Raw genomic sequence first — 144,179 nt, forward strand, 5'->3', positions numbered from 1 at the left:
CATCCTGCCATTTGTCTCCATCCTGTCCCCACGTCTCCATACTGCCCCATGTCTCCATCCTGCCCCCATTGTCTTCATCCTGCCCACATTGTCTTCATCCTGCCCCCATTGTCTCCATTCTGCCCCCATGTCTCTCCATCCTTCCCCATGTCTCTCCATTGTGCCCCCATGTCTCTCCATCCTGCCCCCATGTTTACATCCTCCTCCACGGTGTGGCTTTACAAAAAAAGTAAAAAAACATTCTCCTTACATTGCTGCAATCCAGAGGCACCTGGCTCGCCCATCATCCGAGGCATGGTCACCGGCACATGATAGTGACGTCATACGCCAGCGACGTGCGTGCTGACATCAGCTGCCGGCCTGTGATTGGCTGGCTGCTGTTAACTATTGCCGTGCGGGAAGCTTCCCGCACGGCAATAGATTTCAAGTGAACGTGCGTCCGAGGACACACTGTCAGTAACTGAAATGGCAGTTACCCGGCTGGGGCCCGGTGAGCAGAAGAATGGGGGCCCGACTGGGCCCCTCTGCTGACCGGGCCCCATATGCCAGTAAGGGTAGTAATGCCCTGATGGCAGCCCTGAATTGAAGCATCACACATCTTTTAAATCAAAGTGGCTGCTCTTATAATTCAATCAACATTACAGAGTGATACCAGCTGACGTCTTCGTTAACACTTTCTCCTGAGCTAGACAGAACTCACTGAAATTATGCAATCAAGAAATTTGGAGGTGAGATTTTTGTGATTAAGTTAATTTCCATGGCAAACAATGACTCTGCAATATTTTGCAAAGCACTTGATCACTCTTAATAGTAGCAATCTAAAGTTAAAGCACCACTCCAGCGGTTTCTTTTTCAGAGCTGGAGTGGTGGCACTAATCTAAGGTCACTGACCATAGTCTTATACTAACCCACCTTCTTCGTCTTCACCTTCTATCGGCGCGGCTCTGGTCCAGCAGCGCCATCTTCTGACCACAACTTCTGACTGGCTGAAGTCAGAGGTAACAGTCACAAGTTCTCAGTGCAAGTCTATGAGAGCCAGAATGAGGCTCTCATAGACTTGCATTGAAAAGTGACCCCTGGCTTGCTCCATCAAACACTGGAGCGATCCGACAGGCCACAAATATGCCGGAGACTGACTGGAGCGGCAGCGATAGAAGGTGAAAATGGCAGCGGGTAAGTATAAGAATAGGGTCGGTACAGTGCTGTGAGAAAAATATTCATACGCAATGAACTTTCCCGCATTTTTTCATGTTACATGCATAAACTTAAATGATTTTATTGGGATTTTATGTGATATACCAACACAAAGTCGCAAGTATTTGTGAAGTATAAAGGAAATTATACATGCATTTCTAATTATTTTTAAAATATAAATCTGAAAATTCTGACGTGCATTTGTAATCATTCCCCTGTAATCTGATACTCTTAAATAAAATCCTGAGTGACCAATTGGCTCCAGAAGTCAAATAATTAGTAAATTCTGTCCAGCTATGTGTAATTTATTCTCAGTATAACTACAGCTATTCTGTGAAGACCTCAGAGGTTTGTTTGAGATCATTAGGGATCAAACAGCATCATGAAACCCAAGGAACACACCAGACAGGTCAGGAATAAAGTTGTAGAGTAAAGTAAATCTGGATTATGTTATAAAAATAATAGTCCAAGCTCTGAAAATCTCACAGAGCATTGTTCAATCCATCATCCAAAAAGGGAAGGAGTATGGCACAACTGCAAACTTACAAAGACATAGCTGACTGTCCATCTAAACTGACATCCCAAGCAAGCAGAACACTAATAAAAGAAAAAGCCAAGAGGCCCATGATCTCTCTGGAGGAGCTGCAGAGATCCACAGCTCAGGTGGGAGAATCTGTCCACAGGACAACTACTAGTTGTATACAGCGTCGGACTGGAGTACATTGGGCCCACCAGAGAAAATCATTCTTGGGGCCCACTATGTAGCTACATTGAAATAAATACAAGACCACCAATTGTGGATCAAGTCAGTGGAAAAGGTGCATCAGTAGTAAACACAGCAATATCTGCACAATATCTGCAGTTAATTTGCTGTGGGATTTCCATTGTAGAAATTAAGCAGCAAATACATTGTGAATGTACCCTCTAATCACTGATGTATGACACTGGAGTGATATTGAAAGAGCTTTCCCTCACATCACCCATACACTTTTTACGGAAATCTCTCTGCCACATTTAAGGCCATAACTTTTTATGAAGGGCCTCATTTTGTTAGTAGTGTGGAAAAAAAACTTTTAATCAGACAGGGGTGATAGAGGGAGAGGGGGCACAGTCAGAGGTGATAGAAGGAGACAGGGCTCAGTCAGGGGTGATACAGGGAGAGGGGGCGCAGTGAGGGGTGATACACGGAGAGGGTACGCAGTCAGGGGTGAAACAGGGAGAAGGGGCTCAGATAGGAGTGATACAGGGAGAGGGGCTCAGTCAGGGGTGATACACGGAGAGGGGGCTCAGTCAGGGGTGATACACGGAGAGGGAGCTCAGTCAGGGGTGAAACATGGAGAGGGGGCTCAGTCAGGAGTGATACAGGGAGAGGGGGTGTAGTCAGGGGTGTTACAGGGAGAGGGGGCTCAGTCAGGGGTGATATATGGAGAGAGAGCTCAGTCAGGGGTGATACAGGGAGATGGGGCTCAATCAGGGGTGATACAGGGAGAGGTAGCTCAGTCAGGGGTGATACAGGGAGAGGGGGCTCAGTCAGGGGTGATACAGGGAGAGGGGGCTCAATTAGAGGTGATACAGGGAGAGGGGGCTTGGTGAGAGGTGATACAGGGAGAGGGGGCTCAGTGAGAGGTGATACACGGAGAGGGGGCTCAATTAGAGGTGATACGGGGAGAGGGGGCTTGGTGAGAGGTGATACAGGAAGAGGGGGCGCAGTGAGAGGTGATACAGGAAGAGGGGGTGCAGTGAGAGGTGATACAGGGAGAGGGGGATCAGTCAGGGCTAATACAGGGAGAGGGGGTGCAGTCAAGGGTGATACAGGGAGAGGGGGCGCAGTCAGGGGTGATATGGGGGAAGAGGGTGATGTTAGGGGTGATGCAAGGGGATGGGGATCAGTCAGGGGTGATATAGGATGATGGGGTGCAGTTAGGGGTGATGCAGGGAGGGGGCTCAGTCAGGGGTGATATGAGGGGAAGAGGGTGCTGTCAGGGGTGATGTAAGGGGATAGGGATCAGTCCGGGGTGGTATAGGGTGAGGGGATGCAGTTAGGGGTGATGCAGGGAGGGGATGCAGTCAGGGGTGATAAGATGGATGAGGGAATAGGGCTCTCATTCATCCCCAAGTAACTTAGACCCCTCCCCCCTCTATCACCCCTGACTAAAGGCCCCATATTCCACTTAGTATTAGGCTGGCAGGGGGGCCTCCTTCAATCACTGCAGCTGTATCAGGGAGTCGTTGATCTCCCTCTGCTGCTGACACTGTGGGGGAGGGGAACAGGCACTGTGTGAATTACAGGCTGTGCTGTACAGCCGGGGAGGGAGGACACACACAAAGCGAACACTGATTAGCTGCGCTGCGGCCAATCAGTGTTTGCCTTATCAAGAGCTGCACTACTCTCTCTCTGCTTGTTCAAGGCAGGGAAGAGCGGTGACATAAGAAGCTATCAGGATGCATCAACAGTCTGTTACTTACAACTAGCAGTCTGCAACAGGGGAGCGTATCCTCAGTGTTCAGTGATGCGAACTGAGCTCTCCTGCCTGGATTGTGTAACTCTGGAAGGAGTTGTGAGGCGTAATGATATCCTGCTGCTCCTCCCAGAGTAACCCAGGAGAGCACAGTTCGCATCACTGATAACACTGAAGACACGCTCGCCTGTTGCAGACTGCTAGTTGTAAGTAACAGAGCGCTGTTGCCCCCTGAAAGCTTCTTATGTCACCGCTCTTTCCACTTACACAACCGGGGACAGCGGTCAGTACGCGCATCGCTGGCATGTGTGATGTATGTTCACTGTGCCAGCAGATGTCAGTGCCCCGGTGGGCCAGTCCGACCCTGGTTATATGCTCCAGAACTTTTTGGGCTAAATGCAAAACGCTATGTGTGGTGGAGAACCAACACTGCACATCACCCTGAAAACACCATCCCCACTGTCAACCACGATGGTGGCAGCATCGTGTTGTGATGCTGCTTTTCTTTCAGCAGGGATAGGTACAGTGGGTACGGAAAGTATTAAGACCCCTTTAAATTTTTCACTCTTTGTTTCATTGCAGCCATTTGGTAAATTCTAAAAAGTTCATTTTTTTTCTCATTATAGTACACTCTGCACCCCATCTTGACTGAAAAAAAAAACAGAAATGTAGAAATTTTTGCAAATTTAAAAAAAAAGAAAAACTGAAATATCACATGGTCATAAGTATTCAGACCCTTTGCTCAGACACTCATATTTAAGTCACATGCTGTCCATTTTCTTGTGATTCTCCTTGAGATGGTTCTACTCCTTCATTGGAGTCCAGCTGTGTTTAATTAAACTGATAGGACTTGATTTGGAAAGGCACACATCTGTCCATATAAGACCTCACAGCTCACAGTGCATGTCAGACCAAATGAGAATCATGAGCTCAAAGGAACTGCCCTAGCAGCTCAGAGACAGAATTGTGGCAAGGCACAGATCTGGCCAAGGTTACAAAAGGATTTCTGCATTACTCAAGGTTCCTAAGAGCACAGTGGTCTCCATAATCCTTAAATGGAAGAAGTTTGGGACCACCAGAAGTCTTCCTAGACCTGGCCGTCTAGCCAAACTGAGCAATCGTGGAAGAAGAGTCTTGGTGAGAGAGGTAAACAAGAACCCCAAGGTCACTGTGGCTGAGCTCCAGAGATGCAGTAGGGAGATGGGATAAAGTTCCACAAAGTCAACTATCACTGCAGCCCTCCACCAGTTGAGCCTTTATGGCAGAGTGGCCCGACAGAAGCCTCTCCTCAGTGCAAGACATATGAAAGCCTGCATAGAGTTTGCTCAAAAACACATGTAGGACTCCCAGACTAGGAGAAATAAGATTCTCTGGTCTGATGAGACAAAGATAGAACTTTTTTGGTGATAATTCTAAGCGGTATGTGTGGAGAAAACCAGGCACTGCTCATCACCTGCCCAATACAATCCCAACAGTGAAACATGGTAGTGGCAGCATCATGCTATGGGGGTGTTTTTCAGCTGCAGGGACAGGACGACTGGTTGCAATTGAAGGAAACATGAATGCGGCCAAGTACAGAGATATCCTGGATGAAAACCTCTTCCAGAGTGCTCTGGACCTCGAACTTGGCTGAAGGTTCACCTTCCAACAAGACAATGACCCTAAGCACACAGTTAACATAACAAAGGAGTAGCTTCAGAACAACTCTGTGACCATTCTTGACTGGCCCAGCCAGAGCCCTGACCTAAACCCAATTGAGCATCTCTGGAGAGACCTGAAATGGCTGTCCACCAACGTTCACCATCCAACCTGACGGAACTGGAGAGGATCTGCAAGGAAGAATGGCAGAGGATCCCCAAATCCAGGTGTGAAAAACTTTAACTTTTTAGAATTTACCAAATGGTTATGTGGCACCCCAGGGGTCTGGTTGCCACAGTAATAGAAATATTATGTCTGAGAGCAAGTAGGAGGTTTCTCTGGTCAGGAGCCCTAAGCATGCAACACTGCCCGCCCAGACCTGGGAGGGGAGGAATCTGCCCTTATAAACTGGGTCTGGGGTGGGATTAGGTCAGACAGAGACAGAGCCTGCAGAACAAGCAGAGCAGACAGAGTCTGAGAGTCAGAACCTGGAGAGGGAAAGTGACAACAGGAGCTCTGTAGGAGCAGGAGCGAGTGCCAGAGGCTGGAAGCTAGATAGCTCGCCTTGGCTGAAGACACTAAACCCGGACACGGAGTCCGAGGCTGTGGGGACATCCAGGTCCAGCAGCAGAATCCAACCGGCAGGGGATTCCATGTCCTCTGGCCATAGAAGCCCGGAGGCACGGTCACGAGCAAGGGACCAGCACCGCCATCGTGAAGCGGAGGCTAACGGAAGGCCCCAAGTCACCGGCCATACGGGTGAGCACCACACGGTAGACTCAGGGACGTGGGCTACTTCTACCCGCATAGAGCAAGGTAGCCAGGAAAGAGTGCAGATAGTCGGGGAGGCCTACAACTCCACCTGGCCAGGGGAGATCCTACTTGCTTACAGACTGACCAGGCCCCTACTGCTAACCAGTACTCCCGGGAGGGTCTGCGTTATACCATCAGTAAAGACCCTGAACTGCACCACACGTCTCTGTGTTTCATCGCCGCACCAGCACCATCAGTATTAGGACGCTCACACCATCACTCCCATCATCCACACTAGCTGCCCTGAGGCAATACTTGTCCCGTGGGGAGTCATCCCATACTTGGCTGCGCAAACAACATCAGCCTCAGAGGTCTGCAGCGCAGCGGCGGTCCCCACTGACCGCAATCCACGGGTGGCGTAGTCGGACATTTGTCACATTACTAAGACTGCCACTGGTTTGACCGCCCTGGGCACGGACCGGGTCACAGCCACGGAGGACTACAACCCCCAGCGATCCGGCTCCAGGTATCCCCTGCACAGCACAGGCCCAGGGGGCGCGTCAGTTGCAATGAAACAAAGCGTGAAAATTTTAAAGGGGTTTGAATACTTTCCGTACCAACTGTAAGCTGGTCAGAGTTGATAGGAAGATGGATGGAGCCAAATACCGGACAATCGTAGAGGAAAACATGTAAGAAGCTGCAAAAGACTAGAGACATGGGCGTAGGTTTACCTTCCAGCAGGACAACGACCCTAAACATACTGCCAGAGCTACAATGGATGGTTCAGATCAAAGCATATTCATGTGTGTGAATGGCCCAGTCACAGTCCAGACCTAAATCCCATTGAGAATCTGTGACAAGACTTGAAAATTGCTGTTCACAGACGCCTCCATCTAAGCTTATTGAGATAGAGCGAGTGTGCAAAGAAGAATGGGCAAAAATGTCACCTCTAGATGTGCAAAGCTGGTAGAGACATAACCCAAAAGAGTTGCTGCAATAATTACAGTGAAGGTTTTACAAAGTATTCACTCAGGGTGGCTGAATACAAATATCGCATAAAATCCCCCCAAAAAACATTTAAGTTTGTGGGTATAACAAAAAAAAGTGGAAAGGTTCACAGGATATGAATACTTTTTCAAGGCACTGTACCATCACTACAGAGCTGCAATAAAAACCCCCCACAAAATTACTATTAAGCTCCAGTGACATCTGGTGGTTAAAATGATATTGTCATTAAGCTCTAGTGACATCTAGTGGTTGAGATTATATTGCTATTAAGCTCCAGTGACATCTAGTGGTTGAGATTGTATTGCTATTAAGCTCCAGTGACATCTAGTGGTTGAGATTGTATTGCTATTATGCTCCAGTGACATCTAGTGGTTGCGATTGTATTGCTATTAAGCTCCAGTGACATCTAGTGGTTTGAGATTGTATTGCTATTAAGGTCCAGTGACATCTAGTGGTTGAGATTGTATTGCTATTAAGCTCCAGTGACATCTAGTGGTTGAGATTGTATTGCTATTAAGCTCCAGTGACATCTAGTGGTTAAGACTAATATAAGAAACATTTATGGAAAACTTCAGATATAATGGGGTCTGTTTAATAATCTTACTTTTTAGACAGTGTAAACTTATCCTAGGCAGTTTTAAAATGAGCCATATGCAAATTGACTCTTCAGAGAAACTTGAACTCTATAGCGCCACCTAATGGAAACAGCAATCCTACAAGTCACAATCGACCATTTAACGAGTCGTGGAATATGACTAAGTATAATAGCCAAATCAGAATCTCAATTTGCAGACACGGTGTTTCGGGCTGTTGGTTCTCGTCAGTGCAAAGTATGAGACCTGATTTGGCTAGGTGAGAGGCCCTGGACTGAGTCAAAATTATAGCAATTACTCATGTTGGGTGATATTTTTGTACATCTTCATACAATTCTCTCTAACTTTACGCCATCTACAGGTTAGCTTACCTTGCACAAAATATCTATGCCATATTTGGTGCATTTTGGCACATTTTAACACACGCCCATTTTTCCGCTAAACCATACCACCTTTTCAAATGAGCCATAGAGGGATATTTACTAATGCTTTGGGAAAGTTGCTACGGGTCTATGTCAGATATATGAATTTGGAAAAGTTACAATTCTCACTTTAGTAAAGAGGTGGAGAAAGAAGGAAAAGCGGTAGGACAGGACAGAAGTGTTCTAGGTAAAGATGTATCAAACTTCTTGCAACACTTTGATAAATTTGGCTCAAATAAAGGCAACGCAGCCAGAGGCAAAACTGACTTTAGAGATTTCCCTAATCATAAATTCTCTACATGGTATTTTAACCCCTTCATGACCGGGCAATTTTTCATTTTTGTGCTTACATTCTTTCCTCCATTTCTTCCCAGAGCTATAACTCTCTTTTATTTTTCCATCAACATTGCTATATGTTTTTTTGTGTGGCAACTTGTAGTTTTGAATGACACCATTTATTTTACCATACAATGAACTGGAAAATGGTGAAAAAAGTTCTAAGCGCAGTGAAATGGTGAAGAAAGCAATTTTGACATTGTTTTTTAGGTTTTGTTTTTACATTGTTTGTTGTGTGATAAAATGTGCAACATGATTCTCTCGGTCAATCCAATTCTGGTGATACCAAACGGATATAGGTTTTTTTTTTTAAATTTAAGTGGTGAAAAAAATGGGAAGTTTGTAAAAAAAATAAATAAGATTCTCCGCAAGCACTGTAGCATGCTGAATCCTAACAGTGTGTAATATACCCACTGTTAGGATTTGGCTCTGGTTGCCAGTTTGAGCTGTCGTTATGTGACTGCAAGTTTGTGATTTTCATACTAAAGTGATGAAATGATGACCTCTATAACAGGCAACCAGAGCCGAATGTTACATATTGTTAGAATATGTATATTACCCACTATTAGGATTCGGTATACTACAGATCCAGATGAAAATTCGCCCTTGACTGGAAAACCCCCTTAAAGACGTCCAGGACTTTTACATTAATCATGTCCAAATATACTGATATATCGGTGCTTTAAAATGTCTCGTAAAGTGGTTCCACAAAGTCTACTGCACTCTTGTAAAATGTCCCAGTCAAACAGTTACAATTATTTCACAATGGATCCATAAATTCAGCATGATACAATTTTGCTTACATTTTTTTTCATCACAAAAGAAAAATGTGGAGTACAACACAATCTCAAAGCAGCCTATGTGTGAGGTTTTATCATTGCCATGAGGCAGAATCTCAGCAGATGGAGGCAAAGACTCAAAAATGTTAAAATGAATCTCACACAGAATGTAATTCTTAATTGTGTACAGATTATTCAGTGTTTAATTATTTAAAGGATTATTCCATTAGAGATTATGGAATGCACAGAAAGGTTATTTATCTAACATGAAGATTTGTGCTATTTAATTTGTAGTCATTTCTACAATATGCCAGATATCAGCGCGATCTATAGAATGAACCAATCTAGAGAATCTATTACTTCCACTACATGTATGATGAATGTAACACACAGTCACTCACAGCAAACAAAAATGGGAAGACCTACTACCACCCATAACCAACTGGTCCCTTTACAGACTAGAAAGACCCTAGCCGCACAACTCAAAAACACCACCTCGGACCTGGCTCCTAAAAGGCCATCGAGGGGTTGCTCATACCTTCTGAGGAACCAGAGGGGAGACCATTGCACAATGCCAACAAGAAAAAAGGAAAATGTGCAGGAAGATATGAAAACCCAGGGGGAGAAAATTAAAACACATTCATAAAAAGGTAGAGCGGGAAAATCAAGGAAAGCCAAAGAGTAAACGGTAAAAGTATAATCTCCCAAAAACCAAAGGAGGTGAAAAGAAGAGGAACTGGGAACTGGCAACCAGAGCCCAATACTAACAGTGGATATATTACACACTATTAGGATTCAGCATGCTAAAGTGCTTGCAAAGAATCTGCCCTAATTGGGAAAATCAAGGAGAGTCAAGGAAAGCCAAAAAGTAAACGGACGAAGCATAACCTCCCATAAACCTAAGGAGGCGAAAAGAAGAGGAACTGGGAAGGAAAACAAACAGACTCCCTGCAGGAATTCAACTGGTGCTTTACCATGCAAGGCAAACCCCTTAACTGAAGGGCTAGGACTTCAGTTCAGACATGATTAATGTAAAAGTCACGTACGGACTTAAGAGGGTTTTCCAGTTGAGGGCGAATTTTCAACAAGTACTGTAGTATACCGAATCCTAATAGTGGGTATTATACATATTCTAACAGTGTGTAACATTCGGCTCCAGTTGCCCATTCTAGAGGCATCATTTCATCAGTATGAAAATCACAAACTTGCAGCCACATGATGACTACTCAAACTGGCAACCAGAGCCCAATCCTAACTGCCCAATTACACACTGTTAGGATTCAGCATGCTACAGTGCTTGTGGAAAATCTGCCCTAATTGGGAAAATCAAGAAAAAAGTCAAGGAAAGCCAAAACGTAAATGGAACAAGTATAACCTCCCAGAAACCTAATGAGGTGGAAAGAAGAGGAACTGGGAAGGAAAACAAACAGACTAACTGCAGGAATTCAACTGGTGCTTTACCATGCAAGGTAAGCCACTTAACTGAAGGGCTAGGACTCCTAAATCCAAGTTCATCTAGAGGTATAGCCAGCAAGAAAGTGCAGTGAAGGGTGAACATATAAAACTGCACGAAAAATGTGATAGGGTAGACCAAAACGGAAAAATGGAAAACAGCTGGAGAGGAGCAAACAAAGAAGGGGGAAGCAAGACAAGAAGGGGGAAGCAAGATGGAAGCCATCAGCATTTGAACCGGGAAGAAAAGGCAATAGCTCAGCAGACATGGGAACCAACTATGGAGCAACAGGTCAGCGAATTGACTCTCCAAACCAAGCCATGACAATATGGTGATCATCCCAAGCATCAATTGAGCATGTATGGCAAGAGGTTTATAATAAATATTCATGACCTATACATTATATAGAAGCCATAATATCCTATGGGTGGTGGATCTAAATGAGACATTTCTCATTCATAGGCTACTGCCGTAAAAAGCTATTGAAAAGGCTCATAATGTATACATGGGTGATGGATGCCACTGTTGGGCATTTGTCACAGCCTCCTTTTAACATATATGTTGAGAGCTTTTCCTTGGATAAGCCCAAAACGAAAAATTTAAAATGAGTTAAGGTCTGAGTTTTTTATTATTTTAGTCTTCCAGATATTCCACAAGCCAAAAAGTGGTTGGACACACAATATCTGGTCCATCCTGGAGGCACCTGCAGCTGCTAATTATACACCTTTGGATTTTTTGCACCCCCTACAGTTTTTGTAACTATTCACAAAAAACTAAAAAGTGAGGACCTTTATACCCCTATATCTTTACATTGCTTGTCAAAACAATATCACACTAAGTGCTGCGCTATGTGCTTTTGTAATTTATTTTAGCTCTAAGAAATAGATGATGATATTGACCAAGTATGACTTGAACATGCGGCCTGGCTACCAGAAACATGACTATGAGGAGAAGGCCATATTTTTAATTATATTATTTCATGCATTTATATAGCAACATTGATTCCACATTGGAGCTTACAATCTACATTCCCTATCAGTATGTCTTTGGAGTGTGGGAGGAAACCAGAAAACCCAGAGGAAACCCATGTAAATATGGGGAGAACATATAAACTTGTTGCAGATGTTGTCCTTGGTGGGCTTTGAACCCAGGACCCCAGCACTGCAAGGCTGCAGTGCTAACCACTGAGCCACCTGTTTACTTCCCTTTTGTATTTTTTTTTTTACTAAACTAGAATAAACTTTTATATTTTAAACCACAATACCCCCTTCCCGAAAGAGAGTTGAATGTCTGTATTCTTTACTTCTCTTTAGTATTTTTATTTAAACACAATTTCCCCTTCTAAAGAAAGAGATGCAAGGTTCATGCCTAAAAAGAAACAGAAGCAACATGCCGCGAAGAGATGTGTTCATATACAATAAATTTGACTTTGAAAACAAAAGTGTAAAAAATTAATAGTTTATGATACGCTCGCTTTGTGAGGCAGAAAGTCACAGAGTTAAATATCTATATATTTACATTTTACTTTTGATATACACTCCCTTTCTTAAAAAGGACCAAGCAAGAAATTCCAGGCACACGCCAAAAAAACAACAGCAGCAACAGGCTGTGATATGGGTGTTGCATGTATGTAAGAAAATTAGATTAATATAACAAGCGTACCAAATATAGTACTTCTTATGATACATACACTTTGTGAGGCAGTTACAGAGTTAATTTTTTTTTTCTTTTAGCGATTTTGGTGGTTTGATTCTGCTTGAATGCAAAAATGTGTTTAATTGAAATGCAACAGTACTATAACCGCACCGATCAAGCAAGCAACAGCTGTCAGCTCTCCTATCTCTCTCCCTATCAGTTAAATCGGGGTATTTTTCTTTTTTACTCATACACTAATCTTCTTCACTCCTGTCTTGACACACATAATATCTATACACTGTCCAGTGGTTTATGGCTTTTACTCCCCATGTCTATGGTTAAGCTTTGAGCTTTTGATGTTATCTCACTGTCCAGGTTCGCCACAAAATAGCTGCATTCCCTGCTTCTTCTTTTATACGAGCTATTATAGTCTCTCCTGATTGGCTGTGTTATACCATGCAATGTGATAAAAGCCAAGAAAAAAATCAACATGAGCATATTCCCTATAGTAAGTGAATAAGTAAATAGTAATAGTACATGTAAAATAACGGAGTACTTGGTTAACATTATTTTGATGAAAAAAAGCATAAAGGCCATCACACAGCGAAAAAGTGTACGCAATTGGGACAGTCCTATCCTGTCTTTAGTATTAAAATCTCACCTTGTGTCGCCGACCTCAATGTAGATAAGGGTAGAACAAGATACTGGCCTGACTGTTCAGACATCTGCCTATGGGAAGCTATATAGATGAAATGCCTTGCTCAAAAGGGGAGCCACGTCCCTGATTGTACACATTACAATAAACTACAGCAAAACCAAAGAAATGAGCCGGAGCATAAGGTAGTATAAGAGTATAAGCGCAATGTGGAGGTGCATGTTCACACTGTGACCATTTCACAGACAAAACCTAATAAAAAAATAAAATGATAATATACTCTATAGTAAGTAAATAGTAATAATAATACATGTAAATAACATAGGGTAATGTGTTAAAAGGCTACTGCTGAGGTCATGGGATCCTTCTGTCTGATGGAATCTTCTACAATCAGAAAAATAGTGATGGCCAGCACAAATCACAAATTGTTCAAATTCACAAGGTTTTGTGAATTTCAAAAAAATGTGACAAATTCGACGTGCATTGAATCAATCACTATAAAAGCTATATATGAAGGGGCCTTTTAAGTAGATTTGGTACTTAGGAGTCCTAATATTTCTTTCCTGCCTATTGAACTATATTAGAACGACTCCAATAAATCCATAGTTTTCAAAATCAATTCTAACCTGTAATCAATGACTGGGATCCAGATCCTTGGTTGATGACGTCTTTTCATCCACTTTGGTATTGCTTTCAACAATCACATTTAATTAAGTAATCATCAATAAATATTTCTATTCTTATTTTTGTTGCTTATGATCTCTATTTTTTTTATATAGGTACAATTTGCAATTTTGGCACTTGTAATTGTCCAGTGATCTACATATCTGCATTACATGTTAAGATTTTGTGTGAAGACATTTACATGGAGTCTCTGCTCTCAGTTTGGTGCATTTATCTGCTTTACGGGCCAGAATAGTACATTAAATAGCAGGCAGATCAGATCCTTGTGACTCGCCCAGGGGGATATGGGGGAAACTCGGTACCCGGGCCTTTACCTTCTGTGGGATGTCACAGCTGTCGGCTCCCGGGCCCGTACTCTGGGGTCACTCTTTAAAAAGGGTTTTGTTAACAGTTTGTCTCGTGATGCCACCTGTGGTTCCCGGTAATGAGTACCGGCACTGCTGCAGACCTCCGGGGGTGATGGGATGGCAGCTGGGATGTTTCTGCTCCCCACAGGTGGAGCGGGCCCCCGGGGCAGTGTAGTTGCAGATGGTAATGTTGTAGTGCAGGCGCGGTAGCGTGATGGAAATAACTGACAGAGACAGTGGAGTGCAGTCATCCGAGTTTACTCACAGTTCTTTTTAGGTTCCTCGGGTACACTGTCCAGGTGTCAGACTCCCGCGTCGCACTGCGTTTGCCAGGCAGGGGTTCAGCACTCCTTCAGGTATGTCAGAAGCACTTAACGGGACCCCCTGTCTTTAAGTTCCTTTCTTGGCCGACTTCCCGCGCTGGGTCTTCTCCCTCCTGCCCTGCGCTCCCCACATACAGTCCTGATCGGGTGCTCTGAGGTCCCTCTGGGCAACCTGGAGTTCCCAGACCTACTTGATGCCCTTCACGGCGACTAAGGTGAGGCTGTGGCAACTGCACCATGGAAGTGCAGAAGCCTCCGGTTTTCCAGCCGAGACCTGGAGTAACACGGCTGGTCCAGGGACCGGTTCCCTTCCTGCGGCCTGATCCCTCTGACGCTTGGCAGATTCGGGCATACGGGTGCCGTCCTGCACTCACCGTACCCCCTAGGATCCCTTATGTTACCGGAGCCTTCCTCCCTGACTCCCCTCTCACTCCTGGGCCTCCATCTTACTAGGTCCCACTCTGGAGCAGAGCTCCTGAAGAGACTCTGCTCCCCTCCTCACCTCTTCTCTCTCCTTACTACTCACTGCACACTAACTAAGATGGCTACCCTTTATATATCTATTCTCTAAGTGCTCCCCTGTTCTGCGTACTCCACCCACACCCACTACATGGTTCCCCCTCTCTTTGGTTCCCCCCAACTCCAGCCAGGGACAGGGCAGCAAAAGAAGTGCATAATGCCCTTCCAGCCGGCCTGGAGTAGTGTAGTGTTGAGTGCAGGTGTTGGGGTCCCGGGCAGTACTCCATCCTTACCTGAAAGAAGGAGATGCCACACCTATGGGTGAGGTGCAGTACCTCTGTGGCGACTGAACCCTCAGGGGCACCACACTTGCAAGAAAAAAACTGAGTTGCACACAAAGCCAGTCATGTCTACATTTTGCAGACGTGACTGGCATCATAATATCAACATCCGTCAGAAGTCAGCCTAAGGTAGTGTCAAAGTTCATGCCAGGAGTCAAAACCAGAAAATACACTTTTGAACTGTCACCATTCTGTGTAAGACAATAAGAAAAAACCAAGGAAGAGCAGGGTCAAAGACGAGCAGTCAGTATAGGCATAAAACAATCTAGAGGCAGGGAATAAATAGCGACTGATACTCAGGCAATGATTGAGCGACCTACGTGGGTTTAAACAGTACGCCTTGATGACATCATAAATCAGTAGAAAACATTTTTGCTGCATAGCAACAGAGCACATAACAGAAAGTAAAATAAAATCACTATTTTCTTGCAGCAATAGTGCATGATGGAGATGAAAGGAGATGGAAGGAGATGAAATCCTGGAAAGTATGGAACAATGATCGATAGTTTAATCAAGCTTCTATTTTACTCATTTTTTAAAAACAGAGTTGCAAGATTAAAGAAATGCAAGAGGGTACAGCACCAACAATTGACCAGTAATTAGAATCACCTGTATACGCAGGGCTGCCACCAGGAATTTCAGGGCCCCATACTGTCAAAATGTTTGGGCCCCCTTAACACTCCACCCAGGCTCCACCCCAGCTCCACCTCCATCCCTCGAACCTTCCACAGTCCCACCGCCTACTCTTGGAAAAACTCCATTTCTGCACCACGTCCTCACCAATCATACATTAACAGTTCCCATTGAACACCATATCACATACATAGCCAGCAGCTTTTGTTTTGACCAAAAGATTTTTTAAGCCTGCCAACCACGACAAGGTAGACTCTTTTGGCAGGGCCCTACTCTACTCTATCCTATTTAATATATCTCTTATTAGCTATATTTTAATTTATTTTTCTTTAAGGGAATATGTCACACACATTTTTAAACTAATTGAAACCAGATTATGATAATTTTTTTAGAATCTGTATTTCTGATTGCAGATTATTGTATTCTATTTCCTGTACATTTATGTAACCTGCTCTCTTTCCTGTTTTGAGCTATGGACATTGGACATATACATGTATATATATATCACAAGACATTAAGTGCCTTTTAATCATCTCACAAACACATTGGACAACAATAACAAGAGAGTGGTCAATGCCCTTAACATAAAAGCTTCGTAACACATTCCCACTATATATTTTGGTAACTAAATCTATTTTTCATAAGAGTCATTTGGTTAAATCATTTGGTCAATTATGTGAAGTGCAAAATTATCATCTAACTACAGTGTTGTTATGCACCTGCCGTGCGGCGGCCCTAAACTTTTGGCCCTGGGGCCCGGTGAGCAGAAGCAAAGAGGGGATGGGCCTGGGCTGCCAAAATGTCCGGACTCCCCCTCTTTGATTCTGCTCACCGGGCCCCATACACTAGTAAGGGCAGTAATGCCTTGATAGCGGCCCTGTTCCTGCCTAACGTGAAATACACTTGTTGACAGACCATACTACATGAAGTATGCAGCTAGTCTGCATAGATCATGGGATGACAGACATCCATTGCTGGCTACCTTATAGATGCCATTTCATCTAACCATTCACTCAATCTTTATGAAAGCATACATACAGATCTATTCATTCTTATCTATCTAATAGGATGATGACAGCTGTCCAGATGTGCGCTATCTATGTTCCTGCCTATCGTGAAATGACCCCTGTTGATAGCCCATAGTTCATGAAGTATGCAGGTAGTCTGCATAGTTCATGGGATGACGACAACTGTCCAGACCTGCATCCCTCCATAAGAACCACTCTGGAGAATGAAATCATCCTCAGTTCTCAAACTGTTGGGGTGCAACAACATACAGGCAGGGTTAAAGTACGCTGCCTGTATGCCCATTTTAGAAAGTCACCTACAGCTTCCGCCGCCCTTGCCGTGTTTCAGCAGCGTTTGCTGCTTCCGGCTCACAGACTGGTATGTGATGTCCCCACGCTTTGGAACTCTACACTGCAGATGTTGGGAAGGATTTGTGAGCAGAAGAGGGAAGTTGTTGAGTACCAGCATGAACAAGGCTGTTGGTATTCAGTTCAGACTCCACACATAAGATCTCAGGAGTGGACATGGATGTCAGACATATGTACCATCCTCCAAAACTTTGAGGACTGCACCAAGATGGTGAGCGATGATGATGCCATAATTAGCATCACCATCCCGCTTGTCTGTCTTCTGAAACGCTCTCTGCTCACAATCAAAGAGGATGCATTGCAGGCGGAGCACGATGAGATGGAGCAAGGAACCATACAGGGTGGTTACACACTGCCCAGCCTCATCTCATCCCAACGTGGATTGGGTGATAATGAGGAAGAGGAGTACGAGGAGGAAGAACTTGAGCTAGTTTCATGCGCTATAGACGATACTACCTGCACAACTGTCATACCGTCTGTTCAGCGTGCATGGCCTGAGGACAGAGAGGAGGATGAGGAGAGCATGGTTTCTCGTCCTCTTGGTGAGGACACGGAAGTCTTGCCTGTTATCAGTCTGGCACGCATGGCTAAGTTTATGTTACGCTACCTTTCCCATGACCCTCGCGTTCTCAAAATTTTGGGTGACAGTCATTACTGGTTGGTGAGACTTCTAGTGTTATGTTCTGCTACCAAAGCTAAGGAAAGAGAGGAGATCTGTCCCTACTATAAGACTCAGCTGAATCCCTACGATGTAACAGGGAACCTGATCCTGCGATCAGACCTGCTAAAGTCCTAATCTAGTCTGTACGGAGACCTATAGATGTGAGGAGGGAATCCCTACAAGTACTAAGGACTGGGAGGAATATGGGACACCTCCTAACAGAAATAGTAGCAGACAGACGAACAAACAAAATAGATAGAACATAGAGGTCCGTAGACCAAGCAAACTAACAGAGTTAGATACAGAGCACAGGCTAGCTAGAAAGTAGATATACAATGAAGTCCAGCAAAGCCAGAAGGGCGGAGCAGGATTAAATAGGCCAACAAGGTCATGTGACCAGCAAAGGAAAAAAAACCTAACAGCAAGGTTCTAACAGTACCCCCCCTTCTAAGAGGATCCTCCGGATCCCCTAGGACCAGGCTTATCAGGAAATCTCCTGTGAAACGCTCTGATAAGTCTGGACGCGGAAACATCATCTGACCTCACCCAAGAGTTATCCTCGGGTCCGAAACCTTTCCAGGCCACAAGATACTGCAAACTACCTCTATACCGTCTAGAGTCAAGGATGCGAGAAATTTCATATTCCCCGTCCTCCACCACCGGAGGAACAGAGGCAGAGGCGTCACCATCCGACACAACAGCTTTTTTTAACAGAGAGACATGAAAGACCGGATTAATTCTCCAGGAGGTAGGAACCTCCAACCTAACAGCAGATTGGTTGACAACCTGAAGCACCTTAAAGGGCCCTACAAACTTGGGACCCAATTTCTTAGAAGGAATCCTCAACCGCAGATTCCTAGAGGACAACCAAACCATGTCACCAACAGCGAACAAAACCTCCTGTCGTTTCCTATCAAAGTAGTCTTTAGATTTTCTGTTGGCCTCCTGAAGATTACCACGCACATCCGTCCAAACTCTTTCCAAATCACCGGAAAAATTCTCCTCCTCAGGCACGGCAGATCCCAACTTGGAGAACGACCCAAACGACGGATGTCTCCCAGAACAACAAAAAAAAGGCGAACAACCAGCAGAAGAAGATGTATGATTGTTCAGAGCAAATTCGGCAAGTGGCAGAAACTCAGACCACCCCTCTTGATTGTCTGCCACAAAACAACGCAAGAACTGCTCAACATCCTGGTTTTTCCTTTCTGTCTGGCCATTAGATTCAGGATGATATCCGGACGAAAACGACAAATGAATTCCCAACCTGTCACAAAAGGCACGCCAAAAACGAGCCACGAACTGAGGACCCCTATCAGAAACAATGTCAGTAGGAACGCCATGAAGTCTGACAATTTCCTTGACAAAGGCCTTAGCGAGAGTTTTAGCGCAGGGCAGTTTGACGAAGGGAACCAAGTGACACATCTTGCTAAAACGGTCCACGACCACCCAGATGACAGTAAAACCCTCAGAGGAGGGAAGGTCAGTTATAAAGTCCATAGCCAAATGTGTCCAAGGAGCACTGGGGACCTCCAAAGGACAAAGCAACCCCGCAGCAGGAGTATGTGAGGACTTAGATCTAGCACATATAGTACATTGGCGCACCCACTTAATGACTTCCTTCTGCCATCCAGGCCACCAAAAACTGCGACCCACCAGTCTCTTGGTCTCAGAGATTCCGGGATGACCTGCCAACCGAGATTCGTGACACTCAACAAACAAATCTCTCCTAAAGGTCCCAGGCACAAACAACCTCCCATGAGGAGTGTTAGATGGGGCATTCTCCTGTGCTTTAAGAATCTCATCTTCCAAAACGGAGTCTAAAGCAGCTATCACAACACCTTCTTGTAAAATGTTTTCCTCTTTCTCAGCACCGACTATGGGAGAAAAACTGCGAGACAAGGCATCCGCCTTAACATTCTTAGTACCAGGGATGTAAATAACGGAGAAATTAAACCGCGAGAAAAACAGTGCCCACCTAGCCTGACGGGCATTCAGGCGCTTGGCAGCATCAAGATATATCAGATTTTTATGATCCGTAAGAACCTGAACGGGAAATTCCGCACCTTCCAAGAAGTGGCGCCAGTGTTCAAATGCGAGTTTAATAGCCAATAATTCCCGATTACCAATATCGTAATTCAGTTCAGTCTCCGAAAATTTTTTTGAAAAAAAGGCACAGGGATGTAATCCATCCCCGTTATCCTGAGACAATACTGCGCCAACCCCCACAGAGGAAGCATCAACCTCAACCAAAAACGGCCTAGTAACATCAGGCTGCACAAGGATGGGAGCAGAGGTGAACCTCTCCTTGAGATACACAAAAGCTTCAATGGCCTCAGAAGACCACTGAACCGCATCAGCACCTTTCCTGGTGAGATCAGTCAGAGGTTTGACAATACTAGAAAATTTTTTTATGAATTTTCTGTAGTAATTGGCGAAACCCAAAAACCTCTGTATCGATTTCAAACCAATAGGCCTAGGCCATTCCTGCACAGCCTGAACCTTAACCGGATCCATCTCAAAACCTTTGCTGGAGATAAATGTAGCCCAAAAAACTAATTCTCTGTACAGCGAACTCACATTTCTCCAGCTTAGCAAAAAGCGAATTGTCCATTAATAACTGTAATACCTCACGCACGCTCCGCCAATGAGACTCCAGATCTGGCGAATAAATCAAAATGTCATCCAAATACACAACCACATTTTTACCGATCAAAGGTCTAAGGATGTCATTAATCAGATTCTGAAAAAATGCAGGAGCATTAGTAAGACCAAAAGGCATAACCAGATTCTCAAAATGACCCACAGGAGTGTTAAAAGCAGTCTTCCATTCATCACCCTCCTTCATGCGCAACAGATTGTATGCCCCCTTAAGGTCAATTTTAGAGAACCACTTGGCCCCCAATAACTGGTTAAACAGATCAGGAATCAATGGCAGTGGGTAAGGATTGCGTACCGTAATTTTGTTAATCTCACGAAAATCCAGACAAGGACGTAAACCGCCGTCCTTTTTTTTTACAAAAAAAAATCCAACCGCCACAGGAGACTTAGAGGGCCTAATGTGACCGGCGGCCAAACTTGTCTGTATGTATTCCTCCAAAGCCTTCCTCTCAGGAATGGTAAGGTTAAATAAACGACTTTTAGGAAGAGTCGCTCCAGGGACAAATTCAATAGAACAATCATAGTCTCTATGGGGAGGCAAAACCTGCGATTCCTTCTCAGAAAAAACTCTCCAAAAATCCTGAATAGGAACAGGCAATTCTCCCCTATCCAAAGCTGCAATACGCCCGTTACAACACTTGTCATAACATTTATGGCTCCAGGATTTAATTTCACTGGTAGACCAATCCAGTACAGGATTGTGAAATTTTAACCAGGGCAAACCCAATATTACTGGAGAAGGCAAGTTATTCAACACTACCAAATCCAATTTCTCATGGTGAACACCATTAATAGTGAGAGGAAATTCACTGACCTTGAGAGTAATATTCTTCAAAGGGGAGCCATCCACAGAAACCACAGCAATGGGGGATGATAAAGGTTCAGGTTTTAAATTGAGTTTTTCCACGAATCCCCCATCAATTACATTCAGTGTAGACCCGCAATCAACAAACACCCGAAATTCCATTAATTTTTCCTGAGCAATCGTGGAAGCAGCTAAAAATATACCCTTGGAATTTAAACAGGCAATACGGGCGTGACTGACCATTTTTTTTTCTTTCTTCATACGAAGCTCACAGCCTTTAATCAAATGACCAGATTTTCCGCAATAGAAACACAAGCCTTCTGAAAAACGACGGTCTTTTTCTTGAGAGCGAGGTGCCACCGATCCAATCTCCATCGGTTCACCACTGTTAGTACACACATTATCATAACCAGAAACTGACATAGCAGAGGATTTGCTCTCATTAACCCTAGCACGCAGTCTTCTATCCACCCGTATAGCCTGTTGCAAATCCTCAGGTGTAGGATAAGCAATTAGCAGGTCTTTAACCCTTTCACTGAGCCCAGCAAGAAATAGACTTTTCAGAGCAGAATCGTTCCACCCTGTTTGAGTGGACCAACGACGAAAATGAGTACAATATTTTTCGACATTACCTGATCCTTGTTTTAAACGTCTCAACTCAGTCTCAGCTGATGCCACACGGTCAGGATCATCATATAATAGTCCTAAAGCAGAAAAAAAACTATCCACTGATCTGAAGCATGTATCACTAGGTTGCAAAGAAAAGGCCCACTCCTGAGGCTCTTTGCGCAAAAGTGACATTATGAACCCTACGCGCTGGGATTCATCCCCAGAGGACTTGGGTCTCAAACGAAAATACAATAAGCAAGCATTTTTAAATGAAAAAAATTCTCGATGTTCACCAAAAAATAAATCCGGCAAACATACCTTAGGCTCCAAGAAATATGCTCCAGGACAGTTACTCACGTGCTGACGGAGCTCGGCCACTTCCAGAGAGAGTCCCTGCAGGTGTTTAGCCAAATCCTGAACCGACACCATGATGGAACAAAAAAAAAAAAAAAAATCTTTCCTTAGAGAATTTGCAGGCTGGACTTACTGTTATGTTCTGCTACCAAAGCTAAGGAAAGAGAGGAGATCTGTCCCTACTATAAGACTCAGCTGAATCCCTACGATGTAACAGGGAACCTGATCCTGCGATCAGACCTGCTAAAGTCCTAATCTAGTCTGTACGGAGACCTATAGATGTGAGGAGGGAATCCCTACAAGTACTAAGGACTGGGAGGAATATGGGACACCTCCTAACAGAAATAGTAGCAGACAGACGAACAAACAAAATAGATAGAACATAGAGGTCCGTAGACCAAGCAAACTAACAGAGTTAGATACAGAGCACAGGCTAGCTAGAAAGTAGATATACAATGAAGTCCAGCAAAGCCAGAAGGGCGGAGCAGGATTAAATAGGCCAACAAGGTCATGTGACCAGCAAAGGAAAAAAAACCTAACAGCAAGGTTCTAACATCTAGACCCACGCTACAAGGAGAACTTTATATCTCTTATTCATGAGGCGGACAGGTCTATAAAAATGGGGCAGTACCAGAAGGCCCTTGTTGCAGAACTATTAAAAAAATTCCCATCTGAAAATGCTGGCGGCATAGTTCATTGGACAACCAAGGACTACAGGCGTACAGGAGAGAGACACAACTCCAATCCAGCAGAGGCAGGGGAACTCTGTCAAAGTTCTGGGAGAATTTTCTCTGCCCCTCCCATCGCACAGGCCCTGAGACACGGGGTACTCTCACAAGGAGTGCAAAGTTTGGGTAGATGCTGAGGGAGTACCTTCCGACTGTACCAACATCCTCTGTGATTCCTCTGTGCCTCATAATTATTGGGTATGCAAGCTGGATACGTGGAATGAACTGGCTCTCTATGCCTTGGAGGTCCTGGCCTGCCCTGCCGCTAGCGTTTTATCAGAGCGGGTTTTTAGTGCCGCTGGTGAAATTATAACTGATAAGCGCATCCGGCTGTCAACTAAAAATGCTGACGGGCTGACTCTTATAAAAATGAACAAGGGCTGGATTGGGCAAGACTTCTCAACACCACCGAATGATAGCAGCGTAACATAAACTCAAATCCAGTGTCTTTTTTTGGGAGGTGTATTCCCATGCACCTTTTCACACCCACACATGAGTATACGCTTCCTGATTTTGGCTATTTGCTCTTGTCCTCCTCCTTCTCCTCATCCTCATCCTCCACCACCATATCACCAGGGTGACCATGGTCCGTGATGCAACACCCACATAATTTTTTTAAAGAGTCTTTATGATGCCCGTAAAAAATTTTTTTTATACAGTATGTTCATGTATACCCACCAGGGGTAAATGTTTGTCAGCCCATACACTTAGTGCATGGGCATTACAAGTATAGGAGACCCGCTCCTTTCTAATGGGAACATTTTTTTATGAGCCCCTCCTCCACATCTCTTCCAAGGGGCATTGGAGTTCCTCCCAATTTTTGGCAGCCCTTGCATTCACTGCATAGGCCAACACTATGGGAGACCCACTTCCTAATAATGGGAACATTTTTGCATGAGGCCCTCTACGTCTCTTCCAAGGGGCATTGGAGTCCCTCCCAATTTTTGGCAGCTTTTGCATTCACTGCATAGGCAAACACTATGTGAGTCCCACTTCCTAATAATGACAACATTGTTTTTACGAGATTCTCCGACTTCTACGTCTCTTCCAAGGGAAATTGGAGTGCTTCCAAATTTTTGGCAGCTTATGCATTTACTGCATAGGCAAACACTATGGAAGACCCACTTCCTAATAATGGGAACATTGTTTTTAGGAGGCCCCTCAGAGCATTTCATTCTGAGGGCTCACCTTACTCCCCCGCTCAAGAGCCCCATAGCTGCTGCAAAGTTTGCGCTATCATGAACTCTCCTGATAGAGAAGCCAGGGCCCACCCGAGGACTCTCTGGTGGGACTGTCCAACCCTGCCTAGAAGCAGTCCTGGCTAAGAAAAGTGTATGGGAAGGTTCCCAGACACTCTATGGCTCCTTTTTTACTGAGGTGGAAACCCACGCAAACACAGGGAGAACATACAAAATCCTTGCAGATGTTGTCCTTGCTGGAATTTGAACCCAGGAACCCAGTGCTGCAAGGTTTCAGTGCTAACCACTGAGCTAATGTGCTCCGTTTACCCTGTGATATCTAACAGGCTGGAGAAACTTGTACCTACTGCCACTCTATCTTCAGCTCCTTTGTGAGAAACTAATTTATTTGGGCAGCCACTCAGTCTACCAAATAGAATTCTTGAGAAAGAAATTGGGGATGGCTTCGCTACTGGTACTCAAGGTAGTGCTAATACCATGGCGTTGTACCATAGTTCCCTGGAAATATTACAGGCTGGTAGGAGGCAAGCAGATTCCCACAGAAAAGTACCAACAGTAATGTTCAGGGACCCTGGCTTGTGGAAGGCAGAGACGACACCGGGAGAAATAGTGGTGGCTGGGGACCGAGTATGGACACCCGGCTGCCGCCGGCATGAGGTTGTGAAAAGCTTCCGCCACCACGAGCCTAAAAAGCCACATTTGAAGTGCAAGCAGCTTTAGAGGACTTCCTGTGAGAAATGACAGCTGGGAGTAGATAAGGTTTCCCAAGTCCTTTCACCAAGCTAAAGAATATGGCTGTGGTGAAATACAACTCACCGACAAGCTGTGGACTGGTTCCGTACCGTCCCTGGCCACATTCACTTGACCTCGTGTTTGTGGGTAGGCGGTCCTTCCCAGTAAGTTCACTGGGGAGGGCACGGGTAATGTTGTGGGACCCGAGCTTGTGGAAGGCGGAGACGATACCAGGAGAAATAGTGGCAGCTGGGAACCGAGTATGGACACCTCGTCGCCGCTGCCATAAGGTTGTGGAAAGCTTCTGCCTCCACGAGCCTAAAAGGCCACATTTCAAGTGCAAGCAGCTTTAGAGGACTTGCTGGGAGAAATGACAGCTGGGAGTAGATAAGGTTTCCCAAGTCCTTTCACCAAGCTAAAGAATATGGCTGTGGTGAAATACAACTCACCGACAAGCTGTAGACTGGCTCCGTACCGTCCCTGGCCACATTCACTTGACCTCGTGTTTGTGGGTAGGCGGTCCTTCCCATTAAGTTCACTGGGGAGGGCACGGGTAATGTTGTGGGACCCGAGCTTGTGGAAGGCGGAGACGATACCAGGAGAAATAGTGGCAGCTGGGAACCGAGTATGGACACCTCGTCGCCGCTGCCATAAGGTTGTGGAAAGCTTCTGCCTCCACGAGCCTAAAAGGCCACATTTCAAGTGCAAGCAGCTTTAGAGGACTTCCTGGGAGAAATGACAGCTGGAGTAGATACGGTTTCCCAAAAGTCACGGTGGACGTGGACGGTGATTGTTGCAAGTCTGCAACGACAGGTGCATGGCGGGAGGCATCTTCGCATGCGCCAAGGATCACTTATGATGGGCACACTTTTAGGCAGTGACCTGGGAGTTAGAAATTCTTCCAGAGGTCTTCCCCATGCTGTTCCCATGTCTTTTCAGCACTGTATGCATGTGTCTGATGATATCTCACACACCACATGGCCAGATAAGGTTGTAAATTGTTAAAATGCCATTTCCCAGTGAATGCATTTGTCTTGATTGAAAGCAATGCAAAAGTGCAAAAACGCATCAAAAACGCTATGTGTTAACATAGCCCAAGGTGTGGAGGAGCATTTTTGTTTTTGTATATTTATTTTGCCTTATATACAAGTCATTACCTTGGAAAGGATGTTCCTTAACATATTTACCAGGAAAATCCATTTTGGTTTAGTTTTTGTATGTTTTATTGTCCGCAAAAGTGGGGTAATAACTCTGACAACGTTGTTGACAGCAGTGACTTGGGAGTCAGAATTACTTCCAGGGGTCTTCCACATGCTGTTCCCATGTTATTTGAGCACTGTTCTCATTGATTTGGGCAATTTTTAGGCCCTATGCAGACCGCCGGGGGGGAGCCGTCGGAAAAATGCTCGAGTTTCCCATAGACTTACATTGGGCTCGTTGCTCAGGTCGAGCACCCGAGTGTTCCAATGTTGTCGACCCGAGCATCGAGCACCCAAGCATTTTAGTGCTCGCTCATCATTAGTTGTGACTGTGGCGCCCTGCTGCGCATTGGTGCCACAGAACCCAGAAGGGTGCATGGATGGACTTCTCCACAACAGGCCCTCACACATTCATACACCTCCACCCTACCACCTCAGACCAGCAGAGGGAGCCCGTTAGAGACATATATAGGGAGGGTGGAGCTAGGCAGTTCAGTTAAGAGATTAGTTCCTGCTGAGACACAGAGAGGGACAGAGCTCAGAGTGAGCTGAGAGTGTGCCGACGTTCAGAGAGCGATGAAGACGCAGCACGTCAGCTGCCAAGTAGTGAGGGCCCCGAGTGTGGTCGACGGTGAGAAGAGAAAGAAGAAGTAGTGCGGGGGCAGTGGAGCATATCAGGCTCACCCCGATATATATATACCGGACACCGGGTCCGCGCCTGAAGGGACCCTTTACACCCAGTAGGAATCACCGGAATCCCTGGAGGACTACAGGTCCCAGGTTCACCAAACACTGACTAAAGTACCAGGCTAGGAGTCACGGAGGTCCCAGCGTCCAGGGAGAGTGATCTCCAAAGAGAAGGCCCTACCACCAGGTCAGCAGGTGCAGAGAGAGACAGTAACCAAGCTAGGCCCAGCTCCAGGCAGGCCAGAAGCTTAGAGAATAAAGCAACGGATCAGGAGGCCCTATACCCGCTCACTAGGGAGAGTCCAGAAGTGCACCATTCACCTGGAGTACCCTGGACCGTGCCTGCAGCATCACCAGTAAAGGTACTGAAGCTTATCCCTGTGTGAGTGTCCATCCTTCCTCTGGGACCGTCCTGCCGTCTCTCCCCTGCACCACCATCCAGTACATCCCCCATGCTGCCCTGAGGCCCGCTCCACCTGTGGGGAGCCATTCCATCACAAGCTGCCCTACTATCTGCCTCAGAGGACTGCTCCGCAGCGGCGGCACCCCGTAGCCGCATTCCACAGGTGGCGTCACGAATAATCCCAAAAACCCCATATAATAGAAGTTCCCCTTTTCACTGACCGCCCTGGGTCACGGACCGGGCAAGCCACCATGATATCCCCCGGCAACCAGAGGCCCGGCTGCCGAGTACACCAAGGCCCTGGGGGCGCGTCATGTTTTGGCGTCACGAACAGGATTCCGTGCTCGCTGCCACTGGTTACTGTGCGCCTTAAGAGACTGTAGTACTCACTGTGGTGAAGTTTTCCCGCCATTCCCGAGATTTCCCGCCATTATCGCGCTGCAGTGCGGGAAGAAGAGGGGCGTAACTGCGGAAACCTGGGAGGCGTAATTGCTAAAGCGCGCGAAGCCGAGGACACGCCCCGCCCCTGACGTCGAACCATGAAGCGTCAGGTCCTGGAAGGAGCCGAGAGGACGCTCTGACGTCAGACGCAAGCGATGCAGAGTCCTGGAAGAAGACCGTCGCCCGCTGAGCTGCGGCCTACCTGTTGAAGAAAGTGAAGAAGGTAGGCTCCGGTTCACTAGGGGGGCTCAACCATGGCCGATGACCAGCAAGCCGCCGGAGCACCGGTTAATGCTCCTGATGCCCAACTTGCGCCCGGCGCTGCACAGGCCGGAGCGGCCGCTCCACCAGCAGGGGTCGTGACCCCGTTATTACCTATGGCCCTGCTGTATATCCCTGGAGCGAAGTGGCTCCCCCAGTATAACGGCAAACCGGACACCCTGTCCGGATTCAAGAGAAGAATATGCGGTGTGCTAGATATGTATTCTTTGACTGGCAAACAGAGAGCTGCTGTAGTTTTGGGACAATTGACTGGTGCCGCAGAGCGGGAGGTTGAAACCTGGCCAGCTGCAGACCAGGAATCACTATCCATCATCTTTAAGAGACTGCAGACTGTGTTTGAAAACAGCACCGAGACGGATCTCAGGATGAGGTTCTACCATTGTGTCCAGAAAACTGAGGACAGTATCCGGGACTATGCCTGGTGCTTACAGGAAGCCCTGCGGGCCCTGAAACAGGTTAGTCCAGCCAGCATACAAGATGAAAATAAAATGCTGACGGAACAGTTTATCCGGGGGTTAAGGTCCCAGGAGGAGAGCAGAACTGTACGGTGGTGGGCCTTAGATCATCCAGATGCCACCTTTGACACCCTTAAGGACATGGCTATAAAGGGTCTGCAGACCCTGGAAACAACAGATACTGCTGTCCAACGTTACCAGGGTGGGGCCACCCCAGTGCCCGCAGCACCCACTGCTCCTCCACTAATGGCCGAAACAAAGATGCAAGCAGTGCCTCCTAGCGAGCTGGACAGCCTACACTCTGAAGTGCGCCAGTTAAGTAAAACCCTGGCCACTGTCCTGAGCACCCTGCAGCTATACGAGGAGCCCGAGCCAGATGGAAGGATACTACTTGCCGACAGCCCTGAGGATGTCCCCTGGATGAGAAGAAGAAGGAGGACAACGCCGCCCCGGAGGAGGACAACGCCACCCCGTGGGAGGACCAGCGACCAACGTCACCCTCCAGGAGAATTCATCTGCTACCGCTGCCAGAAGGCAGGCCACACAGTGCGGAACTGTCCTTTAAACGAGCAAACCCTGGGGCCGAGGGCCGACACCCAGGAGTAAATCAAGCCGGCCCATCAAACTGGTACCATCGGTTCGTGGGAGGAAGACCTTTCCTGTCAATTGTGCTGGACGGCATCGCGACTCCTGCCCTGCTGGACACTGGATCTCAGGTAACCTTCATGCCAGATGTCCTCTACAAAAGGTTCTGGTCCATAAACGAACTTCGCTCGCCAGCTCCAAACCTTTCTGTGTATGCATCCAATGGCCTTCCCCTTAACCTAGTCGGGGTTAAGGATGTGGCAGTAAAGGTGGGAAGAGTGGAACTGAAGGACCAGGGACTAATTGTAGTACAGACTAATCCTGATGATACAGACTTGTATATGGTACTTGGCACAAATATTGTCGGTAACTGTTTGGGAGAAGTGTTGTTTTTGCTCCAACAGATGGCCGACACTGCCAAACCAGGGCAGAGGAGGGTGCTCCAGAAAGAGATCCGAGCCCTTATGTACCAGCAACAGGTAAAGCTATCAGGTGGTGAAATTGGTAATGTACGGGTGACAGACCCGATACCCATTGTAATTCCCCCGATGAGTGACATGCTGATTTGGTGTAGAGCAGCAATAGGTCTCAAAGGATGGAGCTACCAGGCTGTAGTAGAGCCCCTTAGCTCGGAGCATAGACCTACACTCTTGACTGCCAGAGGGGTAGTGGATGTAAGCAATGGGAGTGTGCCCGTACGCCTCCTAAACTATGGGGAGGACGAGGTTAGATTACCACGCTACGCCACTGTTGCCAAACTGTACACAGTATATAACAACTCCATACACACGGCGGAGTCCTTAATCTCACCAGACAAAGTGGAGGATAATGACCTGGGAACCCACGTGGAGGATTGGTGTCAACAGCTCCATGTTGGGACAGACACCACTCCTGCCCATCAGAAACAGGGTGTACACCGGGTGGTTCAGGAATACGAGCAGGTATTCAGTAAACACCCACTTGACTTTGGGAGGATTAAAGGGGTACAACACCTTATACCCACAGGTGACCATCCACCCATCAAAGAACGTTACAGGCCCATACCACAAGCACACTACCAGAAGGCGAAGGAGATGATGCACGACATGAAGAAGGCAGGGGTAGTAAGGGATAGCTGTAGTCCCTGGGCAGCTCCCCTGGTCCTGGTCAGGAAAAAGGATGGAAGCATGAGAATGTGTGTAGATTACAGACAGGTAAATCGCATAACACACAAAGATGCATACCCTTTGCCCCGTATAGAGGAATCCCTGGCTGCATTAAAGTCTGCAAATTACTTCTCCACCCTTGACCTCACTAGTGGGTACTGGCAAGTAGCTGTTGCTGAGGAGGATCGGGAAAAGACGGCCTTTACTACCCCGATGGGACTCTGCGAGTTCAACAGTATGCTGTTCGGACTCTGCAACGCCCCCGGAACGTTCCAGAGATTGATGGAGTGCTGCCTGGGACACCGCAACTTCAAGACTGTACTGCTATACCTGGATGACGTGATAGTGTACTCCAAAATGTACGAGGACCATTTGAAGCACCTGGCAGAGGTATTTGAGTCGCTGTCCCGGTATGGGATGAAGCTGAAGCCCTCCAAGTGCCACCTGCTCAAGCGAAAGGTACAGTACCTGGGGCACATCGTCAGTCCAGAAGGAGTAGCACCGGACCCGGAGAAGGTCACTGCCATCCAGAAATGGCCGGAGACGAAGAGCCTCAAGGAGGTACGTCAGTTCCTGGGACTAGTCGTGTATTACCGGAGGTTTGTGAAGGACTATACCAAGAAAGCGGCGCCTTTACAAGATCTCCTGGTAGGACAGCCCGGGAGAGGCAGAAATCCCCCGTTCCAGTGGGGTAAGGAGCAAGCTGAATCCTTTGAGTTGATGAAGGAGATCCTGACCGGCGAAGAGATCCTAGCCTACCCTGACTACAGCCAACCGTTCCTGCTGTACACTGATGCCAGCAACGAGGGATTAGGAGCTGTGTTAAGTCAGAAGCAGAATGGACGAGAGAAGGTGATCACCTATGCAAGCAGGAAGCTCCGCCCGACCGAGAGGAACCCAGAGAACTATAGCAGCTTCAAGTTGGAGTTCCTGACCCTGGTCTGGGCCATCACCGAGTGGTTCAAGCACTACCTAGCCTCCAGTAAGTTCACTGCCTACACTGATAATAACCCCTTGACTCATCTAAAAACAGCCAAGTTAGGAGCCATGGAACAACGATGAATGGCTCGGCTGTCAAACTACCAGTTCACCATTAAGTACCGGGCAGGCCGCAACAATGCCAACGCCGATGCCCTGTCCAGGATGCCTCACCAGTCGGACACTGAAGAAGAAGTGGATGACCTGGAAGCGATTGAGCTACCTGCCTTCCACAGAAATGGGATGGTCCACGAGCAGTGCACCTCCAGGAGGCATCGCGGTAAGACGTTAAACCCTTTGCCTCACCACAGCTGGAAGGAGACCCAGGACAGCGACCCGGTTGTCAGCCGTATCAAAAAACTGATAACCCAGGTAGGTTCCTCCCTGGAGAAGGACGCGTCTCCACAAGCCAAGCAACTGTGGAATGAGAGAAGCCGGCTGTTTATCTATAGAGAGAAGCTGTGCCAAATGTACGTCAACCCGAGGACCCATGAGATGGTATGGCAGATCGTAGTGCCTAGGACTGACATCCAGATGGTGTTGGAGGCCTACCACAATCAAGCGGGGCACTTTGGCTGGTAGAAGCTAGAAACGCTGCTGAAAGGTCAGTTTTATTGGGTTGGAATGCGCAGTTCCATAGAGAGATGGTGCCGGGATTGTGGACCCTGTAGCCTCAGAAGAAAAGACTACAGCAGCCAGAAGGCACCCCTGCAACCCATCAAGACAACTCGACCCTTGGAGATCGTGGCCCTGGATCATGTCAAGCTGTCACCCAGCAGGTCAGGATATTCCTATGCCCTGACCATGGTGGATCACTACTCCCGATTCCTGGTGGTTGCCCCCGTCAAGGATCTGACGGCAGAAACTGCGGCGAAGATGTTTCAGGCGTACTTCTGCAGGCCCCATGGATACCCGGAGCAGGTGCTGACAGATCAAGGCCCTGCCTTTGAAGCCGAATTGTTCAAGGAGTTCTGCCATCTGTACGGGTGTAAGAAGATCCAGACTACACCGTACCACCCCCAAACCAATGGGTTATGGGAAAAGATGAATGACATTGTCATCGACCTATTGAAGACCTTACCGCTAGAAGAAATAAACCATAGGCCAGACAAGCTACCTGACCTGGTAGATCTGTACAACCACATACCTGTGAGTTCCACCAATTGTACTCCAGCATATTTCATGCGAGCAAGACCCGGAAAGTTGCCCATGGACCTGGAGCTTGGTGTAGTAGAACCCGAAGCAGATATGTCCACTGAGGACTGGGATACGACGCGACAAGAACAGTACAAGAGATAACAAGCCTGTGTCGAAGACAGTCTAAATAGGGTAAGAGACAAGCAGGAAGCACAGTACAACAAGAGTGCGCCAACTGAACCCTTAGCACCTGGAGAAGTTGTGCTAAAGAGAAAAAGAAGAAACCACAAACTTGATGACCAGTGGGAGAGGGAACCCTACACTGTGCTAAATTCAAGATTTGATAACAGGAAGACATGTTTAATTACCAAGGACGGAGGAAGAACGACTGCAACGGTATGTAGAGACCATCTGAAGTTGTGTCCAGGTTTGCTAAAGTCCCAGGAAGAAGTGCCTCTCATCGTACCGGAGGAGCCTAAAGAAGCAGTAATACATACTGAATTAGGAGATTTCCCGGCAGATTGGCCCCAACTAGGAGGAGCAGTGATAATACCTGTGATCCACTTCTACCAACAGTCAGAAGACACTCCACAGCAAGTAGGACCTGTAAGTGCCCCAGAAGAGCCTGCTCAGGAAGAATCCCCGGAAGAAGGATCACCGGTAGAAGCAGAGCCAGAAGGCCCAGTAACCAGTGTACTTGCCAGCCCCATAGAGAGGTTAAGACAGTTCTACAATTTATGTTAGAATAGTTTCACTATATATGGAGCTAATATGTATATACTGTACATTGGTGTTATACAAGGATTTCACAATGTTGGTTGGATTTATACTTTTGATCTGGACTGTATATTACTATACGTCTCAATAAAACCTGACAATTACATAATTATCTTCAGGTTACATGTGTTCCCTTTACAGGATATAACTTTAATCTCCCAGATTTGGATGATTCTAAAACAATACATGGCCCAAAAATCCAGAAGTCGTCATGTTCCAGTTATGGCCGAGGGGATTCTCTCAATTATAACTATTCTATGGATCTGATGAGCAGGAAAGTCAGAAACCAATAAAATGTGATGGATAATCGGTAAATCTTTGTCATTTCTGTACTTAGATATAAATCCTGTCACATCCTTTATATCCCTTTACTATTGGAAGAAATGCTGTAAAACTTGGACATCACCTAATCTGAGGGGTTCACTATTTGTTTCGGACCTGCTTGTATTATATAGAATAAAGAATCCTTAATGAATAAAAAATAAATGAGAAATAGATGATAGAACAGAATGAATGACATAAGAAGGGGCGACATAGAGCCGACTTACCTCTCTCCACGATCTCCAACCCTCAAATGGAATGTTGGCTCTGCAGCTCCTATAATGTGTGTGACCACAGGATGATGTCATAATGCAAGGGGGTGGAGCCAGAAACCACAACATTCAGTGACTTCATCAGCAGGAGCAGCAGCTGTTATTTAAAGAGACCAGACCAGGCCATGAAACCAATTCATTACCATATACATGAAATGGACTCTAATTATCCACCTTGGCCTCTGAAACCTTTTACAAAATGCCACAATGTCATTATTGCCATACAATTTAATTACAGAGTAGTTTTGACTAATTTAAATAGTGATAAATCCACAATAATATCCCATATATCCCAGTAATACAGAAGATTAGATTATATGGATGGTTGGATGGGGAGTAGTGTTGAGCCACCCCCGTAGTGTTCGAGTTCGGTTCGGTTCGTCGAACACCCGTGTGTTCGCCGAACTGTTCGTCGAACTGTTCGTCGAACACCTTCGAACACCGTTAAAACCAATGGCAGGCAAACAAAAACACATAGAAACACATAGAAAACACCTTCAAAGGTGTCCAAAAGCTGACAAACTGCTCAGAAGACACAACTAACACATGGAAAAGTGACAAGTACATATAGTCATGCGAAAAGAAAAGAGGTGGAGGAGTAAAAGGAGGGGGAGACACAGATATAGGCATGTCATGCCCTTCTAAAATCCAAAAAGTGAGAAGCCGAGACGGCCAGTCCGCTCCTGCCCGTGCCACCTCCGTGTCGCCGGGTTTGTGCCAGAGCCGCGGTGAACCCTGACGGCCAGCCCCCCTCTCCCAATACTGGTGCCTGTCCGCTGGTGGGTCGAGAGAGCCCCCCTGTGGTGGAGGCAGCTCTAAGCTTTTTAATTTAAATTGTCCCTCTAATTTGAATGAATACACTTTAAATCCATTTACAAGGATCTATTGGAGGGCAAGTCTCATGCCAGCAGCCGCGTAATTCCAGCTCCAGTAGCGTCCACTAAAGCTGCTGCAGTTAAAAAGCTTTTATAAGGATCGAGCTCGGCTGTCCACCGCAAGGCATCCTAGTGCCAGTCCCAGCCCCTATGCCTTGGGGTGCCTCCTGATGCTCTTCACTAAGTATCCCGTGGTCCCGAAGCATTTCCTTTGAAAAAATTAAGTGTCCAAACTACAGGTGGTGTAGCTTGCTTAACAGCCGGGATAATCCGCTGACTAGCAGACACTGCTACTAGGCACAAAGTATTTCCTGGGCTAGATGCAGTTAAAAATTTGTAAGTAGATACTCTCGTTGGATGCTGAGAAAGCATTCCATAGAGTCTCCTGGCACGCCATATATGATTCTCTTAAAAAGCTTGGGGTAGGGGTCTAGGGGACCCTTTTATAGCCAAAATCACGGCCCTGTATCACAATACGTCACCTAGGCTGAAGATAAATGGAACTGTAGCACCGAGGGCTCGGTTGCTACAGACGTATTGCACCTCACCCAGAGGTGTGATATCTCACTCTCAGATAAGGATGGAGTGTGGATCAGGACCCGACACCTGCATGCATTACACCACATTGCCGTGGGGCAGGGCGACCAATATGCCCCTGAGATGGGCACGACAGTCCCTGTCCCTGGCTGGAGTGGGGGGAGGGAACACTGAGGAAGGGGAACCCTGCAGTGCAGGAGCAGGGAGGAAGCAGTTCCTGGGTGCATTGAGAAGGGAGTATAAAAGGTGGGCACCATCTTAGTTCAGTGCAGAGAAGTCTGAGCAGAAGTGGCAGGGAGCAGGGGCTCTGCATCAGCTCTGCTCCGGAGGCGGGCCTAGTAACAGAGGCCCAGGCCTGCAAGAGGGAGAAGGAAGGAAGAGGAGCGGAGAAGGCTCCAGGAACGAGGAATGAAGGGATCCCAGGGGTGCGGACGGGCGAGTCGCCACCGCACGCCCGAATCCACCTGCGTGGAGGGGTCAGGCCAAAGGGGGAGACCGGTCCCCGAACTAGTGGAGGCAGGAAACGACCCTCAGCTAGAAACCGGAGGCTCTGACATTTTATGTGGCGCAGCCCCTTGCTCCACCCGCTAGGAAGGCACCACATAGGGTCAGGGAAACTGGCGCCAAGTTTACCAAGAGGAGGCCCGAGGCAGCCGGACAGAAGTGTTGGTAAGAAAGGCCAGACAAAGGACACACAAAGGGGGTCCTGTGAAGCGCTCCAAAGTTATCTGGGAGTTGTCTGAGCCCCTCACCTGGTGAGCACAGTACGACGTGGGCAGCCGTTACCTGCAGACGTGGTCTGGATAATAAGAACTGTGAGTAAAGGCCCTGAACTGCATCACTGACTCCGTGTCGTTACTGCTGCTGCCCTGCACCATCACCCCCATCCTCCGCATACACTGCCCTGAGGCTATACTCCTCCCGTGGGGAGTTATGCTACGCTCTGCTGCACCCACAACACCAGCCTTAGCGGTCTGCCCTGTAGCGGCGGTTCACTCTGACCGCAATCCACGGGTGGCGTAGTCGGACATTTAAACATCAAAACCACATAAATAGTTCCGCCACTGGTTTGACCGCCCTGAGCCACAGAACCGGATCGCCGCCACGAAGACTACAACCACCAGCATCCACCAAAAAGTGTCCGGCTCCGGGTGTCCCAAGGCCCAGGGGGTGCGTCAGAACATTTTCATCACCTTTCACAATCACCAATGGGACAAGGCAGGGATGTCCTCTGTCCCCTCTCTTATACATCCTAGTGACGGAGCACCTGCTCTCATCAATTCGCCATAACCCCAATATTAGGTGGATTGAGGTGGGAGGCACCGAGTACAAGTGCTCTCTATTTGCTGATGATGTCCTAGTATATATCACTCAATCACATATATCCATCCCTGCTGTTATGGCTGAAATAGATCACTTTGTTACATGGTAAAATTTTAAAATCAATGCAGCGAAGTCTGAGGCCCTCGATGTCTCCCTCCCTAAATCCATATAGGATTCCATCCAGTCCAACTTTCCCTTTGCCTGGCCCTCACAGGGTATCAAATACTTAGGAATTCCTATTCATAGAGACCTCTCCCATCTATGTTATCTTAATTTTGGGCCCTTTATTGAACAACTCCATACAGACCACGGTTGGCAAGTTAGAACTGTAAGATTCACTACGTGAACCACTGGTGTTTTGTGGAAAAGCACATGTACACCGCGTTCCAAATTATTATGCAAAAAGTGTTTAGGAGTGATAAGGGAAGAATTTGTTTGTTTGTCAGTTAAACTCATTGATGGTGATGTGTGTCAGGGCTCTTTATATCACTGTAAGCAATTGCAGACACCTGTGCTAATTAGTTTGGCAGGTGTGTCCAATGAAAGGCAAGACTACTTAAGAAGGCTCTCTCACATTATTAAGCAGCCTACATTTTCTGCCAAAATGGGAAAGAAAAAGGATGTGTCGGCTGCTGAGAAGCAACAAATTGTGGAGTGTTTAGGTCAAGGCATGACTACAATCAACATTGTGCGATGATCAGGATGAAGTGTCTTGGCAATCAAGAAGTATGTAGCTGATTCACAGTACACACGTGTGCGTGCTGATAAGGGCAAATTGAGGACTCTTTCCTACAGGCAATTACGTCAGGTTGAAACAGCAGCGGCAAAAAAGCCTTGTCATAGCAGCAGACAAGTTTTTGAAGCTGCTTGTGCCTCCAACGTCCCCCGAACAACAAGATGCAGGGTCCTTCAGAGGTTTGCAGCTGTGCATATGCCATCCTGTCGACCTCCTCTATCCACTTCACACAAGCAGAAACGGCTCCAGTGGGCCAAACATTACATGAAGACTGATTTCAAAACTGTTTTGTTCACGGATGAGTGCCGTGCAGCGCTCGATGGTCCAGATGAATGGAGTGGAGGATGGCTGGTTGATGGACACCCCACGCAAACACGGCTACAGCGCCAACAAGGAGGAGGTGGAGTAATGTTTTGGGCTGGAATCATGGGGAGAGAGATTGTCGGCCCCTTTAGGATCCCTGAAGGCGCTAAAGATGAACTCCATAATGTATGTGGATTTTCTCAAACAGCACTTCCTGCCATGGTTCAAGAAGAAGAACCGTGTATTTCACAGCAAGATCATTTTTCTGCATGATAATGCACCATCTCATGCTGCACATAAAACATCTGCATCTCTGGCTGATATGGGCATAAAAGGGGACAAACTTATGGTGTGACCCCCATGCTCCCCTGACCTCTACCCCATTCAGAACCTTTGGAGCATCATTAAAAGGAGTGTCTATGATGGCGGGAGGCAGTTCACATCTAAGCAACAGCTCTGGGAAGGTATTCTGTCCTCATGCAAAACAATTGAAGCAGAAACCATCCAAAACCTGACAAATTCAATGGACGAGAGAGTTCAGAAGCTCCTTTCGAACAAGGGGTCCTATGTGAAAATGTAACATCACCTAGAATAAAGTTTTGAGTTGAAAACTGTTTGATTTCAGTTTCTAACAACCTGCTAATGCTTATAATTTCAAAAATGACCATTTTTTTGGTCTTTATTAAAATGAAAAGGTTGATCGAAAAGTTTGGGGGATCTAAGAGTGTGGCAACCCAGTAGTCATGATTACTTCGAATTCTGACAATATGAGGGTCATGCTGCAGGTAGTGCAGCAAGAAGGCACTTATGTGTCTTGCGCATCTCGGAGCCCCAAAATTATTTTCCGGGCTAGATGCAGCTAAAAATTATTTTTAATTTTAAATCTGGTGAAGCTTATTATAGATGGCCTAATAGGATCAGTGCTGCACACTGCTACAAAGCCAAAATTATTTTCCAGTCAAGATACAGATAAACATGATTAGTAATTTGAAAGCTTAAAACGGTTGGTAGGGTGATTTTAACCAATCATCAAGCTTTTACTCTCCCCAGGATGACACAGGGGTAGAAAAGTCGTTTTGGATCCATGATTTGTTCATCTTTATGAACGTGAGTCTGTCTACATTATCAGTGGAGAGCCGCGTGCGCTTATCTGTCAGCACACCACCAGCAGCGCTGAACACACGTTCAGACAGAACGCTGGCTGCGGGGCATGACAAGATCTCCAAGGCGTAAGTGGCTAGCTCCGGCCATTTATCCAGATTGGAAGCCCAAAAAGAGCAAGGGTCCAGTGACACAGTCGTGGCTTCAATGTTTACTTGGAGATACTCCTGTACCATCGTCTCTAGGCGTTGACTATGTGTCAGACTTCTTGTCTCCTGTGGCCTTGCAAAGGATGGGCTAAAAAAGTGGTGAAATGATTCCGCAAAATTGATGTTACCAGCAGATACTGTGGTTCTGTTACGGTTTGAGTGCTGAACACTTGACGGTCCCACGGTTGGCAAGTTGGAACTGTGAGATTCACTACGTGCACCACTGGTATTTTGTGGAAAAGCACATGTAAGATTCTGCAACAGTCTCTGCTGATACTCCTGCATGCGTGCATCCCTTTCTATGGCAGGAATAATTTCTGCAAATTTACTTTTGTACCGGGGATCTAACAGTGTGGCAACCCAGTAGTCAGGATTATTTCTAATTCTCACAATTCGAGGGTCATGTTGCAGGTAGTGCAGCAAGAAGGCACTCATGTGTGTTGCGCATCCAGGAGCACCAAGTCCCTGTTGTGTTGGTGGCGAGGTAACAATCATGCTTCCTTCCTCTGTCCTCTCCCCCCAACCTCGCACAACAGAAATGTGATCAAGATCTCCCTCATCTGATGAGTCTTCCATCAGTTCGTCCTCCACTTCTTCCTGGGCTCCTGCACCTTCCTCACTAGTTTGGCTGCTACCATGCGCCCTGGTAAAACCATCTCCCCCACCCTCACATGCCTGCCGCCTTGGTGCTGCCGACCGTCTGGACCTTGCAGATGTTAGCCCTTCCGCATACAACTCCTCCTCCTCTACTTCCTCCACCTCCTCTTGTGCCACCACCTGACTCCGAATTCTGTTTAACATGTGCTCCAGCATGTAAATCACCGGAATAGTCATGCTGATAATGGCATCGTCAGCACTAAACATCTTCGTCGCCATTTCAAAACTGTGCAGAAGGGTGCATAGGTCCCTGATCTGAGACCACTCCTCCAGCGTGATTTGCCCCACCTCTGAATCTCGTTGGCCCAGGCTATACGTCAGAACGTATTGCACCAGGGCTTGTCGGTGCTGCCACAGTCGCTGCAACATGTGCAGAGTTGAATTCCACCGGGTAGGCACATCGCATTTTAGCCGGTGAAGTGGCAGGCCCAACGACTTCTGTAGAGATGTAAGTCGCTGAGCTGCGGGATGCGAACGGCGGAAGTGAGCACACAGCGACCGTGCCCTCTGCAGAAGGCCATCTAGTCTGGGATAGTGGGCTAAAAATTGCTGGACAACCAGGTTCAACACGTGAGCCATACAAGGCACGTGTGTGACATTGCCCCGGCGAAGGGCCGCACCCAGGTTTGCAGCATTGTCGCACACGGCCTTCCCTGGTTTCAGGTCCAGTGGAGACAACCATTCATGAAATTGGTTCTCCAGAGCTGACCACAACTCCTCAGCTGTGTGACTCACATTTCCCAGACATTTCAATGTAAAAACCGCCTGATGACGTTGAGCCCTACTGCCAGCATAGTAAGGAGGTGTGCAGGATCCCTTCTGCGCAGTTAGAAAGCTTGTGGCATGACCAGACAGGCTTTGGGTGCAGGTGGAAGACCGAGAGGAGGTTGAGGAGGCAGAAGCAGTGGAGGAACTTTGACATAAAGAGGATTGACGCACAACTCGTGGGGACGGCAAGACTTGGACAGCAGCCCCTTGTCCTGCTGTCACCATAGTTACCCAGTGCCCAGTCAGCGACATGTAACGCCCCTGTCCATGCCTACTCGTCCAAGTGTCTGTGGTGAAATGCACCCTGTCACACACAGAGTTTCTCAAAGAAGCGGTGATGTTGTGTGCGACATGCTGGTGGAGCGCAGGCACACCTTTCTTTGAGAAGTAGTGCCGACTGGGCATCTGGTACTGGGGCACTGCGACGGACATAAGGTCTCGAAAATCCTCTGTGTCCACCAGGCGGAAAGGCAGCATTTCTGTAGCCAAGAGCTTGCAGATGGTGAAATTCAACCTCTTAGCTTTCTCATGGCTAGGAGGAAATGGTCTTTTACTTGTCCACATCTGAGGGACCGAGGGCTGGCTATTGTGCTTAGACGGGGTTGATAAGGGTGTCCCCGGCAAACTGCCGGTCTGTGAGGAAGATGCAGGCGGACATGTTAGGTTGCCTTGATCCAAAGGTGGTGCTATCGATGTCGGACAGCGCTCAACACCAGCTGGTGTTACCACCTCCAAAGAAAATGATGACCTGCCAATCACGCTGGCTGTTGCGGGTAAAGAGGTGGCAGGTCTGCGCCCCAAAACAGGTGTGACTGCTGTCCCCCCAGTCACAGAGGATGAAGAGGCCGCGGATGCACAAGATATGGCAGACGGTGATTGGCCCGGCCGGCTAGGCCGCATTGTAGCACACTGAGCTTCCCACTGCAACTTATGCTTCATGTCCATGTGCCGGTTCATGCATGAAGTACTCAAACTATGTATTTTTTGGCCTCTACTTAGCTTTTGCTGACAAATGTTACAGATAACACGAGTTGGGTCATCTTTATCGATCTGAAAAAATGCCCAGGCTATGCAAGGCTTAGCACCCATGCGACCTGAAGAGCCACCACGACTTGTGGTGAGAGGCAGAGTTGTGTTTGAGGATGCAGTTGTTGACGTGCTTCCAGTACTACGTCTCTGTCCAGGAAGGCGCAACCTGACCTCGTCGTCACTAGCATCTTCCTCCACCTCCTCTGCTGACCTCATCTCTTGGCTGACTGTGGGTTGACAGTAAGTGGGATCTCCGACCTCATCATCATCACCCTGTGCGTTATCACACCCGTCGTCCTCAGAGCCAACCTGTTCCTGCCCTGACAAAAAACTAAAGTTGTCGCTCCAATCAGGTATTTGAGTCTTATCATCGTCTTCCTCATTGTCTCCACCAACAGGAGTTACAGTTTGGGAATGAGGGTCTACATTATGGCCAGAACCTTCTGCGTCTGGTCCTGGATCCGACTCATAAAGATTCTGGGCATCAGTGCAGATCATTTCCTCGTCTGGATTCACAGAAGCGCTGGAGTCGACCTCTGATTCCCAGGCTATAGTATGAGTAAACAGCTCTGCAGACTCAACCATCTGTTCTACCTCATACTCAGACGGGCAGCTGGAGATTTGGGAGCTGTGAGGAAGCAAGTGCGATTTGGTGACACCTTTGAGGACTGGAGTATTTGTGATGTTGAAGTTGATGTGGAGGAGAGCCCACTTAAAGGAGCACTTGATATCCGTTGAAGCACCTGCTGTTTTTGTGCCTCATCTGGAATTTGTAGCGATTGGCGTGGCCGTAAGAAAGGGATCTTATCACATTGTCCGCTAAAAGAAGTAGACATTTTAGTTTGGCTGGAAGATGGTCTTTCTTCTGCACCTACCCCACGGACACAACCTTTTTTCCCCTTCCCAACACGCCTATTCCCCTTTCCACCAGCAGCAGGCCTTTTTCCACTCATTTTGGTGGTTAACTAATTCACAACTCTGGAGTTGTTTGCACAAAAAAACAATGGATGGTAACCGAGCAGAGCTGAGTGGCCAAACTGTGGTATTAGGCCAAAACTATTGGCTGGGTTAGATGCAGAAAAAAATTATTTTTAATTTGCAACCTGATGGAGGTCAGTATAGATGGACTAATAGACCAAGTCCCACACACTGCTAGAAGCCCAAATATTTTTTCAGAGCTAGATGCAGAAAAAAAATATTTTTAATTTGCAACCTGATGGAGGTCAGTATAGATGGACTAATAGACCAAGTCCCACACACTGCTAGAAGCCCAAATATTTTTTCAGAGCTAGATGCAGAAAAAAATTATTTTTAATTTGCAACCTGATGGAGGTCAGTATAGATGGACTAATAGACCAAGTCCCACACACCGCTAGAAGCCCAAATATTTTTTCAGAGCTAGATGCAGAAAAAAAATATTTTTAATTTGCAACCTGATGGAGGTCAGTATAGATGGACTAATAGACCAAGTCCCACACACTGCTAGAAGCCCAAATATTTTTTCAGAGCTAGATGCAGAAAAAAATTAATTTTAATTTGCAACCTGATGGAGGTCAGTATAGATGGACTAATAGAACAAGTCCCACACGCTGCTAGAAGCCCAAATATTTTTTCAGAGATAAATGAAGAAAAAAATTATTTTTAATTTGCAACCTGATGGAGGTCAGTATAGATGGACTAATAGACCAAGTCCCACACACTGCTAGAAGCCCAAATATTTTTTCAGAGCTAGATGCAGAAAAAAATTATTTTTAATTTGCAACCTGATGGAGGTCAGTATAGATGGACTAATAGACCAAGTCCCACACACTGCTAGAAGCCCAAATATTTTTTCAGAGCTAGATGCAGAAAAAAATTATTTTTAATTTGCAACCTGATGGAGGTCAGTATAGATGGACTAATAGACCAAGTCCCACACACCGCTAGAAGCCCAAATATTTTTTCAGAGCTAGATGCAGAAAAAAATTATTTTTAATTTGCAACCTGAAGGAGGTCAGTATAGATGGACTAATAGACCAAGTCCCACACACTGCTAGAAGCCCAAATATTTTTTCAGAGCTAGATGCAGAAAAAAATTATTTTTAATTTGCAACCTGATGGAGGTCAGTATAGATGGACTAATAGAACAAGTCCCACACGCTGCTAGAAGCCCAAATATTTTTTCAGAGATAAATGAAGAAAAAAATTATTTTTAATTTGCAACCTGATGGAGGTCAGTATAGATGGACTAATAGACCAAGTCCCACACACTGCTAGAAGCCCAAATATTTTTTCAGAGCTAGATGCAGAAAAAAATTATTTTTAATTTGCAACCTGATGGAGGTCAGTATAGATGGACTAATAGAACAAGTCCCACACGCTGCTAGAAGCCCAAATATTTTTTCAGAGATAAATGAAGAAAAAAATTATTTTTAATTTGCAACCTGATGGAGGTCAGTATAGATGGACTAATAGACCAAGTCCCACACACTGCTAGAAGCCCAAATATTTTTTCAGAGCTAGATGCAGAAAAAAATTATTTTTAATTTGCAACCTGATGGAGGTCAGTATAGATGGACTAATAGACCAAGTCCCACACACCGCTAGAAGCCCAAATATTTTTTCAGAGCTAGATGCAGAAAAAAATTATTTTTAATTTGCAACCTGAAGGAGGTCAGTATAGATGGACTAATAGACCAAGTCCCACACACTGCTAGAAGCCCAAATATTTTTTCAGAGCTAGATGCAGAAAAAAATTATTTTTAATTTGCAACCTGATGGAGGTCAGTATAGATGGACTAATAGAACAAGTCCCACACGCTGCTAGAAGCCCAAATATTTTTTCAGAGATAAATGAAGAAAAAAATTATTTTTAATTTGCAACCTGATGGAGGTCAGTATAGATGGACTAATAGACCAAGTCCCACACACTGCTAGAAGCCCAAATATTTTTTCAGAGCTAGATGCAGAAAAAAATTATTTTTAATTTGCAACCTGATGGAGGTCAGTATAGATGGACTAATAGACCAAGTCCCACACACTGCTAGAAGCCCAAATATTTTTTCAGAGCTAGATGCAGAAAAAAATTATTTTTAATTTGCAACCTGATGGAGGTCAGTATAGATGGACTAATAGACCAAGTCCCACACACCGCTAGAAGCCCAAATATTTTTTCAGAGCTAGATGCAGAAATTTTTTTTATTCAATTTGCAACCTGATGGAGGTCAGTATAGATGGACTAATAGACCAAGTCCCACACACTGCTAGAAGCCCAAATATTTTTTCAGAGCTAGATGCAGAAAATTTTTTTTATTCAATTTGCAACCTGATGGAGGTCAGTATAGATGGACTAATAGACCAAGTCCCACACACTGCTAGAAGCCCAAATATTTTTTCAGAGCTAGATGCAGAAAAAAATTATTTTTAATTTGCAACCTGATGGAGGTCAGTATAGATGGACTAATAGACCAAGTCCCACACACTGCTAGAAGCCCAAATATTTTTTCAGAGCTACATGCAGAAAAAAATTATTTTTAATTTGCAACCTGATGGAGGTCAGTATAGATGGACTAATAGAACAAGTCCCACACGCTGCTAGAAGCCCAAATATTTTTTCAGAGATAAATGAAGAAAAAAATTATTTTTAATTTGCAACCTGATGGAGGTCAGTATAGATGGACTAATAGACCAAGTCCCACACACTGCTAGAAGCCCAAATATTTTTTCAGAGCTAGATGCAGAAAAAAATTATTTTTAATTTGCAACCTGATGGAGGTCAGTATAGATGGACTAATAGACCAAGTCCCACACACTGCTAGAAGCCCAAATATTTTTTCAGAGCTAGATGCAGAAAAAAATTATTTTTAATTTGCAACCTGATGGAGGTCAGTATAGATGGACTAATAGAACAAGTCCCACACGCTGCTAGAAGCCCAAATATTTTTTCAGAGATAAATGAAGAAAAAAATTATTTTTAATTTGCAACCTGATGGAGGTCAGTATAGATGGACTAATAGACCAAGTCCCACACACTGCTAGAAGCCCAAATATTTTTTCAGAGCTAGATGCAGAAAAAAATTATTTTTAATTTGCAACCTGATGGAGGTCAGTATAGATGGACTAATAGACCAAGTCCCACACACTGCTAGAAGCCCAAATATTTTTTCAGAGCTAGATGCAGAAAAAAATTATTTTTAATTTGCAACCTGATGGAGGTCAGTATAGATGGACTAATAGACCAAGTCCCACACACCGCTAGAAGCCCAAATATTTTTTCAGAGCTAGATGCAGAAAAAAATTATATTCAGTTTGCAACCTGATGGAGGTCAGTATAGATGGACTAATAGAATGATGCTATGCCCAAAAGATTTTACTTCACTAGGTGCAGTAAAAAAATTGGTATTCTATACACAGGTGGTATATCTTGCAACACAGATAGGCTACTCCACTGACTAACACACTCTGCAATAGGCCAAAAAGGATTAGCTTTGCTAGATTCAGCCAAATGCTGTGAAAAAAACTTGCACAGCACTGGTGTAGCACCCTGAGGATTCGGCTGCTACAGGGGTATTGCACCTCAACCCAGAGGTGTGATATTCCACTCCCGGGTAAGGATGGAGTGTGGAACTGAGCTCAGTAAGCTGCATGCACTACACACATCCCATTTCCGAGGAACAGACCAACGGTACTCCCACTTAGAAATGTGCAGGTACGACCGAGTCTGTTCCTGGCTGGAGTGGGAGGGGGTGGTACATCCCAGTAGTGTAGGGGCAGATAGGGGGAGCAGCCTGGGTAAAGTTAGGAGCTCATTGGGTGCTGGTCACCTGAGCTCACACATAGAGGGAGTATTTAAGGTGGGCACCATCTAAGAACAGGGTCAGTCAGCCAGAGAGACATCAGTCTTTGCAGAGGAGTGGAAGAGAGCAGAAGAGCAGAGCAGCCCAGAGCAAGAGTGAGAGAGGAGAAAGAAAGACCCAGAGGGGGAGACAGAAGGAACTCCAAGAACCCAAATACAATCACAGGGTGAAGAGTTGGCAACAGGGTACCGGATCCCAAACTGGTGGGGGCTAAAGCATACCTCAGCCAGAGACTGGAGGCCGTGGGCAGGATCTGCCACGGCCACCCACCACATCCACCCTGAAGGCAAACCACGTGTAGGGTCAGGGAACCCAAGGCCAAGGGTCTCCCAACAGAAGGCCCGAGGGAGCTGGACCTAGGTGGATCCCTGGTGGGGACGGCCAGAAGAAAGGACAAGAAGGAGGGCTCAGGGACACGCTCCGGACTTGCTTGGGGGTTGGCTGAATCCAGGACCTGGTGGACGCAGCACGGCTCGGGTGGTCACTCAAGGCCGGAGTGACCGGAATATCTGCAGTAAGTAAACACCCTGAACTGCACAACCCGACTCTGTCTTTAATTACCATCTACGCTGCACCACCACAACCCCCATCCTCTGCACCTGACCCCCCTGAGGCCATACCCCTCCCGTTGGGGGTTATACTATCCAAAGCTGCACCAACACCATCAGCCTCAGCGGACCCTGCTGCAGCGGCGGCCGTAGTGACCGCAATCCAACGGGTGGCGTAGTCGACATAACGAACTTTGTAACATCTGTAGGACTGCCACATACTCTGAGCTTGACACCCTGGGCACGGACCGGGTCACAGCCACTCGGAGACTACAACCCCCATCTGATCCGGTTCCGGGTATTCCCCTAAAGAATATGGCCCAGGGGGCGCGTCAACTTTGGCGTAGTCGGCAGGATTACGTGCCCGCAACACCCGGGTACTGCGTGCCTGAAGAAAAGAACAAGTTTACCTCAAAAAGAAGTCTCCTGCCGGTTCCGGAGGGTCCCCGCCATCGGACTCCATCACAGGTCGATTCCCGCCGGTTGTCCGCCATTAACAGCTTTTTCCCGCCATCTGCAGAGTTTCCCGCCACTGGGAGACGATTCCCGCCATTTCCAAAGGTTTCCCGCCTTGGAAGACAGGACGCCATTATGGGCGTGCCAGAGGATGGCAAGAGGCCGCCTCCCATCGTGGGCCAGGGCCGAAAATGGCGCCAAAAGTGGAAACCGCCCCCACCAACAGAGACTGTGATGCTAGAGGTGTCTGTCAGCGTGAAAGAACTGCCCCTGGAGCTGACAATCACTAAGTGGCCCCGGGACCGCCCTCGAAGTGGGAGGACTGAGAAGAAGAGAACAAAGATGGGTGTCGCCTGGAGCAGTCTGGAGAGAGCGCACCCGGAGACAAGAAGCCTAGAGCTGAGTCCAGAAGAAGCTTACCCGGAGATGGAAGAAGAGCAGAGCATCACCGGCCCGCTGGCCAGGAGCCTGCTGGAGACAACGGAAGGAGAGCAGAGCAGCACCGACCCGTTGGTCAGGAGCCTGCTAGAAGCAACGACCCCACTAGGCTTAGTGGAGGTCTTGGCACAGCTCCCCCGAGATCGGGAGTGTGCACAGACCGCGCTGGAGGGTCTCGCACGGAGGATGGCCCGGGTGCAGCGGGAGACGTTGGCGGAGTGGAGCCGAGAGATGGCCCAGCGGACCGAGACTCGTCAGCGGAGCACGCCACCCGAGACGAGGAGACAGACCGCCTCTGAGGATGGCGCAGGAGGACTGAAGGCCGGAGACGGCGCCGAGAAGGGAGCCGAACGAATGGAGGCAGGTAAAGGGGACGTCTATACCCCGAGCCGGGAAACCGCGTACCTGCCCCAGCTCCCCGTCGCAGAGCCCGAAGTACCCCCTGCCGTGCCCGTAACTGCAACGTCACTGCCACAGACTAGGCCTCAACCGGAAGCCGCAGCCGCGACCCCTGTGACGTCACACGCCTCGACCCCGAGCGTGACCAAGCAGGAAGTACCACCAGCCTGGTCGCAAGGCCTAGTACCCCAGGGCGCCGCAATACCAACAGCGCCCCCTACCTCCGCGGAGCCACCGGCCTGGTCGCAGGGCCAAGTAGCCCAGGGCGCCGCCGTCCTTACGGTGCCCTTCACTTTCCAGGTGCCCCAGGCCTGGCCGCAAGGCCTGGGCAACCCGGGCGCCACCACCACCGCGCCCATAAAACCAAGAGTGCCGCATCTGGGAGAAGATCTGAAGCTAAAGTAACCACAAAGAAAGAGCAGGAGGACGTCGTCGTTGAGTACAGCAGAGTACAAGCTGTATATAGTTGCCCGTCGGGGCACAGTGAACTGTTGCTAATATAGTCCCCGTTGGGACCAGAGAATTGAACTGTTACCCGTATTTCCCTTAATCCCACTGACCGAGGACTGAGAGCGGTCATCCCTTTCCTAATACCTGGCCGAGGACTGAGAGCGGCCATATCCCTTGTATATAGTTGCGCTTCCTAAAGCGCCCCCTACCGGTTTTATAGGAAGACCATTTTTCTAGAGAAACTGTTGCACTTTTCCCGGGCACACGTTGCACAGTGTCCGGAGGAGGAGCTAGAAGACGAGAATGTTATTTATGAAAGAAAAAAAAAAAAAGTTTTATTGCTGATATATATGTTTTATATGTTTTTATTATGTTGTTTATGCAAAAATTGTATGTTTTGGTGTTTTTATATCTTACAGCCCGAGGACGTGCTGTGATTTACCAGGGGGGAATGTAGCACCCTGAGGATTCGGCTGCTACAGGGGTATTGCACCTCAACCCAGAGGTGTGATATTCCACTCCCGGGTAAGGATGGAGTGTGGAACTGAGCTGAGTAAGCTGCATGCACTACACACATCCCATTTCCGAGGAACAGACCAACGGTACTCCCACTTAGAAATGTGCAGGTACGACCGAGTCTGTTCCTGGCTGGAGTGGGAGGGGGGTGGTACATCCCAGTAGTGTAGGGGCAGATAGGGGGAGCAGCCTGGGTAAAGTTAGGAGCTCATTGGGTGCTGGTCACCTGAGCTCACACATAGAGGGAGTATTTAAGGTGGGCACCATCTAAGAACAGGGTCAGTCAGCCAGAGAGACATCAGTCTTTGCAGAGGAGTGGAAGAGAGCAGAAGAGCAGAGCAGCCCAGAGCAAGAGTGAGAGAGGAGAAAGAAAGACCCAGAGGGGGAGACAGAAGGAACTCCAAGAACCCAAATACAATCACAGGGTGAAGAGTTGGCAACAGGGTACCGGATCCCAAACTGGTGGGGGCTAAAGCATACCTCAGCCAGAGACCGGAGGCCGTGGGCAGGATCTGCCACGGCCACCCACCACATCCACCCTGAAGGCAAACCACGTGTAGGGTCAGGGAACCCAAGGCCAAGGGTCTCCCAACAGAAGGCCCGAGGGAGCTGGACCTAGGTGGATCCCTGGTGGGGACGGCCAGAAGAAAGGACAAGAAGGAGGGCTCAGGGACACGCTCCGGACTTGCTTGGGGGTTGGCTGAATCCAGGACCTGGTGGACGCAGCACGGCTCGGGTGGTCACTCAAGGCCGGAGTGACCGGAATATCTGCAGTAAGTAAACACCCTGAACTGCACAACCCGACTCTGTCTTTAATTACCATCTACGCTGCACCACCACAACCCCCATCCTCTGCACCTGACCCCCCTGAGGCCATACCCCTCCAGTTGGGGGTTATACTATCCAAAGCTGCACCAACACCATCAGCCTCAGCGGACCCTGCTGCAGCGGCGGCCGTAGTGACCGCAATCCAACGGGTGGCGTAGTCGACATAACGAACTTTGTAACATCTGTAGGACTGCCACATACTCTGAGCTTGACACCCTGGGCACGGACCGGGTCACAGCCACTCGGAGACTACAACCCCCATCTGATCCGGCTCCGGGTATTCCCCTAAAGAATATGGCCCAGGGGGCGCGTCACTGGCACAGACCTGCCTGGCAAAAACTGATAGGAACTGATGTAACCTAGTCCTGAAAAGGACTCCAATTACAATTAGTCTTTACTCCCACAATCTATCTATTTAAGAGCACAGACCTGCCTGATAAAAGTCGTAGGAAATGCTGTAACCTAGTCCTTAAAAGGACTGCAATCACAACTATTCCCTACTCCCAAGCTATCTGTATATTTGTGCGAAAATTGGCTTGAAATTAACAAAGTATAGCGCACACAGCAACAGCGGTGCCGTCTAACACGCAGCTGCAGCAGTGAGAAAATGGTGGCGACGGGGAAAATGGCTTGGTCTTATAGGGCAAGGACATGTGACATACACTGCCAATCACACATGCCCTTGCTTGTGTGAAAAAAAGCACTTCGCTCCGTGTGTGTGACGCGCCCCCTGGGACATATTCCTTTTTGAGGGGAATACCCGGTACCGGATCAGATGGGGGGTTGTAGTCTCCGAGCGGCTGTGACCCGGTCCCGTGCCCAGGGCGTCAAGCTCAGTGTTATGTGGCAGCTTTACAGATGTTACTAAAGTTCTTTTGTGTCGACTACGCCACCCGTTGTGATGCGGTCACTGTGGCCGCCGCTGCAGCAGGGTCCGCTGAGGCTGATGGTGGATGCGCAGCTTGGTGGGATAACCCCCAACGGGAGGGGTATAGCCTCAGAGGGGACAGGCGCAGAGGATGGGGGTTGTGGTGGTGCGATGCAGCCGGCAATGAAGACAGACTCGGGTTGTGCAGTTAAGGGTGTTTACTTACTGCTGATGTTGTACTGGTCACTCCAGCTGCTAGTGACCACCCGAGCCGTGCTGCGTCCACCAGGTCCTGGATCCGGCCAACCCCCAAACAAGTCCAGAGCGTGGCCCTGAGCTCTCCCTCTGTCCTTTCTTCAGCCGTCCCCACCAGTGATTCACCTAGGTCCAGCTCCCTCGGGCCTTCTTTTGGGACACCCTTGGCCCTGGGTTCCCTGACCCTTCATGTGGTGTGCCTTCGGGGTGAATGTGGTGGGTGACCGTGACAGACACTGCCCACGGTCTCCGGTCTCTGGCTGGGGAATGTCTTTGCCCCCACCAGCTTGGGTTCCGGTACCCTCTTGCTGACTCCTCACCCGGTGCTCTAATTTGGGTTCTTGGGTCCCTTCAGTCTTCCCCCTCTGGGTCTTTCTCTTTCTTTCTCCTCTCTCTCTCTCCAGGGCTGCTGTTTCCTTCTCTCTCCTCTCCAACTGACTTGTTCTCAGCGTCTGACCCTGATCTAAGTTGGTGCCCTCCTTATATATCCCTCTATGTGTGAGCTCAGGTGACCAGCACCCAATGAGCTCCTATCTTTACCCAGGCTGCTCCCCCTATCTGCCCCTACACTACATGGGATGTACCACCCCCCTCCCACTCCAGCCAGGAACAGGCTCGGTTGTACCTGCACATTTCTAAGTGGGAGTACCGTCGGCCTGCTCCTCTGGAATGGGATGTATGTAGTGCATGCAGTCTATCTGAGCTCAGTTCCACACTCCTTCCTTACCCGGGAGTGGAATATCACACCTCTGGGTTGAGGTGCAATACCCCTGTAGCAGCCGAATCCTCAGGGTGCTACATTCCCCCCTGGTAAATCACAGCACGTCCTCGGGCTGTAAGACATAAAACACCAAAACATACAAAATTTTTATATGAACATATAAAACATATAAACATTATATATATATAAAACTTTTTATATAAACATTCTCGTAGACTTCTCTTGTCTCTGGTTCCTCCTCCGGACACTGTGCAACGTGTGTCCGGGAAAAGTGCGACAGTCTCTTAGAAAAATCTGGTTTTCTTATAAAACCGGTAGGGGGCGCTTTAGGACGCGCAACTATATACAGGGGAAGTTGGAAGTTGGCCGCTCTCAGTCCTCGGCCAGGTAGAGGGAAGGGAATGGCTGCTCACAGTCCTCAGCCTGTAGGATGAAGGGGTTAACGGGTAAACAGTTCACTGGTCCCAACGGGGACTATTTTAGCAGCAACAGTTTCAGTTTCTATATACCCCGATTGGGTAACTTATTTACAGCTCCTGCTCTGCCGCACTCAACGGCGTCTTCCTCCTGCTCTTTCTTGATATAATGTTTCTTCAGACCCGTCCGGGTCCTCTTGTGATGGGCGCGGTGGTGTTAGCGCCCGGGTTGCCCGGGCCTTGCGGCCAGGCCTGGGGTATCTGGAAGGTGAAGGGCACCGTAAGAACGGCGGCACCCTGGGCTACCTGGCCTTGCGGCCAGGCCGGAGGCTCCGCGGAGGTAGGGGGCGCTGTTGGTGATGCGGCGCCCGGGGGTACTAGGCCTTGCGACCAGGCTGGTGGTATTTCCTGCTTTGTCACGCTCCGGGTCGGGGCGCGTGACGTCACAGGGGTCGCTGCGGCGGCTTCCGGTCGGGGCCTAGTCCATGGCGGTGACCTGGCGGCTACGGGCACAGCAGGGGGACTTTCGGGCTCTGCGACGGGGAGCTGGGGCAGGTAAGCGGTGTCACGGCTTGGGGTATAGGCGTCCCCTTTACCTGCCTCCATGCGTTCGGCTCCCTCCTCGGCGCCGTCTCCGGCCTTGGGTCCTCCTGCGCCATCCTCAGAGGCGGTCTGCTTCCTCTTCCAGGGTAGCGTGCTCCGTTGACTGGTCTCTGCTTGCTGGGTCATCTCCCGGCCCCACTCCGCCAGTATCTCGCGCTGTACCCGGGCCATCCTCCTTGCGAGGCCCTCCAGGGCAGTTTGTGCACACTCCCGGTCTCGGGGGAGCTGCGCTAGGATCTCCGCTAGACCTAGCGGGGTTGTGGACTCTAGCAGGCTCCTGACTATCGGGTCGGTGCTGCTCTGCTCTGCTTCCGGCAGGCTCCTGGCCAGCGGGCCGGTGCTGCTCTGCCCTCCTTCCTCGGTCTCTAGCAGACTCCTGGCCAGCGGGCCGGTGCTGTTCTGCTTTCTTTCCATCTCCGGGTGAGCTTCTCCGCTACTCCTTGTTAGACCTCTTGCCTCCGGGTGCGCTCGCTCCAGACTGCTCCAAGCGACACCCATCTTTTCTCTTCTCTTTCGTCTCCTCCCACTTCGAGGGCGGTCCCGGGGCAACTCGGTGACTGTCAACTCCAGGGGGAGTTCTTTCACGCTGACAGACACCTCCAGCATCACAGTCTCTGTTGGTGGGGGCGGTTTCCACTTTTGGCGCCATTTTCTGTCCTGGCCCACGATGGGAGGTGGCCTCTTGCCCTCCTTTGGCACGCCCATAATGGCGTCCGCTGCTCTTCCAAGGCGGGAAATCTGCGGTTTTGGCGGGAAGCGTCGCCCAGTGGCGGGAAACTCTGCAGATGGCGGGAACAAGTTGGAAATGGCGGACAATCGGCGGGAAACGACTGGTGATGGAGTCCGATGGCGTGGACCCTCCGGAACCGGCGGGAGACTTCTTTCTGAGGTAAACTTGCACTTTTCTTCAGGCACGCAGTACCCGGGTGTTGCGGGCACGTAATCCTGCCGACTACGCCAAAGTTGACGCGCCCCCTGGGACATATTCCTTTTTGAGGGGAATACCCGGTACCGGATCAGATGGGGGGTTGTAGTCTCCGAGCGGCTGTGACCCGGTCCCGTGCCCAGGGCGTCAAGCTCAGTGTTATGTGGCAGCTTTACAGATGTTACTAAAGTTCTTTTGTGTCGACTACGCCACCCGTTGTGATGCGGTCACTGTGGCCGCCGCTGCAGCAGGGTCCGCTGAGGCTGATGGTGGATGCGCAGCTTGGTGGGATAACCCCCAACGGGAGGGGTATAGCCTCAGAGGGGACAGGCGCAGAGGATGGGGGTTGTGGTGGTGCGATGCAGCCGGCAATGAAGACAGACTCGGGTTGTGCAGTTAAGGGTGTTTACTTACTGCTGATGTTGTACTGGTCACTCCAGCTGCTAGTGACCACCCGAGCCGTGCTGCGTCCACCAGGTCCTGGATCCGGCCAACCCCCAAACAAGTCCAGAGCGTGGCCCTGAGCTCTCCCTCTGTCCTTTCTTCAGCCGTCCCCACCAGTGATTCACCTAGGTCCAGCTCCCTCGGGCCTTCTTTTGGGACACCCTTGGCCCTGGGTTCCCTGACCCTTCATGTGGTGTGCCTTCGGGGTGAATGTGGTGGGTGACCGTGACAGACACTGCCCACGGTCTCCGGTCTCTGGCTGGGGAATGTCTTTGCCCCCACCAGCTTGGGTTCCGGTACCCTCTTGCTGACTCCTCACCCGGTGCTCTAATTTGGGTTCTTGGGTCCCTTCAGTCTTCCCCCTCTGGGTCTTTCTCTTTCTTTCTCCTCTCTCTCTCTCCAGGGCTGCTGTTTCCTTCTCTCTCCTCTCCAACTGGCTTGTTCTCAGCGTCTGACCCTGATCTAAGTTGGTGCCCTCCTTATATATCCCTCTATGTGTGAGCTCAGGTGACCAGCACCCAATGAGCTCCTATCTTTACCCAGGCTGCTCCCCCTATCTGCCCCTACACTACATGGGATGTACCACCCCCCTCCCACTCCAGCCAGGAACAGGCTCGGTTGTACCTGCACATTTCTAAGTGGGAGTACCGTCGGCCTGCTCCTCTGGAATGGGATGTATGTAGTGCATGCAGTCTATCTGAGCTCAGTTCCACACTCCTTCCTTACCCGGGAGTGGAATATCACACCTCTGGGTTGAGGTGCAATACCCCTGTAGCAGCCGAATCCTCAGGGTGCTACATGTGCGCTGCTGATAGGCTGACAGATTGCACCTCCCCACTGCAAATGCGGGAAAGAGAAAAAAAAATGGAGATCTTCATTGTTCCTGCAGAGATCCATCCCCTGCCCCTCCCCCCGCCCCGCTGTACACTCAAACTGCGTATTAACATTAATTTTCATCATTACTGAGAAAAAATCCAGTTATGATTTTGGTGCACGAACAGTTATCGAACATAACCTCGAACAGCCGAATTTTTCTCAAATTGTTCGTGTTCGCCGACCGGCTCGAACACCGCCCAAAACAGCTCGAATTTGAGATTGGCGAACAGTTCGAGTAGAACAACGCTCATCTCTAATGGGGAGGTGGATATACTACTGTAGGATAAATGGCCAGTAAATAGGAGAGGACACTCTAGACAATGTTACTATATACCAGAGATGGGCAATTCATTTCCCGAGGGGCTACATCATTGTGGGGGCTGAACTAATAGGCTGAAACCAATTCTGATCAATATTAATATTAACATATTAATTACAATTATTATTTTATATTACTAATAATTGTATCACTTAATATTGAGCAGTATATTGTACTGTCATCAATTATATAGGTACTGTCTGGGCTGCCACCAGGAATTAGTGCCGCCCTGCACAGTAACAGGACCCCCCCTCCCACCTCACTGAAGCCAGTATCCTCAAAAATAAAATACATAACAGCAGTAATAATATCCCTTAATTAGCCCCTACAATAATAATGTCCAACATCCTGCCCCCATGTCTCCATTTGTCTCCATTCTGCCCCCTTGTCTCCATTCTGCCCCCAATGTCTCCATCCTGCCCCCATTTTCTCCATCCTGCCCCCATTTTCTCCATCCTGCCCTTATTGTCTCCATCATGCCCCCATTGTCTCCATCCGGCCCCCATTGTCTCCATCCTGCCCCTATTGTCTCCATCCTGCCCCCAATGTCTCCATTCTGCCCCATGTCTCAATTCTGCTCCCATGTCTCCATCCTGCCATTTGTCTCCATCCTGCCCCCAATGTTTCCATTTGTCTCCATCCTGCCCCCATGTCTCTCCATCTTTCCCCCATGTCTCTCCATTGTGCCCCCATGTCTCTACATTGTTCCCCCATGTCTCTCCATCCTGCCCCATGTCTCTTCATTCTGTCCCCATGTCTCTCCATCCTGCCCCCATGTCTTTCCATCCTGCCCTCATGTCTTTCCATCCTGCCTGTTATGATCTGCAACAAGTACTAAGGAAAGAAGGGGAAAGCTTTCCCTACAGTAAGACTAAGCTGAATCCCTATGATGTAGCGGGCTACCTGTTCCTAGTGAACGGACCCGTCTTAGTCCTAGGCTAGTCTGAACGAAGACCTATAGAATAAAGGGAAGGGGTCCCTAAAAGAACTAAGGACTGGAATAAAAATGGGACACCTCCTGAACCGAGAAAGTTGTTGCAGAACACAAAAAGATAAACTGACAAAAAGGTACTAGAGGTCCTAGAAGCACCAAGTGAACTGACAGAGATAGGCACAGAAGCACCTGGCTAGCAAAACAGTCAAACAACACTGAAGTCCAGCACAGCCAAAAAGGCGGAGCAGGAATATAAAGGCATATGGTCACGTGACCGCAAACACAAGATGGAAAAAGCAAACAGGAGGGTTCTAACTGTACCCCCTCTTTTAAGAGGATCCTCCGGATCCTCCAGGCCCGGGCCTATCCGGAAACCTCTTGTGGAAAGCTCTAACAAGCCTAGGAGCAGAGACATCATCCGTCTTTACCCAGGAATTATCTTCGGGACCGAAACCCTTCCAGGAGACGAGATACTGTAATCTCCCTCTATGCCATCTAGAATTCAAGATACGTGAAATTTCATATTCGCCGTCTTCCACCACAGGAAGAACTGAGACAGTGGCATCCATATCAGATACATCCGCCTTTTTCAACAAGGAAACATGAAGCACAGGATTAATCTTCCAGGAAGTAGGGACATCCAACCTAACCGCAGACGGGTTAACAACCTGAAGCACTTTAAATGGACCCACAAACTTAGGACCCAGTTTTTTAGAGGGAATCCTCAACCGCAGATTCCTTGAGGACAACCAAACCATGACACCCACAGTAAACAAAACCTCCTTACGTTTCCTGTCAAAATACTTCTTGGACTTCTTGTTAGCCCCTAGATGGTTGCAACGTACATTAGTCCAAACTCTCTCCAAATCATCGGAAAAATTCTCCACCTCCGGCACCGCCGACCCCAATTTGGAGAACGACCCAAAAGACGGATGTCTCCCAGTACAACAAAAAAGAGGAGAACACCCAGCTGAGGAGGATGTATGATTGTTAAGAGCAAATTCTGCAAGAGGCAGAAACTCAGACCACACCTCTTGATTGTCCGCCACAAAACATCGCAAAAACTATTCTACATCCTGGTTCTTTCTTTCAGTCTGTCCATTAGACTCAGGATGATACCCAGACAAAAATGACAAATGGACTCCCAACCTGTCACAAAAAGCACGCTAAAAGTAAGCCACAAACTGAGGTCCTCTATCAGAAACAATATCCGTGGGAACACCATGAAGCTTGACAATCTCCTTAACAAACGCCTTAGCGAGTGTCTTGGCGCAGGGCAACTTAATGAATGGAACCAAATGACACATCTTACTAAAACGGTCCACGACCACCCAGATGACAGTAAAACCCTCGGACACAGGCAGATCAGTAATAAAATCCATTGTGAGATGCGCCCAAGGCGCACTAGGAACCTCCAGAGGGCAAAGCAACCCCGCTGCAGGAGTATGCGAAGCCTTTGACCTAGCACACACAGTACATTGACGCACCCACTTGATGACTTCTTTCTGCCATCCAGGCCACCAAAAACTGCGACTGATAAGTCTCTTAGTCTTAGAAATTCCTGGATGACCTGCCAACCGAGATTCATGACACTCCACAAACAAGTCTCTCCTAAAGGTTCTAGGCACGAACAACCTCCCATGGGGAGTGTTAGATGGAGCATCATCTTGAGCTTTTAGAATCCCATTCTCCAAAACGGAGTCCAATGCCGCCACCACCACTCCTTTCTGTAAAATGCTCTCCTCCTCCTCGGCACCGACCGTAGGAGAGAAGCTGTGAGATAAAGCATCGGCTTTAACATTCTTAGTACCAGGGATATAGGTAACAGAAAAATGAAACCGAGAAAAAAAAAGTGCCCACCTAGCTTGACGGGTATTCAAACGCTTGCCAGCATCCAGATAGATCAAATTCTTATGATCTGTGAAAACCTGAATAGGAAATCTAGTGCCTTCCAAGAAATGACGTCAATGTTCAAACGCGAGTTTAATAGCCAGCAACTCCCGATTTCCAACATCATAATTCAATTCGGTTTCCGAATTTTTTTTCGAAAAGAAGGCACAAGGAAGTACTCCATCCCTGTTCTCCTGAGACAAAACTGCTCCGACCCCCACCGACGAAGCATCGACCTCGACCAAAAAAGGCTTGGTCTCATCAGGCTGCATAAGGATAGGGGCTGAACTTAACCTCTCTTTGAGATACTTAAACGCTTCAATGGCCTCAGTGGTCCATTGGACAGTATTCGCACCTTTCCTGGTGAGATCGGTTAGAGGCTTAACAATTACAGAAAAATTCTTAATGAATTTCCTGTAATAATTGGCAAAACCCAAAAATCTCTGTATAGATTTCAGACCAATAGGCCTAGGCCATTCCTGCACAGCCTGAACCTTCACCGGGTCCATCTCAATGCCCTCCCTGGAGACAATGTAGCCCAAAAAAATAATTTTCTGCACAGCGAACTCACATTTCTCCAGCTTAGCAAAGAGTGAATTATCACTCAATAACTGCAAAACTTCACGTACACTCGGCCAATGGGACTCCAGATCAGGCGAATAAATCAAAATGTCATCCAAATACACAACCACATTCTTACCAATTAAAGGTCTCAGGATGTCATTAATAAGGTTCTGAAAAAATGCAAGCGCATTGGTAAGACCAAAAGGCATCACCAGATTCTCAAAATGACCTACCGGAGTGTTAAAAGCAGTTTTCCATTCATCACCCTTCTTCACTCGTAACAAATTGTATGCCCCCCGGAGATCAATTTTAGAGAACCACTTGGCCCCCACTAACTGGTTAAACAAGTCAGGAATTAACCGCAATGGGTAGGAATTGCGTACGGTAATCTTATTAATTTCACGAAAATCCAGATATGGACGCAAACCCCCGTCCTTCTTTTTAACAAAGAAAAATCCAACTGCCACAGGCGACTTAGAAGGTCTAATTTGACCAGCAGCCAGGCTAGTCTGTATGTATTTCTCCAAGGCCTTTCTTTCAGGGATAGTCAGATTAAACAAGCGACTCTTGGGAAGAGTAGCTCCCGGAACAAACTCAATGGCGCAACCATAATCCCTATGAGGAGGTAAAACTTGCGACTCCTCCTCTGAAAAAACCTCCAAAAATCTTGAATTGGTACAGGTAATTCCCCTTTTCCCACAGCCGCAATTCGACCATTACAACATTTATCATAGCATTTCGGACTCCAAGACTTTATCATATTAGTAGACCAGTCCAGCAAAGGATTGTGCAGTTTTAACCAAGGCAATCCTAGAACGACCGGAGAGGGTAAATTATCTGATACAACCAAGTCCAAAATTTCTTGGTAAAGTCCATTGATAGTGAGGGGAAATGCAGCAACCTTGTGAGTGATACATTTCAAGGGAGTGTTATCAATTGCAACAACAGAAATAGGTGATGACAAAGGTTTGGATTTCAATTTAAGGTTTTCCAAAAACCCTTTATCAATCACATTAAGTGTTGAACCACAATTCACAAATACCTGAAAATCAATCAAATTTTTCTGCAAAGTAGTACTCCCTGAAAGAAATACTCCTGTAGAGCGTAAACAAGCTATATGGGCGTACCTGACCTTTTTTTTTCTTTACTTAAACGAAGCTCACAATACTTAATTAAATGGTCAGCTTTACCACAATAAAAACACAATCCCTCGGCGAACCTCCAGTCTCTTTCCTGGGAGCAGAGCGACATCACCCCAACCTCCATCGGTTCTCTGCTGTCTGAGCAGATTTTCTGGGGACTAGAACCTGGCATTACAGGAGTCTTTACCTCATTCTGCCTAGATCTCAGCCTCCTATCCACACGAACAGCTAATTGCATGGCATCCTGCAGAGTCTCAGGTGCAGGGAATGCAATTAGCAAATCCTTAACTCTTTCACTCAGACCAGCAAGAAATAGACATTTCAGAGTAGGATCATTCCATCTGACTTCAGAAGCCCACCTTCTAAAGTGTGTGCAATAAATCTCAGCATCATCTGACCCCTGATTCAAACGCCTGAGTTCTGCCTCAGCAGATGAGATTCGATCAGGATTGTCATATAATAGACCCATAGCAGAAAAAAACTCTTCTACCGACTTCAAGCATGGATCATTAGGTTGAAGAGAAAAGGCCCACCCTTGTGGTTCATTGCGCAAAAGTAACATAATAAAAGGAATGTGCTGTGATTCATTCCCAGAGGACATTGGTCTCAAATGAAAATATAACAAACAAGCATTTTTTAAAGGAAAAAAATCTTGCTGTTTACCATAAAAAAACATCCGGCAGTCCTACCTTGGTTTCCACAAAATGCACTCCGGAACAGCTACTCACGTGTTGCTGGAGCTCGGCCACCTCCAGAGTTAACCCCTGCAAGCATTGAGCCAAATCCTGGACGGAAGCCAATCTGATCCCCGTATAATATATATATATTTTTTTGGGCTGGACTTACTGTTATGATCTGCAACAAGCACTAAGGAAAGAAGGGGAAAGCTTTCCCTACAGTAAGACTAAGCTGAATCCCTACGATGTAGAGGGTTGCCGGTTCCTAGCGAACGGACCCACCTTAGTCCTAGGCTAGTCTGAACGAAGACCTATAGAATAAAGGGAAGGGGTCCCTAAAAGAAATAAGGACTGGAATAAAAATGGGACACCTCCTGAACCGAGAAAGTTGTTGCAGAATACAAAAAGATAAACTGACAAAAAGGTACTAGAGGTCCCAGAAGGACCAAGCGAACTGACAGAGATAGGCACAGAAGCACCTGGATAGCAAAACAGTCAAACAACACTGGAGTCCAGCACAGCCAAAAAGGAGGAGCTGGACTATAAAGGCAGATGGTCACGTGACCGCAAACACAAAGATGGAAAAAACAAACAGGAGGGTTCTAACACTGCCCCATTTCTCTCCATTGTGCCCCCATATCTCTACATTGTTCCCCCATGTCTCTACATTGTGCCCCCATGTCTCTCCATCCTGCCCCCATGTCTCTCCATCCTGCCCTATGTCTCTTCATTCTGTCCCCATGTCTCTCCATACTGCCCCCACATCTCTCCATACTGCCCTTATGTCTCTCCATTGTGCTCCCCTGTTTCCATCCTCCTCCATGGTGCGGCTTTACAAAAAAAAGTTTTAAAAAAAAAGTTTCTCCTTACATTGCCGCGATCTAGCGGTGCCCGGCTCGCCCATCATTAGTGTTGAGCATTCCGATACTGAAATATCGGGTATCGACTGATATTCGCGGTATCGGAGTTCTGATACTGAGTTCCGATACTTTTAGAATATCGAATACCGGAATCGGAAGTTCCGATAATGCCTGCGCTCTGCAGTGTCTCTGAAGGATGACGAGCTGGATGGCAGCGCTCAGCTTACTGTACTTGTCATTTAGTGTTAAAGGATTTATTAAAAAAAATAATAGTGTTTTCATGCACCATCTCTTTAAAAAAGCCGGCCGGTAATTCAGCAGCGGCATACATCGGTACCCGACAATTTACAACAGAAAGAATAGAGCATCACACATAGATTAGATAGATAGAAACATGTCAGTCACATATATAAGAAGTACAGTGACAGTGTTGCTTACTGTACTTGTCATTTAGTGTAAAGGATTTATTAAAAAAAATAATGTTTTCATGCACCGTCTCTTTAAAAAAGCCGGCTGGCAATTCAGCAGCGGTACCAGACAATTTAGAATAGAAAGAATAGAGCATCACACATAGATTAGATAGATAGAAACATGTCAGTCACATATATAAGAAGTACAGTGACAGTGTTGATTACTGTACTTGTCATTTAGTGTTAAAATAAAGGATTTATTAAAAAAAAAATTGGCGTGGGGTTCCCTGTAATTTTAGGCTCTAGCGGAGGTTAAGCAGACGACTGGGGCAGATGTTTGAAGCCTGGGAAGGGGTTATTACCTACGGAGCTTCCCAGGCTACTAATATCAGCCCCCAGCTGAATACCTAGCCTTTACTAGCTATTAAAATGGGGGACCCCAAAAAATGACGTGGGGTCCCCCCTATTTTAATAGCTAGGAAAGGCTAGGCAGACAGCTGGGGGCTGATATTAATAGCCCAGGAAGGGTGCCATGAATATTGGCCCCCTCCCAGGCTAGAAACACCAGCCGTCAGCCGCCCCAGAAATGGCGCATCCTTAGGATGCGCCAATTCTGGCACTTAATCTCGCTCTTCCCACTGCCCTGTAGCGGTGGCAGTGGGGTAATAGGGTTGGGGTTGATGTCAGCTTATAATGCCAGCTGACATCAAGCCCAGGTTAGTAATGGAGAGGCGTCTATAAGACACCCCTATTACTAACCCCATAGTCAAAGTAAAAAAAAAAAAACACAAACACACAGAATAAAGTCCTTTAATTGAAATAAACACACAATTTTTTAATGTTCTAAATTAAACCATACTTACCATCACGCCCATTCCAGCTGAAGCCAATGTCTTCTGCAATAAAAGTAAAATAATAAAGCAACATCATCCTTACCTTTCCATGGTTCCCACGAATGCTTCAGCTCTGCTACATTGACATGACAGGCTGGATCGCAACAGAACGCTGCCATCCAGCTTGCCATGCCGCCCACACTGAGAAGCGCAGGCATGCTTGCGCTCCTCAGTGTCTCGCTGTGACGGCATCCAGATGAGCCGAGTTCATGTCCAATGAACTCAGCTCACCTCATGCACGTCACTGACAGCGTGGGAAAATTCTCTTGCTCAAGCGCTGAGCGCAGGAGAATTTTCCCACGCAGTCAGTGACGTGCATGAGGTGAGCTGAGTTCATTGGACATGAGCTCACCTCATGCACGTCACTGACAGCGTGGGAGAATTCTCCTGCTCAAGCGCTGAGCGCAGGAGAATTTTCCCACGCTGTCAGTGACGTGCATGAGGTGAGCTGAGTTCATTGGACATGAACTCGGCTCATCTGGATGCCATCACAGCCAGAGCAAGCATGCCTGCGCTTCTCAGTCTCTGCGGCATGGCAAGCTGGATGGCAGCTTTCGGCTGCGATCCAGCCTGTCATGTGAATGCAGCAGAGCTGGAGCCGTCGTGGGAACCATGGAAAGGTAAGGATGAGGTTGCTTTATTAGTTTACTTTTATTGCAGGAGATCGTTGGCTTCAGCTGGAATGGGCATGATGGTAAGTATGGTTTAATTTAGAACAATAAAGAATTGTGTCTTTATTTCAATTAAAGGACTTTATTCTGGGTGTTTGTGTTTTTTTTTTAACTTTGACTATGGGGTTAGTAATGGGGGTGTCTTATAGACGCCTCTCCATTACCAACCTGGGCTTGATGTCAGCTGGCATTATAAGCTGACATCAACCCCAGCCCTATTACCCCACTGCCACCGCTACAGGGTAGTGGGAAGAGCGAGGCTAAGTGCCAGAATTGGCGCATCCTATGGATGCGCCATTTCTGGGGCGGCAGACGGCTGGTGTTTCTAGCCTGGGAGGGGGCCAATATTCATGGCACCCTTCCTGGGCTATTAATATCAGCCCCCAGCTGTCTGCCTAGCCTTTGCTAGCTATTAAAATAGGGGGGACCCCACGTCATTTTTTTTGGGGTCCCCCATTTTAATAGCTAGTAAAGGCTAGGTATTCAGCTGGGGGCTGATATTAGTAGCCTGGGAAGCTCCGTGGGTATTACCTCCTTCCCAGGCTTCAAACATCTGCCCCAGCTGTCTGCTTAACCTCCGCTAGAGCCTAAAATTACGGGGAACCCCACGCCAATTTTTTTTTGTAATAAATCCTTTATTTTAACACTAAATGACAAGTACAGTAATCAACACTGTCACTGTACTTATTATATATGTGACTGACATGTTTCTATCTATCTAATCTATGTGTGATTCTCTATTCTTTCTATTCTAAATTGTCGGGTACCGCTGCTGAATTGCCGGCTGAAAACACTGTTATTTTTTTTTATAAATCCTTTACACTAAATGACAAGTACAGTAAGCAACACTGTCACTGTACTTCATATATATGTGACTGACATGTTTCTATCTATCTAATCTATGTGTGATGTTCTATTCTTTCTGTTCAAAATTGTAGGGTACCGGTGTATGCCGCTGCTGAATTGCCGGCTTTTCATGTAATACATTCTACATTATTCTTAGTTGTTTTCCTTCATGTAGAATTAACCTACAAGGAAAGAAAGGGTTTATTTTTATTCCGATATTTGTGTCCCATTGACTTGCATTGGTTTCTGGTATCGGAATCGGCGATATCCGATACTTTTTGGGTATTGGTCCGATCCAATCCGATCCGATATTTCCCGATATTGGAAGGTATCGCTCAACACTATCCATCATCCAAGGCACAGTCGCCGGTGCATGATAGTGACGTCATACGCCGGCGAAGTGCACGCTGACGTCAGCTGCTGGCCTGTGATTCCTCGGATGTATGGGCAGTAACTGAAATGGCAGTTACCCCGGTGGGGCCCGGTGAGCAGAAGAATGGGGCCCCATACGCCAGTAAGCGCAGTAATGCCCTGATGGAGGCCCTGTGTATACGTAAAGCATACCAACACAATATATGAATGGTGGTGCAAGAAATGTTCAATAGTTCAAATATAAAGTAGAAGTATGCGAGAAACAGAGCACTCACCGGGTCCAGAAGCGCTTGGATAGGCGTGAAATGGCTGTTGTCCTTTTTTACTTCCCCGCTCCCCCTGCTTCCTAAAGGATTGTCCCGCCACATGGAATAAAGGACATTAATTTTTAAATGAATGGTTAGTGCTGTTTTTCTTGCATACTTCTGTAGCGCTGGCGTCCCTGCCCTCTGCTAGGCAGGGACGCTGCTCCCCTCACCGCTCTGCTCCGTGCCCGACGTCCTCTCCCCGCTCTGCTGTCAGCGCGCGCTCCTTCCCGGCGTCCTCCTCCCGCTCTGCTCTCAGCGCGCGCTCCTTCCCGGCCCCTGTGCTTAGGGCGCGCGCGCGCGCGCTCCCCTCCTCTTAAAGGGGCCGCGCGCGCCGTCCTAAGGAGTCCCCGGCCAATGGCCGGAGGACTTCATCATATATAAGGCACCTCCTCCAAATTGGAGGTGCCCGAGCAATGTTGTTTGCACCTGTGTCTCACCTGTGCTTCAGCCCTCAGGTCCCGTTGCCAGTTACCTGCCAGTTACCTGCCAGTTTCCTGCCAGTTTCCTGCTAGTTACCTGCCTGATTCCTGCCTGAATACTTGTTACCTGTCTGCCAGTCTGAGGTCCGACGGTCTGCCTTACTACTCCTGTCAGTCTGTCTAAAGGACCAGCCTGCCCGCTCACCTGGGAGCGCATATCAGCTACCTGCCTGCTTGCCTGAGGTCCGACGGTCTGCCTTACTACTCCGGTCAGTCTGTCTATGGACCAGCTTGCCCGCTCACCTGGGAGCGCTTCTCCGTTATCTGCCTGCTTGCCAGCCCGGAGTTCCCGTTGTCACGTGCGGTGACCACCAGCTATTCCAGAGACTCTTGCCCGCTCACCTGGGAGCGCTTCTCCGTTACCTACCTGCCTGCCAGCCCGGAGGTTCCGCCGTCACGTGCCGTGACCACCTGCTATTCCAGAGACTCTCGCTTGCTCACCTGGGAGCACACATCTACCATCTGCCTGCTAGCCTACCCGGAGGCTCTGCCATCACAGGTCGTACCTACCCCTTACCCAGAGACTGCCCTGATCACTTGCCGTAACTCCCTGTCCGTTCACCCAGAGACTGCCACCCGCTTCCTTACAAGGGCCGCCCCCTTGTATAATAGCTCAGAGGTTCCGCCTCCCGGACCCGTTACAGTTTGCTTGGGCCATGGAACCCGGTGGCACCCAAGCTCCCTCGCTCTCGGACCTCTGTCTTGAACTGTCCCGTCAGAAGTCCCAACAGGAGGTCATCCTGGGTCATCTGCGGAATGTTAATACTCGCCTGAACACTCTGTCTGATCCACCAACAACCTCCGCCAGTGCCATATCTTGCAATCCGGCAGCTTCGCTGCCCACTAATACTATGGTATCCTACCCCGGACCCCGGCTCTCTGCACCTCCTCGCTTCGGAGGCGACCCCGTCCAGGCTCGGGGCTTCATAAATCAGTGCACCCTGCACTTTGAACTTTTGTCCCATCAGTTTAATTCCGACCGGGCCAAAATTGCCTTTATCATGTCCCATCTCACCGGGGAGGCCCTGGCCTGGCTAAATCCTCTATGGGAGAGAGGAGACCCCCTGGTGTCCAACTTGCCTGCTTTTCTCTCGGCTTTCCGGAAAGTCTTCGACGAACCCGGACGGAAGACCTCATCCGCATCCTCTCTGCTACGCCTCCGTCAGGAGGGTCTCACCGTGGGCCAATATGCCATACGGTTCCGCACCCTTGCCTCGGAGCTGGCCTGGGATAACGACGCTCTGGTATCCGTCTTCTGGGAGGGTCTGTCCGGTCGTATTAAAGATGAACTTGCTGGTCGGGACATTCCTACCTCTCTCGATGATCTAATAACCCTTGCCACCCGGATAGACCTACGGTTCCAGGAGCGTGCCAAAGAGGTCACCCGTGAGAGAAGGATTCCACGTTTAGCTCCTACTTTCCAGAAACCCGTCATTCCCTCCATCTCTCCCCAGGTACACTCTCCTGAGCCTATGCAGGTCGACCAGACCAAGATGGTCAAAACCCGTCAGGACTCACGCCGTGCCGAGGGGAGCTGCTTCTACTGTGGCAGTAAGGAGCACCGGATCCGTGCCTGCCCGGAGAGGTCGGGAAACGCCTGTGTCTAGGTTCGCTCAGAGAGGTCCACCTAGACAAGAATAAATCCTCTCCATCCCTGCTGTTGTCAGTTTCGATCATCTACGGGGAGAACCGTTATTTCGAACTAGCCCAACTTGACTCTGGAGCAGCCGGGAACCTTATTTCACAGTCCCTGGTTGAGAAATACCGCATCCCCACCAAACCTCTGGCTGTACCCTTGTCTGTTGCTGCCGTGGATGGGGGCCTCTTACCTCGCCCCATTCAACTCATCACCGAATCCATTACCCTGCAGGTGGGAATGCTGCATTCTGAAAGTATCTCCTTTCATGTTCTGCCTGGACTCTCTCACGCCCTCTTGCTAGGTCTGCCCTGGCTCCAGAGACATGCACCCGTGCTAGACTGGCAAACCGGAGAGGTCCTTCGCTGGGGACAAGACTGTCATAAAACCTGCCTGGTTCCCGTCCATCCCGTCCGTCCCTCTCCTACCCCAGCTAATCTACCTGGACTTCCGATTCCTTATTGGTCTTATGCAGATGTCTTTAATAAAAAGGAGGCAGAGACATTACCACCACATAGACCATACGACTGTCCCATCGATCTGCTACCCGGTACTACTCCTCCCCGTGGGCGTATCTATCCTTTATCCGCTGCTGAGACCCGGTCAATGTCCGAATATATTGAAGAGAATCTGGCCAGAGGATTCATCCGGAAATCTACCTCCCCGGCGGGAGCAGGCTTCTTTTTCGTCAAAAAGAAGGACGGCTCTCTCCGTCCCTGTATAGACTATAGAGGCCTAAACCTGATCACGGTGAAGAATAAGTACCCCCTTCCGCTCATTCCAGAATTATTTGATCGCCTGAGGGGGGCTAGGATCTTCACCAAACTGGACCTTCGTGGGGCGTACAACCTGGTTCGTATTCGTCAGGGGGATGAATGGAAGACGGCATTCAACACCCGGGACGGCCACTATGAATACCTGGTAATGCCCTTTGGTCTCTGTAACGCTCCTGCCGTCTTTCAAGAGTTGGTCAATGACATCTTCCGGGACCTTCTCTACTCCTGCGTAGTGGTGTACCTGGACGACATCTTGGTCTTCTCTCCGGATCTCCAGACTCACCGGAGGGACGTTCGTCAGGTCCTGCTCAGGCTAAGGCAGAACCATCTCTACGCTAAATTTGAGAAGTGCCTCTTTGAGCAGACCTCGCTTCCGTTTCTGGGCTACATTATCTCTCAGACCGGCCTACAAATGGATCCTGAGAAACTGTCTGCCATCGAGAAATGGCCCCGACCGGAGGGGTTGAAGGCCATTCAGCGATTCCTGGGCTTCGCCAACTACTACCGCCTCTTCATACCACACTTCTCTTCCCGGACGGCCCCAATTTCTGCGCTCACCCGTAAAGGTACTAATCCCAAAGAGTGGCCACCCGAAGCAGAGGAGGCCTTTCTTTCCCTTAAACAGGCCTTCTCTTCTGCCCCGGTGCTGCATCGCCCAGATGGCAACAAACAGTTCTTCCTGGAAGTTGACGCCTCCTCCTCTGGAGCCGGAGCGGTACTTACTCAAAAATCATCTTCCGGGAGGATGGTAACTTGTGGCTTCTTCTCTAAACTCTTCTCCTCCTCTGAGCGCAACTATTCCATAGGAGACCGAGAGTTATTGGCCATCAAACTGGCATTGGAGGAGTGGCGTTACCTGCTCGAGGGGGCTCTTCACCCAGTAATAATTTACACTGACCACAAGAACTTGGCTTACCTCCAGCATGCCCAGAGACTTAACCCGCGCCAAGCCCGGTGGTCCTTGTTTTTTGCTCGTTTTGATTTTGTCCTTCATTTTCGCCCGGCTGACAAAAACGTCAAGGCGGACGCCTTGTCTCGGTCCTTTCTGGTGTCTGATCTCGAGGAGGATCCGAAACATATCATCGATCCCGCCAGAGTAATGCAGGTGGCTCCCGTGAGTCTAAATCGTCTTCCTCCTGGTAAGACGTTCGTACCAGTACCTGATCGGGAGAAGATCCTACACTGGGGTCATTCGTCTAAACTAGCTGGCCACGCCGGTCAGAAAAAGACCCTCCAGCTTATTACCCGGCACTACTGGTGGCCTAACCTGCACAAGGATGTAATAGACTTTGTTTCTGCCTGTGTGTCCTGCGCCCGCAACAAAGTTCCGAGACACCTGCCGGCCGGCCGCCTCCTACCTCTGCCAGTACCTGCTGCCCCCTGGCAGCATATAGCGATGGACTTCATTACTGATCTACCCGTCTCTGCCGGTTGTACGGTCATTTGGGTGGTCGCTGACCGCTTCTCCAAGATGGCTCACTTCATTCCACTGCCAGGTCTTCCGTCTGCACCCGAGCTGGCTAAAGACTTTATCCGCCACATCTTCCGTCTTCATGGCCTGCCCCGTCACATCGTGTCGGATCGTGGGGTACAGTTCACTTCCCGTTTCTGGAGAGCCACTTGTAAATTGCTGGACGTCACCCTGGACTTCTCCTCCGCTTACCACCCACAGTCTAATGGTCAAGTGGAGCGGATCAATCAGAACCTGACCAGTTACCTTCGGCACTTCGTTAATGCCCACCATTCTGACTGGGTGGATCTCCTGCCATGGGCCGAATTCTCGTACAACAATCACGAGAGCGAGTCTTCCTCCAAATCCCCGTTTTTTGTAGTCTACGGTCAGCATCCTCGGATCCCGTTTCCCGTCTCCACCTCGGCGGACAATCCGGCTGCGGAATCTCTTGTTAACAAATTTTCCTCCATATGGGAGAGTACCCGGTCCGCACTCCTTCTGTCATCCGAGCGTATGAAAAGACACGCTGACAAAAAACGTCTGGACCCTCCTCAATTCCGCCCTGGGGATAAAGTCTGGCTCTCGTCCAAATATGTCCGGCTCAAGATCCCTTCCTATAAGTTAGGGCCTCGGTTCATCGGCCCACTGGAGGTCATCAGTCAGATCAACCCGGTGGCCTATAAATTGAAACTCCCGGCCAACTTACGGATCCCTAACTCCTTCCATGTGTCTCTCCTCAAACCTGTGGTGCTTAACTCTTTTTCCAAGTCTACAGGTACGCCTCCTGCTCCGGTTTCTGCTGAGGACGAGTTTGAGGTAGAGAACATTCTTGCCACCAAAAGGGTAAGAGGAAAGACCTTTTTTCTGGTGGATTGGAGGGGGTTTGGTCCTGAGGAGAGAACGTGGGAGCCCCGGGAGAACATCCATGCCCCTCTCATCCTAGCTAAATTTCTGTCTGGCCTAAAAAAGGGGGGGCCTAAAGGGGGGGGTACTGTAGCGCTGGCGTCCCTGCCCTCTGCTAGGCAGGGACGCTGCTCCCCTCACCGCTCTGCTCCGTGCCCGACGTCCTCTCCCCGCTCTGCTGTCAGCGCGCGCTCCTTCCCGGCGTCCTCCTCCCGCTCTGCTCTCAGCGCGCGCTCCTTCCCGGCCCCTGTGCTTAGGGCGCGCGCGCGCGCGCTCCCCTCCTCTTAAAGGGGCCGCGCGCGCCGTCCTAAGGAGTCCCCGGCCAATGGCCGGAGGACTTCATCATATATAAGGCACCTCCTCCAAATTGGAGGTGCCCGAGCAATGTTGTTTGCACCTGTGTCTCACCTGTGCTTCAGCCCTCAGGTCCCGTTGCCAGTTACCTGCCAGTTACCTGCCAGTTTCCTGCCAGTTTCCTGCCAGTTTCCTGCTAGTTACCTGCCTGATTCCTGCCTGAATACTTGTTACCTGTCTGCCAGTCTGAGGTCCGACGGTCTGCCTTACTACTCCTGTCAGTCTGTCTAAAGGACCAGCCTGCCCGCTCACCTGGGAGCGCATATCAGCTACCTGCCTGCTTGCCTGAGGTCCGACGGTCTGCCTTACTACTCCGGTCAGTCTGTCTATGGACCAGCTTGCCCGCTCACCTGGGAGCGCTTCTCCGTTATCTGCCTGCTTGCCAGCCCGGAGGTCCCGTTGTCACGTGCGGTGACCACCAGCTATTCCAGAGACTCTTGCCCGCTCACCTGGGAGCGCTTCTCCGTTACCTACCTGCCTGCCAGCCCGGAGGTTCCGCCGTCACGTGCCGTGACCACCTGCTATTCCAGAGACTCTCGCTTGCTCACCTGGGAGCACACATCTACCATCTGCCTGCTAGCCTACCCGGAGGCTCTGCCATCACAGGTCGTACCTACCCCTTACCCAGAGACTGCCCTGATCACTTGCCGTAACTCCCTGTCCGTTCACCCAGAGACTGCCACCCGCTTCCTTACAAGGGCCGCCCCCTTGTATAATAGCTCAGAGGTTCCGCCTCCCGGACCCGTTACAACTTCTACTTTAGAATTGCAAGATTGGTGGTTGCAAGTTACACTTGGTACATTACCCCTGAAATTTGTAAAACATCAGAATTCTTCCTACCTCTCAAACTTCTCCTTCACTATATCGTTAGCTGGCTCTTCTTCCTCTCCTCTTGGCCTTACTGTTAGGGTTCCTCAAGATTCAATCCTAGGGCCTCTCTTCTTTTCTTTATACACCATCCATATTGGGTAAACCTTCAGCAGATTTAGTTTCCTTTACCATCGCTATGCTATACCATTCCTACAACTTTTCCCGACATCACACTTACACTACTACAAAACACCAGTGACTGTCTGCTACCTCTAATATCATGGCCTTTCCTGTATCTGAAATTGAACCTTTCTAAAATTAAACTCCTAGTGTTTCCTCTGTATAATAACCTAACTAAACCAGTTATTTCCATTTCTGTGTGTGGTTCTACCATAACTCCCAAGCAACACGCCTGTCTTAGAGTTATATTTGACTCAGATCTTTCCTTCACTCCCTACATATACTCACTCAATCGCTCATGTCACATGCATCTCAAAAACATCTCCAAAATCAGACATTTTGTTACCTTTGAAACTGCAAAAACTTTTACTGTCGCTCTTACTCATTCTTGTCTGGACTACTGCAACTCTCTATTGATCAGTCTCCTCTTACTAAACTCTTTTCTTTTCAATCGCAGGAGTCATGGTCATATTTATGTCTAGCTGCTACAAGGATGCCTCCACTCTGTGCCAGTCACTGCACTGGTTACCCATCCACTAATGAGTCCAATACAAACTTGTCTCTCTCACTCACAAAGCTCTCCATAGTTCTGCCCCACCCTATATCTCCGCTCTCATTTCTGTCTACAACCCTACTCACAATCTCCATTTTGTTAATGGGTCAAGACTAGTGTTGAGCGAGTAAGTTCTGTTAACTCTTTCGCCGAGTACGCTCGGGCCGAGCACCGAGTATTTATAGCTGCTCGGTGATATGTTTGAATCACTCCGTGTGCATGATTTGCGACTTTTTGACAGTTTTATTACATGGGAGGAATGTCTATTTCTTACACATTCCTCCCATGTAATAAAGCTGTCAAACAGTTGGAAATCATGCACACGGGAGCGATTTAACCTTATCACCGAGCAGCTATAAATACTCGGAGCTCGGCCCGATTGTACTCGGACAGAACATACTTGCTCAACACTAGTCAATACTTTTTTGTACCTTGCCAGTTTTCTGGCTTGCATTACCCAGATATTCAGGTTAATTCCCAGTATTCATAATTTTAAGTATGTCCTAAAAACATATTTTTAGACAGTCCTATCACATAACCGCAACAATCTACTGTAACTGCTCTCCATTTTCCATTCCTAAATTTTCCTTAGAATTTTGACTTTTCTTTCATCTGTTCCATCACCATGCATGCACTCGAAAGCACACACAGATGCTACTGGCTGGTTACTGGATAATGCAGCTTTACTTGAATACACTTATTTGTCATATGGATGGCTGGACCATATACCATAAATACTTATTGCCCCCCTATTTCCTTATAGGTTGTGAGCTTACGAGCAGGGTCCTCATACTTCTTGTTTAAATTGTAGAATTACATGTTACTCTGTTATGTATAATATTATTTGTGCATGTCTCCTTTCAATTGTAAAGTGCTGTGGAATATGTTGGTGCTATAGAAATAAAATTATTATTAGCTCAAATTTATTTTTTAACATGGTGTAATATGATGCATTTCAACCCCAGAATGGAGTTTTCTTCAGATGCTTTACACTTTATGTAATGCATCTGAGGAAACAGTTCGGAGGTGGAAATGCACCATAATTTTGCACTATATTAAAAATAAACGTACAAATTATTGAAGCTATCTCCGTATATGGGATTAGTTTCCTGATGATAGCACTATCCTACTGGTCCCAATCTTTTCCATTCCAAATAATCTTATATTTGTCGTTGATAGGATGGTCGGAGGTTCACATATTTTAGCCTATACAGAAAGAAGACAATTATTAGAGAAGTGAATATTATTAGGGTGTCTCTGGAGTCTGATAACAGTGGGCACACTATGACAAGGTGTTGCTTCTCCGATAATGAAGGACAAGAGATATAGGTTTAGTCATTATTCAGGTGCATTGTATGTAATACAAGATGAATTGTCGGATAGATGTACAGTTCACTTTTCACATTATCTTTCATACTGGTTGAAAATATAATAAGCTCAGATATAGAGTGGAAACTTATTATTAGAAATGTATAGAAGCCAAGGAAAAAGGACAAAGCTTAGTGAAAAAAGTCACAAGACTCAGGATTCCAGGAGTCTACATCTACATGAAATGGGGGAAATTGTATTTTTTCATCAATAGGAATGGAGAACATTAGATTTAGTTTTAATTAATCTTCCACTAATACTTAGCAGGGAAGCAGTGGGCATTCATGTGGTAAGTAACATTTTTTTTACATTTTTTAACACTTATTTCTCTTTGAAGCCAATCTATAAGAGTGCATTTATACTGATTCGCCACACCGTTTAAACGACCACCAATCGGAAATGTGCAAGCCAATCGACAATATGCAAGCCAATTGACAATTTGCAAGCCAATTGACAATATGCAAGCCAATCGGCTATAGTTTAATAGCCTGTTTAGACAAGCTGACTGCTCTACCATGCACACAAAATCATCACTTCACTTGATGAATGAGCATTTTTCTTGTTTATCGGGTGACTGCTGACCTGTTTAGAGTGCCCAATAATTGAGCAATCCTAGGCCAGTGGAAATGTACTCTAATACTGTACACTTTATACCAGTTTCGTCCAACCAGGTAGCATGACTCCCAGGCTGCAAGGGTTCAGTTACTATTGTGCACTGGAGATGGTAGTTGCATGAATTAATTCATAGTTTCATAGTTTTAAGGTTGAAAGAAGACACAAGTCCATCATTTACAACCTATAACCTAACATGTTGATCCAGAGGAAGGCAAAAACCCCATGAGGCAGATGCCAATTGCCCCATATAAGGGTAAAAAGTCCTTCATGCGACAAACAGACAAGTTCCCTGTATTAAATCCCATCACAGAATCTAGTGTCCATAAATTGTAATATTAGATTTTTCAAAGAGAGGAATCCAGGCCCTCCATGAACTTTTTTAGTGAATCAACTTTTACAACATAGTGTGGCAGAGAGTACCATAGTCTCATTGCTCTTACAGTAAATATTGGCAGCTGAAATGATTAAACCTTCTTTCCTCTAGCCGTAGAGGATACCCCCTTGTTACCATATAAGTAATAAATAGAAAAGGGCCCAATACTGACCCCTGCGGTTTTCCTCTCACTGTTAACTATGGCCCAATCAGAGTGTGTTCAATTAATAAGGACACACTGTTTACCATCACTAAGTCAATTATCAACTCAATTACACATATTTCCTCTAGTCCCATTGCTATCATTTTATGTGCCAACCAATTTATGCACCGTATTGAACGTCTTTGAAATAATCGAGATGTGCAACATCCATGGCCTTACCGTGGTCCAGTCTGAAACTTACATCCTCACAGAAGCTGATCAGGTTACTTTAACAAGACCAATCCCTCATAAAACAATGTTGATGTTGGGCCATGAGGCGATTTTAGTAAGATATTCCATGATAGCTTCTCTTAGAAAAGCCTCAAATATTCAACACTATCATTTTTGAGTTTTTTACTTTTACTTTTACATTTTTACTTTCTTTGGAAATGAGCATCTCTGTCTCAATCTATGCTGCTTTGATTCTTATTTAGCATAATTTTTTTTCTCTACTTTTTCAATGTCTTGTCATATGCCCATAGATGTTCTACATTTTCATTGGCCTCAAATATGTTATCAGGCAAAATTAGTTATAGAGGCGATTTTACATATAAACACATCTTGCATATTTGTATGATCATTCTTGAGCAGACTATAGCCCAATAACATTAACAGCCCAATCATAGCTCTTGTCTAGCCATGTCTCCGTTATCCCCACAATATCATATTTTTCTTACAACAGTATTAATTCTAAGTATTCCATTTTGTTGGTAAGGCTTCTGACATTAGTGTAAATGCACTTAATGTATCTCTCTGTACATCTATTACAGAGTGTAGATAGTGACCTGGGCATAAGTAATGAAATTGGGGGTCGCATGGGGGGAGGGGTTAGGACAGTCAATACACTAACTAGGGGACACCCTAGTCTATCCCAGTCCCTTGGATTACCCCAGAAGGTGGAGACGCCGGAGTCATGCACCTTGCTATGCTCCAATCTTAAACCTTATCTTTTCCCTCCCCCACCCAGGGATGTGGGAAACTGAAGGATTACACTAACCAGACAGAAAAGGGAAGGCAGACAGGGATGAAAGAAAACTACAATCATACAAATATACTCACAAAACAACAGAGTGGAACACAGGGGAGGAATAGGTAGGAGAAACCAAATAGGAGAAAATGAGGATAAGCATACAAACCAACTTGAAACTGAAATCTCCTGAACAACTCTGCAACCGACTACTCCAAACTCCTCCAACACCTAACCAGGAAGTAAGAACTGTCACTGGCAATTCCCAAGTGCCAGTGGCAAGCATACATAACAGAAGGGAATGGCCAGCACAGAACAGCTGAGACCATTCTTTTTTTTAATTAAAAAAGTAATCTTTATTATCTATTTATCACCTTATCAGTTTGTGCAGTTTAAACCCCTTTCCGACGTGGTTAGTAATAGTACGCACCATTTCGGAAAGGCCGGTTCAGCGGGGGTTCCGGCGGTGAGCTCACGCTGAACAGGGCACATGTCAGCTGATTTCTACAGCTGACATGTGCCCGCAACAGCCGCGGGTGGAATCGCGATCCACCCGCGGCTGTTAACTAGTTAAATGCCGCTGTCAATCTCTAACAGCAGCATTTAACATCAACGTGCCTGAAGCACGGCATTGACCGCATCCATCGGTGACCCCATCACATTATTGTGGGTCACCGATGGGTTGGCATTGTTATGTTCTGCTACCAAAGCTAAGGAAAGAGAGGAGATCTGTCCCTACTATAAGACTCAGCTGAATCCCTACGATGTAACAGGGAACCTGATCCTGCGATCAGACCTGCTAAAGTCCTAATCTAGTCTGTACGGAGACCTATAGATGTGAGGAGGGAATCCCTACAAGTACTAAGGACTGGGAGGAATATGGGACACCTCCTAACAGAAATAGCAGCAGACAGACGAACAAACAAAATAGATAGAACATAGAGGTCCGTAGACCAAGCAAACTAACAGAGTTAGATACAGAGCACAGGCTAGCTAGAAAGTAGATATACAATGAAGTCCAGCAAAGCCAGAAGGGCGGAGCAGGATTAAATAGGCCAACAAGGTCATGTGACCAGCAAAGGAAAAAAAACCTAACAGCAAGGTTCTAACAGTACCCCCCCTTCTAAGAGGATCCTCCGGATCCCCTAGGACCAGGCTTATCAGGAAATCTCCTGTGAAACGCTCTGATAAGTCTGGACGCGGAAACATCATCTGACCTCACCCAAGAGTTATCCTCGGGTCCGAAACCTTTCCAGGCCACAAGATACTGCAAACTACCTCTATACCGTCTAGAGTCAAGGATGCGAGAAATTTCATATTCCCCGTCCTCCACCACCGGAGGAACAGAGGCAGAGGCGTCACCATCCGACACAACAGCTTTTTTTAACAGAGAGACATGAAAGACCGGATTAATTCTCCAGGAGGTAGGAACCTCCAACCTAACAGCAGATTGGTTGACAACCTGAAGCACCTTAAAGGGCCCTACAAACTTGGGACCCAATTTCTTAGAAGGAATCCTCAACCGCAGATTCCTAGAGGACAACCAAACCATGTCACCAACAGCGAACAAAACCTCCTGTCGTTTCCTATCAAAGTAGTCTTTAGATTTTCTGTTGGCCTCCTGAAGATTACCACGCACATCCGTCCAAACTCTTTCCAAATCACCGGAAAAATTCTCCTCCTCAGGCACGGCAGATCCCAACTTGGAGAACGACCCAAACGACGGATGTCTCCCAGAACAACAAAAACAAGGCGAACAACCAGCAGAAGAAGATGTATGATTGTTCAGAGCAAATTCGGCAAGTGGCAGAAACTCAGACCACCCCTCTTGATTGTCTGCCACAAAACAACGCAAGAACTGCTCAACATCCTGGTTTTTCCTTTCTGTCTGGCCATTAGATTCAGGATGATATCCGGACGAAAACGACAAATGAATTCCCAACCTGTCACAAAAGGCACGCCAAAAACGAGCCACGAACTGAGGACCCCTATCAGAAACAATGTCAGTAGGAACGCCATGAAGTCTGACAATTTCCTTGACAAAGGCCTTAGCGAGAGTTTTAGCGCAGGGCAGTTTGACGAAGGGAACCAAGTGACACATCTTGCTAAAACGGTCCACGACCACCCAGATGACAGTAAAACCCTCAGAGGAGGGAAGGTCAGTTATAAAGTCCATAGCCAAATGTGTCCAAGGAGCACTGGGGACCTCCAAAGGACAAAGCAACCCCGCAGCAGGAGTATGTGAGGACTTAGATCTAGCACATATAGTACATTGGCGCACCCACTTAATGACTTCCTTCTGCCATCCAGGCCACCAAAAACTGCGACCCACCAGTCTCTTGGTCTCAGAGATTCCGGGATGACCTGCCAACCGAGATTCGTGACACTCAACAAACAAATCTCTCCTAAAGGTCCCAGGCACAAACAACCTCCCATGAGGAGTGTTAGATGGGGCATTCTCCTGAGCTTTAAGAATCTCATCTTCCAAAACGGAGTCTAAAGCAGCTATCACAACACCTTCTTGTAAAATGTTTTCCTCTTTCTCAGCACCGACTATGGGAGAAAAACTGCGAGACAAGGCATCCGCCTTAACATTCTTAGTACCAGGGATGTAAGTAACGGAGAAATTAAACCGCGAGAAAAACAGTGCCCACCTAGCCTGACGGGCATTCAGGCGCTTGGCAGCATCAAGATATATCAGATTTTTATGATCCGTAAGAACCTGAACGGGAAATTCCGCACCTTCCAAGAAGTGGCGCCAGTGTTCAAATGCGAGTTTAATAGCCAATAATTCCCGATTACCAATATCGTAATTCAGTTCAGTCTCCGAAAATTTTTTTGAAAAAAAGGCACAGGGATGTAATCCATCCCCGTTATCCTGAGACAATACTGCGCCAACCCCCACAGAGGAAGCATCAACCTCAACCAAAAACGGCCTAGTAACATCAGGCTGCATAAGGATGGGAGCAGAGGTGAACCTCTCCTTGAGATACACAAAAGCTTCAATGGCCTCAGAAGACCACTGAACCGCATCAGCACCTTTCCTGGTGAGATCAGTCAGAGGTTTGACAATACTAGAAATTTTTTTTATGAATTTTCTGTAGTAATTGGCGAAACCCAAAAACCTCTGTATCGATTTCAAACCAATAGGCCTAGGCCATTCCTGCACAGCCTGAACCTTAACCGGATCCATCTCAAAACCTTTGCTGGAGATAAATGTAGCCCAAAAAACTAATTCTCTGTACAGCGAACTCACATTTCTCCAGCTTAGCAAAAAGCGAATTGTCCATTAATAACTGTAATACCTCACGCACGCTCCGCCAATGAGACTCCAGATCTGGCGAATAAATCAAAATGTCATCCAAATACACAACCACATTTTTACCGATCAAAGGTCTAAGGATGTCATTAATCAGATTCTGAAAAAATGCAGGAGCATTAGTAAGACCAAAAGGCATAACCAGATTCTCAAAATGACCCACAGGAGTGTTAAAAGCAGTCTTCCATTCATCACCCTCCTTCATGCGCAACAGATTGTATGCCCCCTTAAGGTCAATTTTAGAGAACCACTTGGCCCCCAATAACTGGTTAAACAGATCAGGAATCAATGGCAGTGGGTAAGGATTGCGTACCGTAATTTTGTTAATCTCACGAAAATCCAGACAAGGACGTAAACCACCGTCCTTTTTTTTTACAAAAAAAAATCCAACCGCCACAGGAGACTTAGAGGGCCTAATGTGACCGGCGGCCAAACTTGTCTGTATGTATTCCTCCAAAGCCTTCCTCTCAGGAATGGTAAGGTTAAATAAACGACTTTTAGGAAGAGTCGCTCCAGGGACAAATTCAATAGAACAATCATAGTCTCTATGGGGAGGCAAAACCTGCGATTCCTTCTCAGAAAAAACTCTCCAAAAATCCTGAATAGGAACAGGCAATTCTCCCCTATCCAAAGCTGCAATACGCCCGTTACAACACTTGTCATAACATTTATGGCTCCAGGATTTAATTTCACTGGTAGACCAATCCAGTACAGGATTGTGAAATTTTAACCAGGGCAAACCCAATATTACTGGAGAAGGCAAGTTATTCAACACTACCAAATCCAATTTCTCATGGTGAACACCATTAATAATGAGAGGAAATTCACTGACCTTGAGAGTAATATTCTTCAAAGGGGAGCCATCCACAGAAACCACAGCAATGGGGGATGATAAAGGTTCAGGTTTTAAATTGAGTTTTTCCACGAATCCCCCATCAATTACATTCAGTGTAGACCCGCAATCAACAAACACCCGAAATTCCATTAATTTTTCCTGAGCAATCGTGGAAGCAGCTAAAAATATACCCTTGGAATTTAAACAGGCAATACGGGCGTGACTGACCATTTTTTTTTCTTTCTTCATACGAAGCTCACAACCTTTAATCAAATGACCAGATTTTCCGCAATAGAAACACAAGCCTTCTGAAAAACGACGGTCTTTTTCTTGAGAGCGAGGTGCCACCGATCCAATCTCCATCGGTTCACCACTGTTAGTACACACATTATCATAACCAGAAACTGACATAGCAGAGGATTTGCTCTCATTAACCCTAGCACGCAGTCTTCTATCCACCCGTATAGCTAATTGCATAGCCTGTTGCAAATCCTCAGGTGTAGGATAAGCAATTAGCAGGTCTTTAACCCTTTCACTGAGCCCAGCAAGAAATAGACTTTTCAGAGCAGAATCGTTCCACCCTGTTTGAGTGGACCAACGACGAAAATGAGTACAATATTTTTCGACATTACCTGATCCTTGTTTTAAACGTCTCAACTCAGTCTCAGCTGATGCCACACGGTCAGGATCATCATATAATAGTCCTAAAGCAGAAAAAAAACTATCCACTGATCTGAAGCATGTATCACTAGGTTGCAAAGAAAAGGCCCACTCCTGAGGCTCTTTGCGCAAAAGTGACATTATGAACCCTACGCGCTGGGATTCATCCCCAGAGGACTTGGGTCTCAAACGAAAATACAATAAGCAAGCATTTTTAAATGAAAAAAATTCTCGATGTTCACCAAAAAATAAATCCGGCAAACATACCTTAGGCTCCAAAAAATATGCTCCAGGACAGTTACTCACGTGCTGACGGAGCTCGGCCACTTCCAGAGAGAGTCCCTGCAGGTGTTTAGCCAAATCCTGAACCGACACCATGATGGAACAAAAAAAAAAAAAAAAAAAAATCTTTCCTTAGAGAATTTGCAGGCTGGACTTACTGTTATGTTCTGCTACCAAAGCTAAGGAAAGAGAGGAGATCTGTCCCTACTATAAGACTCAGCTGAATCCCTACGATGTAACAGGGAACCTGATCCTGCGATCAGACCTGCTAAAGTCCTAATCTAGTCTGTACGGAGACCTATAGATGTGAGGAGGGAATCCCTACAAGTACTAAGGACTGGGAGGAATATGGGACACCTCCTAACAGAAATAGCAGCAGACAGACGAACAAACAAAATAGATAGAACATAGAGGTCCGTAGACCAAGCAAACTAACAGAGTTAGATACAGAGCACAGGCTAGCTAGAAAGTAGATATACAATGAAGTCCAGCAAAGCCAGAAGGGCGGAGCAGGATTAAATAGGCCAACAAGGTCATGTGACCAGCAAAGGAAAAAAACCTAACAGCAAGGTTCTAACAGGCATGACAACCCGGGGTCTGCAGCAGACCCCCGTGGTTGTCATGTCTCAATTGCTATGAGCGCCACCCAGTGGTCGGCGATCCTAGCAAGTGAGCATTTCCACTGCATACAGGCGACCTGCTCATCGCTTGTATGCAGTAGAAGCAATCAGACAACTGCTTCTTCTAGTCTCCTATGGAGACTATAGAAGCAAGCAGAAAGTGTAAAAAAAATGTTTTTAAAAATATTTAAAAAATAAAAAAATATCTAAAAGTTTAAATCACCCCCCTTTCGCCCCATTCAAAATAAAATAATAATAATAAAAAAACACATACACATATTTGGTATTGCCGTGTTCAGAATCGCCCAATCTATCAATATAAAAAAAAATTAATCCGATTGGTAAACGGCGTAACGAGAAAAAAATTCTAAACGCCAGAATTATGTTTTTTTTGTCGCCGCAACATTGCAATAAAATGCAATAACGGGCAATCAAAACATCGGATATACCCCAAAATGTGATCAATAAAAACGTCAGCTCGGCGCGCAAAAAATAAGCCCTCAACCCGCCCCAGATCCTGAAAAATGAAGACGCTACGGGTCTTGAAAAATGCCGCCATTTTTTTTTTTTCAGCAAACTTTGGATTTTTTTTTCTCCACTTAAATAAAAAAGAACCTATACATGTTTGGTGTCTACGAACTTGTAATGACCTGGAGAATAATAATGGTACAAGTTTGTGTTGGTCCTTCCTTGAAGCAATTTTCAAATAATGGGTTAATGCTTTTAGTTAATACTTCTATTAGCCGATCAATTATGGAAACTCACGGTCAGAGAAGGAGATAGATATTATTGGTATGAAATAACTCCTAATGGACAAATGTCTCACAGGAATTTAGCACTGAGCTCTTTCTAGGTTTATAAAACATAGGTTAGTGATGTTATACAAGTCCTACAATGGAAATCCTCCTTAAATTTAACAACATTGGCAGACACACGTCAGTCACAAAAACAGAACTCAATAGGTTCACAAGATTATAGGGAGGTTCCTAACCTGTCCAATGCTTCTGTCAGTTCACCATCAGCACCAATGATTGAATTCTTCCAGGTCGAACTTGTTAGTAATGGTCCAATCATTCTTTTGGTGCCGAAATTCATTTTTATTAGCAATGTTTGAGAGTTTGTCCATACTAATCAATGAGGTGTTGGTCTGTGGCCACACTAATTACTGAGTGTTTTGTGATACTATAATCAGAGTGATGTATGACAGGAGAAACAGAGTCTTAATTGGCATAAAACAGATTTCTTTATTCAATATAATTAAAATATAGTCCACAAAAGTGGTGTCACAGTATAAGTTATTTAACACAGTACATGGTGAGATACAATCTATATATAGGTGACATAACCCCAACTGACTAACACAAAGTGTGAGCCCTGATAAACATATGGCACTTGCGGCGAGCCACCACAAAATACTATCCGCACCTGTGTGCAGATGAAGTGAAATAATGTTCACTTCAGGGTTCCGCTTACCGGCCAATTGCACAGGGACGCCAGGAGGGAAGAACAGGCAGACTGAGGAAAAAGCAAGATCAAATTGCCATCTGGCCAAGAAGAAACCTCGACGCGCGTTTCGCCGCTGTTGATGTAGGCTTTCTCAAGAGGCATGATGTCGGGTGAGTAGAGGACCTTTTTAAATGCCTCCCCTCATGATCACGTGATCGCGATATCGGTCACGTGACCGGAAATTCCCATGCGACCGATGTTCTATGGCGCATGCGCCGGGTCCTGAGGCCTGTCAGTGCGGGCAACGGCCGTCACCTCGCAGTGCATCCCCGGAAGCACGTATGCCGTGAACCGGAAGTGCGCGGCCAGGGTGGAGACAGCCGTGCCTGGACCAAGGGCCACGCACCCGGTACGCATGCGCTCCGCATCATAGGTCGCAAAACAGCATAATAACAAAAATAACAAGGTGAACACATAAAGGAGGGGCAAGGAAAGAAGAGAAAGGAAGTGAGGCATTCTACATTGCAGCATAATGTACTTATATTGAGCACTAGTGTGTAGCAACAGAGATATAGCATAATAGGTATGCATAAAACAGTTATAAAATGCACGTAATCTGTTCCATGTATTCGGTGATGTGAGTTGCCACAAAGGCTAAGATGTAGTCCCACTTCCAAGCTAAATAAAAGGGAATAATAAGGAAAAAAGAGAAAAATCAGAATAATAATAAAGAAAGATAATTAAAAACATAATTAAAACTTGATGCCAGGGTTAGATGTATAGGGCACAAACCGGAGAAATTTTTAGCAGACGAGACACACATCATAAGAAGGAGGCGAAACTAAGTGCCTCATTTAGACCCCGAGGAACCATAGTGTCCAGGTACACGATCCATTTTGTTTCCTTTAGGGCAAGAATTTTGCCCCAGTTGCCACCACGGGATCCCAGATGTAAGATATCAATCCCACGCACCTTCAAAGATTTAGAATCACAATTATGTTTGCGTTGGAAGTGACGTGGGAGAGTTCTTAGTTCCCGTGGGTCGGCCACCGTCCTGGCTGCATCAATGTCGCGCACATGCTCCCGTATCCTCACTCTGAGCTCCCCGGTGGTCAGGCCAATGTAAATCAAATTACAGGCACAGGTCGCATAATAAACTACATGAGTTGACCCGCAAGAAATATAGTTAGGACCCGGTGCATGCGCCATAGAACATCGGTCGCATGGGAATATCGCGATCACGTGATCATGAGGGGAGGCATTTAAAAAGGTCCTCTACTCACCCGACATCATGCCTCTTGAGAAAGCCTACATCAACAGCGGCGAAACGCGCGTCGAGGTTTCTTCTTGGCCAGATGGCGATTTGATCTTGCTTTTTCCTCAGTCTGCCTGTTCTTCCCTCCTGGCTTTCCTGTGCAATTGGCCGGTAAGCGGAACCCTGAAGTGAACATTATTTCACTTCATCTGCACACAGGTGCGGATAGTATTTTGTGGTGGCTCGCCGCAAGTGCCATATGTTTATCAGGGCTCACACTTTGTGTTAGTCAGTTGGGGTTATGTCACCTATATATAGATTGTATCTCACCATGTACTGTGTTAAATAACTTATACTGTGACACCACTTTTGTGGACTATATTTTAATTATATTGAATAAAGAAATCTGTTTTATGCCATTTAAGACTCTGTTTCTCCTGTCATACATATAGTATTGAGTAGGCACGTGTTTGATAAACACTATGCACTGACTAGATATCTATCAACCCTTTTTCTAAGGATGAAGGCCGCCTTTTGTTTATTGTATAATCAGAGTGATCCACAAAATAGGGGATTCCAGTTATCTGATCAGATTACCAATATTACTAACCTTATGTACTGGTTATATAAGATCAAAAGTCAGTATGAATGAGACTGATGCTAAAGGAAAGATTCGTTATTAGAAAGAGCTCAGTGCTAAATTCCTGTGAGACATTTGTCCATTAGGAGTTATTTCATACCAATAATATCTTCTCTGACCGTGCGTTTCCCTAATCGGCTAATAGAAGTCTTAAGTAAAAGCTTTAACCCATTATTTGAAAATTGCTTCAAGGAAGGACCAACACAAACTTGTGTTTTTAAACTGCACAAACTGGTAAAGTGATAAATAGATAATAAAGATTACCTTTTTAATAATCACAGAACCTTTATTTAGGGCTTATTTGCCTTTTGGCAATTTGCACATAAAGAATCAATACCCTACGCTAGTTCTTAGGAACAATTTTTTTGGGTCTCCATCCTGAATTGCTGTTCTGTGTTGACCACTCCCCTCTGTTATATATACTCGCCACTGGCACTTGGGAATTGCCAGTGATAGTTCTTACTTCCTGGTTAGGTGTTGGAGGAGTTTGGAGTAGTCAGTTGCAGAGTTATTCAGGAAATTTCTGTTTCGAGTTGGTTTCTTTTTAATAATCACAGAACCTTTAGTTAGGGCTTATTTGCCTTATGGAAATTTGTAAATTCAGAATGGAGAGCTCCAGGAGATCAACTGAACTGACTAACCCATGCAATGACTGAGCAAGAAAAACCCGCACTAGTTAATAGGATGGTGCAGCAGTTCAAATCAGTGCAAGATTTTGTGGTCCCTCTCTGTCACGGTATCCCTGTGACACTCCCACTGCCTCTCTGGCATGGCACACTGTACAGGGAGTATTTCAGAACATACTATACTCATAGTTATTGCCTTAAGCTTTTGGCCTTATTCCCTGAAATCATTTTTAAATGACCTTCCTCCTACCTCCATCATTGGTGCTGATGTGCACCATGATTGCTGGGTCCTCACTAGCCTCTCCCAGTAATCTGTCCACCCGATCACCGATGTGCCTAACTCAAGTGCCAGGAAGACAACACACAGTTTCTCGATCCTGGTCTTTTTGACAGATTGCCTGGTCTGCTTCACTAATAATGGCATCCCCCACCACTAGCACCTGTCTGGCCTGCCCTGCGCTCCAATTTCCCTCCTTACTGCTGAAGAGACTCCAATGGTTTTCAGAGGACATATCTTGCTACAGCAGTGCTACCCCTGTACTGATACCCCCCTCCTCTGACAACTTTGTAAATTTATTGGGATGTGCCAGATCAGGAGTAGCCTCCCTGACACTCTTGCCGCTTCTCCGCCTTCTAACTGTCGCCCAGCTAGCAGCCTCACTGTCCTCGAGCTCCATGCTACCATCTTTCCTCACATCTATCACAGCGAGCACCTGCTCAGTGTTACCAGCTGCTCATTTAGATCTAGTAGCTGGGCTTCCAAAGATGCAACAGGCACACAACTCGCACAGCAGTATGCACCCTCAAACAGCTGGTCAAAAACAGTATATGTGACACCCCAGGGGTCTGGTTGCCACAGTGATAGAGATATTACGTCTGAGAGCAGGTGGGAGGTCCTTTGGTCAGGGATCCTGTGCATGCCACACCTCCTGCCCAGTCTTGGGAGGGGAAGAACTTCCCCTTTAAAAACCCGGGGCTGAAGCAGGGTTAGGAGTCAAGGAGAGTAGATACAAGAGACAGTCATAGGAAGAAACAGCTGGAGCTCAGTGGGAGCAATACTACTACGAGTCAGGGGCTGGCAGCTGCAGAGCTCGCCCTGACTGAGAAGCTTTCTTACCGGACCCGGAGTCCGAGGCTGTGGGGACTAACTCTTACCCAGCAGCAGAAGCCGACCGGCAGGGGATTTCAGGTCCTCAGGCCCAGAAACCCGAAGGCACGGTCACACGTGTGGGACCAGCACCGCCATCGTGGAGCGGAAGCCAATAGAAGGCCCCGAGTCACCGGCCATACGGGTGAGCACCACACGGTACACTCAGGGACGTGGGCTACTTATATCCGCTTCTAGCAAGGTAGCCAGAAGAGTACAGTCAGTTTGGGAGGCCTACAACTCCGCCTGGCCAGGGGAGATCCCATCTGCTCAAGGACTGACCAGGCCCCGTTCGCTAGCAAGTACTCCGGGAGGGTCTATCGTTGTTACCAGTAAAGACCCTGAATTACACCGCACCGTCTCTGAGTGGTTCCTGCTACCCCCATCTTCCACGTCGGCTGCCCTGAGGCCATACCCCTCCCGTTGGGGGTTATACTATCACGCTGCACAATTCTACACCGGCCTCAGCGGTCTGCCCTGCAGCGGCAGCTCCATAGCTGCAAATCAACGGGTGGCGTAGTCGACACTCAAATAACATCTATCAAGACTGCCACACACTGAGTCTGACCCCCTGGGCACGGACCGGGTCCCCGCCACTTGGAGACTACAACCCTCATCTGATCCGGTTCCGGGTAAGCCCCCGTGCGCGAGACGCTGCGCGACACAGCAGGCCCAGGGGCGCGTCAACTTTGGCGTAGTCGGCAGGATTTCGTGCCCGCAACCACCGGGTACTGCGTGCCTGAAAAGCAAAAACTGTTCAAACTTACCAGTGGTGAGGTTTCCCGCCATCCGGCGCCATCTTCTGCCTTCTTCCCGCCATCCGCGAAGTTTTCCCGCCATCCGGCGCCATCTTCGGCCTTCTTCCCGCCATCCGTGGAGTTTTCCCGCCGTTGGACGCCATCTTGAGGACGCTGCGCGGGAAGAAGAGGGGCGTGGACTTCGAAAGCGCGCGAGAACTGAAGCCCCGCCTCACGTCCGGACGTTGCGTAAGGTCCTGGAAGGAGCCCAGCAGACGCCGACGTCACCGGAGCGCGACGGAAGGTCCTCAACCCTGACGATCTACTGCGGAGCCGCGGCCTACGGAACAGGATCATCGCAAGGTAGGCCACGGTCCACTAGGGGGGAGGAAGATGTCGGATACGGAGGAGAGCTTCACTGCCTCAACCCCCGCCAGCGCCACCGCTGCTGCAGTTATGCCCTTCACCATGCCCTATATCCTGGGAGCAGCTTGGCTACCCCAGTACTCAGGGGAGTCACATACCCTGCATGACTTTAGAGAAAAGCTGGATAGCCTCTTCCAGGTGTACCCCCTCACAGAAGAGCAAAAAGTGAGCATCCTGGTGGCCCAACTAACCGGGGCAGCTAAAAGGGAAGTAAAATCCTGGCCACCTGGGAGGAAGACTGTCGCAGGGATACTAACCCGGCTGAAGGATACCTTTGATACCCGCACCTCAACCGAGATTAAGCTTAGATTCTACGGGTGCAAGCAGCGAGCGCATGAGAGTATAAGGGACTATGCACTAAACCTACAAGAGGCCCTGAGGGCCATTAAGCAGACCGACCCTGATGGAGTGGGAAACGAGGACAGGCTGTTGACTGAACAATTTATAGAGGGACTGTATTGTAATGCCCACCGAACCCAGTTGCGGGCGATGGCCTTACAGGATCCCCATCTGGGCTTTGCACAGTTCAAGGACAGAGCCATCCGGGTGCTCCGAGAACCGGCACCGGGTGGCGTTATGACCCACAGGCGCCCAGCTATTACTTACCACCAGGAGGCGGCGCCCTTGTCGGCAGGGCCTGTGGGAGCTGATGCGCAGGCTTTGGACAATGACCCGGCTCCAGACCTACACCATCAGGTCCAAGAGCTAGCTAAGAGCGTTGCTGCGCTAACCCGAACTGTGCAGTCTTTACAGGTTTCCACCCCAGGGAAGATCCAGCTGGCATCCGGACCGGAGGACATCCCGTGGCGTCGACCAAGGAGGACCCCACCGGCCAGAGGAAGACCCAGTGACCGATACAGCGAGGACGGACGACCCATCTGCCGCCGCTGCAATCAACCCGGACATATGGCAAGGTACTGTTCTTTAAACGGGCACAACCTGGGGTAGAGGGCCAACCCCCAGGAAAAAGATCACCAGGCCCATCGAACTGGTACGACAGATATGTGGGAGGACGTCCAGTCTTGCCGGTGGTACTGGATGGCATTCCCATGAGTGCCCTACTGGACACCGGGTCGCAGGTCACCACCATCCCGTACGTGCTCTTTAAGCAGTACTGGAATGACTCGGATATTACCCGCTACCCTGACGACGACTTGAGTATCATCGCCAGCAATGGCCAGCCCGTGCCACAGATCGGATTTAAAGAGGTGACCATCAAAATCGGTAGAGTCGAACTGGCAGCACAGGGACTGATCATTGTAGATATTGACAAACATGAGAGTCACCCAAAAATAACTCTAGGAACTAATGTAATTGAAAATTGTCTTGCAGAGGTGATTTTCCTTTTACAGCAGGTTGCCAAGAACGCCAGCTCCGGCGAGCAGCGGGTGCTCCAGAAAGAGATCCGGGCACTGATGCGACGGCAACAGGTGGAACTCTCCGGCGGTGAGATTGGTAGCGTAAGAATGTGTGACCCTTTTCCTATTGCCATGCCCCCAAAAAGTGAAATGATGATTTGGTGCCGGGCAGCTATTGGTCTGAGAGGTAGGGATTACCAGGCAATGGTAGAACCAGTTTACTCAGACAGTAGGCCCACCATTTTGACAGCACGGGGGGTGGTTGATGTACGCCATGGGAGGGTGCCCGTTCGCATAATAAATATCGGGGAGAGGGAAGTGTACCTGCCCCGGTATGCCACGCTAGCCAAATTATATACCATTAACCAAAATTCTATACAATCTGTGGAACCCTTGCCTCCATCTCACCCGGAGGAAGGTAACGGCTCTAAGAAAAACATGGAGGACTGGTGTCAGCAACTACATCTGGGTACTGACTCCACTCCCTCACACCAGAAACAAGGAGTCTATCGGGTGGTTCAGGAGTACGAGAGAGTGTTCAGTAAACACCCGTTAGACTTCGGGCGAGTCAAGGGGGTAGAACACCACATCCCCACGGGAGACCATCCTCCTATAAAAGAGAGGTATCGACCCGTACCCCCTGCCCACTACCAACACGCCAAGGGGATGCTTAGAGACATGAAGGAGGCTGGGGTGATCAGGGATAGCTGTAGCCCCTGGGCAGCTCCACTAGTCTTAGTCAGAAAAAAAGACAACACCATGAGGATGTGTGTAGATTACCGGAAAATCAACCGTATCACACACAAGGATGCGTACCCCTTACCAAGGATAGAGGAGTCATTGGCTGCTTTAAGATCTGCTAACTTCTTCTCTACCTTGGATCTCACTAGCGGGTACTGGCAGGTTCCTGTAGCAGAGGCGGACCGGGAGAAGACCGCATTCACCACCACGATGGGACTTAGCGAGTTCACCTGCATGCCGTTCGGACTCTGCAACGCACCAGGAACCTTCCAACGACTAATGGAGTGTTGTCTGGGCCACAGAAACTTCGAGACGGTCTTGTTGTACCTGGACGATGTCATCGTATATTCCAAGACGTATGAGGACCACCTGAAACACCTGGCGGAAGTGTTCGAAGCTCTGGCGAGTTACGGCCTAAAGGTGAAACCCTCCAAGTGTCACCTCCTGAAACCAAAGGTGCAGTACCTGGGACACGTGGTGAGCGCTGATGGAGTGGCTCCCGACCCTGATAAGATCACCGCAATTAAGGAATGGCCAAGCCCCTCCAGCGTAAAAGAAGTGCGGCAGTTCCTCGGGTTGGTAGGCTACTACCGAAGGTTTATTCCCGGTTTCACCAAAAAGGCAGCACCTATGCAGGACCTCCTGATAGGCCAGTCCCGGAAGGCCAAGAACCAGAAGCCGCCCTTCAAATGGGAGGAGTTGGAAGAAGAGTCCTTCCGCCAGCTGAAGATGGCCCTCACGGGGGACGAAATCCTGGCGTACCCGGATTATAGCCAGCCCTTTATCCTCTACATCGACGCCAGTAACATCGGGCTAGGAGCCGTACTGTCCCAGATCCAGCAGGGGAAGGAACGAGTAATCGCCTACGCCAGCCGAAAACTGCGACCCACCGAAAGGAACCCCGAGAATTACAGCTCATTTAAGCTAGAGTTCCTGGCCGTAGTATGGGCAGTCACCGAGCGCTTTAAGCATTACCTCGCTTCTTCCCGGTTCACCGTGTACACGGATAACAACCCGTTGACACACCTGGACACGGTAAGACTCGGTGCCCTGGAGCAGAGGTGGATGGCCCGTCTGTCCAACTACGAGTTCACAATCAAATACCGGGCCGGACGCTCCAATACCAACGCGGATGCCCTGTCCAGGATGCCCAACCTGCCGGACGAAGGAGAAGATCCGGAGGGACTGGAAGAAGTTGAACTCCCTGCGTTCCACCGTCATGGGACTATCCAGTATTCCCACCGGGTAAGGAGTAAGCAGGCTGCTACGTTGAACCCCTTACCTCACTACAACTGGGCGGAAACGCAAGACAGCGACCCTGCCGTCCGACTGGTGAAGGAGATGCTGACTCGCCCGGAGGCTTGCCTTGAACCAGACGCTCCGGAGGAAGCCAAACAACTATGGGCAGAGAAGAGTCGACTGTTCCTTTACAAGGGGAAGTTGTGCCGCAGAATGGTTAACTCCCGGACGCATGAACTACTCTGGCAAGTAGTGGTGCCACGAAGAGACGCAGCCATGGTGATGGAGGCATACCACGACGGAGCTGGACACTTCGGGTGGAAGAAGCTGGAGTTCCTGCTGCGCGAGCGATTCCACTGGGTAGGCATGAGGGGAACCATTGAGAAGTGGTGCAGAGACTGTGGCCTGTGCAACCTGAGAAGGAAGGACCGTGCCAGCCAGAAGACTCCCCTGCAGTCCATCGTCACCCGGCAACCGTTGGAACTGGTAGCCTTGGATCATGTAAAACTGACCCCAAGCAGAAGTGGCTACGTCTACGCGTTAACCATCGTGGATCATTACTCCCGGTTCTTGGTTGTCATCCCCGTCAAGGACTTAACGGCTCAAACAGCAGCTAGAGCCTTCCAGCAGCACTTTTGCCGTCCACACGGGTACCCGGACCAAGTGTTGACGGACCAGGAACCTGCCTTTGAAGCGGAGGTCTTCCAGGAATTCTTCAATCTGTATGGCTGCCGGAAGATAAGGACGACACCCTACCATCCGCAAACTAATGGACTTTGTGAGAAAATGAACCAGGTGGTAATGGATCTTTTAAAAACGTTGCCCCTGGAAGAACGCAGTCTGTGGCCTGAGAAGTTGCCCCATCTGGTGGACCTATACAACCACATCCCGGTAGGTTCCACCAACTGTACCCCGGCTTACCTAATGAGGGCAAGACCTGGTAAGTTACCTGTTGACCTGGAAATGGGAGTCCTGACACCCGAGGACACTTCACCAGAAACAGACTGGGACACGGAGAGATCTCCTATAAATGAATGGAGTATAAATCCCACAAGACAAAAGAATTACTAAAATATAAATTTTATTAAATTGCAATATAAAAAGAGAGACTCACACAATTTGCTTAAAACAGTAAATAGATCCCTGGGGTAAGAATCACACGAAATCAGTTTGGCAAATAGATCTGGGTTCAGATGGTGTCATTAAGGAAATATAGAAAGTATATATAGAGACAGGCACTAAAGGGATATATCGCAAGTCCTCAGTCCACAGCGACAAAATCTATATGTGTAAGATATCAAGGTCCAAACATATGAAAAAAGTTAGCCACACTATGCTAATTCTGAGAAAAACATACATTATAAATATATGTAGCAAGGAACATCATCCTCCTTCAAATGGAATAAAGGATAGTGTAAGCTGTACATAATAGACTATCCCATAAAGTTATATGCCATAGAATTAATACAAATTATATGATACAAACTCCTAAATGACTCACCCATCTATGTAGTAACCCCTATGCCGTACTGAGGCCCCGACGCGCGTTTCGCGTGTTGCTTCTTCTGGAGGCTGTGATAGAGCGTGTGGATCGCCATTTTTAAATGCCCAGGATAATTAGGATACCGGTGTCAATGCCGGTGTATGCGGCGCGTGCGAGAGTTAACGCCCCCCCGAGACGCGTCATATCCGGCCATTTCCTGTCGGGGCCGTGGGCCGGAACAATGCGTTCCAGTGACGTCAAAGGCCCACCTCCCCATCATACGGAAGCCTTAATGACGCGACGGGCCGGGGCGGGCCTGCGCACGCGCAGCTCAGCAATAGACAACGTAGGAAGGGAATAGCAACTGGGCAAGTATAATAATACATACAGGCTATGCACTCGGTGACAGTATATATCGCACAACGTGAACACCCATTGTGTATACCATCAAGACATACGGAAATGAAAATAGCCATCATAAGTTATCCATCCATAATATTCTAATACCCACATCTCATAATCCAAAAAATTAATTAAATACAAATATATATATCTTCTGTATCTTCAATGGGACTTTTTAGTGTAGATCATAATATATTGATGGTATCCAGGATTTGACATGTAGGGGATTCATTTCGTCCATATTAAAAGGAGTATGTCCAGATAAAGTTGAAATCAGTCCAATTATGGTCCGAGTATGTGCCCAAAAAGCAAATATACTAAAAAAAAAACAATGAAACAAATAATAATTTAAAATCCACACATAAAAAAGGGAGAGAGAAAAAAACAAAAAAGATGACAAAAAAGATCAATCTACAAATAAGGAGCAAAACTATTGAGCTCATTGAGACCCCTAGGGGTCACAGTATCCAGGACAGCTATCCAGCGGCACTCCAGCTGCGCCAAAATGCGCTTGCGATCCCCACCCCGACTACCGAGGTGTATCTGATCAATGCCTCTAAATTTGAGGCAAGAGGGGTCACAATTGTGGCGCAGCTTGAAGTGCCGCGGGACAGTCTTCAGTAACGTTAAATCAGAGACCTCACGTGCCGCCAGTATGGCTCGCACGTGTTCTCTCACTCGAACCCGAAATTCCCTAGATGTAAGCCCCACATAACTCAAATTGCAGGAACATTGGGCCATATAAATAATATGCGTGGAGCTACAGGAAATATGACGGGTAATCTTAAAGTTCCGTGCGCCATCCGTGGATGAAAATGTCATGGCCCTCTCTATATTCCTGCAAGCCAAGCAGGAACCACACGGATAGCAACCCCACTTTGGTTTTCCAACTCCAAACAAAGTAGTTGAAGGGGCGACATAGTGGCTTCTTACCAAAGAGTCTTTTAAACTTTTACCCCGCCTTGCTGTCATTAATGGTCTCTCAGGTAAGATTTGATTAAGTGTCGGTTCCGTTTTTAATATGGGCCAGTGTCTAGATAAGATCTCACGTATTTCCCACCACCGGTTATTATAGGTAGAAATAAATCTAATGGGAGAGTCTCTCTCCTCCTGTTTTTTTGTTGTATTTACTAGGAGGGAGACTCGTGGAGTCCTCCTTGCACGTCTATAGCCCCTTTTGATACTTCGTGCACTGTATCCACGGTCCCGAAATCTATGGTTAAGGTCCCGAGCCTGAGCCTCAAAAGCCACCTCTGAAGAGCAAATGCGTTTCATTCTTAGATATTGTCCTACAGGGATGGCTCGGATGGTAGATGAAGGATGTGCTGAAGTAGCATGCAACAAAGAATTGACCGATGTCTTCCGTAAGGTGGCTTTTGAGGCTCAGGCTCGGGACCTTAACCATAGATTTCGGGACCGTGGATACAGTGCACGAAGTATCAAAAGGGGCTATAGACGTGCAAGGAGGACTCCACGAGTCTCCCTCCTAGTAAATACAACAAAAAAACAGGAGGAGAGAGACTCTCCCATTAGATTTATTTCTACCTATAATAACCGGTGGTGGGAAATACGTGAGATCTTATCTAGACACTGGCCCATATTAAAAACGGAACCGACACTTAATCAAATCTTACCTGAGAGACCATTAATGACAGCAAGGCGGGGTAAAAGTTTAAAAGACTCTTTGGTAAGAAGCCACTATGTCGCCCCTTCAACTACTTTGTTTGGAGTTGGAAAACCAAAGTGGGGTTGCTATCCGTGTGGTTCCTGCTTGGCTTGCAGGAATATAGAGAGGGCCATGACATTTTCATCCACGGATGGCGCACGGAACTTTAAGATTACCCATCATATTTCCTGTAGCTCCACGCATATTATTTATATGGCCCAATGTTCCTGCAATTTGAGTTATGTGGGGCTTACATCTAGGGAATTTCGGGTTCGAGTGAGAGAACACGTGCGAGCCATACTGGCGGCACGTGAGGTCTCTGATTTAACGTTACTGAAGACTGTCCCGCGGCACTTCAAGCTGCGCCACAATTGTGACCCCTCTTGCCTCAAATTTAGAGGCATTGATCAGATACACCTCGGTAGTCGGGGTGGGGATCGCAAGCGCATTTTGGCGCAGCTGGAGTGCCGCTGGATAGCTGTCCTGGATACTGTGACCCCTAGGGGTCTCAATGAGCTCAATAGTTTTGCTCCTTATTTGTAGATTGATCTTTTTTGTCATCTTTTTTGTTTTTTTCTCTCTCCCTTTTTTATGTGTGGATTTTAAATTATTATTTGTTTCATTGTTTTTTTTTTTAGTATATTTGCTTTTTGGGCACATACTCGGACCATAATTGGACTGATTTCAACTTTATCTGGACATACTCCTTTTAATATGGACGAAATGAATCCCCTACATGTCAAATCCTGGATACCATCAATATATTATGATCTACACTAAAAAGTCCCATTGAAGATACAGAAGATATATATATTTGTATTTAATTAATTTTTTGGATTATGAGATGTGGGTATTAGAATATTATGGATGGATAACTTATGATGGCTATTTTCATTTCCGTATGTCTTGATGGTATACACAATGGGTGTTCACGTTGTGCGATATATACTGTCACCGAGTGCATAGCCTGTATGTATTATTATACTTGCCCAGTTGCTATTCCCTTCCTACGTTGTCTATTGCTGAGCTGCGCGTGCGCAGGCCCGCCCCGGCCCGTCGCGTCATTAAGGCTTCCGTATGATGGAGAGGTGGGCCTTTGACGTCACTGGAACGCATTGTTCCGGCCCACGGCCCCGACAGGAAATGGCCGGATATGACGCGTCTCGGGGGGGGCGTTAACTCTCGCACGCGCCGCATACACCGGCATTGACACCGGTATCCTAATTATCCTGGGCATTTAAAAATGGCGATCCACACGCTCTATCACAGCCTCCAGAAGAAGCAACACGCGAAACGCGCGTCGGGGCCTCAGTACGGCATAGGGGTTACTACATAGATGGGTGAGTCATTTAGGAGTTTGTATCATATAATTTGTATTAATTCTATGGCATATAACTTTATGGGATAGTCTATTATGTACAGCTTACACTATCCTTTATTCCATTTGAAGGAGGATGATGTTCCTTGCTACATATATTTATAATGTATGTTTTTCTCAGAATTAGCATAGTGTGGCTTACTTTTTTCATATGTTTGGACCTTGATATCTTACACATATAGATTTTGTCGCTGTGGACTGAGGACTTGCGATATATCCCTTTAGTGCCTGTCTCTATATATACTTTCTATATTTCCTTAATGACACCATCTGAACCCAGATCTATTTGCCAAACTGATTTCGTGTGATTCTTACCCCAGGGATCTATTTACTGTTTTAAGCAAATTGTGTGTGTCTCTCTTTTTATATTGCAATTTAATAAAATTTATATTTTAGTAATTCTTTTGTCTTGTGGGATTTATACTCCATTCATTTATAGGAGATGTGTCCAGTTGGGAGTATCCCTAGCATTTAAGATGCTATTAATGTTATACCATTCTGTTCGGTTCACTGTTCATGTCTGGTTAATTCTGTGTCTTTTCACAGCATCTGGGTCCGAACACATGGATCACAAAAAGCGTGAGCAGACCTGGCTCACCCAACTAAATAAGGTCTTTGGGGAGGAATCCACTGTGATTTTAAATACAAGGGAGAGTGATGATTTGATATTTAAACTAAAAGACCTACATAATAAAAAGATCCGCCTTTGGTGGAATAAGGCCTTCTTGGAACGTTACATTGTTAAAGGACTGATCCCTAGGGGTCTTCGTGTTCAGGTTTTTCCGGCATTTGAGTTTCAAGATGTCTCATTGGAACAACAATGGGAGGACATCTCATCCACCTGTTCTAAGGGGCACATGGAGCTTTTAATTAGATCTAATGAACAGTCCTTACATGGCATTGAGTTGGAGATTACTCAACTCCAGGACTCATTATCCACTAAGTTAACCCCTGAGGCCCTAAATCAATTTAATCAGGATCTTGACAGGGAATTTGTGAAATGGGAAAAAGACATAGTGGCTTCCAAAACTAAGAAGTACCAAAGAGATCTTGCAGACTTTAAACAAAAACAGGTCTACAGATGGAGAGGTAGAAAAACCCACAATAAGACAAGGCCGGGGAATCGGTGGAACTCAATCTCCTCCCTATCATCTATGGAGGAAGAAGCACCAAAGGGAATGCAGGCTGGGAGCAGCAGTGCGCACCATGGTCAGTGGAAGGGGAAATATAACTCTAAAAGGAAAATAACCCCCCCACAATCTTTGGAGAAAAAATTGAGAACTAACAATTTAGAGGTAATTAATCTCTCTGCTCATACCCTCTCAGAAAGCCAAAATGAAGTACTGTCATTGGGTTTAACCTTTGTTCCGACTAATAATTATAACTTTTTTTCAGCACTAAAGGATTTATAACTTTTCCTCAGGAAGGTGCTATTACGCAAATTACATACTAAACCAATATGTCAGTTACTGGATACGACTCAAGAGAGAGAGGCTTTATCCATATTGGAAGAATTGGAGAGAGAGAGTACTCCGGCCTCCTCAGGTACTTTTCCCACCACTGCCCTAGCCAGATCTACCACTTTCCCTCCCTTCTCTCTTTGTCCCCAGATTGAAATTTTTAATAAAATGGTGAGTAATGACCTGAGAAAACTCTCTGGACACTTGAGGAATGACAACCTCACATTAGAACAGAGAAAAGCACTCAGAGAACTCCAATCTATGAGAGACGTGGTATTTAAACCGGCAGACAAGGGAGGGAACGTTGTGATCTGGCCAGTTGCGAAATATGAGAAGGAGGCTTTCAGACAACTTCGGGACAGAGCCTCCTATATCTCTCTATCTAATAATCCATTAACAACCTTTATGGCTGAACTTCTTGATATTCTGGAACGAGCTTATGAGCAGGGTATTATTCCTAAAAAGATCTTTGATGGACTACGCACTAAATTTCCAGTGACCCCAACATTTTATTTGCTACCTAAGGTCCATAAGAACCTTACGGACCCCCCAGGGCGTCCCATTGTCTCTGGCATTGGAGGGCTCTGTGATCCAGTTTGTAAGTTCATTGAACATTATCTTCATCCACTGGTGGAGACGCTGCCCTCCTATGTCAGGGACACTGGTGACGTCCTGAGGAAAATAGAGGGTTTGCATTTGGATACGGATATGACCCTGGTGGCTATTGATGTAGAGTCACTTTATACGAGCATAGGTCATGAGGATGGCTTACGAGCCGTTGAGTTCTTCCTGGAGTCTAGTGATTTAAATGCCCCACTTCGTGCACTGTTGATGGAATTACTACAATTTATATTGACTCATAATTTTTTCATTTTTAAAGATAGGTTTTTTCTTCAGAAACGCGGCACTGCTATGGGCGCGGCGTGTGCCCCATCGTACGCTAATCTCTTCCTCGGCTTTTGGGAGAGGGAGATTTTCGAGGATGGGGTGGGCGCCGCCTCCCATGCGCAGTGCTGGTATAGATATATTGACGATATTTTTTCTATTTGGCAGGGTCCCGAGCCTGAGCTACATGAGTTTATCTCCTCCTTAAATCATAATGATCGGAACATCAAACTTACATATAAGCACAATCGGAGTGAAATTGAATTCTTGGACATTAAGATTATTGTCCAGCAGGATGGCAGGATGGAGACCGATGTCTTCCGTAAGGAGACATCGGTCAATTCTTTGTTGCATGCTACTTCAGCACATCCTTCATCTACCATCCGAGCCATCCCTGTAGGACAATATCTAAGAATGAAACGCATTTGCTCTTCAGAGGTGGCTTTTGAGGCTCAGGCTCGGGACCTTAACCATAGATTTCGGGACCGTGGATACAGTGCACGAAGTATCAAAAGGGGCTATAGACGTGCAAGGAGGACTCCACGAGTCTCCCTCCTAGTAAATACAACAAAAAAACAGGAGGAGAGAGACTCTCCCATTAGATTTATTTCTACCTATAATAACCGGTGGTGGGAAATACGTGAGATCTTATCTAGACACTGGCCCATATTAAAAACGGAACCGACACTTAATCAAATCTTACCTGAGAGACCATTAATGACAGCAAGGCGGGGTAAAAGTTTAAAAGACTCTTTGGTAAGAAGCCACTATGTCGCCCCTTCAACTACTTTGTTTGGAGTTGGAAAACCAAAGTGGGGTTGCTATCCGTGTGGTTCCTGCTTGGCTTGCAGGAATATAGAGAGGGCCATGACATTTTCATCCACGGATGGCGCACGGAACTTTAAGATTACCCGTCATATTTCCTGTAGCTCCACGCATATTATTTATATGGCCCAATGTTCCTGCAATTTGAGTTATGTGGGGCTTACATCTAGGGAATTTCGGGTTCGAGTGAGAGAACACGTGCGAGCCATACTGGCGGCACGTGAGGTCTCTGATTTAACGTTACTGAAGACTGTCCCGCGGCACTTCAAGCTGCGCCACAATTGTGACCCCTCTTGCCTCAAATTTAGAGGCATTGATCAGATACACCTCGGTAGTCGGGGTGGGGATCGCAAGCGCATTTTGGCGCAGCTGGAGTGCCGCTGGATAGCTGTCCTGGATACTGTGACCCCTAGGGGTCTCAATGAGCTCAATAGTTTTGCTCCTTATTTGTAGATTGATCTTTTTTGTCATCTTTTTTGTTTTTTTCTCTCTCCCTTTTTTATGTGTGGATTTTAAATTATTATTTGTTTCATTGTTTTTTTATTAGTATATTTGCTTTTTGGGCACATACTCGGACCATAATTGGACTGATTTCAACTTTATCTGGACATACTCCTTTTAATATGGACGAAATGAATCCCCTACATGTCAAATCCTGGATACCATCAATATATTATGATCTACACTAAAAAGTCCCATTGAAGATACAGAAGATATATATATTTGTATTTAATTAATTTTTTGGATTATGAGATGTGGGTATTAGAATATTATGGATGGATAACTTATGATGGCTATTTTCATTTCCGTATGTCTTGATGGTATACACAATGGGTGTTCACGTTGTGCGATATATACTGTCACCGAGTGCATAGCCTGTATGTATTATTATACTTGCCCAGTTGCTATTCCCTTCCTACGTTGTCTATTGCTGAGCTGCGCGTGCGCAGGCCCGCCCCGGCCCGTCGCGTCATTAAGGCTTCCGTATGATGGGGAGGTGGGCCTTTGACGTCACTGGAACGCATTGTTCCGGCCCACGGCCCCGACAGGAAATGGCCGGATATGACGCGTCTCGGGGGGGCGTTAACTCTCGCACGCGCCGCATACACCGGCATTGACACCGGTATCCTAATTATCCTGGGCATTTAAAAATGGCGATCCACACGCTCTATCACAGCCTCCAGAAGAAGCAACACGCGAAACGCGCGTCGGGGCCTCAGTACGGCATAGGGGTTACTACATAGATGGGTGAGTCATTTAGGAGTTTGTATCATATAATTTGTATTAATTCTATGGCATATAACTTTATGGGATAGTCTATTATGTACAGCTTACACTATCCTTTATTCCATTTGAAGGAGGATGATGTTCCTTGCTACATATATTTATAATGTATGTTTTTCTCAGAATTAGCATAGTGTGGCTTACTTTTTTCATATGTTTGGACCTTGATATCTTACACATATAGATTTTGTCGCTGTGGACTGAGGACTTGCGATATATCCCTTTAGTGCCTGTCTCTATATATACTTTCTATATTTCCTTAATGACACCATCTGAACCCAGATCTATTTGCCAAACTGATTTCGTGTGATTCTTACCCCAGGGATCTATTTACTGTTTTAAGCAAATTGTGTGTGTCTCTCTTTTTATATTGCAATTTAATAAAATTTATATTTTAGTAATTCTTTTGTCTTGTGGGATTTATACTCCATTCATTTATAGATGTGTCCAGTTGGGAGTATCCCTAGCATTTAAGATGCTATTAATGTTATACCATTCTGTTCGGTTCACTGTTCATGTCTGGGACACGGAGAGGCAGCAGCAGTACCGGAGAGTACAGGAGAGCGTGGAGCGAAGTCTCTGTCAGGCTAGGGAAAGACAAGAGAAAACTTACAACCAGTATGCTCCCGCTGTTCCCCTGGTACCCGGAGAGCAGGTCTTGAAGAGGAAGAGACGGCTCCACAAGTTGGACGACCAGTGGGAAAAGGACCCGTACACCGTACTGCCCTCAAGCCACGAGAACCCGAAGGTTTGTACCATCAGTAAAGACGGAGGGGAAACCACAGCTATTGTATCCCGGGACCACCTGAAGAAGTGTCCCGAACAACTGAGGAACCCTGAAGAGGAACAAGAAGACCATCGACCCGTAGAGGAAAGGGAAGATATGGTTAGTACTGTGCTCGGGGACTTCCCTCGGTCTTGGACTCAAGTCAATGGTGCAGTTGTGGTACCCGTACTCACCTTCCTCCAACCAGCATCCCAAGCACCTACGGAGCAACAGGTAGAGCTGGAAGAACAGCCGGTCCAGGAGGCAGAAGACCCCACACCCGCAGACCAGGAGGATCAACCCTCTGCTTGCAGTGAGCCTGCCATATCCCTAGTGAGCCAAAGAGCCGGTAGACAGCTGCCCAGTTTACCCTTGACAGCTCCTACACCCTGTAGTTCAGGGCTAGGCAGTCAGCTCCGTAGGTCCACTAGGGCCACTAGAGGCCAGTTACCCGCACGGTGGAGGATTTGAAGTGTATAAATTGTTTTATTTATGTTTACCTGTGTATTGTTGCTTGTGTATAATTTTGTGTTTCTAGTTATTTGTAGGAGTCCTTGGTGGATTTACCGGGAATCCTTGTACATAGTTGGAGCGTAACCCAGGACGGACTAAAGACTGTTAAGGACTCGGGGTAGGACAAACCCCTACCTGGTTACGTCTCCCTGTTTTGGTGAAATGGACACCTTGCTTTTCTTCAAAGACTGCACCCGGTTACGGACACGCCGTAACCATCTTATGTGTTTTTCTTATTGTATTGTTATTGTTATACCTTGTTATGTTTTTCTAAAAATATGTTTAGTCCCGGAGTACTAAATTTCACTAGGGGGGAATGTGACACCCCAGGGGTCTGGTTGCCACAGTGATAGAGATATTACGTCTGAGAGCAGGTGGGAGGTCCTTTGGTCAGGGATCCTGTGCATGCCACACCTCCTGCCCAGTCTTGGGACGGGAAGAACTTCCCCTATAAAAACCCGGGGCTGAAGCAGGGTTAGGAGTCAAGGAGAGTAGATACAAGAGACAGTCATAGGAAGAAACAGCTGGAGCTCAGTGGGAGCAATACTACTACGAGTCAGGGGCTGGCAGCTTCAGAGCTCGCCCTGACTGAGAAGCTTTCTTACCGGACCCGGAGTCCGAGGCTGTGGGGACTAACTCTTACCCAGCAGCAGAAGCCGACCGGCAGGGGATTTCAGGTCCTCAGGCCCAGAAACCCGAAGGCACGGTCACACGTGTGGGACCAGCACCGCCATCGTGGAGCGGAAGCCAATAGAAGGCCCCGAGTCACCGGCCATACGGGTGAGCACCACACGGTACACTCAGGGACGTGGGCTACTTATATCCGCTTCTAGCAAGGTAGCCAGAAGAGTACAGTCAGTTTGGGAGGCCTACAACTCCGCCTGGCCAGGGGAGATCCCATCTGCTCAAGGACTGACCAGGCCCCGTTCGCTAGCAAGTACTCCGGGAGGGTCTATCGTTGTTACCAGTAAAGACCCTGAATTACACCGCACCGTCTCTGAGTGGTTCCTGCTACCCCCATCTTCCACGTCGGCTGCCCTGAGGCCATACCCCTCCCGTTGGGGGTTATACTATCACGCTGCACAATTCTACACCGGCCTCAGCGGTCTGCCCTGCAGCGGCAGCTCCATAGCTGCAAATCAACGGGTGGCGTAGTCGACACTCAAATAACATCTATCAAGACTGCCACACACTGAGTCTGACCCCCTGGGCACGGACCGGGTCCCCGCCACTTGGAGACTACAACCCTCATCTGATCCGGTTCCGGGTAAGCCCCCGTGCGCGAGACGCTGCGCGACACAGCAGGCCCAGGGGCGCGTCATATACGTTCGACAAGATGTACACTAGATGGCATTGTCAATAATTTAGCACATGTTACTAATGGGGATTACACAAAACACAGTAATTTAAATAAGTAAACAGCAAATTAATACAAGTTCCTCCCTTCTAAACTCCCATAATTTAAGGTCAGTAAATCTTATGTCACACACAAGCCGACCCATGCTTTGAAAAAAGTGTATGAACATGCAAGTTATTTTTTTCTGAGACTTTTAAAGATACTTTTGTCTTAGCTGCAATACAGCCTGCAACTTATTGCAATGTTTGCATGGTAAGCCTTATTGCTTTGCTAAACCACGTGATGTGATAGCTGCTGTGCAGAGTATTTTTTTGGCGATCTGTGCAAATCAAATTGCAAATCGTATGACTTTGCCAGGCCCTGCAAATCCCATAAAATTCGACTTAAATTCAATTTGCATCGAATCGAAATGCTCATCTTTAGTCTTAATGCAATCATCGAGTATAAAATTCACTGTGGGATAAATGTGCCATAATTCTGACGTAATTTGAAACCACTAAATAAAATCCTGATGTGGCTCAAAGTAAGATAAACCAACAGGTGGCATCAAGGCTGGGACATTTTAAAGCTTTCAAGTTCAAGTTTACTAGGTTTAAAAAAATAGATTAGAAAATATGCCCCAATTTCTCCAAATCTGCAGGTGCTTTGCTCTATATGCTAAGATATTGGCCAATAATAATTCATCATCACAAATGTTCATGAAGAATATTTTTCTACGTTGATCCACAAATATGAAACATTTATATTGTTTAGTACCAATTCTATAACCTTAGCTGCACTGATCATCATCACTCCAAGCCCCATCTGCGTGCCAGTGGCGACCTGATCACCGGAACACTGCATTGTAGACAGATATTATATGTGTGGCACCCTGCTACACACAGGTACCATAGGACCCAAAAGGGTGCATGGACAGACTTCTCCACAAGAGGCCCTCATTACAATTTCAGACACCTCCACCCTTCCACCTCATACCACCAGAGGGAACCCTGTTAGGGATATATATACATGAGGGTGGAGTTAGGTAGGCAGAGTGTGCTGGCACTAGAGACCAGTGAAGAAGCAGCATCTGTTGAGCTGCTGTGTTGAGGGCCCCGAGTGTGGCCGGAGGCAAGGAGAGAGGAGTTAAGGGGGCAGAGGAGCATCTAAAGCTCACCACAGGACACAAGCCGGACACCGGGTCCGCGCCTACATGGTCCTCTACACCCAGTAGGGACAATCGGCATACCAGGAGTATTCCAGACCCCTGGTCAACCTGAAGCTACCATCAGTTACAGAACTAAGAACCACGAAGGCCCCAGTGTCCAGGGATAGTAGTAGCCAGAGAAAAGTTCTACTACCAAGCAGACAGGTTATAGAGTGAAACAGTACAGAAGCTAGGCCTAGTTCCAGGCTGGCCAGGAGCTTTAGAGAGAGAAAGAAACGGACCAGGAGGCCTACTACCTGCTCACTAGGGAGAGTCCAGAAGTGCACCCTTCCTATTAAGTACCCTGGACCATACCTGCCGTTTACACCAGTAAAGGTACTGAAGCAAATCCCCTGTGTGCGTGTCCGTCATTCCCCCTGACCCGACCGGGCCACCTCTCACCTGCATCCCTTCCATCAACCCTGCCCCGGGGGCTCGCTCCGCCTGTGGGGAGCAGAAACATCCCAGCTCCCATCCCATCACCCCCGGAGGTCTGCAGCAGTGCTTGTACCCATTACCAGGAACCACAGGTGGTGTCACGAGACAAAACTGTTAACAAACCCCTTTTAAAGAGTGACCCCAGGGTACGGGCCCGGGAGCCGACTGCCGTGACATCCCAAGGAGGTAAAGGCCCGGGTACCGAGTCCCCCATATCTCCCTGGGCGAGTCATCTCTTCCTGGTGTCACGAACAGGATTGTCATTCATCCTTTCAAGTAACAAACCCCTTTTAAAAGAGTGACCCCAGGGTACGGGCCCGGGAGCCGACTGCCGTGACATCCCACAGAAGGTGAAGACCCGGGCACCGAGTTTCCCCCATATCCCTCCCCTGGGCGAGTCATATGCATTGTATATTATTCTACCTTTTATACAGGTCTCTTAGCACAGGGATCTGTAGAACTTTATGTAACGTAGGGGAGAGAAATAGAGGAAATAACACATCTCTCACGCTATCACTTTTCTTGCCTGTGAATATATTTATCTGTTCAAATTGCTTCAAGGTTTTGTCAGTATAAAAATCAAACATCTAATCCTTTGCAAGTGAATGTTACCGCGGTCCCATACAAATACGTGTGAGAAAAAAATACACCAGAACATCATATGTTGATAGATATGAAATGATAAAATCTGGGCAGCCATTATTTCCTCTTTCATGTGGATGCTATAGTCTGAAATAACTAATTCAAGGATAGAATTATCTTACCATTTTGTTTATACAGCTTTTATGCAGACCCATGTGCTTCTATGGTCTCAGACTGAAAACAAACCCTATGGAGTCTGATCCTGGAGTCGAACTCCCTCCATCCGCCCCCTACTTTTTGATAACATACATTTGAAAGGTTGGCAAAAAGTATAGAAGTGATGGTTAACAAACAGATAACATGGCTTTGTACAGGGGCGTAATGATCGCGGTTGCAGAGGGTGCGACTGCGACCAGGCCCACGCGGGAGGGCGCTGATGCCAATTTCACTTGCATGTGCGTCCTGGGACATACATTCAGGTGAAATGTATTGCAGTACAGAGACCCACTGTCGGCTACTGGAGAGGATGCTGCATGGCGTGGGATGGGAGAAGTGAGTAGAATCATTTGTTTCTTCTTAAAATGTGCTAGAGAACAACGGAAGCCACCCAGGATGGAGGGCATTATACCAGAAAGGGGACATTATACTATAATGAGGGACATTATACCAAAATTGGGGATATTATACCATAATGGGGACATTATACCAGGATGGGGACAATATACCAGAATGTGGGCATTATACCAGGATGGTGCCATTATAAAAGAATGGGGACATTATAACAGGATGGGGACACCATACCAGGATGGGGGAACATATACCAAAATGGGGGACATTATACCAGCATGTGGACAACATACCAGAATGAGTGCATTATACCAGGATGGTGTCACTATAAAATAATGGGAACATTATAACAGGATGGGGACACCATACCAGGACAGGGGAACATATACCAAAATGGGGGACATTATACCAGGATGGGGACTCGCCCCCAGGGCAGTGGAGTACTCGGCAGCTGGGCCTTATGGCTGCTTTTGGTGGAGATCACGGTGGCTGGCCCGGTCCGTGACCCAGGGCGGTCAGTTCAAAAAGGGGATATTTATAGGGGATTTGTCGTGATGCCACCTGTGGTATCTGGTGAGGATCACCAGCGCTGCGACAGTCCTCTGAGGCAGGTGTTAGGGCAGCTTGAGATGGAACGGCTCCCCACAGGTGGAGCAGGCCTCAGGGCAGTGTAGATAAATGGAGGTGCGCTGGGAGTTGTAGTGCAGGGAGGGAAGTGGCGCCGGCGAAATAAAGGAGCGGATGCAGTACAGTGCTGTCATCCAAGATTTACTCACAGTTCTTAGACAGTCCACAGGTGCACTGTACTTGTGCAAGCCTTCCGCGTTGCACTGCGTTCACCGGGCAGGGGTCCAGTCCTTCTTCAGGCAGCTCGGGTGTACCTGGCAGAACTCCACTTTCTTATGTGCCTCTCTAGACCGACTTCACGCTGGGTCTTACTTGCTGAGTACCACATTTTTTATCTTGATTTCTTTTAGTGTTTCTTAAAGCCATAAAATTGCCATTTGAAATGACTTTAGTTTTGTGCCATGTCTGTGATCTGCTTTTTTTCAACAACTTTAAACAACTGAATGAACATCCTCCGAGCCCGGTGATTCCATAATTTTTGCCAGGGGTTGTATAACATGTGCAGTACACCCATGAATTTCTTCTTTTGACAAACTCCTGCTTATGTGTCTGTGTTTTTTTCGTCAGGTATGGAAGAGAGTTTCTAATTTTCTGGTCATTAAATCAATGAAAATAATGTTCAGATGGACAATATTCACTAAAGAGATGTAAGATCATTTTAAGCATTATTATCCATTTATAAATGGTGCAAAGGCTCGGCGTGGATATCATTAGTCAGAATTCAGAAATTGTCCTGGGCTATCTACTGTATTTCATGTTGGCTTTAAACAGAACCTGTTTGTGAATGTCCAGCCTCCTCTGATTGAAACCTCAGCAGTGACCTGTCATTCAGAGACCGGACGCAGACAGAGGGGCCGGGAATCAGAGACAGGGGAGAGAAGATTTGGGTGCACAGCCGACCCCTGTGCTCCCAAATCTAATTAGAGAAAACTTCAAATGGCGATTAAAGATGAACCACAAAGTGGATTTCATCACCAGATGTATCAAAGTAATCAGTATTACAGCACCATTATAGCCATGTCTTTACTTTACATTCCGAAATTGTGCTGACAGATTCTCTTTAATGTTGATGTCCACTTTTGGGGCCTTTTTTTTTACTTAAATGTATGTATTTTCAACCAGCAATCATTTGTGCAAATGGATTTCATAATAATGTTGCACCATTTGCCTTCTATAGCCTCTGTGTTGCACTGTCTATAACTGGATGCAGAGTGAGTTAACTAGGAATCTGTCAGTGAGCTCATTCTGCATGAAAGGATAAAAAAAGCACTTTGAGAGTAGGCTGTTGCTGCAAGATGATTCAATGAGGGTTCCTTTATTCAGACAAGGTGTTTCAACGCCATACCTACATCTTTTTCAAGTCATAAAAAAACTGATAGATCAGTGAGCTCATTCTGACAGTCTGAGGGGAGAATTTTTAAAGGGAACTTGTCATCAGTTTTTTCTGCTGATAAACCCTACCCATCACCTTTAAGATCACATAAATGGGGTTCCTACAACCCTTTTATATCCTCAGAGGTGCCCCTGCATACCTCCAAAAATGTGTTTTATACATGTTCTGTGCGATCAGGTCTGATGGGTGTCTCCACAGCACTTTATAGACTTTTAGTATCACTGTCCCCATTGGGGCTCACAGTCTAGATTCCCTATCAGGATGTCTTTGGAGTGTGGGAGGAAACTGGAGAACCTGGAGGAAACCCACACAAACACAGGGAGAACATACAAACTCCTTGTAGATGTTGTCCTTGATGGGATTTGAACCCAGGACCCCAACACTGCAAATCTGCAGTGCTAACCACTGAGCCACCATGCTACCCTTTAACTCTTTTTTCCTATCTGTGATGTGCAGTAATTATTTTTTTCATTTTTTTCAATTTAAGTTTCTGCACTTGGATCGGTTGGAGTGTGACAAGCCAGGCCTGGCATGTCAGAGTGAGGAGACTTATAAGCCATGCATTCTCCCCTGGGAAATTAAATATGCAAATTGTCTCTTGAGAGCAGGAAAGGACTAGAACTCTAGCGCCACCTATTGGAAGCAATGTTCCTAAAACTCAATAATCTACTGCATTTGGCTCAGAAATGTCTGTACAGTTTTACGCTAATTCTTTTCATTAAATGACTCATCTTGGCTGTCATGGGACCCACTATCTTCCAGTTCATTACCTATAGATATTTGCTCTCCCGCTACCTAGAAATGTATTTCACTCCATTACTTATTTTACACTGCCGTGACTCAAAGACTCATCATTAACAGTAGACTATATTATTAGGATATGTGTGCGAGACTGTGGTAAATTTAGACCTACAGGAATTTTTTTTCTGTATCCTATTGAGTACTGACAGTATTTTTACTCTAAGGAATCCTTGATCATTTCTTACATTTAGAAACCTCCTAGAAATGAAGAATATATTACCGGGATATATCCAAACTATTGGTGACATTAAATCTTATATAGAACTTCTCAATGCAGTGTTAATACTTACAGCATATTGCAAGTGAAAACATCTGCCAGATATCCAATGCCTGGGACCATTATAAAGAACTCATGCTTTAAGTGCTTAAAGGGGTATTCCACTTTTATCAAACACTTGCAATCTTATAAAGTTACAAAGCCTGATGATACTCACCTTCTCTAGCACTGACACTTCGCCAATGCCTACATCTCTGTGTTGGCTGTGGAGTCGACATCGTACATCACCGCTGCAGCCAATCACTAAGCTCAGCGGCTCATGCCATCTACATTAGCAGAGTGACTGAGCACAGTGTTTGGCTGCAGCAGTGTTTTGTGATGTCACCGCTGCAGCCAAAACACTGAGGCTGGAGAGCCGGTGCTGGAGCCGAGGAGGGTGAACACCATTTAGCTTTTTTTTTTAACATGATTGGGAGCGTTTTGGGTCCACTTTGGAAAAAATCGAAAACTCCTTTAAGGCTAAGCTCACACCAGTGTATTTTCCCTCATTGGAGTGTGATCATAGTGTGATCTGATGAGGAGAAGAATGAAAAAAAATGTCTCCATCTTCTCCATTCTGTCAGTCAGTGGAAATCAGACTGCACTCAGATGTCATCCAAGTGCAGTCTGATTATTTACATGCACTCATTGACTTGCATGGCTGAGTGCAATCAGAATATTGAATGCAAATCAAGCATGCAGAGATTTTTTTTGCCTTGGACTGTCTCTGTCTGAAGAGAAAAATCAGACATGTGCACGGTTCCATAGAAGTTCAATGGTCTGAGTGTAATCCGATGTTTTTTTCAGATCGCACTCAGACCGAAAAAACGGTTGTGTGCACGAGCCCTTAGGCTAAATTCCCACGATGAGCATTTGGTGCAGCATTTTTGCGCCTGTTAGCAAATTTAGGTTATTTTTTATTGCATTTTTATTGCATTTTTTACATGTTCTTATCGCAGTCTTTAAGCTGTAATTTTCACCTCTTTTTGGTAGTTCAAGTTTTAATTACAACTGGTTCATCTTGGAAACGTTCTATTTGCTCAGTAGCCTAAATTTCATAAAACTTTATTGATAAAATTGTCTGCGGATTACATGCATTTTTGCTTGATACACAATAAACATGCATATGCCTTACTGATCTGTGGGTTTTCCGCACCTCATTCAAGTCCCAGATGAGGAAAATTGGCAAAAACCTATTTACCGTAATAAAAATTGACATTCTGCGGATTTCAAATCGCACTTCAGGTCAGTTTCCACAGCGTAAAAAAAAAAAAATGACAGTTGGCATGAGATTTTAATAAGTCTCATCCACTTTGTTTGACCCGTGATAAGCGGCATATTTTCTGCACACAATTATGAAGTGGAAAAACTTAAGCTGCATGAGAACTTAGCCTAAGGGTATGTTCACATTGAGTTTTCTTGAGGAGGTCTCTGAAGTTGATTTGCTGAAAAATCCACCTAAAGTCATATCAAATACACTTTGCTTCTTTTCTGCAGGAGATCCAGCTGTGGGAATGAACACTTAGGTTTAATTTACACATGGTGGATTTCTGCAACACACAAACACAACTGGCACAGTTGTGGAAATTCTGCAAGAAATATGCTACATGTTACAGCTCAGCATAAGTGTGAGTGCATAGGGCGTCATTTAGTCGCAGAGTTATTCGGGTCGAAGCTGCTTCAGTAAAACATCAGCAGTCGTTTCCTTCGCCGGCAGCTTACCAGCCTTGCAGTGGATCTGCTGCCAAAGTCCTTTAGGGTATGTTCACACAGGGTGTTTTTTTATGCAAATTTTCAGCAGGGTTTTACAGTACCAGCAAAGTTTATGAGATTTTCGAAATCTCATGCAAATAGCTTATTTTTTCTTCTGACTGTTTTGTCAAAGAGATGCGTTTTTACAGAATGGAGCATGTAACTACTTTGAGCATTTTTTTCAGCATTTTTCACCCATTAAAATCAATGGATAGTGCAAAAAAAACGCTGCAAAGAATGCAGGTATCAGGTTTTGCTACGTTTTTAGTGAAAAAAAGCAAGTACAGCAGTACGTAAAACCCATTTATCTTTGTGATTTTCCCAAGTTTACCATCTTGTTTTGGTCACCTGGGATAGCATGTAGGATTAGTTCAGTTTAATTAAATTAGTGATCTGTACAATGTAAACATTGGCTGACCAAGGGGTGAGCTAGAACAATACCTGAGGCCAATCAAGGTGTGAGATTAAACAATACCTGAGCAACTCAATGGCAGACCAAAGTGTGAAAGTAAACAGTGTCCTAAAAACTCAATGCTCTGCCAATGTCTTAAGCCGCCATCTCACATAGCAAAATCTCTGCTGAGTCACGGTGACGCAACAGCGACCTCACCAGCGATGTCGCTGTGTGTGACACTTTGCAGCGATCAGGCCCCTGCTGTGAGGTCGCTGATCACTGCAAAGTGTCCTGGACCATTTTTTGGTCGTTGCCCTCCCGCTGGTCAGCACACATCGCTGTGTGTGACCAGCGGGAGCAGCGATCAGGCTGGTAACCATGATAAACAGTGGGTTACTAGGGGCGCACGCGCACTTAGTAACCCGCTGTTTATCATGGTTACCACTCTGCTACGTGAGCGGTAACCTCCCGCTCACCGTAGCAGAGTGGTAACCATGATAAACAACGGGTTACTAGGTGCGCGTGTGCCCCTAGTAACCCGATGTTTATCATGGTTACCAGCCTGCTCCTGCTTCAGCAGGCTCGTAACCAGGAGCAAGACATCGTGGAAAGATGTTGGTGAGCCTGCCTGTTGGTGAGCCTGCCTGTTTGACAGCTCACCAGCGATCACATAGCGACGCAGCAACGATCCCTGACAGGTCGTATCGTTGTCGGGATCGTTGCAGCATCGCTTAGTGTGACGGGGCCTTTAGGTAAACTAGTCCTGAACAATTCACCTCCCCCCACTGTTACATTTGTAATTCTGGTTAATATGGTTTCACATATATCTTGAATTGGTGAACTGTTCATGCTTCTGTGGTGGAAACAAAGGAGAACTTTGGGTCCTGAAAAATGCATCAAAAAATGCACCAAAACCTGCATTTTTTACGCTGCTTGTTTTCGCATCAAAAACGCCTTGTGTGAACTTCGTCTTACTCTATCCTGCCAAAAAATCAGCATGTCACTTTTTTTAACCACTTCAGAGTTTCCGAACTTTTAAGAGGTTAAAAGACGTGATATAAGTTGGAACATGGGCACAGCAAGTCGTTTTGATATCGCTGTGCACTATGGTAATTTTTGTGGTGCTTTTGCAGAATCTTCCTGAAAAAGTCGTGGTGCGCACATACTGTAAAGGTTGAAACCTAAGATTGGTTATTGGGTCTTAGTCTTACGTGTCATAAAATGATTTTTTTTCACCAGTTAATGTTATTTCTGTAATCTTTGTCTATTTCCAATATAGTCTACCAGGGAACATGGTATTTTTAGTATCAGGGGGCCTGTAGATTGTCGGAGCTCATCTGCATGGGCTGATTCTGAGCATTTTAAATCTGCTATTCTATGAATTGTGTGCACTCTACTTATCAGTCGCTCAGCCGCTCATCTGTCACTCTGTCCCATTCACTCGTCATCATAAAACAGCTCATTTTGTTGTGCTCTGTGATTATTCTGTCAGTGGATCCTTTCTTTGACTTGTTTGACGAAACAGTTTGCCCTTTCATGTTAATGTCTTTCCGTGCTTAGTTGCTTCTTGTTTGCATCTGCTTTCATTTTAATTTCTCTTTCATTTGCTATTGAAATATTTCCACTCTGCCCTCTTTTAGCAGTAGCTGGCTTGTCACTTGGTGCCTTAGCAGGGGGTCCAGCGTGCACATTTTAAAGGTCCATTCATACTGGCCGACCGGCGGCACTAGAGAGCCACCGATCATCTATTTGTTTGCCAATTTGCAGTCTTTAACCTGTTTACACAGGCAGACGGCTGTTCAGATGTGCACTGACTGATCAGTGACAGATCCCTCAGATAGGCTGCCATAGTTATCGGCAGCATGAATCCTGTTTAAACCGGACGATGTGGGCCAAGAGCGATGATCTTTAGAGAAACAAAAAGATAATTTCATCTGACAAAGGAGCAAAGCGCTCATTTGTCAGGTTATTGGTAGCTTATTTAGAGCTCATGTAGATGATCGTAGTTTCGGTCCAAGTGTGATGGGTTGGGATGCAACAACGCATAGTGGGGCTGTGGCCTTAATGTCTTTCTGTCTTAGCTCAGCGGACGCCACTCCCAACAGCACGCCTGTTACTGTAATCTGCTTTTCAAGCACTTTTGATTATTATACTTTCACTAATGGGGGTCACTGGTATTTCCCTCTAGACCACAAGTCCTTCATAAGCGAGTTACTTTGCACCCTGTGTGTGCTCGTCACACTGGCCGCCGTCGGTCCCTTCTGAAACGTGGCCCCGGCCCACACACTGTACCGTACATCTATGCTGGAAGTAATGGCCCGGTCCACTCTGGTCTCCTTGTCACCATGGAGGACATCTGGCCTTGTACAATGATCAGTGTCTGACCTTCGGTGCTTGACCTACAGTGTCTTGACTGATGAAGACTGGACCTTGGGTCTTGACAGGCAATGACTTTGGTGCTTGACCAACAATGTCCCACCAGTCTTGGCCTCCAGCCACCCTTCGGTCGCTCTGCCTCTACGTTCCACGGCTCTCGGTCTCGCTTGCTGGCGCCAACTCACTTCCCGCCTTACCACTCCTTACCACTTCCACCTGACCCAGCTTCCCCTTCAAGTTCATCCCTCCAGAAATGCTTCCTCCATCTTTTATTTTTGCCCTACTTGGTTCGCTCAGCAGATGGCGGCATTTGGTCATGAGTGCCATAGAACATGGATGAACCACATCTTCTGCTCCCCACCCCCTTACACAAGTGCAATTGGTCAAAACATCATATCACACTCAAACCAACATTATTCAATGAGGTCGTGCATATGTCCGATTTTTTTCCTTTGACTGAGCGGTCCAAGGAAAAAAATTGCAGAATGCATTATTTGCCTCCGATGAACGGATCACACTCAGCCATTCAAGGCTATGGGTCTGTGAAAAAAATTGGACCACACTCAGATGACAATAAAGTGCAGTACAATTTTCACAGACTAACAGAATGGAGAAGATGGTGAATTTTTTATTTTATTCTACATATCTGAGAAAAACGAATCTGATCAAACTTTGATCATAGGAACACTTGTTCATGATAATCATTGAGTGTAGATGCATCACACAAAAAAGTCAGAGATTCATCACTGTTTTTGATCTGATTTCCTTCAGTATTTGGTCAGTATTTATCATGCATGTTTCATCAGTGAACCTTCTTGTATGGAAAAAAAAATAAAACTGCAAAGCTTCTCCTATCCATCGCAATGTTAAAAACAGACAGTACACGGACTGCACACAGATGACAATCTATGCTGTCAGTGATTTTCATGGACCCATATACTTGCATAGGTAATTTTGACCCTGATTTGGATCAAAAAAGACATGTCTACATGATTTTGTGCAAACACAGTCCGCAAAAATACGACGACATGTGAACAGCTCCAAAGACTATATTGGGTTTCAGTTCTATCCCCCCATGCTCCTCAATACCCCATATAGCCCCCTAGATACCCTAAACATAACCCTTTGGCCAATTCCTTACCCCATTGTTTGCTTTTCCTTTGGAGAGGGAAGTCCTACATAAGTTCATGTCATCTAACAATAAGGCCCCCTTCACACGTCCTGATGATTGCGGTACTAGAAAAAACAGTAACGGTGAGGTCCGTGTCAGTGTGCCATCCATGTGTCAGTGTGACACCATCCATGTGCTGTCTGTGTACACCATCAGTGTGACAAGTATTGGAATATAATGAAGAATAGAATTGACAGTTGTTTAGGTGTTAGAAATGCAAAGATAGAGATAGATAATTGATAGAAAGAAAGAAATATGTCAGTGAGATATATAATCAGTGCAGTGTGTGTGGAGTTTTCTGTACTTGTGACGCACCCCTGGGCCTGTGTCGCGCAGCGTTGCGCACGCGGGAGCTTACCCGGAGCCGGATCTGTTGAGGGTTGTAGTCTCGTGGCGGTGACCCGGTCCGTGCCCAGGGAGTCAGACTAAGTGGCGCTGTATTAGCGGTAGATGTTGGACGACTACACCACCCGTTGAATGCAGCGAAGGAGCTGCCGCTGCAGGGCAGACCGCTGAGGCCGGTGGTAGGATTGTGCAGCGTGATAGTATCACCCCCAACGGGAGGGGTATGGCCTCAGGGCAGCCGACGTGGATGATGGGGTAGCAGGAATCACTCAGAGACGATGCGGTGTAATTCAGGGTCTTTACTGGTGATAAAGATAGACCCTCCCGGAGTACTGGCTAGCGATCGGGGCCTGGTCAGTCCTTGAGCAGATGGGATCTCCCCTGGCCAGGCGGAGTTGTAGGCCTCCCAAACTGACTGTACTCTTCTGGCTACCTTGCTAGAGGCGGGTATAAGTAGCCCACGTCCCTGAGTGTACCGTGTGGTGCTCACCCGTATAGCCGGTGACTCGGGGCCTTCTAGTGGCGTCCGCTCCACGACGGCGGTGCTGGTCCCACGCATGTGACTGTGCCTTCGGGTTTCTTGGCCAGAGGACCTGAAATCCCCTGCCGGGCGGTTTCTGCTGCTGGGTAAAGATTAGTCCCCACAGCCTCGGACTCCGGGTCCGGTGATAGCTTCTCAGTCAGGGTGAGCTCTGCAGCTGCCAGCCCCTGACTCCTTATAGCACTGCTCCCACAGAGCTCCTGATGTTCTTTTCCTATATCTGCTTCTCTTCTCTGTCTCTACTTCTTCTCTACTCACTAACCCTGCCTCAGCCCTAGGTTTATATAGGGGAAGTTCTTCCCCTCCCAGGACTGGGCAGGAGGTGTGGCATGCACAGGATCCCTGACCAAGAGACCTCCCACCTGCTCTCAGACATAACATTGCTGTTACTGTGGAAACCAGACCCCTGGGGTGCCACACTTGTATTTAGTACAAAAATAAATAAATAAATAAGTAAATAAATGGGGACCGCCTATTTTTAATAGCCGGCTGAGGGAAAGCAGACAGCTGTGAGCTGGTCTTATTAGTCTGGGAAGGGGCCAATATCCATGGAGCTTCCCAGTCTATTAATATCAGCTCACAGCAGTCTGTTTAGCCTTTACTGGTTATTAAAAAGGGGACCCTGAAAAAAAAATGATGTAGGGTACCCCCTCTTATTATTAACCAGCAAAGGTTAAGCAGACAGCTATGGGCTGGTATTTATAGACCTGGAAGGACCATGGATATTGACACCTTCCCACCCTAAAAACACCAGCCCCCAGCCACCCCAGAAATGGCACATCCATTAGATGCGCCAATTCTGGCTCTTACTCTCGGCTCTTCCGGATTTCGCTGGTCCAGTGGCAAAAGGGCTAATGGTTTTGGGGTTGATGTTAGCAGTGTAATGTCCGCTGACATCAATCTCAGGGGTTAATAATTGACAGGTGTTTGTTTGACACCACCCCTTTATTAACCCCATAGTCAAAATAAATAAACACACACACAGAAAAGTCCTTTAATTGTAAAAAGCACTCCCCGATAATTACCCTCTTTTACCTATTTATTAAAAAAAAGTTGTCCATAAGGATCCGCCGCAATCCATAATAAGGAGGTCCCATGATGATCGCAGACTCTGCTACATCCAGAGGCTGTGATGAGTGGTAACATCAGTAACGTGACCGCTCACCACAGCTGCCGTAGCACATAGAGTAGCGGGAGAACCCAGCTGCAGTGACGAGCGGTGAAGTCATTAAGGTTACCGCAGGTCACAGCTGGAGATTTTCACAGTAACCTCTATGTGAGCCGGCCAGTTGTGACCTGCGGTAACCTTACTGACGTCACTGCTCGCAGGTTGAGAAAGTTCTGAGAATTCAGAACAGTATGCCGGGATGCTGAACAGGCGGTACAGCTCTGTTAGTTGATCTTGTTCTCTCATGATAAAAAGACCAAGTGTAATATCCCAGAGTTGTATTACTAAGTAAATGCTGTGTAAGTTATTCTTAATATGTCTATTTATGATTTGCTGTTGCACTGTTAGTACAATGATAGCTAAATAGGCAAGTCGCTTAGTGGGTGGAGTCCCTGGGTGTACAAAAGTTAGATTCAGACTTTATTCTGGGGAGTTCTAGAGTTGCTGAATAGCAAGAAACATCTTGAGAGGCCGAAGGAGATCAGCCAGAGGAGCACGTGAGGGGATTCTTATTCTTCCCCTTCCACCAGGCCGGATAGTGATGGACTACTGGAGGAAAACTCGTAGGATATCCTGAGGACTAGAACCCTTGACTAGAGATGAGCGTTGTTCTACTCGAACTGTTCGCCAATCTCAAATTCGAGCTGTTTTGGGCGGTGTTCGAGCCGTTCGGCGAACACGAACAATTTGAGAAAAATTCGGCTGTTCGAGGTTATGTTCGATAACTGTTCGTGCACCAAAATCATAACTGGATTTTTTCTCAGTAATGATGAAAATTAATGTTAATACGCAGTTTGAGTGTACAGCGGGGTGGGGGGAGGGGCAGGGGATGGATCTCTGCAGGAATAATGAAGATCTCCATTTTTTTTTTCTCTTTCCCGCATTTACAGTGGGGAGGTGCAATCTGTCAGCCTATCAGCAGCGCACACACGGAGCGAAGTGCTTTTTTTCACACAAGCAAGGGCATGTGTCATTGGCAGTGTATGTCACATGTCCTTGCCCTATAAGACCAAGCCATTTTCCCCGTCGCCACCATTTTCTCACTGCTGCAGCTGCGTGTTAGACGGCACCGCTGTTGCTGTGTGCGCTATACCTTGTTAATTTCAAGCCAATTTTCGCACAAATCTACAGATAGCTTGGGAGTAGGGAATAGTTGTGATTGCAGTCCTTTTAAGGACTAGGTTACAGCATTTCCTACGACTTTTATCAGGCAGGTCTGTGCTCTTAAATAGATAGATTGTGGGAGTAAAGACTAATTGTAATTGGAGTCCTTTTCAGGACTAGGTTACATCAGTTCCTATCAGTTTTTGCCAGGCAGGTCTGTGCCAGTGCTGTGCAAGTTTTTTTCACAGCATTTGGCTGAATCTAGCAAAGCTAATCCTTTTTGGCCTATTGCAGAGTGTGTTAGTCAGTGGAGTAGCCTATCTGTGTTGCAAGATATACCACCTGTGTATAGAATACCAATTTTTTTACTGCACCTAGTGAAGTAAAATCTTTGGGGCATAGCATCATTCTATTAGTCCATCTATACTGACCTTCATCAGGTTGCAAATTGAATATAATTTTTCTCTGCATCTAGCTCTGAAAAAATATTGGGCTTCTAGCTGTGTGTGGGACTTGTTGTATTAGTCCATCTATACTGACCTCCATCAGGTTGCAAACTGAATATATTTTTTTCTGCATCTACCTCTGAAAAAATATTGGGCTTCTAGCTGTGTGTGGGACTTGTTCTATTAATCCATCTATACAGACCTCCATCAGGTTGCAAACTGAATATATTTTTTTCTGCATCTACCTCTGAAAAAATATTGGGCTTCTAGCTGTGTGTGGGATTTGTTGTATTAGACCATCTATACTGACCTCCATCAGGTTGCAAACTGAATATATTTTTTTCTGCATCTACCTCTGAAAAAATATTGGGCTTCTAGCTGTGTATGGGACTTGTTCTATTAATCCATCTATACAGACCTCCATCAGGTTGCAAACTGAATATATTTTTTTCTGCATCTACCTCTGAAAAAATATTGGGCTTCTAGCTGTGTGTGGGACTTGTTGTATTAGTCCATCTATACTGACCTCCATCAGGTTGCAAACTGAATATATTTTTTTCTGCATCTACCTCTGAAAAAATATTGGGCTTCTAGCTGTGTGTGGGACTTGTTCTATTAATCCATCTATACAGACCTCCATCAGGTTGCAAACTGAATATATTTTTTTCTGCATCTACCTCTGAAAAAATATTGGGCTTCTAGCTGTGTGTGGGACTTGTTGTATTAGTCCATCTATACTGACCTCCATCAGGTTGCAAACTGAATATATTTTTTTCTGCATCTACCTCTGAAAAAATATTGGGCTTCTAGCTGTGTGTGGGACTTGTTCTATTAATCCATCTATACAGACCTCCATCAGGTTGCAAACTGAATATATTTTTTTCTGCATCTACCTCTGAAAAAATATTGGGCTTCTAGCTGTGTGTGGGACTTGTTGTATTAGTCCATCTATACTGACCTCCATCAGGTTGCAAACTGAATATATTTTTTTCTGCATCTACCTCTGAAAAAATATTGGGCTTCTAGCTGTGTGTGGGACTTGTTCTATTAATCCATCTATACAGACCTCCATCAGGTTGCAAACTGAATATATTTTTTTCTGCATCTACCTCTGAAAAAATATTTGGCCTTCTAGCAGTGTGTGGGACTTTCTCTATTAGTCCATCTATACTGACCTCCATCAGGTTGCAAATTGAATATAATTTTTTTCTGCATCTAACCCAGCCAATAGTTTTGGCCTAATACCACAGTTTGGCCACTCAGCTCTGCTCGGTTCCCATCCATTGTTTTTTTGTGCAAACAACTCCAGAGTTGTTAATTAGTTAACCACCAAAATGAGTGGAAAAAGGCCTGCTGCTGGTGGAAAGGGGAATAGGCGTGTTGGGAAGGGGAAAAAAGGTTGTGTCCGTGGGGTAGGTGTTAAAGCAACAGTAACATCTGCAGAAGAAAGACCATCTTCCAGCCAAACTAAAATGTCTACTTCTTTTAGCGGACAATGTGATAAGATCCCTTTCTTACGGCCACGCCAATCGCTACAAATTCCAGATGAGGCACAAAAACAGCAGGTGCTTCAACGGATATCAAGTGCTCCTTTAAGTGGGCTCTCCTCCACATCAACTTCAACATCACAAATACTCCAGTCCTCAAAGGTGTCACCCCAATCGCACTTGCTTCCTCACAGCTCCCAAATCTCCAGCTGCCCGTCTGAGTATGAGGTAGAACAGATGGTTGAGTCTGCAGAGCTGTTTACTCATACTATAGCCTGGGAATCAGAGGTCGACTCCAGCGCTTCTGTGAATCCAGACGAGGAAATGATCTGCACTGATGCCCAGAATCATTATGAGTCGGATCCAGGACCAGACGCAGAAGGTTCTGACCATAATGTAGACCCTCATTCCCAAACTGTAACTCCTGTTGGTGGAGACAATGAGGAAGACGATGATAAGACTCAAATACCTGATTGGAGCGACAACTTTAGTTTTTTGTCAGGGCAGGAACAGGTTGGCTCTGAGGACGACGGGTGTGATAACGCACAGGGTGATGATGATGAGGTTGGAGATCCCACTTACTGTCAACCCACAGTCAGCCAAGAGATGAGGTCAGCAGAGGAGGTGGAGGAAGATGCTAGTGACGATGAGGTCAGGTTGCGCCTTCCTGGACAGAGACGTAGTACTGGAAGCACGTCAACAACTGCATCCTCAAACACAACTCTGCCTCTCACCACAAGTCGTGGTGGCTCTTCAGGTCACATGGGTGCTAAGCCTTGCATAGCCTGGGCATTTTTTCAGATCGATAAAGATGACCCAACTCGTGTTATCTGTAACATTTGTCAGCAAAAGCTAAGTAGAGGCCAAAAAATACATAGTTTGAGTACTTCATGCATGAACCGGCACATGGACATGAAGCATAAGTTGCAGTGGGAAGCTCAGTGTGCTACAATGCGGCCTAGCCGGCCGGGCCAACCGCCGTCTGCCATATCTTGTGCATCCGCGGCCTCTTCATCCTCTGTGACTGGGGGGACAGCAGTCACACCTGTTTTGGGGCGCAGACCTGCCACCTCTTTACCCGCAACAGCCAGCGTGATTGGCAGGTCATCATTTTCTTTGGAGGTGGTAACACCAGCTGGTGTTGAGCGCTGTCCGACATCGATAGCACCACCTTTGGATCAAGGCAACCTAACATGTCCGCCTGCATCTTCCTCACAGACCGGCAGTTTGCCGGGGACACCCTTATCAACCCCGTCTAAGCACAATAGCCAGCCCTCGGTCCCTCAGATGTGGACAAGTAAAAGACCATTTCCTCCTAGCCATGAGAAAGCTAAGAGGTTGAATTTCACCATCTGCAAGTTCTTGGCTACAGAAATGCTGCCTTTCCGCCTGGTGGACACAGAGGATTTTCGAGACCTTATGTCCGTCGCAGTGCCCCAGTACCAGATGCCCAGTCGGCACTACTTCTCAAAGAAAGGTGTGCCTGCGCTCCACCAGCATGTCGCACACAACATCACCGCTTCTTTGAGAAACTCTGTGTGTGACAGGGTGCATTTCACCACAGACACTTGGACGAGTAGGCATGGACAGGGGCGTTACATGTCGCTGACTGGGCACTGGGTAACTATGGTGACAGCAGGACAAGGGGCTGCTGTCCAAGTCTTGCCGTCCCCACGAGTTGTGCGTCAATCCTCTTCATGTCAAAGTTCCTCCACTGCTTCTGGCTCCTCAACCTCCTCTCGGTCTTCCACCTGCACCCAAAGCCTGTCTGGTCATGCCACAAGCTTTCTAACTGCGCAGAAGGGATCCTGCACACCTCCTTACTATGCTGGCAGTAGGGCTCAACGTCATCAGGCGGTTTTTACATTGAAATGTCTGGGAAATGTGAGTCACACAGCTGAGGAGTTGTGGTCAGCTCTGGAGAACCAATTTCATGAATGGTTGTCTCCACTGGACCTGAAACCAGGGAAGGCCGTGTGCGACAATGCTGCAAACCTGGGTGCGGCCCTTCGCCGGGGCAATGTCACACACGTGCCTTGTATGGCTCACGTGTTGAACCTGGTTGTCCAGCAATTTTTAGCCCACTATCCCAGACTAGATGGCCTTCTGCAGAGGGCACGGTCGCTGTGTGCTCACTTTCGCCGTTCGCATCCCGCAGCTCAGCGACTTACATCTCTACAGAAGTCGTTGGGCCTGCCACTTCACCGGCTAAAATGCGATGTGCCTACCCGGTGGAATTCAACTCTGCACATGTTGCAGCGACTGTGGCAGCACTGACAAGCCCTGGTGCAATACGTTCTGACGTATAGCCTGGGCCAACGAGATCCAGAGGTGGGGCAAATCACGCTGGAGGAGTGGTCTCAGATCATGGACCTATGCACCCTTCTGCACAGTTTTGAAATGGCGATGAAGATGTTTAGTGCTGACGATGCCATTATCAGCATGACTATTCCGGTGATTTACATGCTGGAGCACATGTTAAACAGAATTCGGAGTCAGGTGGTGGCACAAGAGGAGGTGGAGGAAGTAGAGGAGGAGGAGTTGTATGCGGAAGGGCTAACATCTGCAAGGTCCAGACGGTCGGCAGCACCAAGGCGGCAGGCATGTGAGGGTGGGGGAGATGGTTTTACCAGGGCGCATGGTAGCAGCCAAACTAGTGAGGAAGGTGCAGGAGCCCAGGAAGAAGTGGAAATCGAACTGATGGAAGACTCATCAGATGAGGGAGACCTTGATCACATTTCTGTTGTGCGAGGTTGGGGGGAGAGGACAGAGGAAGGAAGCATGATTGTTACCTCGCCACCAACGCAACAGGGACTTGGTGCTCCTGGATGCGCAACACACATGAGTGCCTTCTTGCTGCACTACCTGCAACATGACCCTCGAATTGTGAGAATTAGAAATAATCCTGACTACTGGGTTGCCACACTGTTAGATCCCCGGTACAAAAGTAAATTTGCAGAAATTATTCCTGCCATAGAAAGGGATGCACGCATGCAGGAGTATCAGCAGAGACTGTTGCAGAATCTTACATGTGCTTTTCCACAAAATACCAGTGGTGCACGTAGTGAATCTCACAGTTCCAACTTGCCAACCGTGGGACCGTCAAGTGTTCAGCACTCAAACCGTAACAGAACCACAGTATCTGCTGGTAACATCAATTTTGCGGAATAATTTCACCACTTTTTTAGCCCATCCTTTGCAAGGCCACAGGAGACAAGAAGTCTGACACATAGTCAACGCCTAGAGACGATGGTACAGGAGTATCTCCAAGTAAACATTGAAGCCACGACTGTGTCACTGGACCCTTGCTCTTTTTGGGCTTCCAATCTGGATAAATGGCTGGAGCTAGCCACTTACGCCTTGGAGATCTTGTCATGCCCCGCAGCCAGCGTTCTGTCTGAACGTGTGTTCAGCGCTGCTGGTGGTGTGCTGACAGATAAGCGCACGCGGCTCTCCACTGATAATGTAGACAGACTCACGTTCATAAAGATGAACAAATCATGGATCCGAAACGACTTTTCTACCCCTGTGTCATCCTGGGGAGAGTAAAAGCATGATGATTGGTTAAAATCACCCTACTAACCGTTTTAAGCTTTCAAATTACTAATCATGTTTATCTGTATCTTGGCTGGAAAATAATTTGGGCTTTGTAGAAGTGTGCAGCACTGATTCTATTAGGCCATCTATAATAAGCTCCACCAGATTTAAAATTACTAATCATGTTTATCTGTATCTTGACTGGAAAATAATTTGGGCTTTGTAGCAGTGTGCAGCACTGATCCTATTAGGCCATCTATACTAAAGCTTCACCAGATTTAAAATTAATAATAATTTTTAGCTGCATCTAGCCCGGAAAATAATTTTGGGGCTCCGAGATGCGCAAGACACATAAGTGCCTTCTTGCTGCACTACCTGCAGCATGACCCTCATATTGTCAGAATTCGAAGTAATCATGACTACTGGGTTGCCACACTCTTAGATCCCCCAAACTTTTCGATCAACCTTTTCATTTTAATAAAGACCAAAAAAATGGTCATTTTTGAAATTATAAGCATTAGCAGGTTGTTAGAAACTGAAACCAAACAGTTTTCAACTCAAAACTTTATTCTAGGTGATGTTACATTTTCACATAGGACCCCTTGTTCGAAAGGAGCTTCTGAACTCTCTCGTCCATTGAATTTGTCAGGTTTTGGATGGTTTCTGCTTCAATTGTTTTGCATGAGGACAGAATACCCTCCCAGGGCTGTTGCTTAGATGTGAACTGCCTCCCGCCATCATAGACACTCCTTTTAATGATGCTCCAAAGGTTCTGAATGGGGTAGAGGTCAGGGGAGCATGGGGGTCACACCATAAGTTTGTCCCCTTTTATGCCCATATCAGCCAGAGATGCAGATATTTTATGTGCAGCATGAGATGGTGCATTATCATGCAGAAAAATGATCTTGCTGTGAAATACACGGTTCTTCTTCTTGAACCATGGCAGGAAGTGCTGTTTGAGAAAATCCACATACATTATGGAGTTCATCTTTAGCGCCTTCAGGGATCCTAAAGGGGCCGACAATCTCTCTCCCCATGATTCCAGCCCAAAACATTACTCCACCTCCTCCTTGTTGGCGCTGTAGCCGTGTTTGCGTGGGGTGTCCATCAACCAGCCATCCTCCACTCCATCCATCTGGACCATCGAGCGCTGCACGGCACTCATCCGTGAACAAAACAGTTTTGAAATCAGTCTTCATGTAATGTTTGGCCCACTGGAGCCGTTTCTGCTTGTGTGAAGTGGATAGAGGAGGTCGACAGGATGGCGTATGCACAGCTGCAAACCTCTGAAGGACCCTGCATCTTGTTGTTCGGGGGACGTTGGAGGCACAAGCATCTTCAAAAACTTGTCTGCTGCTATGACAAGGCTTTTTTGCCGCTGCTCTTTCAACCTGACGTAATTGCCTGTAGGAAAGAGTCCTCAATTTGCCCTTATCAGCACGCACACGTGTGTACTGTGAATCAGCTACATACTTCTTGATTGCCAAGACACTTCATCCTGATCATCGCACAATGTTGATTGTAGTCATGCCTTGACCTGAACACTCCAAAATTTGTTGCTTCTCAGCAGCCGACACATCCTTTTTCTTTCACATTTTGGCAGAAAATGTAGGCTGCTTAATAATGTGAGACACCCTTCTTAAGTAGTCTTGCCTTTCATTGGACACACCTGCCAAACTAATTAGCACAGGTGTCTGCAATTGCTTACAGTGATATAAAGAGCCCTGACACACATCACCATCAATGAGTTTAACTGACAAACAAACAAATTCTTCCCTTATCACTCCTAAACACTTTTTGCATAATAATTTGGAACACAGTGTACATGTGCTTTTCCACAAAACACCAGTGGTTCACGTAGTGAATCTTACAGTTCTAACTTGCCAACCGTGGTCTGTATGGAGTTGTTCAATAAAGGGCCCAAAATTAAGATAACATAGATGGGAGAGGTCTCTATGAATAGGAATTCCTAAGTATTTGATACCCTGTGAGGGTCAGGCAAAGGGAAAGTTGGACTGGATGGAATCCTATATGGATTTGGGGAGGGAGACATCGAGGGCCTCAGACTTCGCTGCATTGATTTTAAAATTTGACCATGTAACAAAGTGATCTATTTCAGCCATAACAGCATGGATGGATATATGTGATTGAGTGATATATACTAGGACATCATCAGCAAATAGAGAGCACTTGTACTCGGTGCCTCCCACCTCAATCCACCTAATATTGGGGTTATGGCGAATTGATGAGAGCAGGTGCTCCGTCACTAGGATGTATAAGAGAGGGGACAGAGAACATCCCTGCCTTGTCCCATTGGTGATTGTGAAAGGTGATGAAAATGTTCTGACGCGCCCCCTGGGCCTTGGGACACCCGGAGCCGGACCCTTTTTGGTGGATGCTGGTGGTTGTAGTCTCCGTGGCAGCAACCCGGTTCCGTGGCTCAGGGCGGTCAAACCAGTGGCGGAACTATTTATGTGGTTTTGATGTTTAAATGTCCGACTACGCCACCCGTGGATTGCGGTCAGAGTGAACCGCCGCTCCAGGGCAGACCGCTGAGGCTGGTGTTGTGGGTGCAGCAGAGCGTAGCATAACTCCCCACGGGAGGAGTATAGCCTCAGGGCAGTGTATGCGGAGGATGGGGGTGATGGTGCAGGGCAGCAGCAGTAATGACACGGAGTCAGTGGTGCAGTCCAGGGCCTTTACTCACAGTTCTTATTATCCAGACCACTTCTGCAGGTAACGGCTGCCCACGTCGTACTGTGCTCACCAGGTGAGGGGCTCAGACAACTCCCAGATAACTTTGGAGTGCTTCACAGGACCCCCTTTGTGTGTCCTTTGTCTGGCCTTTCTTACCAACCCTTCTGTCCGGCTGCCTCGGGCCTCCTCTTGGTAAACTTGGCGCCAGTTTCCCTGACCCTATGTGGTGCCTTCCTAGCGGGTGTAGCGAGGGGCTGCGCCACATAAAATGTCACAGCCTCCTGTTTCTAGCTGAGGGTCGTTTCCTGCCTCCACTAGTTTCGGGGACCGGTCTCCCCCTTTGGCCTGACCCCTCCACGCAGGTGGATTCGGGCGTGCGGTGGCGACTCGCCCGTCCGCACCCCTGAGATCCCTTCGTTCCTCGTTCCTGGAGCCTTCTCCGCTCCTCTTCCTTCCTTCTCCCTCTTCCAGGCCTGGGCCTCTGTTACTAGGCCCGCCTCCGGAGCAGAGCTCTGCATGAGGCCCTGCTCCCTGCCACTTCTGCTCAGACTTCTCTGCACTGAACTAAGATGGTGCCCACCTTTTATACTCCCTTCTCAATGCACCCAGGAACTGCTTCCTCCCTGCTCCTGCACTACAGGGTTCCCCTTCTTCAGTGTTCCCTCCCCCCACTCCAGCCAGGGACAGGGACTGTCGTGCCCATCTCAGGGACATATTGGTCGCCCTGCCCCACGGCAATGTGGTGTAATGCATGCAGGTGTCGGGTCCTGATCCACACTACATCCTTACCTGAGAGTGAGATATCACACCTCTGGGTGAGGTGCAATACCTCTGTAGCAACTGAGCCCTCAGGGTGCTACAGTTCCATTTATCTTCAGCCTAGGTGACGTATTGCGATACAGGGCCGTGATTTTGGCTATAAAAGGGTCCCCTAGACCCCTACCCCAAGCTTTTTAAGAGAATCATATATGGCGTGCCAGGAGACTCTATGGAATGCTTTCTCAGCATCCAACGAGAGTATCTAATTACAAATTTTTAACTGCATCTAGCCCAGGAAATACTTTGTGCCTAGTAGCAGGGTCTGCTAGTCAGCGGATTATCCCGGCTGTTAAGCAAGCTACACCACCTGTAGTTTGGACACTTCATTTTTTCAAAGGAAATGCTTCGGGACCACGGGATACTCAGTGAAGAGCATCAGGAGGCACCCCAAGGCATAGGGGCTCGGACTGGCAGTTGGATGCCTTGCGGTGGACAGCCGAGCTCGATCCTTATAAAAGCTTTTTAACTGCAGCAGCTTTAGTGGACGCTACTGGAGCTGGAATTACGCGGCTGCTGGCATGAGACTTGCCCTCCAATAGATCCTTGTAAATGGATTTAAAGTGTATTTATTCAAATTAGAGAGACAATTTAAATTAAAAAGCTTAGAGCTGCCTCCACCACAGGGGGGCTCGCTCGACCCACCAGCGGACAGGCACCAGTATTGGGAGAGGGGGGCTGGCCGTCAGGGTTCACCGCGGCTCTGGCACAAACCCGGCGACACGGAGGTGGCACGGGCAGGAGCGGACTGAGCGTGTCGGCTTCTCACTTTTTGGATTTTAGAAGGGCATGACATGCCTATATCTGTGTCTCCCCCTCCTTTTACTCCTCCACCTCTTTTCTTTTCGCATGACTATATGTACTTGTCACTTTTCCATGTGTTAGTTGTGTCTTCTGAGCAGTTTGTCAGCTTTTGGACACCTTTGAAGGTGTTTTCTATGTGTTTCTATGTGTTTTTGTTTGCCTGCCATTGGTTTTAACGGTGTTCGAAGGTGTTCGACGAACAGTTCGACGAACAGTTCGGCGAACACACGGGTGTTCGACGAACCGAACCGAACTCGAACACTACGGGGGTGGCTCAACACTACCCTTGACGCAGATGGAATTCCCTCGTCTGCACAGCACCTTTAGCCTACTAGAATACTACGCTGTGGAACAGGAGGAGTACGGGCTTGGATGGTGGTCCCCCATACTGGAGAACATGAGTCCTACAACATAATGAAGGTCAGCAGGGATGTAGGGATCTGCTGAGGAACACCAACTCAGTGAGATAGAAGAGAACCTCTATCGTGTTGAGGCGCCCAGGGGATGGGGATGACTACTCGGAGCCCCGGCCTTGTTGTTGCCTGACCTTGGGGGATGTCTCTTAAAAGAAAGGAAAGGGGGAAAGTTATATGGGATATAAGCTCGTGACGCCACCCGTGGTGTCTGGTGAGGATCACCAGCTCTGCTACAGTCCTCTGAGGCCGGTGATCAGGCAGCTTAGTTGGTGCGGCTCCCCACAGGTGGAGAGGGGCCTCAGGGCAGCGTAGGAGAAGGGATGCAGGACAGAGGGGACCCAGCCGGGTCAGAGGAAGAATAGGCACACTCACAACAGTTCACTTCAGTACCTTTACTGGTGGTGTTTCAGGCACGATCCAGGGCACTGTAGGGTGAAGGGTGTATATCAGGACTCTCCCCAGTGATCGGGTGTGGGGCCTCCTGGTTCTAGCCTTTTCCTGATAAGTTTATGACCTGCCTGGAGCTAGGCCTAACTTGGTCTCTGTCTTGCACCGGCTGACCTGGTGGTAGGGCCTTCTGTTGGAGATCACACTCCCCGGTCTCTTGGGCCTCCATGACTCCTGACTCTGGTATGACAGTCAGCTTTTGGTGTTCCTGGGACATATAGTTCGCCAGGGGTTCCGGTTGTTTCTGCTGGGCGTAGAGGTCCCTGCAGACGCGGACCCGGTGTCCGGTATATGGTCTTGGGGTGAGCTGGCTAAGCTCCTCTGCCCCCTATGTAGCTCGCTTACTCCACTTGCCTTCGGCCATGCTCGAGGCCCTCACTAGGCTTCACAATGGCAGTAGGCCTCGCTACTCTTCACCGCTCTTACGGCGTCGGCATGCCTTAGGCTCACTAACCTGAGCTCAATGAGTCTGGGCTGGACAGCCAACTTCTCTGGCTGCAGCAGACTGACTAACTGTAGACTGCGGCTCCAGGCTTGACTTCCTCACAGACTGAACTGCCTAGCTCCACCTTCCCTATTTATATCCCTATCCGGGCTCCCTTTGCTGGTCTGAGGTGGAAGGTGGAGGTGTGTGTATGCTATGAGGGCCTCTTGTGGAGGAATCCGTCCATGCACCCCTCTGGGATCTGTGGCACCAATGCGCAGCAGGGCGCCACATTCCCCCCTAGCAAAGCTCAGTACTCCCAGACTGAAGTACTTTTTATAACAACAATAACAATAACTCTTCCCTTTATGGGAGGCACTTTACTTAAATGTTACATATAAAACATTATAAATAATAAATAGATATGTACAATTCAATAAGCAACCTCAGAATTCAAGTCTCTTCCGGTGAGGTTCCCAGACAGGATGTCCATCTCACAGGTTAGAGTACTTGGTAGCTTGAGGGACCTGTCCAAAGCAAACCCTCCACGTAGGCCCTGGGGTGGCTGCAGGGCGTGGCGATCCTGAGTTGGACCTCCGCTTGTGCCACACCAGACAGGTTTTTGTTCTGAGGTCACCTAAAGGGGCACTCCAGGGAGTGCAATTATTTACTGCAAACAGTTTTTGGGCTGCACATAGTCCTCAGCCACAAAGTTCTTTATGCACCCTGACGGGTAACTAGAGGTAACAAGGGAAGTGTCCATATCACTTAAATTGCCCATTGCAAGCATAACACAAATTAATAAATACATATACATGAAAATACACAATATAATACCCCAGGGGCAACTATTTACACTGTCAGAGTTTCCTTCTTTACTCTCTGTATCTGACAGGGGTCTGACCTCGTGTGCTACGTGTCGACCTACGTGGTACTGGGATGCGTGAGGCACTAGTATTTGCACTACCTCCCATTCTGTCAGTCCTAAGTGTTGGGGAACTGCAGAGTTGCCTTAACCTCTCTACAGGACTGGCAAGTATACCATTGGCTGGGCCCTCTTGCTCTGCTCCAACCGGGGATCCTTATTTCGGGGATTCTTCTTGAGCAGGCTCTTCTGAAGCACTTACAGGCTCTACTTGCTGTGGAGGGTCTTCTGGCTGTTGAAAGAAGTGGATCACAGGTATTATTACTGCTCCTCCTAGTTGAGGCCAATCTGCCTGGAAATCTCCTAAGTCAGTATGGAGTACTGCTTCTTTAGGCTCCTCCGGTACGGTGAGAGGCACTTCTTCTTGGGGCTTTATCAAGTCTGGACACAACTTCAGATGGTCTCTAGACACCGTTGCAGTCGTTCTTCCTCCGTCTCTACTAATTAGGCAGGTCTTCCTATTATCGAATCTTGAATTTAACACAGTGTAGGGTTCGCTCTCCCACTGGTAATCAAGTTTGTGGTTTCTCCTTTTCCTTTTTAACCCCCACAAGTGACCACATTTTGGAAACTAGACCCCCAAGGCACCTATCTAGATGCATAGTGAGCACTTGGAACCCCCAGGTGCTTCACAAAGTGATTCGTAAAAATGAAAAAGTGGAAAAAAAAAACACTTTTTTATTTTTACGGATTAATTTGTGAAGCACCTGGGGGTTCCAAGTGCTCATTATGCATCTAGATAGGTGGCTTGGGGGGTCTAGTTTCCAAAATGGGGTCAATTGTGGGGGAGCTCCAATGTTTAGGCACACAGGGGCTCTCCAAACGCGACATGGTGTCCGCTAACAAATTGGAACCATGTCGCATTTGGAGAGCCCCTGTATGTCTAAACATTGGAGCTCCCCCACAAGTGACCCCATTTTGGAAACTAGACCCCCCAAAGCACCTATCTAGATGCATAGTGAGCACTTGGAACCCCCAGGTGCTTCACAAATTGATTCTTAAAAATGAAAATTTATTTTTTTTCCACTTTTTCATTTTTACAAATCAATTTGTGAAGCACCTGGGGGTTCCAAGTGCTCACTATGCATCTAGATAGGTGCCTTGGGGGTCTAGTTTCCAAAATGTGGTCACTTGTGGGGAGCTCCAATGTTTAGGCACACAGGGGCTCTCCAAACGCAACATGGTGTCCGCTAACAATTTGAGCCGATTTTCCATTCAATTTGTTAGCGGACACCATGTAGCGTTTGGAGAGCGCCTGTGTACCTAAACAGTGGAAACTCCCCACAAGTGACCCCATTTTGGAAACTAGACCCCTCAAGGATTTTATCAAGGGCTATAGTGAACATTTTGAACCCAGAGGTACGACACAGAATTTGATAACATTAGGTCATCATATTGAATAAGTTGTCATTAGTCTTGAGCGCAAGTGCTCACTACTTGAGTTTGCATCGGGTACTCAGGTATGCACCATGAACTGCGTGTGCTCGAGTGCCACGCTCGAGTCCCTGCCCCGCATGTTTCACGGTTATTAGACACCCCAAAAAAAAACATGCGGGGATCGCTCGTGCATGGCAGGCAATCCCCGCAAAGTTTTTTTGGCCGCGAAGTGTGGCGCCCCTGAGGGTTCGACCGCCACAGGGATGCTGCACTCCTCTAATGGAGTGTAGTGTTCCTCCTCTGAGGTAAGAACAGTGTGATAGTCGTGACCCAACCTTTGCATTCAACACCACACTTCTCCACCAGAGGGGGCTAGTATGCACTAGGTGCTGCTCCCCTGGTTACAGGGAGACTGGGGAACCAAGAGTTAGGGGAACCAGTTAGTGGGTGAGGGTGGAGGACCTACAAGTTAGTTACACTTTAAATTTCATATTTAATAAAAAGCCATCTTTGGTCTTGGTCGTCGTCTTTTGGCTGTTCTCTGTGCTGTCATATACTGTGTGTAACTGTGACCTCCCTCCCGGAGCACAGATCCTGTGTGGGCCTGCATCGGCAAGGGACACAGCCCTCGTACCCCGGCCTTGGGTCGAGGGGCAGGTTGTAGACGAGGAATGTCTCAACCCGGCCAATGACCAGGACCAAGAAGGCCCGGAGCTCAAGAGTGTGGCTCCACAGCAAATGGATCGCAGGTATGATGCAGACGGAGCGGTGTACGCCACCTGTCCTCGCCATGCTGATATATTCAGAGGGAGTCCAGCTGCAAGAGGGGTACCGGCCCCCGACACCCGACCTTGCTACTCTATGTCCTGGACGGGAAAGCCCGGTAGGCCCAGATGATCCCACCGGGTATCGGACGGAGCGGAGCTGCCACCCGTGCCCTTGTTCTGAGAGGAGCTCAGAGGGAGTCCCGGCCTATTTGCACACACACGGACAGGAAAGGATTCGGTCTGTAGTTCAGGAACACTCTGGTGTAGGGTCCCGATTGAATGCTGGACTTACTCGGAGGTTGTCGGACCCCCGTCCCTGGTGACCGCAGGACTCCGCGGGGAGCAGGGAGTCACCTTCCTTCTGCCATCTCTTTTGTGAGTAAAGCCTTGGAAGTTCACCCCTATGGCCTCCGGACTGTTTATTCTGCGCCACACCGCACGACGCGGAGCCCGTCTTCCTCTACTACTACCCCCTCCATCCTGTCCCTCTGCCCTGAGGCACTGCTCCGCCTGTGGGGAGTAGTAATAACTTTCGCCGCCATAACACCATGCCTCAGCGGACTGCAGCGGCGTTGGTGGCCATCACCAGGTGCCACAGGTGGCATAGTCGTTAAATCAGCCACTCAACCCGGATGAGCCCATACCATCTCTTTTAATGTGACGGCCCTGAGCACGGGTCGGGTCCGGGCCATGGCTGCACCCCATCTCTTCATCACAGGACCCGACTCCGAGTCCCCCATCACCCAGGGTAAACTAAAGGGCTCTTTCAAGCATGAGGCGTCACAGAAGCATATGGGGCGGAGACTCGAGCATGTCACTCAAATACCCACGATACTCCATGCATACCAGAGCACCCGATGCAAACTCAAGTAGCGAGCACTTGCGCTCAACACTAGTCGCCATAACGTCATCTTTTTTTCTTACTTTTGAAAAAAATCCCAACCCCATCACAACCCTAACCCCAACCCTAACCCCAACCCTAACCCTAGCACAACCCTAACCCTAGCACAACCCTAACCCGAGAGTTTATTTTTTACGCGGTTCCTCGTGTGGTATAAGTGATTAGACAACTTTATTCTTCGGGTCGGTGCGATTACAGCGATACCAGAATCATATGGGGTTTTTATGATTGACAGCTGTCACACACTAAAAGACGCATTTTTTGTAAAATCTAGTTTTAGCATCGCCAGATTTTGAGAGCTATAATTTTTCCATATTTTGGCCTACAGAGTCATGTGATGGCTTGTTTTTTTGCGGGACAAGTTGACGTTTTTATTGGTGCCATTTTCAGGCACGTGACATTTTTTGATCGCTTTCTATTCCGATTTTAGGGAGGCAGAATAAACAAAACCACCAATTCAGGAATTGTTTTTTTTTTTTCTTTATTCTGTTACGCGTGTGGTAAAATTGATAAGGTAGCTTTATTCTTTAGGTCTGTACGTTTACAGCGGTACCACATTTATATAGTTTTTCTATGTTTTGGCGCTTTTACACAATAAAAGCTATTTTATAGAAAAAAATATTTTTTTGCATCGCTTTATTCAAAGAGCTATAACTTTTTGATTTTTCGGATGATGGAGCTGTATGGTGGCTTGTTTTTTGCGGGACAAGATGACATTTTCAGCGGTACCATTTTTATTTATATTCGTGTTTTTGATTGCGTGTTATTCCATTTTTTGTTTGGCAGTATGATGATAAAGCATTGTTTTTTGCTTCGTTTTTTTTTTTTTTTTTTACCGTGTTCACTGAAGGGGTTAACTAGTGGGACAGTTTTATAGGTCAGGTCGTTCCGGACACGGCAATACCAAATATGTGTACTTTTATTGTTTGTTTGCTTTTTTTTCATAATAATATTTATTGATGAGTACATTATATTTTTATTTTTGGTGGATTATTTTTTATTTTTATTTTTTTATATTTTTACAATTTTTTTTTTATTTATTTTTTCACTTTCTGAGAGTTTTTACACTTTTTTACTTTGTCCCACTGTGGGACTTTCACTTTTTTTATTCTGATCGCCTGCATAGCATAGGGATGGAGCACCATCCCTGTGCCATGCAGGCAGTAAGCGCTGCACAGTGAGAAGATTGTTTGGTCGTGCACTGCGCATGACCAAACAATGTTCCTGCTGCCTGGTGACCCGGATTTTGTCATGACAACATTGGGTCATCATGGCAACCCCCGGAAAGCCGCGGCAGACAGCGCTTGCCTCCGCAAGCATTGCGGGGGTTAATGTACCGGGAGCAGTGCGGGACCGCTCCCTGCACATAGTACCGGGTGTCAGCTGTGACAATCAGCTGACACCCGGCGGCGATCGCACCCGCACAGCCTGTGTGCGCACGCGATCGCCATGACGTACTAATACGGGTCAGGCTCTTAAGTCCCAGGGCACAGACGTGTATTAATACGTCATGGGCTGTAAAGGGGTTAAAGTCTTACCGCGAGGCCTCCTGGAGGCTCGTTGCTTGTGGACCACTCCATTACGGTGGAAGGCAGGTAGCTCAATCTCCTCCAAGTGATCCACTTCTTCTTCAGTGTCCGACTTGTGAGGCATCCTGGACAGAGCATCAGCGTTGGCGTTCTTGCGGCCCGCCCGGTGCTTAATAGTGAATTGGTAGTTTGACAGCCGAGCCATCCATCGTTGCTCCATGGCTCCTAACTTGGCTGTTTCTAGATGAGTAAAGGGGTTGTTATCAGTGAAGGCAGTGAACTTACTGGAGGCTAGATAGTGCTTCAACCGCTCGGTGATGGCCCAGACCAGGGCCAGGAACTCCAACTTGAAGCTGCTATAGTTCTCTGGGTTCCTCTCGGTCGGGCGGAGCTTCCTGCTTGCATAGGCGATCACCTTTTCTTTGCCATTCAGCTTCTGACTCAGTACAGCTCCTAATCCTTCGTTGCTGGCATCAGTGTACAGCAGGAACAGTTGGCTGTAGTCAGGGTAGGCTAGGATCTCTTCGTCGGTCAGGATCTCCTTCAACACCTTAAAAGATTCGGCTTGCTCCTTACCCCACTGGAACAGGGGGGGTTCTGCCTCTCCCGGACTGTCCTACCAGGAGATCTTGCAAAGGCGCCGCTTTCTTGGTATAGTCCTTCACAAACCTCCGGTAATACTCGACTAGTCCCAGGAACTGACGTACCTCCTTGAGGCTCTTCGGCTCCGGCCATTTCTGGATGGCAGTGACCTTCTCGGGGTCTGGTGCTACTCCCTCTGGACTAACGATGTGCCCCAGGTATTGTACCTTTCGCTTGAGCAGGTGGCACTTTGAGGGCTTCAGCTTCATCCCATACCGGGACAGCGACTCAAATACCTCCGCCAGGTGCTTCAAGTGGTCCTCATACATTTTGGAGTACACTATCTCGTCGTCCAGGTATAGTAGTACAGTCTCGAAGTTGCGGTGTCCCAGGCAGCACTCCATCAATCTCTGGAACGTTCCGGGGGCGTTGCAGAGTCCAAACGGCATACTATTGAACTAGCAGAGTCCCATCGATGTGGTGAAGGCCGTCTTCTCCTGATCCTCCTCAGAAACAGCTACTTGCCAGTACCCACTAGTGAGGTCAAGGGTGGAGAAGTAATTTGCAGACTTTAAGGCAGTCAGGGATTCCTCTATACCGGGTAAAGGGTATGCATCTTTATGTGTAATGCGATTTACTTGTCTGTAATCTACACACATTCTCATGTTTCCGTCCTTTTTCCTGACTAGAACTAGGGGAGCTGCCCAGGGAATACAACTATCCCTTAGTACCCCTGCCTTCTTCATGTCGTGCAACATCTCCTTCGCCTTCTGGTAGTGTGCTGGTGGTATAGGCCTGTAACGTTCTTTTCTGGGTGGATGGTCACCTGTGGGGATATGGTGTTGAACCCCCTTAATCCTCCCAAAGTCAAGTGGGTGCTTACTGAATACCTGCTCGTATTCCTGAACCACCCGGTGTACATGTGTGACTCACGTGCGTCCTCTGTAAGCCCTTACCCTGGGAGATAGGGGACTCGGGTCGGGTCCTTCGATGTAGAGATGGGGTGCAGCCGTGGCCCGGACCCAACTCGTGCCCAGGGTCGTCACACACTAAAACAAAAAGAGATGGTACGGGCTTATCTGGGTTGAGTGGCTGATCTCGACTACGCCACCTGTGACACCTGGTGAAGGCCACCAGCGCCGCTGCAGTCCGCTGAGGCATGGTGTTATGGCAGCCGTAGTTGTTACTACTCCCCACAGGCGGAGCAAGGCCTCAGGGCAGAGGGACAGGATGACTGGGGTAGTAGTATAGGAGGCCTGGTGCTGCGTAGTGCAGTGTAATGTAGAATAAAGAGTCCGGAGGCCATAGGGGTGAACTTCCAAGGCTTTACTCACGAAAGAGATGGCAGTAGGAAGGCGACTCCCTGCTCCTTGCGGAGTTCTGCGGTCACCAGAGACGAGGGTCCGACAACCTCCGAGTAAGTCCAGCGTTCAATCAGGACCCCGCACCAGAGTGTTCCTAGACTGCATACCGGGTACTTTCCTGTCTGTGTGTGTGTAGATAGGCCGGTTCTCCCTCTGAACTCCTCTCAGAAAAAAGGGTACGGGTGGCAGCTCCGCTCCCTCCGTTACCCGGTGGGATCCACCAGGACGTAGAGTAGCAAGGTCGGGTGTCGGGGGCCAGTACCCCTCTTGCAGCCGGACTCCCTCTGAGTATATCAGGTGGCGAGGACAGGTGGCGTATACGGCTCTGTCTGCATCCTCCCTGGGATCCATTTGCTGTGGAGCTACACTCCTGAGCTCCGGGCCTTCTTGGTCATGGTCCTTGACCGGGTTGAGACATTCATTATCTGCAACCTGCCCCTCGACCCAAGGCTAAGGTACGAGGGCCGTGTCTCCGTCCTCTGCAGGCCCACACAGAATCCACGCTCAGGGAGGGAGATCACAATACAAAGACCGAGAACCAAAATGGCTTTTTTATTAAATATGAAATTTAAAGTGTCACTAAAATGTGAGTCCTCCACCCTCACCCACTAAATGGTTCCCCTGTCTCTTGGTTCCCCTAGTGCATTCTAGCCCCCTCTGGTGGGATAAGTGTGGCGTTGGATGTGAAGGAAGGGTCCTGACCATCTACTGTTCTTACCTCAGAAGAGGAACACTACACTCCATTAGAGAAGTGCAGCATCCCTGTGGCGGTTGAACCCTTAGGGGCGCCACATTCCCCCCTGGTGAAGCACAGCTCGTCCACGGGCTGCAAAAGAGTAAGACCTAGGAAAGTTTTCTTTTTATATAGCAATAAACCATCTTCCCTTTATGGGAGGCACATCTTCTTAAACATTTCGAACATAATAATATAACACAAAAATACAAGAGTATAAAAGTATAAAACTATAAAAGTGCTAGCATTTTCCAGAGACATTCATATGCAGACAGACGGGTTAAAGTGCAAGGACAAAGAGTCAGTTCAGAAGTGCGAGGGACCTGTCCAAAACCCCCATCGTGGGCCCTGGGGTGGCTTCAGGGCATGAAGATCCCGAGTTGGACCTCCAGGAGAGCCACCCAGACAGGTTTTTCTTCTGAGGTCTGAGGTAGAAATATATACGCGGTTTTACATAAAACCAATAAGGAGCACCTAAAGAGATGCAAACTATGTACAAGAAAGGAGTCTGTCTGCTGCTAGTCCGCTGGGACCAATGTCTCTAGAAACCGAGGATAGAAAATCAAAACATAAACGTCAACATAATAACTTTTAACAGGTTACAGCCTCCGGGGCTGCTTAAATCTCGGATTCCCTCCTGGGAAAAAGGCTGGTTCCTCCCGACGGAGGCTGACCGGTCCTCTGAGGCTGAGCGCGAGGGGGCATCGCTCCCGGACACCTTGTGGACATCCAGGGCGTACCACCCCTGCACCCCATGGTGGCGAGAGTACGTAACTACATCACCCGGGAAGAGGTTCCGGCCAGGGTGTCCCTTCTTCAAACGCGGCTCGACGTCCTGCCTGCTGACGAAGACGTCGTCCTGGTACTGGGGACTCCTTATGAACCCCCATCCCGGCTCATGGTGGAAGCGGACAACTTGCCCTTCCACACGGGGACTTGGATGGGTTGCCTCTTCCTGTCGGGCCCCGGACTTGGCAGCCTTGGCCCCCACCTCGAGGCGCTCGCAGCGGACCTCCCTCTGGCGTTGCTCCCGAGTGAGTTGGAGGATCTGCTCATGGCACCGCTCACTCCTCCTCTGCGCTTCAGCCCGTGTCTCCCGGGGGAAGCCCATTAGGTCCCCCCCCTGGTTGTCCCAGGCCCACTCCTCTGCCTCCGGCCAGGTGACTGTTGGTGCGGGTAGGGGTGTCATTAGGGGTTGCTGCGGGTCCTCTGCTAGTGTGGACCAGTCCGGGTTGGGGTCGGTGGACACCCCAGCAGCCTCAGGCGCTTCCGATTCGGGAGCTGGCAGCAGCGCAGGTCTCCGCCTATGGCTGAAGCTTGCAGCTCCGGGGCAAAGACCTGCTGCCAGGTGACCGCGCCGGGCAGGAGATATTCGGTCATGAGGTCCAGTATGGGAACGGTAGGCTCAGCAGCCGGGGCAAGGGTTGCACACTCACCCGCCTCTGGGCCGCTCTCCCTGAGCTTCAGCTCCTTGGCGGCGGGCCCGGATGCGCAGCAGCATTTCTTCCCGCCACGCAACCGTCGCCGCCTCCTGGGCCTCTTTCTGTCTCCACACAAGAACCGGGGCTTCCTGGTGGAGAAAATCTAAATCTCCTGCTGTTAGGATCTTGCCGCCTCGCTCCCTGCCGGGGGAAGGACCTGGACCGGGTTCGGAAGGCTCCGTAGGTTGCGCTCCAGAAGCGTTCATGTCTGCTCCCGAAGATTGCCAACCTCCGACTGCAATGGCCACACCTTGTTGCTTTTCTTCTTCCTCCTCTTTCGGGGCGGTTCCTGGGAGGCATGCTGACAGGCCCGCCTTCGTTCAGCCCATCCGGTTTGACGGGCATTACCCCGCGAACAGTCTCTGATGGAAGGGGCGGTCCACACTTTTGGCGCCAAACAGGAGCCCAGCCCACGATGGGAGGTGTCAGAAGGCCATCTTTTCACAGCATTATGGCGCCTGTTCTTCTTGGGCGGGCGCCATTTTAAGTGAAAATGACAGTCCAAGGTGTAAGGCACACAGTACCCGGTAGCAATGGGTAATTCCTTCCTTTGCTGCGGGCACGCGATCCTGCCGACTACGCCAAGTCTGTGTGACTCACGTGCGTCCTCTGTAAGCCCTTACCCTGGGAGATGGGGGACTCGGGTCGGGTCCTTCGATGTAGAGATGGGGTGCAGCCGTGGCCCGGACCCGACCCGTGCCCAGGGTCGTCACACTAAAACAAAAAGAGATGGTACGGGCTTATCCGGGTTGAGTGGCTGATCTCGACTACGCCACCTGTGGCACCTGGTGAAGGCCACCAGCACCGCTGCAGTCCGCTGAGGCATGGTGTTATGGCAGCCGTAGTTGTTACTACTTCCCACAGGCGGAGCAAGGCCTCAGGGCAGAGGGACAGGATGATGGGGGTAGTAGTATAGGAGTATAGGAGGCCTGGTGCTGCGTAGTGCAGTGTAATGAAGAATAAAGAGTCCGGAGGCCATAGGGGTGAACTTCCAAGGCTTTACTCACGAAAGAGATGGCAGTAGGAAGGCGACTCCCTGCTCCTCGCGGAGTTCTGCGGTCACCAGAGACGAGGGTCCGACAACCTCCGAGTAAGTCCAGCATTCAATCAGGACCCCGCACCAGAGTGTTCCTAGACTGCAGACCAGATACTTTCCTGTTTGTGTGTGTGTAGATAGGCCGGGTCTCCCTCTGAACTCCTCTTAGAAAAAAGGGTACGGGTGGCAGCTCCGCTCCCTCCGTTACCCGGTGGGATCCTCAGGGCCTACTGGGCTTTCCCGACCAGGACGTAGAGTAGCAAAGTCGGGTGTCGGGGGCCGGTACCCCTCTTGCAGCCGGACTCCCTCTGAGTATATCAGGTGGCGAGGTCAGGTGGCGTATACCGCTCCGTCTGCATCCTCCCTGGGATCCATTTGCTGTGGAGCTACACTCCTGAGCTCCGGGCCATCTTGGTCATGGTCCTTGACCGGGTTGAGACATTCATTATCTGCAACCTGCCCCTCGACCCAAGGCTAAGGTATGAGGGCCGTGTCTCCGTCCTCTGCAGGCCCACACAGGATCCACGCTCAGGGAGGGAGATCACAATACAAAGACTGAGAACCAAAATGGCTTTTTAATTAAATATGAAATTTAAAGTGTCAGTGTAGCACCCTGAGGACTCGGCTGCTACAGGGGTATTGCACCTCACTCCAGAGGTGTGGTATTCCACTCCCGGGTAAGGATGGAGTGTGGGACTGAGCTCAGTAGGCTGCATGCACTACATACATCCCATTTCCGGGGGACAGAACTACGGTACTCCCACCAAGTATATGTGCAGGTACGACAGCGTCTGTCCCTGGCTGGAGTGGGAGGGGGGTGGAACATCCCAGTAGTGTAGGGGCAGATAGGGGGAGTGCTCTGGGTAAAGCTAGGAGCTCATTGGGTGCTAGTCACCTGGGCTCACACATAGAGGGAGGTATATAAGGTGGGCACCATCTTAGATCAGGGTTCAGTTCAGGCAGGAGGAGAAGAGGAGAAGAGTTCAGCCAGGAGGGCTGACAGGGAGCTGTGGCTCCGGCTGGGCCCAGCTCCAGAGCCAAGCCTGCAGAGGAGAGAGGAGAAAGAAGGACCCAGAGTGGAAGATCAGAGGGAACCCTAAGAACCCAGAATCAGACCAAAAAGGGTGAAGGGTTGGCGGACATGGGTACCGGAACCCGAACTGGTGGAGGCCACTTATCCTTAGCCAGGAACCGGAGGTCGTGGGCAAGCTTTGCCACGACCCTCACCAAATCCACCAGAAAGGCACACCAAGCATAGGGTCAGGGAACCCAGAGGAGGTTTGACCACTAAGAGACCCGAGGGAGCCGGCCAAAGGTGGATCCCTGGTGGGAATGGCCAGAGACAGAGAGGGAGAAGGGAGCTCAGGACCACGCTCCAGAACTGCCTGGGGGTTAGCCGAGTCCAGGACCTGGTGGACGCAGCACGGCTCGGGTGGTCACTCAAGGCCAGAGTGACTGAGAGAACACTTGTGAGTAAAACCCCTGAAACTGAATCTCCTGACTCTGACTCTTCTTACTGCACCGTCACAACCCCCCTCATCTTCACCTGCTGCCCTGAGGCCATACCCCTCCCGTTGGGGGTTTTACCACCACGCTGCACATCCTTATACACCTGGCCTCAGTGGACTGTCCTGCAGCGGCGGCTTCAAAGCCGCACTCAACGGGTGGCGTAGTAGATCAAGTTAACATCTACTGCCTTAGACTGCCACTTAGTTTGACACCCCGGGCACGGACCGGGTCACCGCCACAAGGACTACTACCCCTACCCAGATCCGGCTCCGGGTATCCCCTGAACATGGCCCAGGGGGCGCGTCAACTTTGGCGTAGTCGGCAGGATAACGTGCCCGCAACCACCGGGTACTGCGTGCCTGAAGAAAAGTTTATCTGTACCGTAAAAAGAAGTCTCCCGCCAATTCCGGAGGGTCCCCGCCATCGGACGCCATCACGGGTCGTTTCCCGCCGGTTGCCCGCCATCTGCAGCTTTTTCCCGCCATCCACAGAGTTTCCCGCCACTGGGAGACGATTCCCGCCATCTGGGAAGATTTCCCGCCCTGGCAGAGCGGACGCCATTATGGGCGTGCCAGAGGGTGGCAAGAGGCCACCTCCCATCGTGGGCCAGGACCAAGAATGGCGCCAAAAACGAAGACCGCCCCCACCAGCAGAGACTGCAATGATTGAGATGTCCATCAGCGTGGGGGGTCGGCCCCTGGAACTGACAATCACCAAGTTGCCCCAGGACCGCCCTCAATGGGGGCGGAGACAGAACAAAAGAGCGAAGATGGGTGCAGCCTGGAGGAGTCTGGAGGAGCCGTACCCGGAGATGGAGGGAGAGGCAGGCAGCACCGACCCTGTGGTCAGGAGCCTGATGCAAGCCACCACCCCACAAGACCTGGTGGAGATCCTGGCACAGCTCCCCCGAGACCGGGAGCGTGCACAGACCGCGCTGGAGGGCCTCGTACGGAGGATGGCCCAGGTGCAGCGAGAAACGCTGACGGAGTGGAGCAGGGAGATGGCCCAGCAGGCTGGAACCCGCCAGCGGAGCACACCACCCGCAACGAGGAGCACGCCTGCCCCTGAAGAGGATGCAGAAGGGACGGAGGCCGGAGACGACGCCGCAGAGGGAGCTGAAGAGACGGAGGCAAGTAAAGGGGACGTTACTACCCCAAGCCCAGCCACCGTAAGCCTACCCCCGCTCCCCGTCGCAGAGCCCGAAATCCCACCGATCGTGCCCGTTGCCGCACCGCTACCGCTCCAGACTAGGCCCCAAGCAGGAGCCGCGACCACGCCCCTTGTGACGTCACGCGCCTCAACCCTGAGCGCGGCCAAGCAGGAGACGCCACCGGCCTGGTCGCAGGGCCGAGTGCCCCCGGGCGACGCAGTACCAACAGCGCCCTCTACTGAGCCACCGGCCTGGTCGCAAAGTCGAGTACCCCCGGGCGCCGCAGTACCAACAGCGCCCTCTACTGAGCCACCGGCCTGGTCGCAAAGTCGAGTACCCCCGGGTGCCGCCGTCTTCACGGTGCCCTTTACCTTCAGGGTACCCCAAGCCTGGTCGCAAGGCCTAGTGATCCCGGGTGCCACTGCCACCACCGCGCCCTCAACCTCCACAGTGCCGCACCTGGGTGAAGACTTGGTAACCCAGCATATTTGCCCGGATGGGCAGCCTTTTGAGTGGCCACCGGAGTACTACCATCCCCGACTCTGGAAGGAAAGGCCCCTGGATGAGCCCCTGATCCCGGCTCCGGCGCCCGCCAAGATCACCCCACTCCCGCTGGAGGAAGCGCAGTTTGCGTCGGACCCCACTGGAGGAGACCTCATCGGGTTCACTCAAGAGACCCGGGCGGCTGCAGCGGAGCGTGCAGAGTGCTGCCGGCAGCAGTTAGAGGCTTTCGACCGGGAACGGCGAGAGAGGCGGGTCCGCGAGGAGCGGCTGCAAGTGAAGAGTGCAGAGCAGAAGAGCCGGACCCGATGGAACCCCCGTGCAGCTCACGGTCCCCGTGCCACCGGGACTGTAATCAAATTCCAACTGCAGCACGGTTGGGGCTTCATCCGGGATCACCACACGCCAGGCGACGTCTTCGTGACCCGCAGAGATGTCGAGTCCCACCTACCGGAGGGACACAGAGGTCGTGACCTATACCTGGGTGACGAGGTCACCTTTACCCGGCACCAATGTGCCAAAGGACCCTATGCCCTTCATGTACACCGGTTGACAGAGGAAGAGCTGAGGTGTCAGGAGGAGCAAGAGGACCCGGACGGGTCTGAAGAATACAGGGAGGAAGCATCAGGAGGACGCCGTTATTAGAGTACGGTAAAAAAGAACTGTATATAGTTACCCGTCGGGGTATGAGAACTGTTATAAGTACTGCTGCTAGTTAAAATATAGTCCCCGTTGGGACCAGCGAACTGTTACCCGTGTGTCCCTATCCCTTAACAGGCTGAGGACTGTGAACAGCCATTCCTTTTCCCCACTGGCCGAGGACTGAGAGCGGCCACCTCCCCTTGTATATAGTTGCGCTTTCTAAGGCGCCCCCTACTGGTTTTATAGGAAAACTGTTTTTTTCTTAAACTGACTGTTGCACTTTTACCTGGTCACAAGCGCACAGTGGCCAGTAACTCAAAGAACATTATTATGAAAGAGTTTTATATGAAAGAAAAAGTTTATCTTGTTTAAGTCTGATAATGTTATAGTGTTTTATACCTGTTGTGTATGTTTTTGCAAAAATTTTGTATGTTTTATTATGTTTTGCTCTTTTACAGCCCGAGGACGTGCTGTGATTTACCAGGGGGGAATGTAGCACCCTGAGGACTCGGCTGCTACAGGGGTATTGCACCTCACTCCAGAGGTGTGGTATTCCACTCCCGGGTAAGGATGGAGTGTGGGACTGAGCTCAGTAGGCTGCATGCACTACATACATCCCATTTCCGGGGGACAGAACTACGGTACTCCCACCAAGTATATGTGCAGGTACGACAGCGTCTGTCCCTGGCTGGAGTGGGAGGGGGGTGGAACATCCCAGTAGTGTAGGGGCAGATAGGGGGAGTACTCTGGGTAAAGCTAGGAGCTCATTGGGTGCTAGTCACCTGGGCTCACACATAGAGGGAGGTATATAAGGTGGGCACCATCTTAGATCAGGGTTCAGTTCAGGCAGGAGGAGAAGAGGAGAAGAGTTCAGCCAGGAGGGCTGACAGGGAGCTGTGGCTCCGGCTGGGCCCATCTCCAGAGCCAAGCCTGCAGAGGAGAGAGGAGAAAGAAGGACCCAGAGTGGAAGATCAGAGGGAACCCTAAGAACCCAGAATCAGACCAAAAAGGGTGAAGGGTTGGCGGACATGGGTACCGGAACCCGAACTGGTGGAGGCCACTTATCCTTAGCCAGGAACCGGAGGTCATGGGCAAGCTTTGCCACGACCCTCACCAAGTCCACCAGAAAGGCACACCAAGCATAGGGTCAGGGAACCCAGAGGAGGTTTGACCACTAAGAGACCCGAGGGAGCCGGCCAAAGGTGGATCCCTGGTGGGAATGGCCAGAGACAGAGAGGGAGAAGGGAGCTCAGGACCACGCTCCAGAACTGCCTGGGGGTTAGCCGAGTCCAGGACCTGGTGGACGCAGCACGGCTCGGGTGGTCACTCAAGGCCAGAGTGACTGAGAGAACACTTGTGAGTAAAAC

Source organism: Phyllobates terribilis, unplaced genomic scaffold (assembly GCF_046119375.1).
Source record: "Phyllobates terribilis strain yellow unplaced genomic scaffold, ASM4611937v1 Scaffold_8__6_contigs__length_399053987, whole genome shotgun sequence".
NCBI classification, from domain to species: Eukaryota; Metazoa; Chordata; class Amphibia; order Anura; family Dendrobatidae; genus Phyllobates; species Phyllobates terribilis.